The sequence below is a fragment of the Talpa occidentalis genome, unplaced genomic scaffold, assembly GCF_014898055.3.
Source record: "Talpa occidentalis isolate TD23 unplaced genomic scaffold, MPIMG_talOcc4v2.1 talOcc4.16, whole genome shotgun sequence".
NCBI lineage: Eukaryota > Metazoa > Chordata > Mammalia > Eulipotyphla > Talpidae > Talpa > Talpa occidentalis.
Window position 1 is genome coordinate 83316 of NW_023601653.1, and position 127456 is coordinate 210771.

General features: G+C 67.3%; 15 protein-coding genes across 20 annotated transcripts in view; 9 read left to right on the plus strand and 6 right to left on the minus strand.

Annotated features, from left to right (window-relative positions):
* The first annotated feature begins 13796 nt into the window (after positions 1-13796).
* On the plus strand, positions 13797-16792 carry ARSA (arylsulfatase A). Its single transcript, XM_037515190.2, has 8 exons — positions 13797-14243; positions 14428-14668; positions 14748-14966; positions 15053-15222; positions 15433-15557; positions 15644-15771; positions 15876-15978; positions 16055-16792. The coding sequence occupies exons 1-8, from the start codon at positions 14026-14028 to the stop codon at positions 16372-16374; spliced, it is 1524 nt and encodes a 507-aa protein (XP_037371087.1). The 5' UTR covers positions 13797-14025; the 3' UTR covers positions 16375-16792.
* A 3695-nt stretch (positions 16793-20487) lies between these two features.
* Positions 20488-27380, minus strand: MAPK8IP2 (mitogen-activated protein kinase 8 interacting protein 2). Its single transcript, XM_037515191.1, has 12 exons — positions 27316-27380; positions 26409-26514; positions 25296-25559; positions 25120-25213; positions 23824-25017; positions 23554-23629; positions 23259-23431; positions 23079-23188; positions 22516-22620; positions 22346-22416; positions 20814-20912; positions 20488-20565 (listed from the first exon to the last, which is right to left on the minus strand). The coding sequence occupies exons 1-12, from the start codon at positions 27378-27380 to the stop codon at positions 20493-20495; spliced, it is 2430 nt and encodes an 809-aa protein (XP_037371088.1). The 3' UTR covers positions 20488-20492.
* Positions 27381-33808: 6428 nt separating this feature from the next.
* Positions 33809-36593, plus strand: CHKB (choline kinase beta). The gene is made up of 11 exons (XM_037515192.2): positions 33809-34035; positions 34189-34297; positions 34386-34499; positions 34660-34793; positions 35008-35103; positions 35257-35315; positions 35388-35469; positions 35537-35645; positions 35761-35864; positions 36061-36142; positions 36253-36593. The coding sequence occupies exons 1-11, from the start codon at positions 33809-33811 to the stop codon at positions 36325-36327; spliced, it is 1191 nt and encodes a 396-aa protein (XP_037371089.1). The 3' UTR covers positions 36328-36593.
* Positions 36594-36914: 321 nt separating this feature from the next.
* CPT1B (carnitine palmitoyltransferase 1B) lies at positions 36915-43647 on the plus strand. Of its 2 annotated transcripts, XM_037513338.2 has the most exons (19): positions 36915-36967; positions 37448-37607; positions 37872-38011; positions 38277-38457; positions 38639-38740; positions 38880-39017; positions 39086-39163; positions 39610-39717; positions 39787-39871; positions 40120-40315; positions 40516-40701; positions 40847-40952; positions 41027-41143; positions 41254-41418; positions 41483-41617; positions 41694-41846; positions 42246-42359; positions 42846-42938; positions 43051-43647. In XM_037513338.2, the coding sequence occupies exons 2-19, from the start codon at positions 37467-37469 to the stop codon at positions 43132-43134; spliced, it is 2322 nt and encodes a 773-aa protein (XP_037369235.1). In that variant the 5' UTR covers positions 36915-36967; positions 37448-37466; the 3' UTR covers positions 43135-43647. The 2 variants fall into 2 exon arrangements, with proteins under 2 accessions (XP_037369235.1, XP_037369237.1); XM_037513340.2 differs by lacking the exon at positions 36915-36967 and having other exon boundaries at positions 37420-37607; positions 38280-38457.
* A 2844-nt stretch (positions 43648-46491) lies between these two features.
* On the plus strand, positions 46492-59143 carry SYCE3 (synaptonemal complex central element protein 3). 2 transcript variants are annotated; one of them, XM_037513341.2, is made up of 4 exons: positions 46492-46578; positions 51879-52051; positions 52302-52410; positions 58898-59143. In XM_037513341.2, exons 3-4 carry the CDS (start codon positions 52302-52304, stop codon positions 59053-59055), a joined length of 267 nt encoding a protein of 88 aa, XP_037369238.1. In that variant the 5' UTR covers positions 46492-46578; positions 51879-52051; the 3' UTR covers positions 59056-59143. The 2 variants fall into 2 exon arrangements, with proteins under 2 accessions (XP_037369238.1, XP_037369239.1); XM_037513342.2 differs by lacking the exon at positions 51879-52051.
* Positions 59144-59971: 828 nt separating this feature from the next.
* KLHDC7B (kelch domain containing 7B) lies at positions 59972-63400 on the minus strand. The gene is made up of 3 exons (XM_037515133.1): positions 62161-63400; positions 61911-62043; positions 59972-61445 (listed from the first exon to the last, which is right to left on the minus strand). The coding sequence occupies exons 1-3, from the start codon at positions 63398-63400 to the stop codon at positions 59972-59974; spliced, it is 2847 nt and encodes a 948-aa protein (XP_037371030.1).
* Positions 63401-67008: 3608 nt separating this feature from the next.
* ODF3B (outer dense fiber of sperm tails 3B) lies at positions 67009-68851 on the plus strand. Of its 3 annotated transcripts, none has more exons than XM_037515193.1 (6): positions 67009-67565; positions 67747-67950; positions 68105-68209; positions 68299-68420; positions 68494-68661; positions 68738-68851. In XM_037515193.1, the coding sequence occupies exons 1-6, from the start codon at positions 67457-67459 to the stop codon at positions 68816-68818; spliced, it is 789 nt and encodes a 262-aa protein (XP_037371090.1). In that variant the 5' UTR covers positions 67009-67456; the 3' UTR covers positions 68819-68851. The 3 variants fall into 3 exon arrangements, with proteins under 3 accessions (XP_037371090.1, XP_037371091.1, XP_054552772.1); XM_037515194.1 differs by having other exon boundaries at positions 68494-68634; XM_054696797.1 differs by lacking the exon at positions 67747-67950 and having other exon boundaries at positions 68494-68634.
* Positions 68852-69214: 363 nt separating this feature from the next.
* TYMP (thymidine phosphorylase) lies at positions 69215-72037 on the plus strand. The gene is made up of 9 exons (XM_037515135.1): positions 69215-69395; positions 69522-69724; positions 69992-70090; positions 70424-70553; positions 70712-70830; positions 71030-71192; positions 71279-71509; positions 71601-71741; positions 71865-72037. The coding sequence occupies exons 1-9, from the start codon at positions 69215-69217 to the stop codon at positions 72035-72037; spliced, it is 1440 nt and encodes a 479-aa protein (XP_037371032.1).
* Positions 72038-72706: 669 nt separating this feature from the next.
* LOC119248159 (protein SCO2 homolog, mitochondrial) lies at positions 72707-73548 on the plus strand. Its single transcript, XM_037515136.2, has one exon. It carries the CDS (start codon positions 72707-72709, stop codon positions 73469-73471), a length of 765 nt encoding a protein of 254 aa, XP_037371033.1. The 3' UTR covers positions 73472-73548.
* On the minus strand, positions 73510-80412 carry NCAPH2 (non-SMC condensin II complex subunit H2). Its single transcript, XM_037513344.2, has 20 exons — positions 80210-80412; positions 77361-77462; positions 76872-76927; positions 76708-76792; positions 76571-76639; positions 76424-76503; positions 76211-76344; positions 76064-76141; positions 75801-75931; positions 75390-75461; positions 75191-75257; positions 74999-75106; positions 74852-74905; positions 74680-74750; positions 74514-74607; positions 74367-74435; positions 74234-74286; positions 74059-74160; positions 73814-73963; positions 73510-73724 (listed from the first exon to the last, which is right to left on the minus strand). Exons 1-20 carry the CDS (start codon positions 80315-80317, stop codon positions 73584-73586), a joined length of 1824 nt encoding a protein of 607 aa, XP_037369241.1. The 5' UTR covers positions 80318-80412; the 3' UTR covers positions 73510-73583.
* Positions 80413-80715: 303 nt separating this feature from the next.
* LMF2 (lipase maturation factor 2) lies at positions 80716-85121 on the plus strand. Its single transcript, XM_037515195.2, has 14 exons — positions 80716-80822; positions 81140-81393; positions 81490-81518; positions 81630-81829; positions 81904-82082; positions 82337-82469; positions 82611-82745; positions 82819-82924; positions 82998-83094; positions 83164-83346; positions 83426-83594; positions 83700-83811; positions 83885-83981; positions 84071-85121. Exons 1-14 carry the CDS (start codon positions 80729-80731, stop codon positions 84362-84364), a joined length of 2082 nt encoding a protein of 693 aa, XP_037371092.1. The 5' UTR covers positions 80716-80728; the 3' UTR covers positions 84365-85121.
* Positions 85122-88193: 3072 nt separating this feature from the next.
* On the minus strand, positions 88194-90767 carry MIOX (myo-inositol oxygenase). Of its 2 annotated transcripts, XM_037515197.2 has the most exons (10): positions 90740-90767; positions 90411-90491; positions 90260-90340; positions 89998-90160; positions 89830-89897; positions 89626-89735; positions 89482-89549; positions 89352-89401; positions 89080-89192; positions 88194-88990 (listed from the first exon to the last, which is right to left on the minus strand). In XM_037515197.2, exons 1-10 carry the CDS (start codon positions 90752-90754, stop codon positions 88882-88884), a joined length of 858 nt encoding a protein of 285 aa, XP_037371094.1. In that variant the 5' UTR covers positions 90755-90767; the 3' UTR covers positions 88194-88881. The 2 variants fall into 2 exon arrangements, with proteins under 2 accessions (XP_037371094.1, XP_037371095.1); XM_037515198.2 differs by lacking the exon at positions 89352-89401 and having other exon boundaries at positions 88923-88990.
* A 2963-nt stretch (positions 90768-93730) lies between these two features.
* ADM2 (adrenomedullin 2) lies at positions 93731-94548 on the minus strand. Its single transcript, XM_037515137.1, has 2 exons — positions 94442-94548; positions 93731-94061 (listed from the first exon to the last, which is right to left on the minus strand). The coding sequence occupies exons 1-2, from the start codon at positions 94546-94548 to the stop codon at positions 93731-93733; spliced, it is 438 nt and encodes a 145-aa protein (XP_037371034.1).
* Positions 94549-97474: 2926 nt separating this feature from the next.
* On the plus strand, positions 97475-115173 carry SBF1 (SET binding factor 1). Its single transcript, XM_037513345.2, is given in 43 exon segments — positions 97475-97529; positions 101394-101479; positions 101697-101834; positions 102027-102185; positions 102270-102380; positions 102926-103031; positions 103137-103269; positions 103345-103453; positions 103534-103647; positions 103740-103817; positions 103988-104101; positions 104180-104308; positions 104375-104473; positions 104603-104807; positions 104892-105004; positions 105481-105630; positions 105855-105923; positions 106009-106167; positions 106238-106503; positions 106600-106772; positions 106841-106914; positions 106988-107183; positions 107328-107455; positions 107749-107927; positions 108009-108145; positions 108233-108440; positions 108534-108730; positions 108807-108944; positions 110089-110166; positions 110411-110503; positions 110506-110591; positions 110659-110838; positions 111033-111134; positions 111205-111390; positions 111474-111600; positions 111689-111819; positions 111891-111999; positions 112002-112120; positions 113738-113845; positions 113929-114140; positions 114553-114640; positions 114706-114837; positions 114915-115173. Coding segments are annotated over 43 exon segments (5673 nt in total). The 3' UTR covers positions 115014-115173.
* Positions 115174-115593: 420 nt separating this feature from the next.
* PPP6R2 (protein phosphatase 6 regulatory subunit 2) overlaps positions 115594-127456 on the minus strand; it is a 32674-nt gene continuing 20811 nt past the window's right edge. Inside the window, exons 7-24 of the mRNA XM_037515138.2 lie at positions 127447-127456; positions 127243-127356; positions 126293-126419; positions 125359-125511; positions 121248-121454; positions 120482-120546; positions 119163-119278; positions 118360-118445; positions 118133-118213; positions 117785-117882; positions 117594-117651; positions 117391-117515; positions 117127-117245; positions 116887-116998; positions 116732-116820; positions 116445-116616; positions 116098-116181; positions 115594-115630 (exon numbers count right to left, since the gene is read on the minus strand). The exon at positions 127447-127456 is cut by the window's right edge and continues 103 nt beyond it. Coding sequence (XP_037371035.1) covers positions 115594-115630; positions 116098-116181; positions 116445-116616; positions 116732-116820; positions 116887-116998; positions 117127-117245; positions 117391-117515; positions 117594-117651; positions 117785-117882; positions 118133-118213; positions 118360-118445; positions 119163-119278; positions 120482-120546; positions 121248-121454; positions 125359-125511; positions 126293-126419; positions 127243-127356; positions 127447-127456 — 1853 coding nt within the window. The remainder of the gene's footprint in view (positions 115631-116097; positions 116182-116444; positions 116617-116731; positions 116821-116886; positions 116999-117126; positions 117246-117390; positions 117516-117593; positions 117652-117784; positions 117883-118132; positions 118214-118359; positions 118446-119162; positions 119279-120481; positions 120547-121247; positions 121455-125358; positions 125512-126292; positions 126420-127242; positions 127357-127446) is intronic.

Consider the following 127456-nt stretch of genomic DNA (forward strand, 5'->3'; position numbering starts at 1 on the left):
CGCCGGCCCGCGGGCGCTCCCGACCCCGGCCGGCCGCGGCGAGGAGGGTCCCGGGGCTGCGGTGGGGGCGCCTTGGGGCGGCAGGGCCGAGCGGGGCGGGAAGGGGAGAGAAAAACAGGCGGGTTAATGCCCGGGGGCGGCGGGTCTCCCCCACTCCGCCGCCCCCCCGGGCTGGGGGCCCCGCGGGGTCCCGGCGGGCCGTGGCGACTCGGGGCGCGACCGGCCGGGGGCGCGAGGCCGTCCCGTGGCGGGAGCCGGTTCCCCTCGGGGAGCCCTCGCGACCGCGCCGCGCTCGGCGCCCCCGCCCCGCCCCGCCCCGCCCCGCCCCGGCCGAGTTCGGGGAGCCCGCCCGGGCCGAGGCCGCCGCGCGCTCGCCGCTGCAGCCGGGTCGGCGGGCGGCCCGCGCCCCTCCGTCGCCTTGGCGACGCTGCCCGGGGGCGCGACCCGCGAGGCTGGGCCAGGGGAGGGGGCGCCACGAGTCCCCACCTGCCGCGGGGAAGTGAATTTTAGTTTTACGCGTTGTCGTGGCAACGCGGGAGGGGGTGACGAGTGGGCGGAGGAGCGGGGAGCGCCGGGAGGGAGCGAGCTCGGCGCCGCCGCCCCATTGGAGCGCGCCCGGCCGGGCCGCGAGCTCCCGGGACGGCCCCGGGCGGGGAAGCGCCGCCGGGGCCGAAAGCAGAGCGCGGCCCTCCGGGCCCCGACGCCCCTGGCCGCCCGAGGACAGCGCCTGGCTCCCCGGAAGCCCCTCGCCTGTCTTGACCCCCTGACTTGGCCCTGACCCCCGGCGCAGCGGCCTCAACTTCCGCGGAGACCCCTCGGCCGGCCGCGCCCTCGCCCCGGCCCCGGCCCCGGCCTCCCTCCCAGGGCGCGCGGCAGCCCACCCGGGAAGATGCCCCTGGCCCCGCCGCCCAGCACGGCCCCTCCCCGCAGAGCCGCCTTCACCTGCCCACCACGACCCCCCAAAACAGACCTGAGCTCCCCTCTGCCCGGCAGCCTGGGTCAGCCCCAGAGCAGTTTCCTCTCCGGCCCGCTGACCCCCAGGGCACCCTGCCTCTCCCCCTGCCCACCACCCCTCAGGGAAGTCTCTACCTCCCGGGCTGCAGTGACCCCTCGGCGGATCTCTGGCGTCTGCGGCCTGGGCCTGTCTGCCCCCCAAGCCTGGGCCCTCCCTGCGGAAGTGTGGCCCCAGGACGCCCAGCCCCAGCCCCTCTTGCTCTTCCCAAGGCCACTGGCCTGGACTGAGTGGAGAGCCAGGATCCCTGGGGTCTGGGCAGGATGGGAGGGGCGGGAGGGGGGCCAGGAAACCCCCTTATCTGCAGGAAGCACCTGGGGAAGCAGAGGGCTGGGTTCCTGTGGCCCAGCCCAGCGGGGAGGAAATTAATGCTTCCCAGAGCTCTCCTGTGTCTCCACCATCTTCCTGCCTGGCTCCCCCCCCCCCCAGGTCGCCCAAGCCCCAACTCCCTACCCACCCCAGAACCTCCCACCCCATCCTGCCCCTCCCTGCCATCCCCTGCCGATCCCCTGGGCACAGCCCTTTGTCCACTGCAGCGCTCTGTAGGCCGCGGGCCCCTCTCCGGGACCGGGGAGCCAGGGAGCTGGAGCCAGAGGTGCCCACACAAGACAACATCTGCCCACACAGGACTGCAGCCCTGCCCTTGGCCCGGGAGCCTCGCGCCTGCCTGCTTGGCAGCCCAGAGCCCACGGCACGCTCCCGGCCTCCCCTGCCGGCCACCCCACCCTGGTCCTGCCTCATGGCTGCCAGGCCTTGGGAGGGACCCTCACATCTTGGGCAATCAGCTGGGCCTGCGCCACACACGCAGGTGACCCCAGAGTCCCAGTCAGGGCCACTTCCCAGGGGCCTGGCACGTACTCGGGCACATAATGAGCAGCTCCCAGCCTGCAACACTCCCCCGGCTCCACACCACCCCGGCAAGCAGCAAAAATAACAATGCCCATAACACTTCCCTGGCCACGGCCGCCAAGGTAGCTCCAGAGGAAGCAGGGACAGGGATGTCTTTGCCCCGATTTTGTCTAGAATAAAAGCCCCTCAGGCCCCTCGCCACCTCCTCTCCTCACTGCCTGCCCTACACCTTCTGGGCAGCGCCTGCGCCCACCCGCTGCCGCCCTGCCTGCCCCCTGATGCGTCCCCACCCCTCTGCTCCCCGGGTCTCTCCTCCTAGCCCCCAATCCTACCCACCCCTTCCAACAAGGCCAGGGGTCCAGAAAGACCCATTATCTCACATCTCCTCTTCTTCCACACTCAGACACACCAGGGGGCCTCAGAGGGCAAAGCACCTCCTACAGTCTAGCCCCAGCCCCGACCCCAGCCCCAGCCCTGACCCCAGCCCCCAGCCCCAGCTCTCAGCACCTCGTGCCCGCCCATCTTAAACCCTGTCCAGCCTGGGTGGTCTGTGCCCCAGCCCCACCTCCCGGCACCCACATTGGCTTCTCCTGTTCCCTCTCTTCTCACTTCAGCTGTGCCCCCCTGATCACATCATCCCTCCCTCCTCTCACACCAATGCTACCCCCACCGGCCTGCAGTGGCCCCCACAGAGTCATCCCTCACCCCTAAACCCACACATGCTTCCTCACCTTGTCCCTGAACCCCAGCCTCCCTTGTTCCCACCACAACTCAGGGAGAAAAGGCAGGAGTGACCTGCTGGGGCCCCCAGCTGCCCTTCCTGTCTCCCCCAGCTCCCCAGGGCACCCTGACGTCAGGACACACCCCACCCCCCACCCCCGTTTGCTGCCAGGTGCCCTCCGGGGCAGGTCTCCCAGAGCCGCCCAGGGCCTGGGCAGTGCCTGCGCCCACAGGCTCAGCAGACCTTGGCCGAGTGGACAGTCAGAGCCGAACTGCATGCCGCTGTTCCCGCCAGGCTTTCAGGGCACAGTCCCCCAGCCCCAGCAGTTTGAGGCAGGGGCCTGCAGACCCAGCCGGTGGTAGAGCTGTCCGGGCCTGGCCTGGTAGCCTACAGGTAGAATTTCTCTCGTTTTTGGCTTTTTAATGTCTATTGGCATGTTTGGGCTCTGTTCCATCGTGAGTCTGACTTGTTACATTTTATTTTACTAGGAACATAAATACTTCCAAAGGTCAGTTTTCACTTTTTAAATCATCTGTTTTCTTTTCTTTTTTTTTTTTTTAAGATTTATTTATTTATACAAGCACTGGGTACAATCAGAAGTGCGGGAGGGTGAGAGAATTCACCAGAGCCAGAGCGGGGAACAGAACAGGCAGACCGATGAAACACAACGCTGAGGGGAGCAGCGGGCGCGGCAGGAGAGGTCTGTCGCACCATGTGGGACCCTCACCGGCGGCCGGGGATCGAACCGGCACTTCAGATAAATCATCTGTTTTCTATGGTATTTATGCTGTTCTGTTTATCTCTTTCTACACTTTTTTTTTCTTATGATTCTTTTCTAATTTATTAAGCTGATTTATTTTCTATTTCATATAACTCACCTCATTAATTTTTAGTTTTTCTTTTCTAATAGTAAGCATTTAATGTTATAAATTTCCAAATGCCACTTTAGCTATGCCCGTTAACTCTTGAAAGTAGTATTTTTAATTTCACCTTGTTCTGATTTTCTAATGTCAATTATATATTTTCCTCAGAAATTTCTGAGAACTACGCTTATTTAAAATTTCAGGTGTGTGCAGCAGCCCTGGAAGAACTGTCCCGCTCAAGGTCACATGGTCTCTTGCTGTGAGGAGAAGGAAGAAGCCCCGGCCCAGGCTGGGAGGCCACTCCAGGCCAGGGAGGGCTGACCCGGGCCGCTGACCCCTGCTTGGTTGCAATGGGCTCACAGGAGGCGACCTGCGGAGACAGCCTTTGGGGAGCTGGGGAGCTTTTCTCTGTAGGCCTGAACATGTCTGACTCTGTAAAGGTTTCCTGCCTGTTCAGTTGGGATTATTGGCTGCAAGGAGATTATACATATTCTGTTATGTCAAGCGTGGTGATTGCATTGTTGGAAATTTCTACTGGATATTCAAATTCCTGTCTAATTTTGATTTATAAATTACCAATACTTGTGGATTAAAATCACACTGCTATGATGGTGTCTTTAGCAATCTCTCCTTGAAATTTAGCCAACTTTGGTTTTAGAGATTTTAGAACTTTGTTGTTCAATATAAACAGGTTATGTTTCTTAAAGCTTCCTGATGAGTTTCTCCGTTTATCACTATATGGTACCCCTCTTTATGCCTAATAATTTTTTTCCAGTAATTAATATACCACAGCACCTTTTTTGTGAGTATGGAGCTCACACATCTTTCCCCATCATTTTCCTTTTAGCCTCTCTTTGTCTTATATTCTTACGTGAGCTTCCAGGAAACAGTATGTGTAGCTGAATTTTTTTAAAACCCAGTCTGACAATTTTCAACTTTTAATGCTGTGTTTATGGTGACTGATGATACATTTTAATTGATTTTTACCAACTAATTTTTGTGTTGTCTATAGTTTTTCTTTATGTTTCTTTTTTCTCCCTTGCTGCACTCTATTGGGTTGATCAAATTTCCTTTATTCCCCATTTCCTCAGCTCCCATTGATTTGAAAGTTGCACATTCTTTGTCTATCATTTTTATAAACACTTAAATTATCTTTTTTTAAAAGATTTCTTTTCTTTATTTATGCATACAAGAACTGGGGTGTAGGCCAGAAGGGGAGGGGGTGAGAAGATCCACCAGAGACAGGGTGAGGAGCAGAACAGGTGGATCTACTGAAATCCTCTGGTGAGGGGCAGCGGGAGACAGGAGGGGTCTGCTGCGCCCTGTGGGTCACTCCCTGGCCAGGGTGGCACTCAGGTCGCAGTGGCTGGCGAGAGCTTGATAGTGCTGAGGCTGACCCCTGCACCCCCAGGGAGGGCCAAACACTTAAATTTTCAACATGAATCATCAACAAAGTCTAAGTTCAACCAATACTGCTAGCTTTCTTCCATGTAATAATACAGATTCATAATGTTTGAACTGTAATCCTATAGACTTTTGCCCATGTTGATTTTCACCTCTGAGTCAGTCATTCCTGACCCTGTCACAGCTGGCAGTGAGCACCTGCTTGGATTCGGCCACATGTCAACACTTTCTGTCCTCAGTATTCCGACTGGTAACTTACTCTTTCTTCCTGATTTCAAGATTCTTCTTCCTGGACGTATATAATTTAGAAAACTGTTCAATGGCTGTCTGGTAGCTACAAATTCTTTCTGCCTTTAATTTATCTTAGTTCACCCTCATGCTTAAATGATAGTTTAGCCAACATAGAATTCTAGATTGACAGTCATTTTCTTCTCAATTCTTTGAAGATTTTTCTCTCTGTGTGCTGTATTCTGGGTGATTTTCTCAATTCTCCCTCCATTTTACTAATTCTCTCTTTGGCTGTGTTAAATCTGCTGTTCATCCCATTCATAGAAGGGTTTTCTCATGCAATTTTCAATTTCAACAACCAGATTTTATTGAAACCCTAGCTGGTAGATTCTCAGATTTGCTTTTTCTCCTTTTATATTGGCTTTTTCTTATTTGTTTAATAAAATTCTTAAATGTATTATTTTCTCTTAATCATTTCCAAAATTTTGTATTCTTATTTCTAGTCAATAGCTCCCCTGGGTGAGTTTTTGCTTTTTTTTTTTTTTTTTTTTTTTTATAGAGGCATGTTTTATTTATTTATTTGTTTGTTTGTTCGTTTGTTTCGTTTATACATGCACTGGGTACAGTCAGAAGCACAGGAGGGTGAGAGAATTCACTAGAGCCAGAGCGGGGAGCAGAGCAGGCAGAAGGACCGAAGTACACTGCTGAGGGGAGCAGCGGGCGGCAGGAGAGGTCTGCGCGCCATGTGGGACCCTCCTCTGGTGGCCGGGGAGCAGCCGGGGATCGAACCGGCGCCACAGAGGCTGCGGGCAGCTTCGCAACCCAGCGCTCAACCGTTGCGCCACCGGGGAGGCCCCTGGGTGAGTTTTTGGAGGTCTTGCTCTGCTCTGTGATGTCCACCGACTCACTCACAGTTGGTTATTTCTAAGAAAATTTTGTGATTTGGCTGTGAACCCAGTTGGGACCCTGGGCAATATGGACACGTCCCATGAGAGGTAACCCTCCAGCCCAGGACTTCTTTTACGTAAATTTCCTGGCTTGGATGCCCTGGAGACTACAAAGAATAATATAAATTAAATACCAAATTTGAGGGTGTCTCCACAGGAAAACCACAGTGCAGTTTGCTTAAATTTAAAAATCTGTGATAATGAATTATGAAAACAGATGACTTGCAGGGAGATGGAGCACTACCTGTAACCTCAGTGTGCTGTGCGAGCCATGGTTTAAACCCTTGTCTGGCACAAGCAGTGTGAATGGCTGGCCGACAGCCACGTGCGGCTAGCGGTGGGCCCTGGGAGTGCAGCTCTCTGACCGAGGGAGGAAGCATCCATTCCTGGGGTTCTTAGAAGGCCTGTGAGCTCATCAGGAGCCATTGGTGATGGAGGTTCTGGCCTTACGAAGAAAACAGATGGGGGACAGGGATGCTGAAGGGGGTGGGTCCCCAAAGTGAGACTCTGAGATCGTTTGTCTTGTGCTGGTTTCGGGAGCTAATAAAGTCCCTCTCCCAGGGCGAAGTTCCACACCACAGAGAGGTAGAGGCTTAGGCAGCTGCCTGGATTAGAGTCCCAGCTTGTCACATACACACACACACACACACGCCCAGGGCCTGGGATGCTTCCTGGCCCTGTACCTCTCTGTCCCCCAGTAAGCCCAGGACAACGGGAAGGCTCAGTGGCGCTGGCCGCTGCAGTACTGTGTCCAGCGCTGAGTGTGAGGCCGGCCCCCGCCTGCGGGGCTAGGCAACTGGATGAGGACATGGGTGGAGGACGCTGGCCTCGTCCTGGCGCGGGGACACATCATGCCAATGCATGATGCCGCCTGGACCTGGCTTCTGCCATCCCACCCCGGGCCTGTGCCGGGGGAGTGCCACACTTGGAGCGGCAGAGCTCAAGCAGGCTACGTCCTGGCAGCATTAGATTGAAAACATCGTTTTAATGATGAAATGTAAGAGTGAAATGGAGAAATTTTCTCTCTGGTTCATTTCTCTTCAGGCTTTCACTCTCCACCCAGGCCTGAGCTGCGCCCCTCCCTCTGCTTGCTCTCAGGGTACTGCGATTTGGAAACTATGTTTCATTGCATAAAAATACATGCTAACAGTTACCATCTTATGGTTTTTAGGCACAGCGCTGGGGTAGAAAGGAGCAATGTGTAGTCTTAAACTCTGGACACGTAGCCTGGAGGTGGGGTGGCTGGCGGGGGCGCCTCCTGCTGCGACTGCTCCTGATCCCCTTTAAGGAACTCCTGGCCCCTCCTGGGCCTTCTGAGACACCGGGTCCACTCGGCCGGTGCCCTGCGCTGTCCACCCGCAGGGGCTGGCGGCTCCCGGAGCCCTGGACGCAGCTTCCTGGGGGTGACACATCCGCCCTTGCAGGCTCGTGGCCCTGGACACGACTTTCTAGCCGTGGGCTCAAGTCCGCCCCCTTTTTTAACGGACCTTTCACTTGCTGCAATTTAGGGTTTCCTTACACACTCTGGGTGGCTTTTTGAGAGATGCGTGCACTGAGCAAGTTCCCGGCCTCCTGGCCTTTCCCCTGCTGTAGCTTCACTTGCAGAACAAGAGTTTTTTGTTGTTATAAATTCACTTTCTCTTTTTTCTTTTGTTTACATTCCCCACCACCACCACCTAACAAATCTCTGCCAACCACAAGGTCATATTTTCTCCTGTGTTTTCATCCACATGTCATCCTTTTAACTTTTACACTCAAGTCTGCGATTATTTTCAAGTTAATTTTTGCTTGTGGTGTCAAGAAAAAGTTGTTTATAATTTCCCTTTTGGGATATCCCCTTGTTTCAGACCATTTACAGATTTTTTTTAACTTTTTTAATTGTGGCAAAATACATATAACATAAAATTTTACCACTTTCTGTTCCTAATTCTAAATTAGTTGCCATTCATACTCTGCATTTTTAGCTCACTCTTCTATTCTCTGGACTCTTGACGTTGAAATAAATGCTGGGTTTGGTTTTTTTTAATATTTATTTATTTATGTGTAGGAGAGCTGGGGTACAGGCCAGAGGTGCAGGGCATGATAGGACTCCCCAGAGACAGAATGGGAAGCAGAACGGTGGATCTGCTGAAATCCACTGCTGAGGGGGCAGCGAGAGACAGGAGGGGTCTGCTGTGCCCTGTGGGTCACTCCCTGGCCGGGGTCACACTCAGGCCGCAGTGGCTGGCAAGAGCTCGATAGATCTGAGACTAAACCCTGCACCCCCAGGGAGAGCCTGTTTTTAACTTTTATTCTTTCTATAGGTAATTTGTTTGTTCTGGCTACTTTTAAGATCCTGTCGTCTTTAATATTATTCAGTTTTTAAAAACATTTTATTTCCACATGATGTGCCTAAGTGCTGTTTTAACTTCAGTTAGTCTGCCGGGATTTGCTGTGGCTCCTCAATCCGAAGGGTTTTGTCCTTCATCAAGCGGACCTTCTCTGCTATTGTCTTTTTGAATGTTGAGTCTGTGTTGTGAATATGTCAGTGTGAGAGTGGTGGGGGGGACCTTTAGTACCAGGGGCAGACTATGGGGGCAGGGGCGACCACTGGCCTGTAGGAGATGCTTCTAAATTCATCAAAAAGAAAACAAAGTTCTGAACTCGGATTCAACGAGTGCTTCAGGAGGCGGGGGGTGGGGGGCGGTGGTCCTGCTTCTTTAACCTGTGCCCTGACTGCTGCCCCAGTCCCACCGTCCGGTGTCCTCCTGCTGGCGTCCCCAGGGAAAGAGAAATGGCAGGTGTGGGTCTTCTGCTGTTTATTTTTTATTTATTTATTTATTTATTTATTTTAAATAGAGGCATGTTTGTTTATTTATTTATTTATTTGTTTGCTTGTTTATACATGCACTGGGTACAGTCAGAAGCGCGGGAGGGTGAGAGAATTCACCAGAGCCAGAGCGGGGAGCAGAGCAGGCAGAAGGACCGAAGGACACGGCTGAGGGGAGCAGCGGGCGGCAGGAGAGGTCTGCGCGCCATGTGGGACCCTCCTCTGGTGGCCGGGGAGCAGCCGGGGATTGAACCGGCACCGCAGAGGCCGCGGGCAGCTTCGCCACCCAGCGCTCAACCGCTGCGCCACCAGGGAGGCCCTCTTCTGCTGTTTAACTGGAAAGAAGCTATTTTGCAAGCTGCAGGGTGATGTTAAATTGGAAACAGGTGCTTAGATGATCGTATCTGTGAATTTTTTTGCCGATTGTCCCAAACAACAAGACTAAATAAGTAGCTTTCATGAACGACATCAGGGTTTTTCTTTTAAGATCTTCTCATTTCAACCACTGTCACCACTGGCACAGTTAAGACGGCAACAGGAAATTCCAAATATCTGTGCCGATTTAAAATGAAAGAGATGCTAAAAATCATGTATCTGTCTAAATCTGGGCTTAACCCGTGACAAGAGTCACTGGATAAGCGCAAAGTTCCAGTTCTGCAAAATGGCCTTAGTGTGATAAAGTATGAAAATAAGATGTCGTGAGTTAACTTCATGTGCGAATAAACCATCGCAGTTACTGTAAATCCACAGTTTTGGATGAAAAGAGACATTTTCCCCTGGAGAAGGAGCTGCCGCTGGCTTCTTCCTCAGAAGTCTTTGGACGCTTGGTATTTTTTAACAGTTTTTCATTCTTTTAAGAAAGGACCGCACCGCACGGAGCCGGCGCTGCAGCGGGTAAAGGAAACCATTGCTTTGGCTGCAGCGATGGGCCAGGGCGGGAGGCTGCAGCGCCCTCGCTCTGTCCCCCCCCGGGCACCTGGGCCGGCGGCAGCTGGAAGGAATGTGTGCGACGCGTGCCCTTCTGTCCAGAGGCACCAGAGCACCCACTGCCCCGCGACGTGAAGTGCCCAGCTCTGCAGGGTGGGCCGGGCGGCGGTGGGCACTGGGCAGTGGGCACATAGCTGCTGTTTGGGTGACAAAAAAGCTGGCAGTGTTGCCTTCACAGCGTTGCGAGTCCACTAGGTGAGATCATAAAATGCGAATGTTGTTAAGACTCAGACACCCCGGAGTGCGGGGCCTGCCCCTCTGGCTCCCGTGGCCCCTCGACCTCGATTCTGCTTGACGTGTCAGACCCCGAGCCTTCTCACCGGCAACCTGCCCTTGATGTCGACCTTGGCGGTTGTTCTCAGGTCACGCCTTGTTCTTTCTCCCTGAACCCTGCTCTGGGCCCTTTCCCGGTCCTTCCGGGCGCCTCGTTTCCTGTCCAGGCCGTCCGCGCATCACGGCTCCCGAACACCTTCCTCGCACTCTTGTGACCCAGGCTGCAGGGCCGAGGGCTCTGGGGGCTGTTCCTTCAGGCCCAGTGCCCTCCCACGTTACCCCGCCTGACCCTCCCGCCGCCTGGGGGTCAGAAACCACTGCTGGAAGTGAATTCTGCATCTATATAATCGGGGAACAAAGTGGCTGCAAAAAAGCCTTTCCTTTCTCTCCCTGAAAAGCAGCTCCCCCATCTCCAGCCTGTCCTGACTTCATGCGAGAGTCTCCCTGGCACTGCCCCACGCTCGGCCTGTGCCACCACCTGGCCTAGAGAGATGGCGCCCCCAGCAGCCCCTCAGAAAAGGCCTGGGAGTGGCCGTCACATGGTCAGAAGACTGGGAGTCACTCGGCTGTGTCACGGCCCTGGAGTGGCCTGGGCAGGGGCGGCCCCGCTCTACCCGCCCCTGCGCCACCCTGCTTGAGTGCTGGGCCCTCCCGTCGTGGGCCAGCACTGCAGGACGGCCTGGGCCCCGAGTGCCTTTGGAGCCCAAGCCCCACCCACGCTGCAGGCCGACTCATCCATGGTTCTCGAGATGGGGCTGCTGCTCCCTCAGCACAGGACCTAAGCCCTGCTCAGCTGCTGGGGACTGGGCAGGAAGACGGGCTGGTGCCCGCATGCCGCGCCAGGCTGAAAGCGTGTCCGCCTGCCTCCGGGGCCGCTCAGTGGCTCGAGGGTGTCTGGGACAGGGCCTAAGCTCAGAGCCAGTGCCCAGCGACCCCCAGAGCCTGAGTGTCCTTCCTTGGCCGTTGCCACCCTGGCCACCCATCAGGCTGCCCCTCTGCCAGGAGTCCCAGGCTGGGGCCTGCCCTGGAGCTGGTGAGGGCCCTGTTCCTGAGGCCTGGGGTCCCCCACTCGCGCCCCCGCCTCCACTGGCCCCCACTCTGCCTTGGCCCAGCGGGCAGCCACATGGCCAACCCCCATGGTGCCCCACTCCCAGACTAGCCTAGGCGTGGCCGCCCCCGGGCCTGTCAGAGGACAGCTGTCAGCACAGCCGCCCCTCCTCTCCAGAAGCTCTGCCCGCCCGCGGCCTGGAGCCTCCCGCGGTCCCTCCTGCCTGGCTCAGGGTCCTCCCCAGTCAGCACTGGAGGACGTGACTGAGGAGCACGGCCATCTTGGCTCTCAGGTCTTCTCTCCCTGGGAAGGCAGGGCCGCAGCCACCAGTGCTCTGTGTCCGCCACGCCCTCAGAGCCTGTTGCCTGGAGCCAAATGTGGGCTCTGCCGAGGAAGTTCCTCCTGGACACAGCCCAGCTCCTTGGGAGCACCGGGAGTCAGAGCAGCTGCATGCCGAGCCCTGCTGGCCCGCTGCTGGGTGGGGTTCTGGGAACCCGCCGCCTGCCCAGAGGTGCCTGGGCCGAGCCTGGCAGCTACTCTGTGCCCCGCGCCCGGGGCTCTCAGGGTCTTGCTTGCAGGGACGGCAGCCACGAAGTGGGCCAGGCAGCGGGCCCCGTGGAAGCCTGTCTTCTCTCCGCCTGCCGCCCCCACTTCAACTGCCTCCCTCCGCCTGAGCATCCCTCCTGCCCTGACCCCACCAGCCACCAATGGCAGCAGTGACAGCAGGGACGGCAGGGACCCCCAAGTCCCCAGGGTTTCTGGCATCTCGCTTTGCCCGTCCCACAAGTGACCGGGGACAACAGGACCCTCCCTCCCTTCGGATCCAGGGGTGGCAGCTCACCCTGGGCAAAATGGGGTGGGGGGCTCGGGGCCAAGGGAGGCCCCACTGAGAAAATGACTCCCAGAGCGGAGCCACAGCCACTGGGGGATGCACCCTGCAGCCAACAGCAGAGGCTGGAGCCAGCCTGGCCAAACTGACCAACAGGAGCTCGCTGAAGACAGAGCCCACTTGGGTGAGGCTGCGGGAAGGTCAGGGGCCCCGGGCCTAACCGGTGTCAAGTGCGAGGTCCAGCTCACACAGACGGCAGGGGCGGGGGAGGCTGGGACCTCACTGGGGTCCGGTTCAGGCTGACTCCTTGCGGCTACCCTGCCCGGGGCGGGGCACAAACCTGCACTGGGTGGCGGGGTGAGGGGGCAGTGCGACCTGGGGGCTGCAGGAATGGCAGGTGCGGAGGGCTCTGGGGTGGCGCTTGGGGGCTTGGGTGTCAGCCAGTGCCAGTGCCAGCTGCGGCCACATGCTGGCACATGAGCAGCTGGCCTGCCTCCTGCCGGCCGGCCGGCCGGCACAGGCCTGGAGAGGGGCCTCTCACAGCCCTTGTCCTCGGTGCTGAAAGACCGGCCTGAGCCAGCTTTGCAAGGGCCTCCCTGAGTGTGGGCGTCAGTTCCAAATTAGCAAAGTCCCAGGCGTCCAGAGCCACCTCCCCCACCTGGCCGGCACCTCGCAGTGGGGCTCTGTCCCAAGCTGACTCTCCTGCCAGCTCCCGCAGCAATGCCAAAAAAGAACTCACGTCTCTAAAAGACTTGGCCGCCTGCAGAGCCCAGGCTTTGAACAAACATAGCCAGCAGCACACCCCCGCCTGGTCAGGGCCGGTGGCCGCCGCCCGAGTGCACAGGCCCAGTGGCTTCCAGAACGGCGCCAAGCATCTTGGACATCACAGCCACAGGATCCCGGAGGAGGAGGGCAGGGCTGGCGGCCCCGGAGAGGGAAGAAAGTGCTTTGGGTGGTGCCTTTTAATCTCCAATTCACAGCGCCGACCAGCTGTGACAGCTCCAATTACAGGTTCAAAGATTTCTGGGCCACAGAAAACTTTCTGTCCCACCACCCACCAGCGCTGCTCCCACGCACAGGCCTAGAAACCAGGCCCGGCGTGACCCCTGACGGCGGCAGGGCCTCCAGCCGCGCCTTCCCCTCCCTGCAAGGTCAGCAGGCGGGGTCCTGCCCTTCAAATTCTGCTCCCCAGCCAGGGCTGAGCTTCGGAGACCTCCTCCCGCCCCCCGGCTGGCGCCCCGGCCTTCTCCGCGCGCTGTCCCCCCGCGCCAGGGCCAGTAAGCCCCGGAACCCCCCAGTCCGGAGCCAGGGACTCCCCGGGCTTGCGGGGAAGGCGAGGCGAGGCCCTGGCAGGCGCTCTGGAGCGGGGGCTGCCCGCGGGGCGGCACTGGGGACCCGGGAAGCCGCCCGCCTGGGGCTGAAAGGCCAGGCCGCCGCAGCGAGGGCGCTGGACCGGGTCCCCGCGGGTCCCGGCGACGTCCTCCTGCCGGCGCCCCCCGGACCCGCGCGCGGCCACGGCCGCTCCCCGCGGGGCGCACGGGACACGCGCCTCGGCGCACCCCAGCGCCGAAGGGCCGCGGGAGGCCCGCGCCGGCCGTTGCCCCCCGCGCCCCCGCGCCCCCCCGCGCGGCCTCGGGACCTGCCCCCGCGCCCCGCCCCCACCAACCGCCCCGGCGCGGGGCGCGGCGCGCGCACGGCCCGCCCCCCACGGCGCCCCGCCCCGCGGCGCCGGGTCACGGGACAGGGCGGGGCGCGCCTCGGGAGCGGCGCGGGCTCGGCGGCGGCCCCGACCCTCCCCGGCCGCTAGGCCCGCGCCGCGCCGGCCGCTCCGCGACTGGGAGGGTCGGGCTGCCCGTCTCCGCGGCGCCTGGGACGGGCCCCAGGCTCGGCGCTCGGCTTCTGCGTTGGGATCTGCGAGACAGAGTCCGCGGCACCGAGGAGGGTCAGGGCCCGGGGTCTCCGGGGAGGGCGCCGCGGGCTCAGGGCCTGGGCCGAGCTTGGTGGGCCCCTCCCTGCCCCGGGTCTCTGGGGACGGGCCCGCCCGCGGCCTGGGCCATGGGGGTGCTGTGGGCCCTGGTTCTGGCCTTGGCCGCCAGCCTGGCCGCCGCCAGCCCCCCTAACATTCTGCTGATCTTCGCTGATGACCTGGGCTATGGAGACCTGGGGTCCTATGGGCACCCCAGTTCCACCACCCCCAACCTGGACCAGCTGGCTGCAGGGGGCCTGCGGTTCACAGACTTCTACGTGCCGGTGTCGCTGTGCACGCCCTCCAGGTGAGCCGCCCCAGGGGAGCTACCCTCGCTCGGGGTGACCGGCCTCAGGGGGCGCCGGCCTCCGCCCCGCCAGCCCACCCGTCGCCCCTGCGGACCCTGCAGCCAAGCCAGCTGTGGGATCTCCTCTCCCTTCCCTGCACCCCTTTCTGCTGGTTCCCTCTCATGGACCCGGACTCGCCCGCAGGGCCGCCCTCCTGACCGGCCGACACCCTGTGCGGATGGGCCTGTATCCTGGAGTCTTGGAGCCCAGCTCCCGGGGAGGGCTGCCCCTGGAGGAGGTGACCCTGGCCGAGGTCCTGGCTGCCCGCGGCTACCTCACAGGGATAGCTGGCAAGTGGCACCTCGGGGTCGGGCCTGAGGGGGCCTTTCTGCCTCCACATCAGGGCTTCCATCGTTTCCTGGGCATCCCGTACTCCCACGACCAGGTAAGCCTTGGGCACTTGCTGCCAACCTGCCCGCCTGGCCGGCCAGCCCGCACACCCCTGAGCGCTGCTGCTCCTGCAGGGGCCCTGCCAGAACCTCACCTGCTTCCCGCCGGCCACGCCCTGCGAGGGCAGCTGCGACCAGGGCCTGGTCCCCATCCCGCTGCTGGCCAACTTGACTGTGGAGGCTCAGCCGCCCTGGCTGCCGGGGCTGGAAGCCCGCTACGTGACCTTCGCGCGGGACCTCATGGCTGATGCCCAGCGCCAGGGCCGCCCCTTCTTCCTCTACTATGCGTCCCATGTGAGTGGCCCCGCCCTGCCCGTGCCCCGCCCCCTCGCCCAGCCCTGCCCTGCCCAGCAGAGGCTGAGCCTGGTCTCTGCCCCCAGCACACCCACTACCCACAGTTCAGTGGGCAGTCCTTTGTGGGGCGCTCCGGTCGGGGGCCGTTCGGCGACGCTCTGATGGAGCTGGATGCGGCAGTGGGGGCCCTGATGACGGCTGTAGGGGACCTAGGGCTGCTCGGGGAGACGCTGGTCATCTTCACTGCGGACAACGGGTAGGTGGGAGCCTGGACTGGCCCGCACCACTGAGTGTCAGCTGAGGGGGCGGGTGCTGGCCATCCTGGTGCCCACAGGCCACAAGCCCGTGGGTGCTGGTCTGGAAGGAGCGAGGTGCTGCCGCCCGTGGGGGTGTAGCTCAGAAGCCCGGGGCGGGCCCAGAGGACCCAGGCACAGCTGCTCCCGCCTGATGTCCTCCTTGTGTCCAGGCCTGAGACCATGCGGATGTCCCACGGCGGCAGCGCCGGGCTTCTGCGGTGCGGCAAGGGCACCACGTTCGAGGGAGGCGTCCGCGAGCCGGCCTTGGCCTTCTGGCCCGGCCACATCACCCCCGGTGCGTCTGCAGACCCTCCCGGGGTCCCGCCCACCGCCCATCACCCGCTTGGCCGCCGCAGCCACTGCACAGCCCTCTGCCCTCAGGTGTGACCCACGACCTGGCCAGCTCGCTGGACCTGCTGCCCACCCTGGCGGCCCTGAGTGGAGCCCCGCTGCCCAACGTCACCTTGGACGGCGTGGACCTCAGCCCGCTGCTGCTGGGCACGGGCAAGGTGGGGCAGCAGCCGGCGCGAGCATGGGGCGGCCTGGGTGGGGGCAGCGCCGGGCTCTGCTGTGGACAGCAGGCATCTGTGACCCTGGCCTGCTGCGCCCCCAGAGCCCCCGGGAGTCTGTCTTCTTCTACCCGGCCTACCCAGACGAGGTCCGTGGGGTCTTCGCCGTGCGGACTGGGAAGTACAAGGCTCACTTCTTCACCCAGGGTAACTCCCAACCCCACGACCCCCCAAGCCGAGCGCGGCCCTCCTCTCCTCTCACCCCGTGCTCGCCCGCCCCCAGGCTCCATCCACAGTGACACTACCGCAGACGCCGCCTGCCACGCCGCCAACCCCCTGACCGCCCACGAGCCTCCTCTGCTCTTCGACCTGTCGGTGGACCCCGGTGAGAACTACGACCTCCTAGGGGGCATGGCCGAGGTCTCCCCTGAGGCGTTGCAGGCCCTGAAGCAACTCCAGCTGCTCAAGGCCCAGTTCGATGCTGAGGTGGCCTTCGGCCCCAGCCAGATGGCTCAGGGCGAGGACCCAGCCCTGCAGATCTGCTGCCAGTCCAGCTGCAGCCCCCGGCCCGCCTGCTGCCGATGCCCTGAGCCCCAGGCCTAGCGCTCGCAGGGCCAGGCCAGGGCGCCCGCCCTGGGGGCCTGGTATACGAGGTGGTTTGTGCCTTAGAATGCCAATAACACCAGCTGGCACTTGTAAGTGTGATAATTCCTCTAATCTGGTGGTAACTGGGAGGTGAATGCTGTTTTCCTGTGTTACAAATGAGGAAACTGAGGGCTGGGGCATTCCAGCCAGACGGCTGAGGCCACCCAGCCAGTAAGGGCGACCTGGCCACAGGCACACCGCCCCTTGGTGACAACGCATTGGAGCTGTGAGAGTAGGTTGGGTCACAGGAGTAGTATGGGCCAGGGCTAGGGGTGGCAGGTGTGCAGTGTACCCCTAAGAGTCTGTTTCTCTCTGGGAGGGAGACTGGAGGCCCAGAAGCCAGCCGCCTCACCCTTGTCGGGGGCCACCCTGAAGTGGGTGCTGATCGCACCTCCCGGTGGACCCTCGTTCTCACTGACTCGCAGCGCCCCAGCCCGCCCAGCCGCCTCGGGCCACCCAGCTGCACCCCCACCTGCTTCCACCTGCACGCATCCCTCTGCCCGGCTTGCCTGTGTCCCATCAGAGCAGCTCCTGAGGTAGCCGGGCCGGCTCCCCGTCCACGCTGCCGAGATCCTATGGCAGCTCAGCTGCCCGACCATGCCTCACACTGGCCTCTGCCGAGGGGCCTCCTGGCCCGGGTGTGGTCCTCGCGGGATCCCCTGGGCATGTCGATAGCTCCGGCACGTGCACCCCATGGGGTGCGGCCTGGTGTGTGCCGGGGCCCAGAGGGGCCAAACGGTGGCCTTTTCAGCGTGAACAATGCCCCCCCAGAGGGCTGGAACCAGTCACACCCCGGTGTGGTCCAGGTGAACCCAGACCCCAAGGGGTCCCTTGAGGACCCCGCCCTCCTCCAGAGCTCACCAGGAGAAAGTAGCCCTGGGCGGGTCTGCACTTGGGCCTGGAGCCCCTGTGGGACTCCCCCGTTTCGCTCTGCACCAGGGCCTGCTGTGTCGGGGTGCCCCACGGCCTCTCCCGAGTGGCTGCACTGCCCCGGAGGGGGTGGCCCTGCTGTGCCGCCTGCAGGTGCCTTGGCCCAGGATGAGGGCAGGGGAGGCGGCGCAGCACTGACCATGCCCAGGCCCCTCCCCAGTGCGCGCAGTGGGAGTGGGGGTGTTTGAGGTGGAATGCGCCCGGGGGGTGTGTGGGGCAGCATGGACTGTCAGAGGGGCCTGGCCGTGGCCCTCGGTGCTCCTGGCCGGCGCAGGAGCCGAGCACCAGACTCAGACCTGGAATCTCAGCGGGGTGGGGGGGGGAGGGAGGGAAGGTGCTGCCTCATGGGGTGGAGTGTGGCTGTGCCCAGGGCACACAGCTGCGGGGTGCTCTGTCTGGGTGGGGAGGTGGAGACACAGGCCAAGAGGAGCCGCGCACTTCACCTTCCATTGGGATGAAAATGTAGCTGAGCACCAGGAAGGGGGCGCTGGCGCTGCAAGGGCCCAGCCTGGGTGGAGCGGCAGGCCGCAGGGGTGTGGAGCCAGCCCGTGAGCCGCCTCCTCCTGTCCCTGCCATTTGCTCTGCGTTTGCCGGCAGACTTGCTTCAATCTCACTGTTCGGGCAAACATGCCCCGCATGTGCACGGCCCAGCTCCACGTTCCGACGCCTTGCGGTGCCCACAGCCCTTCCCTTCTGCACCTTCTCCTGCGACCCGGGCCCTAGGGGTGGCTCCTGGAGCCCCCGCCCCACCCGTGCCAACCCGCCACCCCTCCAGGGGAGAGGCCAAGCTGAACAGCACAACCCTCTGTACAGCCACCCTGAGCAAAGTGCCCTGTGACCAGCTGCCCAGGAGGGCTGGCAGCCATGGCCAGCAGATGAGCCCCACCCGGCCTAGCGCCCTCAGGGTGGCCTCCCCAGGTGTCTCCTGCAAGAGGGTGGCAGGGCCTGGGTTGCCCCGCAGGCTACAGTCCGGCATCTGGAGAGGTTCGACGTGCCGGCCGGTGAGTTCAAAGGCCCACCTGCTTTTGTCTGGTCCAAATTTGCGCAAAGGAAATAAAACCAAAGTTACCTTTGTCGCGGACTCAAGTGATGGCAGAGAGGCTTCGGGGCAAGTGGTTTCAGCCTCCTCTGTTCAGAGCTCCCTGTGCTTGGGAGGGAGGGCCCACCGGGCCACTGTGGTCCCTCAGTCTGCGCAGCTGCAGGAGGGCGCACGCGTCTGAACCGGTCAAGGCTGTGAGGCCCCCAGGGCGTGTTCAGGGAGAGGCCCCACCCCTGCCCCATGTGTCCACCTGCCCCCCATGCCAGCTCCCACCTGCCTCTATGGAGTGCTGATGCCCCGCAGCCCCAGGGTGGGGAGGGTCTTCCCCCAGGTCCCCTGGGGCTGCACTCTGCCCTGTGCCTTTCAGTGCCAGAACCAGCGCCAGCCGCAACCCGTCAGACACGGGGCTGGACCTCGGACCTCAGCCGGCTAGGCCGGGCCTCCTGCTCTGAGAAAAGGCTGGACACCCCTGTGGGTGGGTGGTTCAGGGAGAAACGACCCCACCTTGACTTCCCTGCCACCTCCCTCTTGCCCAACACTGCAGCGCTCGGCGGGGTGTTTTCAGAGCCAGCCGCCTGCCCCCTTGTCTGCTGGGAACAGAGCAGCGCTCGGAGCTGGCGCAGCCCGCATGGCCAGGAGGCCGGGGCCGCGGGGGGCTGAGGTACCTCTGGGCAATGGGCTGAGAAGCAGGTGCTGGGCCTTGGCACCAGGAGACGAGGCCAAGGGAAGGGCGGGGCCGTGAGCACCCAGGATGGGCAGGGGCAAGGCCAGCAAGAGCAGAACATGGTGTCTGGGGTGCAGCCGGGCTAGGGGGGTGGCACAAGCAAGGTGGGCAGGTGCGAGGGCTCTCCCAAAGGATAGTGAGCCAAGTAAGGGGGGCCAAGTGTAGCCAACGGGTGGAGGAAGGCTGATGGCACAGAAATGGGGAGATGATTGGAGAGGGGGAGCTGAGCCCAGCCGGGCGGGGGGGGGCATCTGTACCCCCCTGGTGGTTGAGGACAGCAGAAGGAGGTAGGTGGGGGGCCCAGCTGGGCCCACCATGGGCCAATGCCCTAGGCCCCGTACAGGGGGTCGCCAGCCTCAGGCCCACCCCAGGTGCTGCCCCCTGCCTGGACTTTGCTGACCCCTGGTGGTGGCCTCCGCCTGCATCCGGCGGGGCCTGACTTCACAGCTGCAGCTCTGAGGTCCCGAGCAGTTGTGTTGCCCTTGCTGGTGTCCCTGCCTCAGGGTGTCTGCGGGGCTGCCCATCATGGGCCGGCTGCCCCCTGGAGGCGCTGGCCTGAGAGCTGGCCCTCCGGGGCAAGGCCCGGCCTCATGTGCACAGTTCTTTACGCGCCAGGTTAAGGCCTGAGCAAGTTGGCGGCACCCAAACGCATGCACCCGCCGGGCTCAGTGGCAGGGGGCCCTTCGGGGGCTCAGCTCCCCGCTGGCCACTCCAGTGTATTTGGGAAGAGCCCCATGGAGCGCCGGGGACCTTGCGGGTTCCGGAGAGCACTGAGAGGAGCTCCCGGCTGCGCCAGCTGGGCCGCGCCCACCATGGAGAGCACCCGGCCCCCCAAACACAGTCGGGGCCACACGAAGCAGAGTTTATTGAGGTGCAGGCTGCGGGCAGGGTTGCGGCGGCAAAGCGGGCGCTGGGGTGGCCAGGGCCCGGGGCAGGGCACCCCCCCAGTGGTGGCCAGGGACTCGGGCTGAGCCTCAGAACCACACCTAGTCTCCCCAAGGCCCTTCTGGGGGCCCCCTGGCTGCGCCCCTCTGGGCTGTGATGGGGCAGTGTGTAAGACCCCCTCTGTCTCCACAGTCAAGGATAGGAGGTCCCTCGATTTTTACTATAAAAATTAAAATCCCTTTATAAGCCGCAGGGCGGGCGCGGCTCACAGGGGGCCGGGGCGGCACCTACATCCTCACCTCCCTCAACAGCCCTCCCAGACTGACCCAGAGGTGAGAGCAGAGGGCAGGGGCGGGGCGGGCGCAGTGGGGCGGGGGCGGCCAGGGGCGCGGGCTCGGGAAAGCGCGGCCAGGGGCGGGTCCCCCAGCAGTGGCAGCCCCGCGTGCCCTCAGTCCTGCCGCGAGCCTCTGGGGCGTCCCCAGCAGCGCGGGCGGGCGGCTACTCCAGGTAGATGTCCTCTGTGGGGCAGGCGTAGGCCAGGTGCTCCTGGTAGTACTCGAGGAAGGCGCGGCTGCGGGGGCAGGTCTCAGGCCTCACGCACACGCCGGTCCCCCGCACCCCCCACTTGGTCCCCGCGTCCAGCCCCACCCCCTACCCCCTCCACCTTGGAAAGAAACGCCGCCCACCTCCTCTGACCTCCCCTCCCTCCTGCCCAAACTGCGGGGCTCAGCTCCCGCGGGCCTCCCGGCAACCTCCTCCAGCTCGGAGGCCTGGGCCCTCCCGCCCCTGCCCACCCTGCCCACCCCCGAGCCCTCTCACCCCACGCTCTGGGCCACTGGCCTCATGGACTCTTGGGACACGAAGACGTGGCAGGCGAAGCGGCTCAGCAGCGGGTGTTTGGTGATGAAGCCGAAATAGCTGCGGGAGCGGCCGGAGGGGTCAGCGCACACCCACCTCAGGGGCGCAGGGGCCGACAGAGGCTGGGCACCCGGCTGCCGGGCCCTCATGCCCGCTGCCCAGGCTGCCCTGCAGACGCCGTCCAGACCAGCCCCTCCCACACTCGTCCAGACTCTAGTAGGAACGAGGCTCCGAGAAGGGCCGAAGGGCCCCCAGCCCCCGGGCACCCGGCCAGGATGGCCTCCCGGACGGAGCACGCTGCCCCGCCTCACACGGCCCAGGCTCCTGGCGTGGACGAGCTGGCCCTCACCACGGGCCTGCGCTGAGCTCGGGGGGCCTGGCCGGACAGCAGCTCCCCAGCACCCTCACACCCTCGGAAGCCCCAGCGGACCCTCCCGTGCTCAGGACCAGCCCTGGGTCGGGGTCCAGCCTGGAGGCCTGGGCCTGTGGCGCCTGCTCCCCCCAGCGAGGAGGAGGAGCAGCTCCATCCCCAGCCCATGCCCTACAGCAACCCCTGGGCGGCCACCTGGACCCTCCCTCCCAGCAGAGAAGCGGGGGAGGGTCGACCCCACCCAGCAGAGACGGCCTCCCGGGCTTTCCACAGACATGTCCCATGACCCGAGGCCCAGCCCCCCACAGCACTGTGCCCTCCCTGGACCCGCTCGCCCGGGTGGCCTGCTGCCCCGACACCCCCATGCACCGAGCCTCTGGCCAGGCCCTCTCTGGTTGCCTCTTCCTATCCTGTCCTGGGCCACTGGACCCCAGCAGGCAGGCCTTTGGGCCGTGGGAAGCCTGTGGCCCAGCCCCGCTGTCACGGCGCCGCCCTCATGCCCACCTCCTCTCCTCGCCAGCTGCGGAGCCCTAAGACCTAGCCGCCCGCAGTTCCCTCCCCCACCCACAGCAGCGCGCAAGCCACCGGTGGGCCGCCCGCTGCCCGCCTTGCTCCTCTCCTTGGGGGCTCCCGTCTGCCCAGCGCCAGGCAGCTCGAGCCTCAGTTTCCCTCCAGGCACCCAGGCCTGTCCCACCTCCCACAGGCCTCCGGGCATGTCCCGGGCCTCCGCAGCCCTGACCGCGCGGGGCCTGCACGTCACACTGTGGCCCCGCCATTCAGGCCAGGTGCAAAAGCCACGGCCCGGTCAGGACACCGACCTGACACCCCCACAGCGGACCCCCGGCCTCTGCCATCACCCATAGCTTAGGCCTGGCTGGTTCCCACCCACCCCTGCTTGACCTTGGAGGCTCGGGGAGGGGTGTCCAGTCGTCCCCTCACAGGCCTGACCCCTAGAGCCCCCGGACGCCCTGGCCTCACAGGGGCTGGCAGCACCATGGCCTGCCTGTCTGTCTGTCCCCCATCCGGACCGGTGGGCCTGACCCTGCCTCCGAGCGGGCGCCACATGCAGTCAGTGCATGGCACCAAGTGGGTGCGGGTGGGTGGGCGCCGAGGCTGGGCTCACCAGCTGTTGCGGGGGTGGCAGCCGCAGAAGGAGATGTTCTTCATCTGGAAGAAGTGGCTGCAGTGCTGGAACTAGAGCGGAGGGCACGTGAGCCGGGGCCCCCCGGCCCGCCCACTGCCTCCCATGCGCCTTCCCGCCACTCCCTCCTGGCCCCCTGTCAGGGTCCCCACCTCGGGCCCTCCACTCAGGCTCAGCTTGACCCCCCGAAGAGAAATCTCAAGATCACAGGAGGCAGGAGGACGCAGGTGGACGGTCAGCTTCCGGGCAGTGGCGATCTGGAGAGAGGACAGAGAAGGCCTCAGGGTCTCGCCAAAGATGGAACACTGGCCAGGGCCCGACGCCGACCCTAGGACGCCAGTTGGGCCTGCTCAGCCCTCGCTCACGGGCCCAGGTCACGCGGACACCCAGCCTGCCCACCCCTTCTCCTGTCCCAGGCAGGCCCGCGGCCCCACCAGCTCTGGCCGCCTCCCGGAGCTGAGCCTGCAGCCGGCGGTGCAAGCAGGTGAGTCCAGGGAAGGGCTGCCAGGGGAGGCCCCGATTTCAGATTAGGAGGGGGTGGGCTGCGGGGGCAAGGGGCCAGGGGGAAGGTGTGGCCCCCCTGAACTGGCCAGGAGGCCCTAAGGTGACGGGCGTCAGCCGCCAAGCTCTGCACAGGCCAGTGGGCCCGCAAAGCCTCCGGGGCCCCCGCGGAGCATGGCAGCAGCCCGGTGGTCAGCCTGGCGGTCCCACTCACCTTCTGCATGGCCGCGCACAGGATGCCGTTGCCCTGGTGACAGGGCACCTCCACCGAGCCCAGGAACTGCACGTCGAACCGCTCCACCCAGCAGGGGCCGCGCTTGCTCCCTGGGGGGTCACACGAGGGGTCAGAGGGCAGGGGGCAGGGGTGGCCAGCTCCCCGGGGAGGGGGCCTCACCCAGCAGGTCCTTGGCCGGGCCGGGCACCGCGTGGGCATAGAAGGCAGGGAAGACGCCGCGCTCTCCCGTGCGCATGTTGAAGCCCCGGAACCAGAAGTCGTCCTCCTCGGCCTCCACCAGCACTGGGTCGTCCACGTCCAGCTCCAGCTCGTCCGGGTGGCGGGGGATGAACCTGGCCGGGAGCCTGAGGGTGGGCGGGTGCCTGGGGGGGGACCTGGGGGGTGCCTGGGGGGAGCCTGAGGGTGGGGGAGGGGACCTGGGGGGAGCCCGAGGGCAGGGCCGGGGGACATGTACCTGAACACCGCCCGGTGGGTTTGTTCTCGCTCCTCCCCATTGACCAGGCAGGAAAAAAGGCCGAAGGACTCAGTGCCTGAGACAGGGCGGGAGAAGGACTCAGGGCAGGGGGGAGGGGCTGAGCCAAGCCCCCCCCACCCCACCCCCGGCCTGCGGGCCCGCCCACGCCGCTCGGGATGCGGGAGCGGCCTGGTGCTGGGGCGAGGGCTGTGCCCGGCCCTGACCACCTCGGGACCTCGGGGAAGGCCCCTGCCCGCCGCCGCCACTCACTGGAGGAGCGGGAGGTGCTGTTCACGAAGACGTTGAGGAACTTCTTGGAGAAGGTGAGGTCGGGGCTGTCGGGGGAGCTGTCCTCGGGGCCCGGGCCTCCGCCCAGCAGCGCGGCCCCCGGCTCCTCCTCGCTGGCCTCGCCCCCGCTGTCCTCGCTGTCGGCGCCCAGGCCGCAGCGCCGCAGGCTCACGAGCTCCAGCTGCGTGTGCTCGTCCACCACCAGCGTGTACTTGACGGCGTCGTACACCAGCGAGGCGTCCAGGGGCGCGGGCGCGGCCCCGCGGGGCCCGTCCTCGGCGTCCTCGGCGTCCTCGGCGTCCTCGTCCTCCTCCGAGCAGGCGGCGGAGCAGGCGCGGCCGGGGCGCGGCCCGCGGCCCGCGGCGGCCCACAGCGGCGTGATGGTGTCCCGCGTGGGGTTGCTGAGGAAGAGGCAGGGCCCGGGCTGCGCGGGGCCCGGCCGCGGGGCGCAGGGCGCGGGGGGCGGCGACGCGCACAGCGTCTCCATGTCCACCAGCTCCACCCCGCCGGGTCCCGCCAGCGCCTCGGCGGCCTCGGGGGCGCGGCCGGCCGGCGCCTCGGGCTCCCCCGCGGGCCGCGGCGCGGGGGACAGGCACTGGCCGGGGCAGCGGATGGGCGAGGAGCCCTCGGAGATCATGCGGCTGACGAGGTTGCTGAGCAGCCAGGGCGAGTCGGCGTCCTCGCTGAGGTCCGGCTCCGACTCGGAGCCCGACTCGTACTCGCTGTTGGTGTCGTCGGGGCCCACGGGCAGGAAGGCCGGGCGGCGCGGGGGCGCGCCGGGCGCCTCGGGCTCGGGCTCGGGCTCCGAGGCGGGCGAGGACGCCTCCTCGATGGAGTTGGTGAGGTGCGAGGAGCGGCCGCTGCTGCTGCTGCCGCCGTCACTGCTCAGCTCCAGCTCCGTCTCGGAGATGGAGGAGATCATGCGCCCCAGGCGCGCGCCCCCCGCGCCCTCCGAGTCCGAGCCGGGCGAGGACAGCTCCTGGCTGCTGCGCCGGCCCCCGCGGCCCCCGCTGGACCGGCTCCCCAGGTCAGCCTCGATGCCAGGATCCGAGGAAGGTGAGGCCCCCTCCGCCGCCGCGGGCCCCGGAGGCCGGTTCCCCTCGCAGTCGCAGCCGGGGTGCACAGGCGCCGGCTCCCCGCCGGGGCTCGGGCCGGGCGACCGGAGCAGCGCCGGCTCTGCGGGGCAGGGGCTCGCTGCAGCCACACCCTGGGCTCGCCGCCCCCCTCCGCCGCCCCGCGCCCCCAGCGCCCCCCCAGAGCCCCTGCCGCGCCCCTCACCTGGGAGCGCCTCTGGGGGTGGGGAGCACAGCAGGGTCTCCCGCCAGGGGGCTGGGCGCGCGGGGGCGAAGCCTCCGTTGTTGTTGAGGGAATCCTGAGGGGGACCCGGCTCAGTCTGGGGGCGCAGGGCCGCGGCTGGGCGGGCTGAGCGCCGGGCGGCGGGGTCTGGGTCTCACCTGGGCGCCCAGGGTGGTCAGCTGCAGCGTGGTGGGCCGGTGCTTGAGGGGCTCCTCCGGCGAGGGGGAGGGGATCAGGGGCCTCGAGGCCGGGGCCGCCGAGCCGGGGCCCTCCCCGCCCTCCCCGTCCCCCCCCTCCCCGTCCTCCCCCTCGTCGTCCTCGTCCTCGTCCTCGTTGTCGTCGATCATCTCAAACTCCTGGAAGTCGTCCTGGAAGGAGCAGATGGGGTGCGGCTGCTGCGCGCGGCCCAGGGAGAGGCTGTCCTGCAGGAGAGAGAGGGCGAGTGGGCCGGGGCCGGGGGCCGGGGGGCTGCAGGCCCGCCCGGCCTGCACGGGGCGCTCTGCTTCCAAGTGAGTCAGCCCGAGCCTGGGCACAGACTCTCGGGGGCCGGCCCAGCTGCCAGCCGGGTCTCACCCCAGCTCTGGCTGGTGTGCTGGCAGCTCTCCCTTCCTACGGCTGTCACAGAATCCACAGCCGGTGCTGCTGTCGCCCCAGGGCCAGCCCCAGGCGCAGGGGTGCTAGCTGCTCCCCAGACAGCCCTCGGGGAGCACAGCCGAGGCCTGGGCGGCTCCTCCCTTCCAGGCCCACCTGCCCCCAGGACACCGGTGCCTGGTGTGGAGCTCCCCAGGCCTCTCCAGCGCCCCCCGCGTCCTCCTGTCAGAGTCCCACGCCACATGCGTGCGTCTCTCCTGCTGGCTCAGGCAAGGCCACCCCGTTCTGGCCTAGAGCAGCTGGGCCAGCACTCCCCACGGGCGGCTGCTCAGAAATGCTCTTGAATGAAGAGAACCCCCAGGACGGGAGGGCGGGGGGGGCAGCAGGACGTGGGGAGGAAAGAGTTCCGGGGTGGAGGGGTGAGGCGGGCAGGACTGAGCAGGGGCTGGGGGCCAGGGCAGCCCCTCTGGGAGGACCCAAGCAGAGGCACGTCGCCCTCCCAACTAGCAGCTGATGGCGCTGGGGCCGCCGCAGGCCCTGGGCGGGGGCCCACACTCGTTCAAAAAAGAGAGGTTTCATATCAGGAGGCAACGGGAGCCGGGCGACCAGGGGGCTTCTCGGCTCAAGCCTGAGCCCAGCCCCCCGGCCGCAGCTCCTGGGGAGGCCCTGCCGAGCCCCACCTTCTCACAGTGGTCGGAGTCGTAGCTGAGGCCCAGGCCGCAGTCGTCGGTGATCTCGGACAGATCTTCATCGTCAAATTCCTCCAGGCTTATGTCCTGGGGCGGCCTGGGGGTTGGGTCAAAGGGCAAGCACAGAGCCCCAAAGTCAGAGACCCGCTGGGGCAGCGGGGCAGCCCGGCCTGTCAGCACCGGTGTCCTCTAGAGCCCCTGCTCTCCAGGGCTCCCCAGGGCGGGAGCAGTGGCCACCCCAGGGAGCCACAGATCGGCCCTGGGGCTGGCAGCCTCTCCTCCCTCAGGCTCCTCCCTGCTAAGCTCCAGGCCCGGCTCTGGCCTCAGCCCTCGGGGAGTCAGGCTGAAGGGGGTGGGGGCTGGCGCTGCAGCCGCAGGAGAGGGTCAAGTCTGTGGAGGGCAGAGTCTGGGCAGCGTGTCTCCCCCCCTGGGCTGCAGCTGCCCCCCCAGCCGCTCCCCACCCGCGGGGAGCCTTCCCTTCCCCCAGGTCTCCAGGTTGATGTGAACGTCCGTTGCTGAGCCCTTGGGTCAAGCCAAAAAGGCCCAGCGAGGCCGGAAGGACAGGGCTGAGCACAGAGGTCGAGCTCGGAACCCCCGGACAGGGCTCTGGCGGCGGCCAGGCCTCCCCCGAGGGGCCTCCCGGCTGGGTGCGGCCCGTTCCCGCGGGACTGGGGGCGGGGGGGGGTGCAGGGGCCGGCGGGGAGGGGGCGCCGCCGCCCGCGGGGAGACCCCGCGGGGCACGGGGCGCGGGCGGGGTCGAGGAGGCGCAGAGCCAGGGCCTGGGCTGGGTCCCCGCGGCGATGGGGGTGGGGTGGCGGGGCCGGCGGCCCTGGGGGCGCGGGGGCGCGGGGGCGCGGCGGGGGGCCTGCCGGGCCGGCGGGGGCGCCGGGGCGCGTACCTGCAGCCCGGCGGCGACAGCGAGTGGAAGGTGGAGAGCGAGAACATCTCCGCGCGGTCCGCCATCTTCTCCGGGAGGCTCCGGCGCGGGGGAGGGGAGCAGCCGGCGCCCCGCGCGCCCTCGTCGCTCCCTCCGGGCCGGCGCGCCCCAGTCGCCGCGTGACACGCCCTGCGGCACCGCCGCGCTCCTCGGCCGCGGGCTGCGCGGGGGCGGGCGCGGGGGCGCGGGGCGCGGGCTGGAGGGAGGCGCCGGCTGGACTGCGCGGCTGCCGCGGGGGCTCGGTGTGCGGTTTGTTTTGGGGGGCGGGGGCAGGTGGGACGCGACGGGCGGCGCGGCGCGGCGCGGAGGGGGGTCTGCGGCGCCGGGAGCGGCGGGGGGCGCCGGGGGGCGCCGGGGAGCGGCGGGGCCGGGGGGCGCCGGGGAGCGGCGGGGCCGGGGGGCGCGCGGGGAGCGGCGGGACCGGGGGCGCCCGGGAGCGGCGGGGCGCGCGGGGGCGCCGGGGAGCGGCGGGGGGCGCCGGGGCGCGCGGGGGGCGCCGGGGAGCGGCGGGGCGCGCGGGGGGCGCCGGGGAGCGGCGGGGAGCGTCGGGGCGCGCGGGGAGTGGCGGGGAGCGCCGGGGGGCTCCGGGGAGCGAAGGGGCGCCGGGGAGCGAAGGGGCGCGCGGGGGGCGCCGGGGAGCGGCGGGGCGCGCGGGGGGCGCCGGGGCCGGGGGGCGCGCGGGGAGCGGCGGGGCCGGCGCTGTCCGCCCCGGGGTGCTGACTCGCGGCCGGCGCTGTCCCGCGGAGGGTGCTGCCCGGCGGGCGCCGACTCTCGCTCACACAGGCGCCGGCAGCGGCGGCCCGGGTCCCCGAGGGCGGCGGCGGACAGGGCCCCCCCGGAATGCCGGCCCGGTCAGCGCGCGTGGCCACGCAGGGCCGCGGCTGCAGCTTCTGCGGGAGCAGCCGCGGCGCGGCCGGCGGGGCGGGGCGGGGCGGGGCGGGGGGGGGCGTCCCCACTGCGGCGGCTCTGCCGGGCGCCCGCGTCCGTGTGGGGAGCGCCGGCTGCTGCGTCCGCCCGCAGGGAGTCGGGGCCGGGGCGCCGGCGCTGGGCTCGGGGCTGGTGGGCAGCGGCCCAGTGACTCAGCCCTTCTCCTGGGTGTAAATCAGGCCCCGCAGCCCTTTGTCTAAACCGCCTGAGGCCGCAGGGCTTGACGGTCAGCGCAGGACGGGCTGGTGCCGTGGGGGCGGGGGTGACACTGCTCTTCAGGGGCAAAATCCCAGCCCAGGGAGGGCCTCGGGGACAGGGCGCTCGCTGCCGGGCCCTGGCCACAGCCGCGCGGCACCTCAGTTGCGCTGTTTTTCCAAGGACAACGTTCAGGACTTTGTCCCTCCCTGGCTAGGAGAGGATGGGAGGGCGCCTCCCCGTCCCGCCTCTGTGCCCCGCCACGCTCCAAGCACAGCACCTGGCCTGGGGGGACTGTGGGCTCTCGGCCCGCGGTGCTGGTCCGCCTGACCCCACCCCCACACGGGACACGCAAGCCTGGACGCTGCAACCACGCCTGGGCTTGGTATTTCTTCCCGGAGTCCACTAAAAGTTTGGTCCCGAGGTCCCATATTTACTTTCAGTCCTGAGCTTTTTGGTCATCAAACCAGTTAACTCGGACACCCGCACCCACGACCCACCCAATGCCGGTCAGTCGGCCCGTCCCTGACTTCTCGCCCACCGTCGGTCTCTGGCTGCCCCACTCCGGCAGCCCTTCCCATCGAGGCCCCGGACTCACTCCGCCTGGAACCGCACCCACTGTAAAGCCTCGTAGCCCCAAATTCCATCTCGGATCACCACCCCGCAGTCCCCCCTCCCCTTTAGTAAGTGACTCCCCCAGGCTCCAGGCGTGAAGGGCCACGGCAGGAGGTCACCACCCTGCAGTCTGGTAGCAATCTTAATTTTGCCATCAATTTTCGGGAAAATGGGCAAGTTCCTCGACGCTGTGGACCTATTGGAAGCTTCCGGTTATGGCTGCTGTGTAGCAAACTGCCGCCAATGTTAAGGAATCACGACCACCACTTGACTCCAGAGGCTCTTGCTGCGATCTGTCCGTGGTCTGGCTGCAGCCAGGGTGGGTGCCCTGGAGGCAGCCACTGCTGGCTGCTGGGAGCCCAGCTGAGGGGCTGCCACCAGCACTGGGTCTCGGGGAGCCCCTGCCTCTCAATGGGGGGATTGGCAAGGAATCTGGGTGTCAAAGAGTCGTTTCCTAAAGCCACACGTGACCCCAGCATGCAGCCCTCCAACTCTCCTCAGGGCCCGCTCAATGTCCCCTGCAGTAGCAGCTCCTCTTCTGGGCACTTCCATCTGCACACACACAGCACAGCCTCCCCTCTGCATGAGCTCAAGTCCTGGGCTTACAATACTGCTATGTCTTAAAGGGCAGCGAAAATCTTCTTCTTCTGGTTTATTTTTTTTTTTATAGAGGCATGTTAGTTATTTGTTTGTTTGTTTTGTTTATACAAGCACTGGGCACAGTCAGAAGCGTGGGAGGGTGAAAGAATTCACCAGAGCCAGAGCGGGGAGCAGAGCAGGCAGAAGGACCGAAGTACAGTGCTGAGGGGAGCAGCGGGCAGCAGGAGAGGTCTGCGCGCCCTGTGTGGCCGGGGAGCAGCTGGGGATCGAACCGGCCCCGCAGAGGCTGCGGGCAGCTTCGCAACCCAGCGCTCAACCGCTGCGCCACCAGGGAGGTCCATTCTTCTTCTGGTTTAAATGTCGCCGATATGTGTACCTTTCAGAGGACAAATTTCCACCAATGTAAAACTCTATTACGACAATGAATCAGAATTAAATTTTTTAAGTGACTGTTAACGTTAAGGAGTGGTGATAATCCCCGAGATCCGCAGGTCAGGAGAGACTCCTTCACATGAGGCGCACGGCCCATGACAGCCACCGACCACCAGGCGCAGTGCGGGGCCACACATCTTCCTGCGGCAGCCCCAAACTGTGCTGCTGCACAGCCTTGATGCTCCCTGGGGTGAGCGCGATGGGGAGCCAGGCACTCGGGGAGGGCCAAGCTGGAGACTGTCGGTGAGAACCAAACGTGGGATGAAGCTGGCGGGGCTGCTGCTCTGCCCACCAAGGAAAGGCTCTGAGGGGAGACCGACCCCTGCCCCGACACACCGCGCAGGTCGCACGTAACTTCTTTACCTGGTGACAAAACCGCCATTACCAAGGGATGTCCTGGGGCCCAGCGTCCGGGCCCTCCATGGAGGCTAGAGTCTGGCTTCTCCCCTTTCTCGGCCTCACCTGCATTTCCTGCTCCCACATAACCGACTGCATTGGAATCCTCAGCCGAGCCACAGCTTCGGAGGGAATCCAAAGTAAGGCAACCTCTTAATTATGGCAGCCACATTACGCCTAACAAAGCCCAGAGTTAATGTCTCTGCCCTCTTGCTGAAGAATGTAAGGACCCTGGGAAGTGAATAGTATTTACCTCAATTCTAAAAAAATTCTGTTTATACATTTCCATTTTCTTTTCCTTTAAAAGCCCCTAGGAATTATTATTCTTGTTTTAAACAGTCAATGTTTACTTAGATTTACCCAAACATTTATCTTCACTCTTATTTGCATCTCAGACCTTCCTCTGACACCACTTTCCTTTTGCCTGAAGCACACTCACATTTGAACTCACAGTAGAAGTTTCCTTTTTTTTTTTTTTTAGAGGCATGTTTTATTTATTTATTTGTTTGTTTGTTTTGTTTATGCAAGCACTGGGTACAGTCAGAGGCATGGGAGGGTGAGAGAATTCACCAGAGCCAGAGCGGGGAGCAGAGCAGGCAGAGGGACCGAAGGACACTGCTGGGGGGAGCAGCGGGCGGCAGGAGAGGTCTGCGTGCCATGGGGGACCCTCCTCTGGTGGCCGGGGAGCAGCCGGGGATCGAACCGGCACTGCAGAGGCTGCGGGCAGCTTCGCAACCCAGCGCTCAACCACTGCGCCACCGGGGAGGCCCCACAGTAGAAGTTTCCTTAATGTGAGTCTTTAGGTGTAAACTCTCAGTTGATCTGAAAATGCATTCTAAACACAGCAAAAACATCCCCCCAAAAGTGAAGGCACGATGAAGTAACATCAGGCAAAGCAAATCTGAGAGCACACCGGCCTGTCTGCCCAGTGAGCTCTCGGTGATAAAAACCCAGAGCCAAGGAGAACCTGGGTCCACACGCGGGGGTGAAGACTGAGCACGACCCTAAAAAACTTACCAAATTTCGTCAAAATATAATTGCAGGGCCTCCCCAGTGGCGCAGCGGTTGAGGGCTGGGCTGCGAAGCTGCCTGCAGCCTCTGCAGCACTGGTTTGATCCCCGGATCCCCAGTCACCGGCGAGGGTCCCACATGGCGTGACAGACCTCTCCTGCCGCCCGCTGCTCCCCTCAGCAGTGTACTTCGGTCCTTCTGCCTGTTCTGATCCCCGCTCTGGCTCTGGTGAATTCTCTCACCCTCCCGCGCTTCTGACTGTACCCAGTGCTTGTATAAATATATAAATAAATCTTAAAAAAAATAATTGCATACATTTTAAAAAATTATCCTCCTTTTGCAGAGTTTTAAACAAGTGTGTAAGGAAACATGAAACAGCACTGGGGGGTGGGGGGGGGGCGCGCATGTGAGACGGCATATTACCGAGGCCGACTGTGACAGCCTCAACAGGCACATTATAGTCCTAGAGATTTTTTTGTAGATTTATTTTTATTTATTTTATGCATACAAGAACTGGTGTACAGGCCAGAGGTGTGGGGGTGAGAGGACTCCCCAAAGTGGGGAGCAGAACAGGTGGATCTGAAATCCACTGGGGGGGCGGGGAGACAGGAGAGGTCTGCTGCACCATGTGGGTAGCTCCCTGGCCAGGGATTGAACTCGTGCTGCAGTGGCTGTGGATAGCTTCACAGTGCTGAGACTTAAGCCCTTGAGCCACTAGGGAGGCCCCGTTGGTGGAGTCTTGCAAACACTTTAAAAAGAAATAATGCAGGACCTCCCCAGTGGTGCAGCAGGTTGAGTGCAGTGCTGTGAAGCTGTCTGCAGCCTCTGCAGCGCAGGTTCAATCCCAGCTGGCTGGCGAGATACCCACATAGCGTGGTAGACCTCTCCTGACTCACCCACTGCTCCCTTTAGCAGTATGTTTCAGTCAGTCTGTCTCTGGTGAATTCTCTCACCCTCCCGCACATCTGACCTGTACCCTGGTTCTTTTATAAAGAAATCTTTTCTTAAAAAAAAAAAAAGAAATAGGGCCTCCCTGGTGGTGCAGCGGTTGATCACTGGGTTGCGAAGCTGCCTGCAGCCTCTACAGTGCTGGTTTGATCCCTGGCTGCTCCCCGGCCCACCGGAGGAGGGTCCCCCATGGCGCGCAGACCTCTCCTGCCGCCCGCTGCTCCCCTCAGCAGTGTCCTTCGGTCCTTCTGCCTGCTCTGCTCCCCGCTCTGGCTCTGGTGAATCCTCTCACCCCTCGTGCTTCTGACTGTACCCAGTGCTTGTATAAATAAATAAAAAAATCTAAAGAAAAAAAAAAGATAAAAACCATAAAGGTTAAAAAAAAAAAAAGAAATAATGCCAATTCTAATAATCAACCATTCTAAACAATCAAATGAAAATTTCAAAAGCTGGGGGCCTCCCTGGTGGCACAAGGGGTTAAGACGCAACATATGAAGCTGTCCGCAGCCACGGCAGCATGAGTTCGATCCCTGGCCCGGGAGCTGCCCACATGGCCCAGCAGACCTCCCCTGACCCACCCGCTGCTCCCCTCAGCAGTGCTTCAATCTGCCTGTTCTGTTCCCGGCTCTGTCTCTGGCGAATCCTTGCACCCCCCACACCTCTGGCCTGTACCCCAGTTCTTGTGTGCATAAATAAATAAATCTCTTTTAAAAATTTTCAAAAGCTCATTTTATAAGCCCAGAATTAGTCAGTACTGAATTTTGGACGGAAACGGTCAGCAAATGAACGGCAGGCCGGGCGCGGTGACCCGGCGGACCCGCCTGCCGAGAGGCTGACGCGGGCCGGCCAGGGGCTTGGAACCGAGCGCGCCCGGCTGGGCGCCCAGGCCTGGGGGGGCTGCTGCGGCTGGGGGTTCGCCCCCCGACCCCCAACAGCCCAGCTCCGGGCCCGCAGCTGCCCCGCCGCGAGCCCCCGCGGCCGACCGCCCCACGCCGCGCGCACCGCCGCCTCCGCCCCAGCCGCCCGCCCGCACCCCCGCGCCCCCCGCGCCCCCGCCGGGCCGCGCCGGTGTCTCGGGAGGCCCCGCCCGCGGGGGACCCGCCGGGAGCGCGAGGGGCCCTTGGCCGGGCGCGGGGGCGGGGCGCGGCCGGCGGGAGGCCCGAGCGGCGCCGGAGAGGCCCGAGCGGCGCCGGAGAGGCCCGAGCGGCGCCGGAGAGGCCCGAGGCGCCCCGAGCCGGCCGGGCGGGCGGAAGCGGAGCCGAGCGCCGCCGGAAGGAGCCGAGCGCGGCGGCCGAGCGCGGCGGGGCGTTGGGCCGGGGCCAGCGGCGCGATGGCGGCTGAGGGGGCGGCCGTGGCCGGAGGCGGGGCCGGGGCGGCCGGCGGCCCGGCCAAGGACAGCGCGCCGCCGGCCAGCGGCCCGGACGCGGCCCCGAACCGGCGGCGCTTCTCGGCGCTGCCGCGCGACGCCGAGCGCCGGGCCTCGCAGTGGTGCCGGGAGTACCTGGGCGGGGCCTGGCGCCGGGTGCCCCCCGAGGAGCTGCGGGTGCAGCCCGTGAGGTGGGCGGGGGCGGGGGCGGGGGCGGCGCGCGCGGGGGCGGGCGGGGCGGGCGGGGCGGGGGCGGGCGGGGCCGGGGGCGCGCGCGGGGGGCGCGCGGGGGGCGGGCCGGGGGCGCCGGGGGCGCCGGGCTGAGCGCGCGCCGTGGTCCGCAGCGGAGGCCTCAGCAACCTGCTGTTCCGCTGCTCGCTGCCCGACCACCTGCCCAGCGTCGGCGAGGAGCCCCGCGAGGTGCTGCTGCGGCTGTACGGGGCCATCCTGCAGGTGAGCGCGCGCCCGCGGCCGTCGGGGGGCGGCGCGCCCGGCCCTCGGCGCCCGCGGACCGTGGCCCCCGCTGTGCGCGTCCCCGCAGGGCGTGGACTCCCTGGTCCTGGAGAGCGTGATGTTCGCCATCCTCGCCGAGCGGTCGCTGGGGCCCCAGCTCTACGGCGTCTTTCCCGAGGGCCGGCTGGAGCAGTACCTCCCAGTACGACGCCCCCGGCCCCCGGCCCCCGGCCTGCACCCTGAAGGCGACCTACCCACCCCTCACCCGACAGGGGGTTTCCCGCAAGACCCTGACCTCCCCGCGTCGCCCCACCCCCTCCCGCCCCAGCCCCCTCACCACCCTGACAAGCTCCTGGGTGCAGAGCCGGCCGCTGAGAACGCAGGAGCTCCGGGAGCCAGTGCTGTCCGCAGCCATCGCCACCAAGATGGCCCAGTTCCATGGCATGGAGATGCCCTTCGCCAAGGAGCCCCGCTGGCTGTTCGGGACCATGGAGCGGTGAGTCAGGGGCTTCCGGGCCACACCCCTGGGCTGAACCTGCGCCAGCGGCACCCATGCCCGTCCAGCCCTCCAGCCGAGAGGGTGGCATCCCAGTGTCTAGTGGGGCCACACACAGCAGGTTTCCAGGTGCTTACCAGACACGCCAGGCAGTGACGGGTGGAGGCAACAGAGGGACAGCAGAGCCCATCCCGGCATCCTCCTCACGCTTCAGGTACCTAAAGCAGATCCAGGACCTGCCCCTCACCTGCCTGCCCCAGCTGAACCTGCTGGAGACCTGCAGCCTGAAGGACGAGATGGGCAGCCTCCGGTGAGAGAGGGCCGGCAGCAGAGGGCGTGGGAGGTGGTGGCCGTGGCACCCGTGGGCCTGCCAGGAATTGCTGGACAGTGGGGCCATGCCCAGGGTGGCCCACTGGTCCCCCTGTAACCATTGACATGCCGGCCTGCACCCTGCCCCCTGCAGGGAGCTGCTGAGCGCCACCCCGTCGCCCGTGGTCTTCTGTCACAACGACATCCAGGAAGGTAGGCGGCAGCGCCAAGTCTCCCCACCCAGGCAGGCCGGACTCCCGGTGACCTGAGCCTCACCCTCCCCAGGGAACATCTTGTTGCTCTCAGAGCCAACAACTGCCGACAGCCTCATGCTGGTGGACTTCGAGTACAGCAGCTACAACTACAGGTGAGGGGGGCGCCGGGGCTGCTCCCCGGGGCCTGGGCGTGAGACTGAGTGTGCGCCCCGTCCCCAGGGGCTTTGACATCGGGAACCACTTTTGCGAGTGGGTCTACAATTACACGCATGAGGAGTGGCCTCACTACATAGCGCAGCCCGCAGACTACCCCACCCGGGACCAGCAGGTACAGCCGGGCGGGGCGGTGCCGTGGGGCGGTGGTGTCTGGAAGGAACGGCGACAATGGGTGTTGAGGGGGGACCCCACAGCCTCCCAATTCCCCTCTCCTTTGTTGGCCTCAGCTCCACTTTATTCGCCATTACCTGGCAGAGATAAAGAAAGGTGAGACCATCTCTCAAGAGGAGCAGACAAAACTGGAAGAGGATTTGTTGGTGGAGGTCAATCGGTGAGGAAAGGGGTGCGGAGTGGGGCTGAGAAGGAGCCAGTCGGGTGCAGGCCCTGGCGCACAAGGACCTGGAGGGAGGGTGAGGTCTGAGGCCCACGAGGGGGAGCTGTGAGGCCGGGAAGGGCAGGGCAGGGAGGGTTTGGCTCCAGCCTGGGGCCGCAGGCCATGCCGCGCTCACACTGCCCTTGCCCCTCAGGTACGCTTTGGCATCCCATTTCTTCTGGGGTCTCTGGTCCATCCTCCAGGCATCCATGTCCACCATAGAATTTGGCTACCTGGTTAGTAACCCAGGGGCTCGAGGTGGGGTGGAGAAGCGGGGAAGGGCACCCCAAGAGGGTGTGGGGTGCTGGTCCCAGGCCTTCTCACCATGTGGGGTGTTTCCTCCCAGGAGTATGCCCAGTCTCGCTTCCAGTCCTACTTCCAGCAGAAGAGGCAGCTGGCCGGCCTCCGCCCCGCCTCCTGACCCTGCTCCCTGGACCCTCGGCTTCTCCTGGGGCTCCTGGCGGCCTTGGAGGGAGGGCAGAGGCCTGGAGGCCCAACCGGCTTTCCCGCGGGCAGTGTACCCCGCCACAATAAACAGGCTTCCTCCCTCGTGGTCTGTCTCCTCTCAGGCCTTGGCGAGCACTCCCCACGGGGTGCACCCCGTGCAAAGGGACCCCACGCAGAGCCCAGCCCCCGCTCTTTGAAAAGTTCAGCCACTTGGTGCCGCAGAGTGGTTGGGGCCCCCCAGTGGACCCCTGGCTCCCGCTCACAAGTGGCAGAGGGCAGGACTCGAGCAGGCCCTGGGTGGGGTGCCGGCCGGCTCCCACGCCCCTGGCAGGGCTGACGGGTGACCTCTCCCCGCCAGTCGGCTATTTTTAGCTCCCACGGCGTCCTCGCTGGGGCAGCCCCCGCCCCAGGTCCCGGCCTTCCCGCCCCTGCGAGCCGCCGCCCACCGCGACTCCGGCCCGGGGGTGGGGTCTGGGTGCCGCCTGCGTGGCCTTCTCGGCCCAAATTTGGGAGTGGGTGTCAGGTTCCCGGGAGGGCGGGGTGGCCGGCCTGAAGGACGAGGGGACACGCGCCCGAGCGACTGTCCCCACGCGCGGGCAGGAGCGACCCGAGCCGTGAGTAGGGGCAGCGGCCGGCCCTCCCTGCCCGGCCCCAGAAGCCGTCCAGCCTCGGCCCCGCTCCGAGCCCGGGCGGGGGGCCCGGGGGTTCAGCGGCGTTGGCGGCTGGCAGCGCGGGCGGGGCCTGGGCTGGGCCAGGGCGTCCGCGCCGGCGCCAGGGGCAGCGGCCGGTCGGGGCGGGGGCGGCCGCGAGCGGTCAGGGAGCCATCGGTCAGCCGCGGGGCGGGCGGGCGGGCGGGCGGGGCGGGGAGTGGGCGGGGCCGGGCGGCCATCCGCCGCGGGGCGGGGAGTGGGCGGGGCCGGGCGGCCGTCAGCCGCGGGGGGCGGGCGAGGGGGCGGGGCCGGGCGGCCGTCAGCCGCGGGGGCGGGCGAGGGGGCGGGGCCGGGCTCGAGACGGGGACGGGAGGGCGCGGGCGCGCCAGGGCTCCTCGAGGGGCGGGGGCGGGGCCTCGGTTGGTCTGAGCCCCGCCCCCCCAGGTGTCGGCCAACCCCCAGGATGGCGGAAGCGCACCAGGCCGTGGCCTTCCAGTTCACAGTGACCCCAGAAGGGGTCGACTTCCGGCTCAGTCGGGCGGCCCTGAAACAAGTCTACCTGTCCGGGGTCAACTCCTGGAAGAAACGCCTGATTCGAATCAAGGTGGGCAGAGGTGGTTCTCCCGCCTGGCTGGCTGTTGCCCACGTCCAGGTCCTCCACCCGCCTTGACCAGCGCCTTTGGGGGACAAGCTCTGGGGGGTCGGGTGGGGTGCAGGGCGGCGGGAGGAGGGGATGGCCAGCCCTGGAGAGGAGGAAGAGCCCAGCCAGTGAGTGGGGGAGTTCCCAGCCAAGGGCAGGGCCTCCCACCTGCCCGCTGTCCCCGGCCTGTCCTCTTGCTCCATGAGGGTGCCTGTTTGTGCCCCACAGAATGGCATCCTCAGGGGTGTGTACCCCGGCAGCCCCACCAGCTGGCTGGTCATCGTCATGGCAACAGTGGGTTCCTCCTACTGCAAGGTGGACATCTCCATGGGGCTGGTCTGTTATATCCAGAGATACCTCCCTGAGGGGTGAGAAGTGGGGCCTGGAAGGGCACAGGTGTGGGGGCAGGGCTGGGTTCCTGAGCCAGGGAGGTTGGGGTGCCCCACACAGGCCCCTCATGGTCTCTGCAGTCCCGGTTGCACACCTGCAGTCTGTATGTGAGGGCTCAGATTCAGTGCCCTGGCAGGCCCTCTTCTCAGGCAGCTCCCTGAGATGGTGCATGGCTGTCAGGACAGGGCGGGACTCCCCAAGCTGGCCTCCAGTAGTCCCTCCGCAGCACCCCTCCCTCTCCAGCAGCAGAAGCCCCTACCAGACCCCGCAGACCCGGGCGCTGCTCAGCATGGTCGTTTTCTCCACCGGGGTCTGGATCGTGGGCATCGTCTTCTTCCGCCAAGCGCTGAGGCTGCTCCTCTCCTACCACGGCTGGATGTTCGAGATGCACCGCCGGACCAGCCGCCTCACCAAAGCCTGGGCTGTGAGCAGAGGCGGGTGGAGGGACCGGGTCCCAGGCTGAGCCCAGAGGCCTTGCAGCTGGCGGGGGAGGCTGTGGGCACAGCAGCGGGCATGCGGGCCTGTCCTGGTCCCAGCCAGCCTTTCAAGGGCTTGCTCGTCCACCTTGCTCTCCGTTCCACCCAACACCCTGCTTTGTGCCCCAGATCTGCGTGCGCCTCCTGTCCAGCCGGCGGCCCATGCTCTACAGCTTCCAGACCTCCCTGCCTAAGCTCCCTGTGCCCACCGTGCCAGCCACCATCCAGCGGGTGAGGCCTGGGGCCGGCGTCCGGCGGGCAGGGTTAGCTGGAAGTGTCCCAGCACAGGGACCGCTCCCTGCAGAGTGGGCTGGAGACAGTGGGCCTGAGGCCGGGGTCAGGAGGCGCTGACCACAGCCTGGCCACGCAGTACCTGGAGTCTGTGCGCCCCTTGTTGGACGAAGAGGGCTACTACCACGTGGAGACACTGGCCAAGGAGTTCCAGGACAAGACGGCCCCCAGGCTGCAGAAGTACCTGGTGTTCAAGTCGTGGTGGGCAACGAACTACGTGAGTCCCTCCTCCTGGCACCCTTGTCCCCCACCCGCCTGCCCTGTTGACATCCCACCCGCCCGCAGGTGAGCGACTGGTGGGAAGAGTACATCTACCTCCGCGCCAGGAGCCCCCTCATGGTGAACAGCAACTACTACGCCATGGTGAGGGCCTCTGGTAGCAGTTTCCACAGGCAGCCAGGGTTCTCCAGGGAGGCCTGAGGGCAAGGAAAGACAGCACCCCCAGAAGAACGGTCAGGAAGCAGCTTAGGGGTCCAGAGACCCAGGAGCCGCCCCAGGCCCTCACGCTGCCCCAGGCCCACCACCCTCCCAGCCCCAGGTCACATCCCTGCCAGGGCCTGTCCTGACTTCGCTGTCAGGAACCTCCCGAGAGCGTCTCTCCTGGCCAGCCCCGCCTGTGTCCTCGCCGCTGCGGCTGGGAGCGTTCTCCCCCCGAAACTCTAACAGGAGTAGGCTCACCCTACCCCACCCATCAGTTGCAGAGCTGGCAGTACAGCTGTGGTTGGGTGGGGTGGGCTGGCAGGTGCCCGGTGGGACAAGGGACGGGCCGTGTCCAGGCCAGGCTGCCACCTGGGCTGTGCTGCTCCCAGGACTTTGTGCTCGTCAAGAACACGGAGGTGCAGGCCGCCCGCCTGGGCAACGTTGTACATGCCATGATCCAGTACCGCCGGAAGCTGGATCGCGAAGAGATCAAGCCTGTGAGTTGTGGGAGGGCTGGGGCATGCCTGGGAGGGGAGGCCTTGTCTGACCTCGCCCGCCTCCCCCAGGTGATGGCCATGGGCATCGTGCCCATGTGCTCCTTCCAGATGGAGAGGATGTTCAACACCACCCGGATCCCGGGCAAGGAGACAGGTACCGGCCCACGGCAGGCGCCCTCCTGCCTATCCCAGGTCCTGGGGTCACAGGCGGTGGGAGCAGCCTGGACTGGCCCTGCCCGGGCCCTCAGGCTCAAGGCCGCACCCCTCCAGTAGCTCCCTGGGGGAGGCATCCAGTCTGGCCAGCGTCCCCGCCCACTGCTGACCATGCACAAACCCCAGAGCTCGTGTCCTGCGCCCTGAAGGGCCCGCACTGGGGATGCTCAGGGCACGGCTTTGTCACAGATGTGCTGCAGCACCTGTCGGACAGCAGGCACATTGCCGTCTACCACAAGGGCCGCTTCTTCAAAGTGTGGCTGTACGAGGGCTCGCACCTGCTCAAGCCTCGGGACCTGGAGATGCAGTTCCAGAGGATCCTGGATGACCACTCCGCACCCCAGCCAGGGGAGGAGAGGCTGGCAGCCCTGACCGCCGTGGGAAGGTGCCGGCCGGGAGGGGTGTGGCCGGCACCCGTGCCTCTGGCCAGCCAGGCTGCAGATGGGGGAGCTGCAGAAGTGGGGCACAGCCGGCTCTGCCCTGCTCTCACGGGGTAGGGGTTGGGGCAGCAGCACCCTCCACGACAGTCCCCTGCCCGCCACCGACTAGGGCTGTCATCCCCCCTCCCCCTCCGCCTGTCCCCAGGACAGAGTGGGCCCAGGTGCGCCAGGCCTTCCTCAGCTCTGGCAGGAACAAGGCCGCTCTGGAGGCCATCGAGCGGGCCGCTTTCTTTGTGGCTTTGGATGAGGAGTCCCACGGCTATGACCCTGAGAACGAGGCCAGCCTCAGCCTCTATGGCAAGGCCCTGCTGCACGGAAACTGCTGCAACAGGTGCGGCCCTGTCCGGTCGCTGCCCTGCCCTGCGGCCCCACAGCCCCGGCCCTCCCCTGCTCCTGCCCCCGCGGCCCCACAGCCCCCACCCTCCCTGGCCTAGCCCTGGCCCCGCGGCCCCCCCACATTGCTCCGCCTTTTGTAGGTGGTTTGACAAGTCCTTCACCCTCGTCGCCTTCAAGAACGGCCAGCTGGGTCTCAACACAGAGCACGCCTGGGCGGATGCCCCGATCATGGGACACCTCTGGGAGGTATCAGGCCCGGGAGGCCCTGCGGGGCAGACTTGGGGGCGAGGGCAGCCTCTCAGCTGACCTCCTCCCTGCAGTTCGTCCTGGCCACAGACGCCTTTCACCTGGGCTACACTGAGACCGGCCACTGCCTGGGCACACCCAGGCCCTCGCTGGTGCCACCTCAGCGGCTGCAGTGGGACCTCCCTGAGCAGGTGGGGGACACAGGCCCTACCCGTCCCCCACACCTAGCCCGCTCTGGGGATGCAGGGCCCCTGGAGCCCTCCCACAGAGCAGTCACTTGCTGACAGCACCCTCCCCACAGTGCCAGGCGGCCATCGAGCGCGCCTATCTGGAGGCCAGGGCGCTGGCGGATGACGTGGAGCTCTACTGCTTCCAGTTCCTGCCTTTTGGCAAGGGCTTCATCAAGAAGTGCCGCACCAGCCCCGACGCCTTCGTGCAGCTGGCGCTGCAGCTGGCGTACTTCCGGGTAGGCAGCGGCGGGTGGCGGCGGGCGCGGGCGCGCTGCCACGCTCACTCCCTGTGCTCCCCAGGACAGGGGCGCCTTCTGCCTGACCTATGAGGCCTCGATGACGCGGCTGTTCCGGGAGGGCCGGACGGAGACCGTGCGCTCCTGCACCAGCGAGGCCACAGCCTTCGTCCAGGCCATGGCCAAGGGCCCCCACATGGTAAGCCCCGCGCCTGCTGCCCGCCCCCACAAGCCCCACAGCCCGCCACCCTCCTCACCTCCACCGCTGCCCACAGAGAGCAGACCTCCAAGACCTGTTCAGGAAGGCCTCAGACAAGCACCAGAACATGTATCGCCTGGCCATGACCGGGGCCGGGGTGGACCGGCACCTCTTCTGCCTCTACCTGGTTGCCAAGTATCTGGGGGTCGACTCCCCTTTCCTGGATGAGGTCAGTGTTGTGGGCAGGCAGGCTCGCGGCCTGGCCGGCTCTCCTGCCCTTCAACCCCACCGGTCCTGGCCCCGGGCAGTGCGCCCTCCTGGGGCTGGTATGCTGGGGCAGGGTCAGATGGATGAGTCACCTCATGTGAGGACCCCATGAGCTGGGGGCCTAGGGCAGGCGGGGGCAGGTGCTAAGGGAGGGTGCAGGGCTGGGGGGCAGCAGGCGGCTGGGGGTCAGGAGTCAGGGGCAGTAGGAGTGGTGAGGCCAGAGGGACAGGCCTGCACGTGAGATGATGCCCAGGCTCCATGGGAGAGGACGGGGCGGGGCTCCTGGGTCAGGACCGTGGTGGAGCAGGCACGGGCCCCTGCGCCGGCGCACGGGTCCAAGGTGCCTGACCGGCTGCCGCAGGTACATGCCGAGCCCTGGCGCCTCTCCACCAGCCAGACTGCCCAGTTCCAGATTGGCATGTTTGACCCGGAGCAGCACCCCAATCACCTGGGCGCCGGAGGAGGCTTTGGCCCTGTAAGTGCCTTTGAAGGGGGTCGGTGGGAAGACCAGGCTCAGGGGTCCCGGTGGCATGTGCATTGCCACCCAGAGGCCGCGCCAGAGCCAGGGCACTGCACTGGGCCTGCCGTGAGGACCCAGATGGGCAGCTGATGCCTGGCACACGGGCCCCAACTCTCCCCTCTCAGCAGCCCGGGTGGCACCTGACCGTGCCCGGGACCCCAGAGGGTGTCTGCTGGACAGCCCAGGCCCCCTGCAAGAGCACCGAGCTGCCCTGCAGGAGCACGAGAGCCTCCCAAAGGAAGGAGTTACCTGGGGCCCGGGTCACCATCCTGGGGGCCAGACTGCAGGGAATGCTGGCCTCCACCTGAGAGTCCTGGCCGCGGGGAACCGGGGTATCTGGGGTGGGACCTCGTCCTTCGAAACTCGTGGGCAGAGCCAGGGTAATGTGGGGCCTCCAGACCAGCCTGCCCGCCCCCTCCCCCCCCCCCCCGCCACCTTCAGGTAGCAGACGACGGTTACGGGGTTTCCTACATGATCGCTGGCGAGAACACCATGTTCTTCCACGTCTCCAGCAAGTTCTCAAGCTCAGAGACGGTGAGTTTCTCCTCCCCATCAGCCTGAGGCCCCTGCCTGGCTGGGCAAGCCCTGGCTTGGGGACCAGAGGGGCAGGGGCGCCTGCAGGCAGTCTGAACTCTTGGCCCCACAGAACGCCCAGCGCTTTGGGAACCACATCCGCCAGGCCCTGCTGGACATCGCCAGTCTGTTCCAAATTCCCAAGGCTGTCAGCTGAGGGCTGGGCGGTGCCAGCTGCCCTCTCATCCCCAGACGAGGCGGCAGGCCCGGGGCCACCTGCACACATGGTGGCGCGCACAGGCTCGGCCTGAGGACAGCTCTGGTGCAGGCTCCTGGGTTGATTCTGCTCGCCGAGGGCCCAGGAGGTGGAGGGGGTTGGAGCAGGGAGGGGATTTTGATTTTTTTTCCTTGCTGGACACAATTAAAAATAAGACTGTGGAACTCTTTCTTAGCCCTAAAGAACCTGTATTATTTGGGAACTAGAAAGCCTCCCCTGCCCCAGCAGCCAGAGGGTGGCACGGGCAGGGCTGGACGGGCAGACGTGTACTCCGCTGCAAGGCGCATGACTCCGTGGCCCGTCCTCACCCACACGTGCGCTCGGGATCAACTCCTGCTTCAGGCCTTCCAACTGTGCCCTGGGCCACTGTGTCTGCAGAGTGACCCCCTCCATGCCAGGCTTGCCCTCTGCCCGCCGAGGACTGCACAGACCTGGGCCGGCCTCCTGGGCATGTGGGGTTGGGTGGGCTGCAGGCCCGAGGCCGGCTGCCAGGGCCTATGTCTGGAGGGGACACCAGGAGCAGCCAGAGCAACATAGGGTCCTTCCCTCGGGCGGCTTTTCTATTAAAATAAGATGAGTTGCGAACAAAAAGTACTTCTCGGGACGTGTACACTTGCTGGAACGATCTAGATCTCAGCCCTCGGCCAGGGCTGGGCTCAGGTGCAGCCCTGCTCTGTGCTGGATTCTGTGGGTCAGGCACAGCCTGCCCATGGCAGGGGTGGGGGGGTGGGGGTTGGGGGGGGCTCCCTGCTTGGGGCAGGCAGGTGGCTGTGGAGCAGAGGGGCCAGCAGGGCGGCAGGAGGCCTGGGGCTGTACAGGGCTGATGGTTCATCAGGCACTCAAGAGCTCTAGGAGCAGCAGTGAGCTAGACCGGCCCGCTCCCTGCAGCGCAGCATCTAGAGAGGGAGACAGGCAACAAACAAGAAGAATGAGTAAATTACATGGTGGGGCCCGTAGTAATGAGCAGGACAGGAGAAGCCAGAAGGGGAGGGAGCAGGAGGAGGCCGGGCAATTCGGGAGAGCTGCGGAGGCAGGCCTCTGAGGCCCTGTGATCACAGGCCTCAGGGTGGAGCATTCCTGGGGGCCAGAGCTTCCCAGAGGAAGAAGGACCTGGAGGGCAGACTCTGGCTTCTCCAAGCAACAGGGGGCCACTGGGGTTTGAGTAGAGGCCATGCCTGACCTAAATGTTGATGGGGCAGGCCCCAGCTAGCGCATGACATACCCAGACTGGCCATGGCACAGAGACTACGGGTACCAGGACTGCCGTTACCGCGACCCCTGCGGCAGGGTTGGGAGAAGGATGGACTTAAGCCGAGCCCTTGGGAAGCGCTGACTGCCAAAGGAACTGGCAACCCAGACAGGGAGGCACTGAAGGAAACTCACACTGCTGATTTTGGGTGGTTGGTGATTAAATGAGACTTAAATGTTGAGTCTGACTTGCCTGCCCTGAGGAACATTGGTGTGATTGCCTCCACACTCTTGGAAAAATAAACCGAGAGCCGAGGAGTGACCGAGGCCCCATAACAGCTCGAAGGAGTTAACCCTGAGCGCACCCAGCAGGCCCAGGGCAGGCCCCAACCCCAGTCTGTCGATCAGTGCAGAGCTTTTCTGGGCTCCCAGCGGTGTCTTCGGAGGTTTGTGTCTCAGGTGCCTTTGGAACCCGCTCTGGGATGGCGCTGGGTGTCTGCAGGCTTCCGGGGACACCAACCTTCCCGGCCCTGGGAGAACAGTGACTTTGCAGTATGCTAGCATTTAGCTCATGTTGAGACTCAATCAAACATGTTTACACCTGATTTGTTCTTGGTTAAAATATATAAAAGGAGAAACCACAGTCCTCAGTGGAGGCATAAGCCTACGGTAACAAGCCATCAGATCCAGGGGGCTCCCTGTACCCCACAGGTCCACCCATCTGCCTTCATGCTGGAGGCCACAACAGTTAAACCCCCAGCAGATTCTTGCTCATCAAAGATTCAGCTGCAGGGCCTTTCTGGGAGCGCAGGGGTGAGTCTCAGCACTATCAAGCTGTCACCAGCCACTGGAGCCTGAGTGCAATCTTCCCAGGCAGTGACCCGCAGGGTGCAGCAGCCCTCTCCTGTCTCCCTGTTGCTCCCCTTAGCAGTGTCTCAGTGGATCTGCTTGCTCTGCTCCCCTCTCTGTCTCTGGGGAATCCTCTCACCCCTGCACCTCCGGCCTGCACCGGTTCTTGTACACATAAATAAATCTTAGAAAAAAAAAAAAGACTCGGCTGCAGAGGCCATGCCTTGCAGGGAGCCTGAAGTTGCTGTGGGCACCAACTCACCGGCGGCGTGGGACTGGGTGAGGCTGGCACGGCAGAGGTTCGGCTGGGCCTGCCTGGGCAGCGGACCTGCCAGGCCTTGGCCTGCAAGGGAAGCCGGGACGTGTAGCGTGCAGCGGACAGCAGAGGGCACAGTGGCCCATACTGACGCCTGGGGGACCCCCTTTCTTGGTCCCACACATTCCAGCCCAGTTGTTCCTCCCAGGAACCTGAGCCCCAGCGTCCCCCTTCCCGAGGGAGGCAGGCTGGCCAGCCCACGCCCGCGCCCGCCTTCTCAGGCCCGAGCGGCTCCTCTTCCCTGCGGTTCCTTCACTGCTCCTCATCAGCCGGTCCTGGTTTGCTCTTCTGGGGCGCCACGGGGGAACCGAGTGAGGGCTGGATGGAAGCACGCGGGGCTCACGGGTGGGAAGGGCCGCGGGGAACCAGGTTGGGAAGGGGCGGCTGGCAGCTCCGGAGGGGGCAGCCGAGCAGCGGGCTCGGCCGGCCGGGTGGGCGCGCGCCCGGCGCCAGGACAAGCCCCCCGGGCCGGTCGGCAGGCCCAGGCCTGTGGGCCCTGGAGGTGTTCCCAGGCCGCGAGGCCGGCCCGCCACCCCGGTTTCCAAGCAAGTCCACGAACGCCCCGACTCCAGCCCCCGCGCGAGCGCCCTCCGCGGCCCCGAGCCCGCCGCGCCTCCCCAGGCGCGCGCCCGCGCCCCTCTCCCGACGCGCGGAGGCCCGGCGCCGCGCACAGGGAGCCGGGGCCCTCGCCGGCCCTCGCGCCGCGCTGCCCAGGGCGGTCCCGGGCGCGGGGCCCCCGCGGACACCGACAGGGCAGGCGCGGCCCCGGCCCCCGGCGCGGGTCGGGCTCCCCTCGGCCTCCGCCCCGGCCCCGCCCCCGGCCCCGGCTAGCCAATGGGCGCTCACGGCGCCGGCGCGGCCCTCCCGACGTGGGCGTGCCACGCGCCCAGGCCCCGCCCCCTCCGCGGGGCCCACCCAATGAGGGCGAGGGGCGCCCGGGGGCGGGGCTGGTAACGGAAAGGGGCGGCGCGGCGCCGGCGCCTCCTCCCGCCTCTGGAAGCGGCGGGCGACGAGCTCAGGCGGAGCCCGAGGTGAGCGGGCGGCCCGCGGGCCCGGCGCCGCGCCCCCCGCACGCGGCCGCCGCACCCCACCCCGACCCTCGTCTGCTCGCCCGCACCCCGACCCCGGCCCCTCACCCCGAGCGCCGCCGCCCCAGCCCTCGGCCAGCGCCCCCTGGGCCGCGCCCGCACCCCGCTCCGAACACGGACGCCCCAGGTCCCGGCCCGAGCCCTCGGCTTCACACGCGGGTCCCCACAGCCCCCACAGACGCCGTCCCACGACCCCCCACAGACGCCGCCCCACGACCCCCCACAGACCCCGCCACAGACGCCGCCCCACGACCCCCACAGACGCTGCCCCACGACTCCCCACAGACGCCACCCCACGACCCCCCACAGCCCCCACAGACGCCGCCCCACGACCCCCCACAGCCCCCACAGACGCCGCCCCACGACCCCCCACAGCCCCCACAGACGCCACCCCACGACCCCCCACAGCCCCCACAGACGCGGCCCCACGACTCCCCACAGACGCCGCCACAGACGCCGCCCCACGACCCCCCACAGCCCCCACAGACGCCGGCAGGGTCCCTCCCGTCTGCCCACAGACGGCCGCCCATGGCCTCTCACGTCCCTTCACTGCCCCCCACGGCCCTCAGCCGCACCCCGCCCCGACCCGGCTCCCCGGCAGCCGGCGTCCCCCCATTTCCCCTCCCCAGAAGGGCCCCATTCCCTCACGGCCTCCACACCTGAGGGGCCCCAGCCCGCCCTCCGCGCCCGCCAACCCGCCCGCTCCCCGCGCCTTTTTTCTGCCGCCCCGGGGTCCCCGTGCCGCCCCTCGGCACCCTGGGCGCGCCCGCGTGAGGGGGCCGCGGTGCACCTTCCCCGGAGCGGGGTCCCCTGAGGTGCTCCCCGCCGGTGGGCAAGCGGGACTCGGCCTGGGCCTGGCGCCCCTGGGCCCCGCCCGCCGCCCTCAGCCCCCCAGGCCGCCCCTCGCCTCGCCCGCGCCGCTGCGGCTTCTCGGGGCCGGTGTCCGGCGCTCCTCGAGCGGCCCCGAGCCGGCCCGGCCTGCAGGACGCGGCGCCCACGGCCGTCCCTGCACAGAAGCGCCTCCGCGGCGTCTCGAGGCAGGGCCGGCCGGCGCCGCCGCCGGACCCGCAGCCCCGCGGCCTTGCTGCGGCCCTCAGCACCCACCAGGGCGCAGCCCAGTCCCAGCCGTCACCCCCTCCTCTGCCGCCCAATTCCACACACGGGGCAATGGCCTGGCCTGTGACGGCCTGGCCCCTCCTGGCTCCCTGGGCGTCCAGCCCACACTTGCCCCAGAGCCTTGTCCCCTTCCCTCCCCCCCAGACAGGCACCCCATGTGCTCATGCTGGTTCCCACCTGGAGAGAGGCCCCCACCAGGGCCATGACGCTTTACTTTCTCTATGGCACGGTCACCCCCTGCCTGTGGCCCACTGGTGTTGCTTCCTCTGCCCAGTGAGCACCGCTGCCCTGGCCCTGCCCGGCTCCAAACAGCCCGCGGGCACAGGCCTCTAGCCCCTGCGAGAGCCTGAGGGGCTTGTTTTCTTCTGCTCTGGGTGCTGACCGTTTGAAGGCTTCTTCCTAGTCCGTTTTCCCTTGTCCTTTTATACGCTCACTGGGAATTGTTTCATCTCTTCCCACAATGTCTAAAGCACCTCAAATCTTGACTGCCCACTTAGCCCCTGCCCAGGGCTCTCGGGCTGCATTTTAGCTGTTGGAATCGCTCGGCCTGCACAGCTCTGAGGCGCCACGCACGCCGGCAGCCCCGCGCCCAGCACAAGCCTCCCTGCCCCATCCTTCCACCCACATCCATTCCTCTCCGTGGCTGGGTCTGTCCCAACAGGGGGCCCAAGCCTTCTGAGGCGATCCCGAGAAAACAGTGCGGGTGAGCCCAACTCGGGGATCACGGCTCCACCTCTGCTCAGTTGTGCTCGCTGTTTGGCTCTGGCTAGCTGCTTCTCCGTCCTCTGGACAGCGTGGGGATGACAGCTCTGTAGCGTGGCATCGTTGTGAGGATGATTCCTCGCGCATATTAATCTTGAAATAAATGTCAGCTTTTATATGATTGGATTCATATCTCTTTCCCACCTAGTTACAGCAAAGTGTGCTCTGAGCAGTGGCTTTCTGATGCAGGCAGGCACTCTTCCTTTGTGTCACAGCCACGTGGCTTTGTGGTGTGGAGAGTTGGCCTGGCTCCGCGTTCTTCACGATTACTGCAGGGAGCTGCCATTTCTACTTTACAGATGAGCAAACTGAGACATAAAGAAACAGTGTGACTTTCCAGCGTTTCACAGCCTATAAGTGGAAGAGCCTGCATCGGAGTAGCTCCTGCTGGCAAGACGTGCAGAACCTTTCTGCGATTGCTCATTCCCTGTTGTCATTCTGTCCACTCATGCGCTCCTGAGAATGCGCCGAGATTGTGCAAAGTGCTGCGAGCACAGTGGAGCCAGACCGCTGGGGCTCAGGGCTGCGAGCGCTCGCTGGGCACCCTTGGGCAACCTAGTTAATATTATTAAGTACTTACCTTACAGGATCTTAGAAATCTAAGCCGCTCGCTCGAACAGTGACTGCTTGAAAGTTGGCATAGTTGCTGTGGGAGGGTAAAGGAGGTGCAGACCACCCTGCAGAGCTGCCTGGTGGGAAATGAAAGGGCAGACCTAGAAGTGACCCCGGGCTGAGTGTTTCTGGCAGTAGAGTAACAATGTGTGTAAAGGCACGTGGGCAGGAGAGCGTGCTCAGTGCTCGTGCTTGTCCTCAGGGTCCTCGGGAAGGCTGCAACTGCTGCTCTTCCAAGAAACTTGATTTTGGCAGCAGCTCTTTATACTTAGCCGATTGAACCCCCGGCTCCTGCAGTGGCGCACGGCGTAAGGCACCGGGTTTGTCATAGCAGGGATTTTACATGGCTGGTATGTGGGCTGTACATGAGCACATGACCTGATACTGATAAATATGAGCTTTGGTGCCTCACAAGGCATTCTTAGGCAGAAAAAAAGGAATATTTGAATGTTTACTTAGGTTTTAAACATCAACATTTAGGGTACTACAGTTACTGATTTAAAAATCCAGTCTTCCTCAAGAATTTAAGTTTAACTTATAAATCTCATTCTAAATAAGATTATTAAATTATTTATTCTAAATAAGGTTACCTTATTCTAAATTCTTCTGGCAGTTCTCCTTTGCAGGAGCCTCTTTTTCTTTCTCTTTTTCCTAGTAAACCTGTCCTTTAAAATGTAAAATTATTGGGCCTCCCTGGTGGCGCAAGGGGTTAAGCACAGCACTGTGAAGCTGTCCGCAGCCACTGCAGCACAAGTTCGATCCCTGGCCAGCCAGGGAGCTGCCTACAGGGTGCAGCAGACCTCTCCTGTCTCCCCTCTGCTCCCCTCAGCAGTGAATTTCAGTGGATCCACCTGTTCTGCTCCCCACTCTGTCTCTGGTGAATCCTCTCTCTCTCTCACACACACACACACACACACACACACACACACACGCACGCACCCCACACCTCTGGCCCGCACTCCAGTTCTTGTATGCATAATCTTTTTTTAATGTAAAAATATTCTTTGATTTGTTAAATAGTAACGTGATGTTTTTGTTCCATTGAAAAATTTAAGCTCCTGTAATTATAAACTTAACATATTCCATTTTAATATACCTTTAAGTTCCTCAATTATCTTAATGACAAATCTTCACACCTTAAATAATTCTTACAAATATATCAAAGTCAAATATAAATTTGGTGAACCTCAATTTCTCTTACATATCCTAAAACTCTTTATAAACTTAGTAAGATTTTGACTTAAAAATTATAATAATCAATTTCACATTTCAAACTAGAATGACAAACAAGGATTCCGTTAAACATACGAATACATAAAATATTCACAGTAATTCTAGTTCTTTATGCTCTCACACATTTCCTTTTTTTAAAAGATTTATTTATGCATACAAGAGCTGGGGTGCAGGCCAGAGGTGCAGGGGGGTGAGAGGATTCCCCAGAGACAGGGGAACAGAACACGCGGATCCACTGAAATCCACTGCTGAGGGGAGTGGCAGGGAGACAGGAGAGGTCCGCTGCGCCCTGTGGGTTGTCTCCCTGGCTGGGGATCAAACTCATGCGTAGTGCTGCGCCACCAGGGAGGCCCCTGATGATGCCAAAATTTCTATCTCTAACCTGTACCCTCTCCCCTGAACTCATTTGTCCAGCTTCCAAATTAACAGCCCGATTTGGAAACCTCATAGGCATCTTCAACCTACTACACTGAGTTCTTTCCTACAGTGACCAACCTGTTGCTGCCCCCCAGCCCAGGGAATGACAGCTCCCCTTCTGACGGCCAGTCAGAAGCCTTCGCGCTCTCTCTGCCTCTGCACTGACTCGTCAGCAGCTGGTCACCCTGCCCTCAAAAGACTATTCTCCACCACCCAGCTTCCATTACTCCTCTGCTGACCCAAGCTACTATCTCTTACTGGGTTACAATGGCTGTTAATAGTCTCTCTGCCCCATGCCCTCCACCCCAGCTATTCAACCTAGCAATTTATTGACATGTACATCAGATTATCACCCCCCAGGCTCCCATCTCACTCAAATAAAAGGCTGGTCTTTCCAGTGGGTGAAGTCCCACCATAACACCACTGCCCGCATTGTAACCTCATCTTCTACGCTTGCGTTCTCTGTAGCAGCGAAACTGCTCTCGCTGCTTTCCTCTGGCTCAGCCAGCAAGCTCCTGGCTAAGGGCCCTTTTTCTTAAACATTTCTCCTGCATTTGGGGATCCATTTTCCCCAGACACCTGCTCGGCTCCTTCTGTTACTTCTTCTAGGTCTCTTATCAGAATTGCTTCGGCAAGGCCGTCCCTGCACACTTATTTAAGTTGCAGCCTCTGCCCTACACACGCCCTCTCCCACCCTCCATTTCTAGGGGGGCTTTTTTTATCCCCTCGTATTTATTTCACTTATTAATGTTTTTTTTTCTTCTTCCCACTAGAATATAAGCTTCATGAGACCAAGGGTTTCTCAATTTACCTTCTTTATTGCTATAGTTTCAGAATCAAAACTAGTGCTCAATCAGTATGTTGAGTGCATCAATAAAACATCACTGGAGCTTTGGACCTTGGTGAATTGGCCAGGTACCCACATGGCTTAGACACGAATTGAATCATTACCTACTATGTTGCCATCACAGATTTTTGGAACCACTCACATAATAAATTATTTTCTTCCATTTTGCATTTCTTTATCTCTTTTGTTAGAAAACTGTAGAGATTTTACAACTTCACAGTTTTGTGTTGTGTTTATGAACTGTCCTCCCCACCAGAACATCTTCTGTCTGGATCCACAAATGCACTGCAGTGCCCACAGGACTCTGGTGCGTGTCTGGTGGAGAGCCGGTCCTCAGCAGCCTGTAATCGGTGGTGGATTTCGAGGACCTCAGTTAAAGCACAGTCGTGAAGAGAGGAAGGAAGCAACGGACAGAAGAGACTGGAAAGGGTGCCTCTCTTTAAGGAGGGCCGCGAGGGCAGGCTTCGGTTCTCTGGTGGCTCCCTACCACTGGGCCTCCCTAACCCATGGACCATTCACTATTTATTCTATGAGCAAATGAAAGTGATAACTCTCGGTGACCCCTCAGGTCAAGAAGAGAAAGAAAGATGACCTCTGGTTCCTGGGCTGCCAGCTATGAGTGGTGGGATGGGTTGAAAGGTGGCCTGGCTCACCTGGCTTCTTTCTGTGCGATCCCCAGATGGCTGACCCTGACCCTGGGGAAAAGAAATACGACAACATGCTGAAAATGCTGTCAGACCTGAATAAAGACTTGGAAAAGCTACTGGAAGAAATGGAGAAAATCTCAGGTAGGCTGTTTCCCCATGCAAGACGTCTCCCCTTCTTGCTCATAGGCCAAGTCCTCCCTCCACGTCCACGTTCAAACCAAGCGCCTTCTTAGGTAGACTTCCCCGACCGGCTCTCGGCCTAGACATGGCGAGCTCTCACCACAAACTGACACTGCTGACTGTGCCCCGAGTTGTTTTCTGACTGTTCTCTGTGTGTTTGCACCTTATTTCTGCCCTGGACCGTTACCTTCTTGAGGGATGACATAGTGACTTCTTTAGTTACCGGCACATTACCAGGCCCAAGTGCAAGTACTCGCGGATGACAGATGATGCTCAGACGACCCCTGTGGGCAGAACTGGACTGTTCTCTCTGTGAGCCGTTTATCAATAAAAAGAACTGAGATAACTGTGCTCAGACTAGTGAGCCGTGGAAATGGAGCCACGGCCTGGGGACATGGCGGCCAGGGCGGGATGAGTGCCCGTTTAGGAGAGGGTGAGGGCTGTGGCTTTGGTCAGCGTGTGCCCGCTGCTTGGGGCCAGCCTGCAGCGGTGGCGTTGTAGTTTTCTTTACTGACTTAGAATTTGTGTCATTCTTATAAACTGTGAGTTCATCTTGCTGGAGAAAATCATAAAGTAAGACAGTTTCTAGAAAGCATGCATACTCTACTCAAATGAAAACAAACTATCTTCAACGTCATTATTAGCTTGCAAATCTCCATTGCCACAGGCTTTAGAAAATTTCTACTTAGACATGTTTGCGATTTTTGCAAAAAAAATATGTTTAACTCCCTTTTTTAAAGTTCTATAATGAATTTTCATTTTAAATTAAATGATTCCTTCAAGCTAATTAAATACTCTCCCAGTAACAGCATTTACTGAGCATAAGTGTTCTAGGAACATAGATTTGAAGAGGGAAGCTGCTTCATTCAAAATAGTGGTGGGGCTGGAAAAAGACTAATTGAAGCCTATAAATTAAAATTAAATCAAAACAGGGCCTCCCCGGTGGCGCAGCGGTTGAGCGCTGGGTTGCGAAGCTGCCTGCGGCCTCTGCGGCGCCGGTTCGATCCCCGGCTGCTCCCCTACCACCGGAGGAGGGTCCCCCATGGCGTGCAGACCTCTCCTGCCGCCCGCTGCTCCCCTCAGCAGTGTGCTTCGGTCCCTCTGCCTGCTCTGCTCCCCGCTCTGGCTCTGGTGAATTCCCTCACCCTCCCGCGCTTCTGACTGTACCCAGTGCATGTATAAACAAAACAAACAAACAAGCAAACAAATAAATAAATTAAAAAAAATTAAATCAAAACATAGTTCAATATTATATTGGCAAATGCTAAAGAGGGGGTACCCCCAGTTAATGGGGAGGGAGAGGGAGGAAAGATTGACTGCTTGGGGAGGAGAGTAAGACTTGGATTGAGTGCTGGGGAAGGACAAGAAGGCTGTGGCACTGGGGGTGGCGGGAAGGGGTGGGGTCGGAAAGAGACCACCAGGCCGGGGCCGGAAGGAAAGCCTGGTGGCACAGGGGCCAGCCTGGCACATGGCACTCAAGAGGTGACAGCTCAGAGAAAGTGAAGGCTGAAGGTGAGAGAGACCTTCAGCACTCAGCGTCCAGTGGGTCGGAGCCAGAGGGGTTCAAGGAAGACACGGGGTCTAGCAGGGAGCCCTGGGGACTGTGTGAGGCTTGGTCTGGGGCGAGCAGACTGCAGGCAGGAAACCCACTCCGGGGCCTTTCACGGGATGGAAAGCTAAGCTAGTGCTGGCTCCGAGTGTGCAGTGGGGACAGCGGGTTTCTGCCGCAGAATCTCTTATTGCATTGTCAGAACTCTTTGTGTGCTGAGATTATAAAGTCTGTTCAAAATTATAGTAAATTTTTTTCCGGTTTGTTGCTTTACTTTAAATTCTGTGTATGAAGCTTTAGTAAATACAAGTCTTATATAGTAAAAATCTATCAATATTTTCCTTTTTAATTTATTCCCATTGCTTGATACCTAGAAAACCTTTCCCTAGTCCCTAGTCCTTTCCCTTGATCAGGGAAACGTGCTTACTTGTGCTCTACTTTCTTCTGCTTTCCCTTGTATTCCTTTGTAACATGGAATTTTTTTTTTTTTAAGATTTATTTATTTTGGGCCTCCCCTGGTGGCGCAGTGCTGTGAAGCTGTCCGCAGCCTCTACAGCGCCGGTTTGATCCCAGCCAGCCAGCAAGGGTCCCATATGGCGTGGCAGTCCTCTCCTGTCTTGCCCGCTGCTCCCCTTAGCAGTGTATTTCGTCAGTCTGCCTGTTCTGTTCCCCACTCTGTCTCTGGTGGATCCTCTCACCCTCCCGTGAATCTGGCCTGTGCCCCAGTTCTTGTATAAATGAATAAATAAATATTTTTTAAAAAAAGATTTATTTATTTCTGCATACAAGAGCTGGGGTACAGGCCAGAGATGCAGGGAGTGAGAGGATTCACCAGAGACAGAGCGGGGAACAGAACAGGCAGACTGACTGAAATACACTGCGGAGGGGAGCAGTGGGCGAGACAGGAGAGGTCTGCTTCGCCATGTGGGTTTCTCCCTGGCCAGCCAGGGATCAAACTCGTGCTACAGAGGCTGCGGGTGGCTTCATAGTGCGGTGCTTAACCCCTTGCACCACCAGGGAGGCCCTGTAATGTAATTCTAATTCATCTGTCTGCCAAAGGAACCAGGCTGTGGGCTGCCTTTTTATTTAGGTGTACTAAAGATTCTCTTTTTTGGCAAATGTTCCAATGATAATTAACTTAGTGGTCGAGTAGGCCACTAAGTGATAATAGTAAGTTCACAGCATTAGGGTGATCTGACCCCGCTCAGGAACGCAGGGCATGAGAAAACGCTGTCGTCTTAGAGACAGAGTGACAGTGTAGTGGAGCAGGTCACAGAAAGGGCTCAGTTCTGATAATTTAAAAATTTGTTTTGTAAGTTCTCTAAGTAAACTTTAAAGTTGATGATACACACAAGTGCTGCATGGCAGGGCCTGGCTTCTGGACACAGCCCTTCCCTCCCTGCAGGAGCATAGTGACTTTCTCCAGCCTGGCAGGGGAGGGCTGTCTCCGCCCCTCCGCAATCCCTCGCCTTGGGGCTGCCCCAACTCGTTCTTTAAACTGATGTCAGATTCCTGATTTCCCCTTCAGCTGATTGTTTCCTTAGCTTGTGTTTCATATCCTCCCGTTTTTTTTATAATTCTGTTTTCATATAAATGTTCTGTACAGTTTTCTAATTTGGGGGGCAATAAAAGTCTAATTTTTTTTCTTTTTTGTGTGTGTGTAGAAGAGCTGGGGTGCAGGCCAGAGGTGCAGGGGTGACAGGACTTCCCAGAGACAGAGTAGGGAGCAGAACAGGCTGCTCCCCATTGCTGAGGGGGGCAGTGCAGAGACAGGAGGAGTCTGCTGTGCCCTGTGGGTCCGCTCCCTGGCTGGGGTTGCACTCGGGTCGCAGCGTGACAGCCTAAGACTGACCCTCAGGTCCCCAGGAGGCTCAACGTGTGCCCTTTTCACATGGAGGCTGTGCAATGAGGTCAAGGCCACTGTTCTCCAATGGAGCCCTCAGGGCCTGATGGAGGCGCCTCCCTTTCGCTGCTCTGTTCTTCCCAGTAACATGCACCAAGACTTCCTAGAGCTGTGCCCAGCAGCACGACACCTCAAGGAGCGTTCTGGTGCATCTGTGCTCAGGGGGCCACGGTCACTTGGGGGTCACCACCAGACCCCAGCCGCCTGAGCCAAACTCCCCCGCGGGGCCGGCCAGAGCACCTACAGACAATTGCTGTTATCCAGCCTCTTTGCTTTGCCAGTCTAAGAGACACACGGTGGCAGCTATAGGCGGGACTTCTCCCTCTCTCGAGTCCCTGTCTCTCTTCACATACTTGTTAGTTTTAGGGGTTCCTTTTGAGAGGCCTGTGCTGCGCTGTTAGGGGTGGACGCCACTTGACCCCTGGCCACGCCCGGCCCTGCCACGTTCCTGTTCTGTGACCTTGGTTCTTAACCTCCCAGGTCCTGTGCCCACTTCACACAAATGAAGGTAATTCCAGTATCTGCATTGCATTTTTTTTTAATTGAGGTGAAATTCTCGTGGCATAAGATTAACTGTTTTAAAATACACATTCAGCGGCATTTAAACATGCACCATGTAGTACGACCACCAGCTCTACTAGTTCCAGAACATTCTTATCACCCCAGCAGGACACGCCGTCCACCCGGAGCAGCCATCCCAGGCTCTAGCCCCGGTCCCAGGCGGGCAACAACCATTTGTTTCCATCTCTGCGGACTCACCTAATGTGGGTGTTTCCTGACAGAGGACTGAACACGCAGCACAGCGGCGTGTCCTGCCCCCCACCCCTACCCCGTGGTGTGCTCCGGGCTGCCGTTTCTGGCGTGACTGAGCACGTCCCCTCAGCACAGGACGCCCTTCCTTCCTGGTGGCTTCAGGCCTCGCTCACTGCTCGGCGGGCACTGGGGAGCCTATGGGGAGCGCTGCCCTGGGCGTCCTGCTGAGGCAGCCGCAACTGTGAGGTGTTTCCCGGAAGGGACGCATGAGGCCACCTCTGCCCAAGCCCCACAGCTTCCCGCGACACAGCTGGCCGTCCCGCCGCAGCGTGCAGGTGGCCTCGTCTCCTCCTCTTGACCACATTGCCGTATTCCAGGGTTTCAAAAATCATTTCATTTCCTGCCTTCTTCTCACACATTTGAGGCCGTTTGTTACATAGGCTGGATATTAACCCATCATCAGTCTTAAGAAGCGTATGTTTCTTCTGCCTTCCCGTATTGTCCCGAGTTGAAAACAATTGTTTGATAAAAACAAATTCAGTTATTTTTTGCCTTGTGGTTTGTGATTTTTTTTTTTTAAAAGATTTATTTATTTATTTACACAAGCACTGGGCACAGTCAGCGCGGGAGGGTGAGAGAATTCACCAGAGCCAGAGCGGGGAGCAGAGCAGGCAGAAGGACCGAAGCACACTGCTGAGGGGAGCAGCGGGCGGCAGGAGAGGTCTGCGCGCCATGTGGGACCCTCCTCCGGTGGCCGGGGAGCAGCCGGGGATCGAACCGGCGCTGCAGAGGCTGCGGGGAGCCTCGCAATCCAGCGCTCAACCCCCACGCCACAGGGGAGGCCCTGGTTTGTGATTTTTTAAGAAGTCCCTAGATCACAAGTATTCTGCTAAATTTTGATCTAATATTGTTACTTGGTCTTCACATTTCTATCTTCACCCTATCTGTAATACATTGTTCTTTTTTCATTAATTTGTGGCGTTACTTTCACCGCATACTAATCCGCATATCTCCTGAGTCTGTCCCTGAGCCGACAGTTTTCTCCCACTGGACTGTCTGTTTTAACAAATAGAACTTTCAGGGCACTCTCGTAGGGCATATTCACCCCTTTGAGCTTCAGTTTTGAAGGATGACTTATTTTAGGGGTGCGTCTCCCTTCTCTGAGCACCTGGTGTGCGCCGTGCCACCTGCCGGTGTCGTCTGTGTGCCCTTCACGGCCAGCCGGGAACCGGGCCTGGTGCTGAGCCTGAGGCTGCGAGTTAAGTCATAAGCTCCGGCCACACCGCTCACAAGTGGGGACCCTGGAGCCGCCCTGGTCTGCAGGCCCCCTGCTCCAGAATGGTAGAGGGTGGTGCCAGGGTGCGAGACTGCAGGCCTGGGGTGCCGTGCGCGTGGGGCGGGGTGCCCCGGCACTCGCGCCCCCATCTGGCGATGCTGCCCACGCCTCTCTCACGTTTCCTCTAACCAAACACGTCAGCCCTGAGAAACCGCCCTCGGCTGCGTTGCATGCCGACACACCTGGCGCTTAGTGTCTGTCCGTCCGCGGTCTCTGCTCTGGCTAATTTCCTTGAGGACCGTTTCCCAAAGTCTCCGGTATTTTTTTGGCTGAGCAGGGATGTGCTTCCCGGGGCGGCTGGCTTGTGGAAGGGAGGCGAGCCTTGTTCTCCGCCAGCGCCGTGGGCTTCCCCACACGCCCGCCCACGCCTGGCGGGAAGCTCATCCCCACAGGCCTGGCCACGGCTGCCAAAGGGGACGAGCCAGAGGCGGGCGGTGCCGCAGCTGAGGGCACGTCCCTGGGTGCCGCACGCCCTCCCAGAGTGGAGCCTGAGCGGGCGTGATGGAAGCCCAGGTGGAGAGGGCCGGCCTGGGCCGCTGGGCTGGGTCACATGAGCCTCGGGCCTGCAGGAGAGGTGGGGCGGCCCCGGGCCTGTGAGCCCGGGTGGCCTCAAGGCCTGGCCGCAGGCTGCAGGCCGGCAAGGGCCTGAGCTGGCTCTGGTTGTTCCTGCCCTGTCCTGTCAGGTTGGCCTCCAGCCTCCCGTGCTGGGCTGGTGGACCCAGGAGCCGAGGCCTTTGCTCCATGAGGGACTTTCTCGTGGCTCTGTGGGTCAGAGACGGACGGTTTTGCGGAGCCCCCACAACCGTAGCCCGCCGGCCTCGTCTCGGTAGAGTGGGTGGCTCAGTGGGGTCTGGTCCGGGGCCCAGAAGCCAGCGCCCAGGCTGACGGGCCTGTCTGGTCGTTGCAGTGCAGGCCACGTGGATGGCCTACGACATGGTGGTCATGCGCACCAACCCCGGGCTGGCGGAGGCCATGCGCAGGCTGGAGGACGCCTTCCTCGGCTGCAAGGAGGAGATGGAGAAGAACTGGCAGCAGCTGCTCAGCGAGACCAAGCGCCCGCAGTAGCGGCCCGGCGGGGCCGCGCCCCTCGCCCTGCCCAGCACGTGTCTGTCAGTAAACGTATTTTGGAGCACAACCGGAGGGCGCTTCTCGTCCGCCCCGCTGCGCACCAAGTCCTGCCGACCAAACGCCACCGGTTTAAGCTACAGAAGCTCCCCACATGACACGCGTTTGCTGCCAGCAGGACCAAGCGCGGAAGGAAAAGGGAAAGCCGCCAGACAGGGACGGGGCAGGTGGACGCAGTGTCCAGGCAGCGGCTCCACCTTCCCGTGGGGCCAGAGCGGAGGCGGCACTGGCTGTCCAGCCCCGCCCGGGCTCGGTCCTCAGCGCCGTTTCCCAGGGGATGGGTGGCAGCCTCACCCTGGCTCCCTTGAGGGCGGGCTGAGGAGTGGGCGGGAGAGGTCCTGAGGCTGCAGCCTGCGCGGCGGAGTCACAGCACAGCAGTTTCACCACAGGTTCTGGGCTCTTAGGGATCCGCTGACAAGGGAGGGGTGGTGGCCAAAGCTACTCCTGGGAAAACCAAGCCAGGCTCCCCAGCACCTCCAGACAGCAGAGTCCCAGAAGGAAGGGTGTTCAGGGGGACTTCTTTGTTCCCTCTCCCCCTCCCTCTGCGTGGGGGTCCTGTACGGGTGTGTCTTCGTGTCCTTCCCAGGAGCCGAGTCCTGGGGCTCGGGGTCCCACAAACACCCCCACCTGGAGCCCAGGGAGGGGCCCTGACGGAGGTGGGGAGCCCCTGAGGCCTGGACAGAACCAAGCCGTGGACGCAGGGGCCAGCCGGGTGCTGTGAGCAGACGCAGGAGGGAAGCCAGGGGGTTGGGGGGGGCGCTCCCTGCCGGTGGCGGAGGTGGGGGGCGAGGCGTAGGGGGTCCGAACCCACCCAGAGGGAGAGTCGCTCCAGACACCAGGGCGAAAGTTCTGGCGCTCAGCCCCGCCCGCCGGCTCCCAGGGCGATCTGCTGCGGGTCGGCCGCGGGCAGAGTCAGGGTGAAGGGGCAGAGGACGTCCTTGCTGCCCAGGGGGAAGGGCTGCAGCCCCTTGGCCTGGAACCGGGCGGTCCCCTCGCAGACCACGAGGGTGGCGGTGACCTGCTGGTTGAGGCAGTAAATGGTGTCGCCCAGCACGGCGCAGCGCAGCGGCAGGGGCCGCGGCAGGGGCAGGGAGGCCGCGCGGCTCCAGGAGCCGGTCACCGTGTTGTAGCGCGTCACGGCGGCGCCCACGCCGCGCAGCAGGTCGAAGCGGTACAGGAAGGCCCCGAGCGCCACCATGTCGCTGGAGCGCCGGTGGCCGGCGCTGTAGGGGCGCTCGTCCCAGGCGTCCTGCTCGGGGCGGTACCGGAGCAGGCGGCAGAAGAGGTGGCCCCCGGTCACGTAGATGTCCCCGCGGCAGGCCACCGCCTCGTGCGCCACGGGGAAGGTGCCGGCCGGGAGCGGCGCGCGCGCGGCCCAGGCGTCGGCGCGCGGGTCGTAGCGCTCCACGCTGTACAGGCACTCGCCGCCGATGGCGTACAGCTGCCCGTCCAGGGCCACCAGCTTGAGCTGCGCGCGGGCCTGCCGCATGGGCCGCACCTGGCCCCAGGCGTTGGTCAGCGGGTTGTAGCAGAAGACGCGGTTGGAGCAGACGGCCCGGGCGCCGGAGCCGCGCACGCCGCCCGCCAGGAACAGGTAGTTGTGCATGGTGCAGAGGCCGCAGCCCCGCAGCGGCGCCTCGTCCGGCACCGGCGCCAGGGGCCGCCACGCGTTCTCGCGCGGGTCGAGCACGTGCAGGTGCGGGCGGGGCGCGCGGGGCGCGGGCGGGGCCGCCGGCGGGCCCCGGGCGGGCCCCGGGCGGCCGGCCTGGTAGAGGCCGGGCAGCGCGAGGACGCCCAGCACCGCGGGGCCGCGGCCGGTGCGCAGGCTCAGCACGCGCTGGCGCTCGGCCGCGCTCAGGCGCCGGTAGAGGCCGGGCTGGCCCAGCGCGCGCAGCAGGTGGTCGCTCAGCAGCGCGTACGCGGCGCGCGCCAGCCCCGGCTCCCCGTGCCGCCGCGCGAAGGCCAGCGCGTCGGGGCAGCTGCCCAGGTCCAGCCGCTGCCGCCAAGCCGCCAACGCCGCCGGCTCCGGGGCCCGCGCGCTGGGCCTCCCCGCGCCCTCCGGCGCGCCCCAGCTGCCCGGCCTCTGCAGGAACGCCAGGAGTCTGCGGGCCTCCAGCTGCGCCTCGGTGGGCCGCGCCCCGCGCCGCGCCCCCCGCGCCGCTCCGGGGCTCCGCTCCCCGGGGCTCCGCTCTCGGGGGCTGCGCTCCGGGGCCGCCGGGTGGACCCCCTGAGCGCTCTCCACGGCCTCGCCCGGGCTGCGTTTCCGTGGCCGGGGGACCGGCTGTGAGTCCCTCTTGGAGGCGCGGGAGGGTGCTGTGGGCTCGCAGGGCCTGGGGGGTGCCCTGGGCATTGCAGCTGAGGAAGGACCTGGGGTGCACACCCCCTTGGCCTCCGCGCTCCCCTCTTGTGGCTGAGGGGCAGCCTCAGCCCCACTCCCTGTGCCAGCCCCGGGGTGCACCCCTGCTGACTCCCTGGGCGCAGCCCCTTCGGGGGGCGCACCAGACCTTCTGCTCCCAGAGGGTGGGAAACTGCTGGGGCCGCTGGGGCCCTCAGGGTGGGTGCTTGGGGCTCTCCCTCGTGACGGAGGTTGCCTGGGGAGAGGGTGACTCCTAAGAACCATCAAAATAAGGTTTCCCCAGCTAGTTGAGTCCTGCGCCCCCTGGTCACCCTTGCAGAGAGCCGCACGGGGTCCCTGAGATGCAGGCCTGGGCCCTCTAGTAGGAGCCAGAGTGGGAGCCGGGGCCGGGGCCGGGGCCGGGGCCGGGGCCGGGGCCGGGGCCGTGGGTGGAGCTGACCCGAGGTTTCCGCACTCAGGAGGAACCCAAGAAGGCGGCAAGTCTGAAGAGGAGGCCGGGAGTGTGGGGGCTGCGGGGAAGGCACCTGATGGTCGAGGGGCTGTGGGCGGGGAGCCCAGCGGCTGGGGGTACTCTGGGGGTTCAGGGCGGGGCAGGGCAGGGGGACTCTGAGACCCGGGGCCCCGGCAGGGGTCTGAGCCTGGCCTCTCTCTGTCCGGGGGCCGCCCCAGCCCCTGGTCGGCAGCCCTACCCGCAGGCTGCCGGCTGCTGCCGGGATCCCCCTGGCCTTGCCCGGATCCTCTCTCTTCTGGGGTGCGGTGGCCGCCTGGCTCCTCTGCCGTGCCGCGCCCCATGCTGACAGCAGCCCCACCCTCCGTGGCCCCCCACCCCTGGGACAGGGGGGAATGTCCCCACTGCCGCGCCTCTGGCCAAGAGCGTGTGGCGTCTGAGGCTTGGCTGAAGCTCCCGGTGACGAGGACCTCCCTCCTGGCCCACGGCCAGCCTTCCACGGACCCTGGGGAGCCCCGAGACTCCCTGAAGGCTGGGGGCCCAGTCTCCCCACTTTTGCCTCCATCTACCGCTGAGCCCAGTGCTAGGACTGAGGCTGTTGGGGAGCTGCCCTTCCTGAGCCCCCCCTCTGAGCCATCCCCAAGGGCCCCGGCCTGCGCGCTGGGCCTCACGGGGGTGGCCCAGAGGCCACTGGCAGCATCCACCGTGTCCCACACGCTCACCACGGTGCCCAAGCGCAGGTGGTCCAGTTTTGGGGGGCGGTAGACACTGTGCCCTGAGCCGTGGTTCGCCTGGGGGGGGCCGCCGGGGCCTCTCCCCAGGGAGCTGGGTGGCCTCGAGCCTTGTTTCCAGGGGCTGGAGTCTTGCCCTGTGAGGCCCCGGGGCACCGGGACCTGGGCTCGGAGGCCTCCCGCCTTCGCTCGAACCTCCTCTTCTCTGCCGGGACTCTGCGGGGTGAAGTGTATGAGGAGGGCCGCAGACGTCCCCCCGACTTTGCTGCTGCCTGCCCTCAGAGGCTCCCTTCCTTTACTTGGGGGGGCCTCGGGGGTGTGGCCACGCTGCTGTCCCAAGGGCCCCCCGCAGGCCACCTCACGGGGGGTCTCCAGTGGAGGGGCAGCGGGGGCAGCGAGGCCTCCCGGGGACGCCTGAGCGCAGGCCCCTGCGGCAGCCTGCGCGTGTCCCGCATCCCCTGTGCCCCCCTGCCCTGAGCCTCGCCCCTGGCCACCACCACTGACCTCGGCCCCGGGGAGCAGGGCGGGCCCGGTTCCTCCCGCCCGAGAAAGCCCGGTGCCGGGCACCGCAGACGCCGGCCCCGCTGCCTCCGGGTCCTGTCTGGAGCCAAACCAATGCAAGGCCAGCGCCGTGGCGGCCACCACAGCCAGCGCCAGCAGGGTCAGCGCCCAGTCGTCGGCCCCGGCCCCGGCCCCGGCCCCGGCCCAGCTCCAGCCGGGGCTGGCGGCCGCTGCTCCGCCCTGGGCCATGGTGCTGGGCTGCAGACCCAGCCCCCGCGGCGGCCGGCTGGAAGCTGCCCAGCCCGGTGCCCCACACGGCCCCCGGTTAAGGTGGCCCCTGCAGGGGACAGGCCGCTCCCCCTGGAGGGGAGGGGCGGGCCTCCATCTGCGGCGGGGCCGCCCTCTCTGAGGGGCCTAGTGGGAGAGCTGGGGTCTCCCTCACGCCCCCCACTCCTGCCCCCACCTCGCCTCCATGGAACCCGGCAGCAGAGGTCAGTGCTCCCCAATGTCGTTCTGCGCTGGCATCAGCAGTGTCCCTCCTCTGCGTCTGGGCCCAACTCAGGGGGCCGCGGGGAGAGAGTTACCCCAAGGGAGATGCTATCTGCAGCCTCCGCAACCCGAGGCGCTGATGAAATCAGAGGAGGAACCCGAGAGGGGTTGCAGGCCCTGGGGGGGCGGGGGCGCGGGTCCTGGTCACTGGCACAGTGAGGAGGGCGCCCCCTGCCCCTCCCCAGCGGGCCCAGGGGGCCGGCACCGGCCTCCCGCAGCCTCTGCACCTTCCTGGTTCCGTTTTTCAAAGCAATTTTCTAAGCTGTCAAGAGGGGCGGAACGACCCCAATAAAGAAAACCCAACGTTTAATTTCCCTCTTCACTGGCCGGGCTTCTCACCGCCCGCGGGGCGCCCTGTGCCCAGGGCCCTCCGATGTCCCCTCCCAGCCGCCCTCCTGCAGCGCACTGCCCCCCCCCCGCCCCCCGACGGAGGCTGGACCCGCCTGCTGGCCCCTCGGCTGGCTCCGGGCGGGGAACAGAGTCCGAGGCGGGCCAGCCCCCCCCGCACACCTTTGTCCCCCTCCAGCAACGCGGGAGTCGCCCCTGGCTGGGGCAGCAGGGCCTGGCCAGGAGCGTCCCTGGCACCCAGCCTGGGCCCCGGGGAGCCTCAGGTGTGTCACCCCCGGGGTGCCGGCGCCCCGCCCCCACTATGGGGTGACAGTGAAAGGTGGGCCCTGCCCTAAGGTGGGCCTCGCGCTGGGGCGCCGCCGGCTCCCCGGGGCCGATGAGAGCGTGCGGCGGCGGAGCCTCGGTGGGGGAGGCCAGGCGAGGACGGAGACCAGCGTCAGTGCTCACAGTGGCCAAGCGAGGGCCGCCCCGGGCCGGAAGGGCCGGTCCTGTCCGGCGCTCGCGGCTTGGCTCTGCGCCCAGGCCCTTTCCTCCTCCTCGGCCTTCAGCTGCCCGCGGCTACTTCGCCGGCGTCAGGCCCGGCCCGGCCGCCCATCCTGTGTCCTTGGGAAGGGCTGCCCCTCCCCGCCTGCCTGCCTTCCGCCCGCTGCCTGTCGGGTGCCGGGGACAAGCCCACCGCCCTGGCCCCCGCGGCCCAGAGGCTCCTCGACACTCGACACTCGGCATTCCCCCCTCCCCCCAGCAGCGCCCGGCTGCAGGGGGGGGGGGGGGGGGGGGGGGGGGGGTGGGTATCGCGGGGCCTGGCGAGCAGAATCAGCCTCCCTCCCAGGCCGCCTCCCTCCCAGGCCTGTCCCAAGGGCCCGGGCATCCGGCCCCTCCCGCTTCCTCACCCTGATGCCCTCCGCGGGGGGAGCCCCCCGAGGCCTGCCCTGGCTGCGCAGGTCCTCGGTGGACAGGGTGGACGGGGTGCATGGGGTCCCCTGGCCGCCCCAGCGGGGGTTCACTCGTTGCCGTTCCCCTGGCCGCTGGCGGAGCTGCTCCTCTCCTCTCGCCCACCGCTTGTGGAGCGAACGCTACGTGTATCTAAAATTTGTTAAGAACATTTATTTTTATGTATGCTACGAGAGCGGGGGGCAGGCCAGAGGTGGGGGGGAGAGGACTCCCCAGAGCCAAAGTGGGGAGCAGAGCAGGCGAGACCCTGCTGAGGGGCAGCGGAGACAAGGGGGGTCGGCCCGGCCTGTGGGAGGCTCCCCTGAGACTCCAGCCCCAGGCCCCAGGGAGGCCCCTGTTCCAGCTGCTCCTCGGGTCACACAGGCTCTGCTTTCCTGAGGGGCAGCTGCCCCCGCCCAGAGGGGGCCCTTCGCGGCCGGAGAAGGGACATGTGCTACTTTCTAAGTCAGTTTGCTTCACTTTTGAATCGGTGTCCGGTGCTCAGTCTTGTTCTGGACCCTGAGCCTGGGTGTTCCCCGGATGGTTTTGGAGGGGCGGAGTGGGGGGGGTGATGGGGGGGTGTGTGGAGGGATGTGGGGGGGAGTGGGGGGGAGTGTGCGGAGTCTTGGGGGTAGTGGGGGGAGTGTGTGGGGAGAGTGTGGGGGGAGTTGGGTGGAGTCTTTGGAGTCTTGGGGGGAGTAGGGGGGAGTTTGGGGGAGTGTGGGGGGAGTGTGGGGGAGTCTGCAGAGTCTTGGGGGGAGTGTGGGGGAGTGTGTGGGGGGAGTGGGGGGGTCTGCAGAGTCTTGGGGGGAGTGTGGGGAGTGTGGGGGTGTGTGGGGGAGTCTGCGGAGTCTTGGGGGGAGTGTGGGGGAGTGTGTGGGGGGAGTGTGGGGGAGTCTGCGGAGTCTTGGGGGGAGTGTGGGGAGTGTGGGGGTGTGTGGGGGAGTCTGCGGAGTCTTGGGGGGAGTGTGGGGAGTGTGGGGGTGTGTGGGGGAGTCTGCGGAGTCTTGGGGGGAGTGTGGGGGAGTGTGTGGGGGGAGTGTGGGGGGGTCTGCGGAGTCTTGGGGGGAGTGTGTGGGGGGAGTGTGGGGGAGTCTGCGGAGTCTTGGGGGGAGTGTGGGGGAGTGTGTGGGGGGAGTGGGGGGTCTGCGGAGTCTTGGGGGGAGTGTGGGGGGGAGTGTGGGGGAGTCTGTGGAGTCTTGGGGGGAGTGGGGGAGTGTGGGGGGGTCTGCGGAGTCTTGGGGGGAGTGTGGGGGAGTGTGGGGGGGAGTGTGGGGGGGTCTGCGGAGTCTTGGGGGGAGTGTGGGGAGTGTGGGGGTGTGTGGGGGAGTCTGCGGAGTCTTGGGGGGAGTGTGGGGAGTGTGGGGGTGTGTGGGGGAGTCTGCGGAGTCTTGGGGGAGTGTGGGGAGTGTGTGGGGGGAGTGTGGGGGGGTCTGCGGAGTCTTGGGGGGAGTGTGTGGGGGAGTGTGGGGGAGTCTGCGGAGTCTTGGGGGGAGTGTGGGGGAGTGTGGGGGGTCTGCGGAGTCTTGGGGGGAGTGTGGGGGAGTGTGTGGGGGGAGTGTGGGGGGGTCTGCGGAGTCTTGGGGGAGTGTGTGGGGGGAGTGTGGGGGGTCTGCGGAGTCTTGGGGGGAGTGTGGGGGAGTGTGTGGGGGGAGTGTGGGGGGGTCTGCGGAGTCTTGGGGGAGTGTGTGGGGGGAGTGTGGGGGGGTCTGCGGAGTCTTGGGGGGAGTGTGGGGGAGGGGAGCACGGGGAAGGGAGGGAGCGCGGGGCGGGAGCGGTTCCGGGAGCCCTCCTGGGCCGGGCCAGGCCGCCGCCTTCAGTTTCGCTGTTTTCTTGCTGCTTTGCCGCAGCGGGGTGGGTTCTGGAGGGACGGCAGCCTGGGGAGGCGTGAGGTCGAGTCCTGGCCTGGGCCGCCTGGGGGCCGCCTCCCAGCGCCGCGGACACGGCCAGGCCAGGCGGGCGCGGGCCGGGGCGGAGCCAGGCCGGCGCGACGCGGTTGCCAGGAGGCGGCGGGACACAATGGGGTCGGGCTGCGCGGGCGGCGATCCGGGCACCCCCTGGCGCAGCCGCCGGAGCTCGGGCGCAGGTCAGTGCATCACCCCGGCGGCTTCCTCTGGGGCCCCGCCGCCCCCCTCCTGGATCCCCGCCAATGCCCGCGAAACGTCCCAGCGCCCCGGGCCTCTGGGGGTTCCCTTTCCGAAGTGTTGAAAGGAAACCCGGGCGCGGGCGCGGCGCAGGCCGGCCGAGCCCGTGTTCGGGGCAGGGGACGGGAGACGGCCTCGAGGCTCCGTGCCGGCCGCGCCCCCCAGCACCCCCCAACAGGGTTGGTTGTCCGCGGGGACACGGGCCGGACACGGGCGGGGACACAGTCAGGCTGGGGGGGGCTGGGAAGTGTGTCCCGGCGAACTCGGGTGGAGGGGCCGGGCCGCCACCTTCTGTCCACAGGAGCCGCAGGCCTAAGCGCAGCCCACCCGCGCCATGGGCTCGGACGCCTGGGTCGGCCCTTGGCGGCCACACCGGCCCCGCGGCCCCATCGCCGCGCTCTACAGCGGCCCGGGGCCCAAGTACCAGCTGCCGCCCAACACCGGTACCGGCGCGCGGGCGCGGGCGCGGGCGGGCGGGCGGGCGGGGCGGCTGCGCCCGAGGAGGGGGTGCGCCCGGGCTGGGGCGGCCGGGCGGGCGGCCGCGGGGGGCGCAGTGGGGCGCAGTGGGGCCCGGCGGTCTGCGCTGGGGCGCGGGGGCGCGGGTGACGCCGGGGCGCCCCGCAGGCTACCTCCAGCACGACCCCTCGCGGCCGCGCGCGCCCGCCTTCACCTTCGGCGCGCGCCTCCCCGCGCCGCAGACCTCGTGCGGCCCCGGGCCCGGCCACCTGGTCCCGGCGCGCATGACCGTGCGCGGCCCCGACGGCTCCCCCGCCTACTCCATCCACGGCCGCCCGCAACGCGCCGCGCCCTTCCTCACGCCCGGCCCGGGTGAGCGCCCCGGGAAGCCCCGCGGAGCCCGAGGGCCCTGTGGGCCCCCGAACCTCCAAGTCCGGTTCCCCCTATCGGGATCCCAAAGCACACGGTGGCTGGGACGCGCCCGCTCCCGGGACCCAGCACGACCGCCCCCGGCCCCGCCCCGCAGGCCGGTACTTCCCCGAGCGAGCGGGCCCCGCGACGTACCCCAGTGCGCCGCGCCACACCATAGCGCCCCGAAACTGGGGCGTCCACGGGGAGCAGCAGACCCCAGGTGAGACCAAAGCCCGTTCCAGCGCCCGGGCCCTTCCCGTCGCGCGCGGGGCCCCGCGCCAGCCGCGACACCGCACCCCCGCCCCGCAGGCCCGGCGACCTACTCGGTGCCCCCGCTGCTGGGCCCGCGCGTCGTCGGGAAGGCCTCGGCCCCGACTTACTCCATCTACGGGCGCAGCACCGTGGGCAGCTTCCTGGAGGACCTGAGCAAGGTGCGCGGCGCGCGGGGCGGGCGCCAGGCCGGCTGGAGGGGGGGCCGGGACCCAGCGGCCCTTCCCTCCGCAGACCCCGGGGCCCTGCGCCTACCACGTGGTGAGCCCCGGCACCTACAAGTCGCGAGCGCCGCAGTTCACCATGCTGGCGCGGACGTCGCTTCCCCGGGACAGCAGCCGCAAGCCGGGGCCCGCGGCCTACAACGTGGACCAGGTGGTCTGCGGGCGGGGGGCGCGGGGGGTGGGGGGGCCTGAGGTCAAGTCCGGGGCGCGGGGACACGGAGGAGCCGCCGCTCACGACGCCTGCGGGTCCGCAGCACCGGAAGCCTCGCGGCTGGACCTTCGGGATCAGGCACTCGGACTACCTGGCCCCGATGTTGACCGACGTGGACAAGTGACCCGCCGGGCGGGCGCGCCGCATAAATGTTCGCCTAATCCCGCCTCGGGAGCCGCCGCGTCCGCCTCTCTGTGCGCGCCGGGCCGGGCGGGGGCTCGGGCCGCGGTCCCGGGCCGGCGGCGGGCGGGCCCTGCCGGCCTCACGCCCCCGCGGGGCCCTGGGCGATTGGCCGCGCGGGTCGGGCTGGGTGGGGCCCGCACAGCTCGGGCCGCCATTGGGCGTCGAAGGCCGGCCCCTCGCGCGCCTGCGGACCCCGGGCCCGCGGTTCCGCCGCAACCCTGCGCGGGCCGGGCGAGCGCCGCGGTGCTCGGGACAGGTGGGCCGGGGCGGCGCTGGCGCCGGGGAGCGGGAGCCGGACGGGCCGCGCAGACGGGCCACGCAGGGGCGGGCCGGAGCCATGGACGCCCCCGACGCGCCCGGTGACCGCTCGGGGGGAGGGAGTCGGGCGCCGCCTCCAGAGCGCACGCAGCTCCCGGAGCTCATCCGACGCAAGCGGGACGGAGGGCGCCTGAGCGAGGGCCACATCCGGGCCTTCGTGCGCGCCGTGGTGGACGGGAGCGCCCAAGGCGCGCAGATCGGTGCGTGGAGACGGTGGGCCCCTCCCCAGAGGCTGCGGGTCCGGGGTTCCCGCCAGTGTGACCCCGAGGGACCCCTCTCTCCGGGGACATCCCCCGGCTCGCCTACACCACCACACCCGCACGCAGGGGCCATGCTCATGGCTGTGCGGCTGCGGGGCATGGACCTGGAAGAGACAGCGGCGCTCACCCGGGCCCTGGCCGCGTCTGGGCAGCAGCTGGAGTGGCCCGAGGCGTGGCGCCCGCAGCTCGTGGACAAACACTCCACGGGGGGAGTGGGCGACAAGGTCAGCCTGGTCCTGGCACCTGCTCTGGCTGCCTGCGGCTGCAAGGTCAGATGCGCTCGGAACTCGACCCCTACCCCCCAGGGGGCTCCTCCCCTTCAGCGCCCTCAGTGCCAGGCCAGCTTATGCAGGGCCCGCTTCCATAGCCACAGGGGACCTCCCCTCCACCCCCCACATACACCCCAAGCCAGAACTTCTCCCCTGGCCAGACCCCACAGCTGCGCAGGAAGCTGGATCCCGGTGGCCCTCATGGGCGGAGGTGGGGGGGGGCGGGAGGCGAGGCCTAGCGAGTGGACTCAGTGTCCCTGCCCGCAGGTACCCATGATCAGTGGACGAGGCCTGGGGCACACAGGGGGCACCTTGGATAAACTGGAGTCTATTCCTGGATTCACTGTCATCCAGAGCCCAGAGCAGGTAGACGCTGGCCACTGGCTGGCCACTGGTCGGGTGACTGATGGAAAAGCACCAGCCCGACCCTCGGAAGGGTCACTGACGGGGACATCGACCCAAGCCATCCCTGGGTCACTGGCGGCCGCTGGCCTGGGGTGGATGGCACTCTGGGGTCGCTCAGGAGACCTGGCCAAAACCACGGGGTGCAGATCAATCATTAATGGGTCACAGGACATGGGCCAGGCAGTCAGCAGTCATGGGTCTGGACACGGCCCAAGTGACCGAGGAGCCCCTGACCAGGCCTGGCAGGGCCAGGGGCTGGAGGCTGCTAAGGGTCCTGATGCCTCTGACCACCAGATGCGGGGGCTCCTGGAGCACGTGGGCTGCTGCATTGTGGGCCAGAGCCAGAGGCTGGTCCCTGCGGACGGGGTCCTGTACGCAGCCCGGGACGTGACGGCCACTGTCGACAGCCTGCCCCTCATCACAGGTGACCCGCCCAGGGCCACCGGGCCCACACACCTCCCAGGCAGGGCTTCCACCGCGGGCTGCCTCGACCTCAGTGTTAGGGCCTCTGACCCCTTACGACTGATGGGGCCAGCACCCCACAGCCCCCTGGAAGCCCCCCCAGCCCCAACCCTCCCACAGCCTCCATCCTCAGCAAGAAGGCGGTGGAGGGACTGTCAGCGCTGGTGGTGGACGTGAAGTTCGGAGAGGCTGCGATTTTCCCGAGCCGGGCCCAGGCCCGGGAGCTGGCAGAAGCGCTGGTGAGCACCTGTGCCCACCACACCTGTGCGCCCCCCCCCCCACGACCCGGGCAGCTGCCGCGGCAGCCCTGCAGCATCCTGGCCAGCAGTGCCCCTCCAAGCCACACCTGGTGACCCTCACGGCTGCCTGCCGGCTGGGGGGACCCCCACCCCGGAGTGCCTCCACTCCCCGGCAGGGTCCACACTGCCCCTCTTACAGGTGGGCGTGGGGGCGGGCCTGGGGCTGCGAGTGGCAGCAGCTCTGACGGCCATGGACAAGCCCCTGGGCCGCAGCGTGGGCCACTCCCTGGAGGTGGAAGAGGCCCTGCTCTGCCTGGACGGCGCCGGGCCGCCCGACCTGCGCGACCTGGTCACTAGGCTCGGTGAGGGACGGGCAGCGTGGGGCCGAGACGCGGAGCCGCCCCTGCCTGTGGTCCCCGCCGCGCCTGAGTCCTGCCCTCGGCCGCAGGGGGCGCCCTGCTCTGGCTCAGCGGGATGGCGGAGGCCCAGGCGGACGGCGCCGCCCGCGTGGCCGCGGCGCTGGACGATGGCTCGGCCCGGAGCCGCTTCCAAAGGATGCTCGCGGCGCAGGGCGTGGACCCGGAGCTGGCCCGAGCCCTGTGCGCCGGGACCCCCGCCCAGCGCGGGGAGCTGCTGCCCCGCGCCCGCGAGCGGGAGGAGCTGCGCGCGCCTGCGGACGGTGAGCCCCAGCGCCCGCCCCGCCGCGCCCCGCCCGGCTCCCTCCGCCCCTCCCCGCGTGCCCGCGCCCACCCCCCGCGCCTCTCCCGCAGGCACCGTGGAGCAGGTCCGCGCGCTGCCGCTGGCGCGGGTGCTGCACGAGCTGGGCGCCGGGCGCAGCCGCGCAGGGGAGCCGCTGCGGCCGGGGGTGGGCGCCGAGCTGCTGGTCGACGTGGGCCAGAGGCTGCGCCGCGGTGAGCGCCCCTCGCCCGCTGACCGCCCGCCCCCTCGCCCGCCCGCTGACCGCTGACCGCCCGCCCGCTGCCCGCCCGCCCCCTCGCCCGCTGACCGCCTGCTGACCGACCGCCCGCCCGCAGGGACGCCCTGGCTCCGCGTGCACCGGGACGCGCCCACGCTCAGCGACCCGCAGCGCCGCGCCCTGCAGGGGGCGCTCGTGCTGTCGGACCGCGCGCCCTTCGCCGCCCCCTCGCCCTTCGCCGAGCTCGTCCTGCCGCCGCCCGCGCGCGCGCCCCCCGACACGCGGCAATAAAGCTGGGGCGCCCACGCCGAGTCCCTGCCTGGCGCGCCGGGGGCGGGGGGCGGAAAAACGCCGGCGAGGGGCGGGGCCTCGCGACGGGCGCCCTGGCGCCCCGCCCCCGGCCCGCTCCTCCCGCGCGTGCGCGCTGCGTCGTGCGTGCTGCGTCGTGCGCGGCGCCGTCCTCGCGCGTGCGCTGCGTCGAGCGCGTCCCGGGGCGTGCGGCCGGCCCCGCGAGCACGGCCGCTGCCCGACGCCTCGCCGGCCGGGCTCGCGCTCCTCGGTGCGGTCGGCGGCGCCGCGCCCCGGGCGGGAGGGGCGGGGGGCGGGGGCCGTCCTCGCCGGGCGCCGGCTCGCACGGAGGAGCCGGGCCCGGGCCCAAGGTCAGCGGCGCCGCGGGCCGCGCAGGCCGGTCTCGGAGGGCTCGCGGCGGAGGAGCAGGTGAGGCCCGGCGGGACCCCGACGCCCGGCGCGGCGCGCGCCGCTGCTCCCCGAGCTCCGGGAGGGCCGCGTGTGGGCGGGGCCGGGGCGGGGGGCGCCCCTCGGCGCGGGCGGCTGGGGGTGAAGCCCGGGACGCCCCGCCCGGGCTCGGGGGCGCCCAGGGGCGGGGGGCGAGACCCCCGGGGCGCGGGCCGCCTGGCCGCGCGCGCCCTGACCGCTTCGCCGTTGCAGGCGCGGAGGCCGATGCTGCGGCCGGCTCGGGCCCCCTGGCGCGCGCGCGCCCTGCTCGGGCCCCCGGGGAGTGCGGCGCCGCGCGCCGGGCCCAGGCCCGGGTCCACGCGGAGCCCCGCGGAGCGCGGCGGGCAGGGCCCCGGGCTGCGCACCCGGCTGCTGGTCACGGCCGCGCTGGGGGCCGGGCTGGGCGGGGCCTGGCTGGCGGCGCGCGCCGAGAAGGAGCGGCGGCGGCAGCGGGAGCGCACCGAGGCGCTGCGCCGGGCGGCCGTCGGCCAGGGCGACTTCAGCCTGGTGGACCACCGGGGCCGCGCGCGCTGCAAAGCCGACTTCCGCGGCCAGTGGGTGCTCCTGTACTTCGGCTTCACGCACTGCCCGGACATCTGCCCCGACGAGCTGGACAAGCTGGTGCGCGCGGTGCGGCGGCTGGAGGCGGAGCCCGGGCTGCCCCCCGTGCAGCCCGTCTTCGTCACCGTGGACCCCGAGCGCGACGACCCGGCGGCCATGGCGCGCTACGTGCGGGACTTCCACCCGCGGCTGCTGGGCCTGACGGGCTCGGCCGAGGAGGTGGCCCGCGTGAGCCGCAGCTACCGCGTGTACTACCAGGCGGGCCCCCGCGACGCGGACCAGGACTACATCGTGGACCACTCGGTCGCCATCTACCTGCTCAGCCCCGACGGCCTCTTCACGGACTACTACGGCCGGGCCCGGTCGGCCGAGCAGATCGCGGACAGCGTGCGGCGCCACATGGCTGCTTTCCGCAGCGTCCTCCCCTGAGCCGCTCATTAAAGGTGTGGCAGAGCACACGTGTCCCCCGCACCGCCGAGCTGTGACGTCAGCACTTTATTGGGCTGGGCCAGCCCGGAGCGGGCGGGGGCGGGGGCGGCCCTCAGGGCCGGGCCATGGAGGGGGCGGTGTAGGTCTGGAAGCGCGCGTGCGCCCGCTGGTGCGTGAGCAGTCTCAGGGACATGGTGTCCACGGCCGCCTCCAGCCCCGGCTGCTGGGTGATCTCCACCGTGTGGTCGTTGGCCTGCGGAGTGGGGTGCCAGCAGAGGGTGGGGTGTCAGCAGAGAGGGAGCAGGCCCCGCCCTGCCCTGCCGCGCATGCCCGGCCACTCACCAACTGCAGCGAGGCCAGCATGGCACGGCAGACCTCGAAAGCAGGCTGGCCGGCCACCAGCTCCGCAAAGGGGTACCACTGGTCCAGCTGGCTGAACCTGGACACGAGCTGGTCCCCATAGGTGTGGATGTCGAACGGCAGGTGCTGCTCCTGGGGAGGGGGCGGGGGACGCATATGAGGCAAGCTTGGCTGCGGGGGCCCTCCCAGCTGCCCACCCCCCCCCCCCCCCGCCCGCGGGCCCTCACCTGCTCCTGGAGCAGCGGCTGCACCGTGTCCTCCCAGTCTTTGATGCGCTGGCTCAGCTCTGTCTCCCGCACAAACTTCTGTGAGGTGGTGATGAAGAGCTCCTGGGGGTACAGGGGGGGCGCTGCGGCCTCTGTGCAGTGCAGGAATCCCCCCACCCCGCCCCGCCCCACCTACCACATTCCTGCGGACCAGCTCCTCGTAGCTCAGGGACGCCGGCATGGCCTCCGCTGCAAGAGGGCATAGGTGGGTGAGCAGCCTCCAGACCCAGCTGCCCAGCAAGCAGCACCCCTCCCACCCCCAGACCTACCCAGGTCGGCCGCTGCCTCGTGCTTTGTCCTTGCAGACTCAGGGGATGCCCCAGGCTCTAGGAGGTCATCTGGGAGACAGAGAGGCCAGCAGAAGGCAACTCAGCTGACGAAGGGGCTGGCCCCCCTCCCCCGCCTCAGACACCCACCTGCTACCCCCAGATCCTCCAGGGGGTCCTCCAGGCGGTCTTCCTCCACTGGCCACAGCCCCTCCTCGGCCCTGGGCAACCACTGCTCGGCCACCTGCACAAAGCGTCTGTGAGGGCACCGCAGCCACCTGGGGCTGGGCACCCGCCCGCCCACACCGCTACTTGCCTCCCTTCTCTGCAGCTTCCGCAGCGTCTCCAGCTGCTCCCGCACATGCTTCCAGTACAGGACCTCCATGTCTGCGGGAGGCCAGAGGTGGCCACGTCCTGCCAGCTCCCAGCCCACCCAGGCCAGAGAGTGCGCCCCTGCCCCCGGGAGAGACCCTGGGCCCTGGCCTCACCCGCGAAAGATGGGCCCTTCCGCCGGGGCCTCCTCCCGTCAGTGTGGTCAGCATCTGCAGGACACCTCGGTCAGCAGCCCAGCCCACAAGGGCAGAACCCCTCACGGCGTGTGAGCCCCACAGTCCCACCCCCGCGCCCCTGCTCACAGGCGGCCAGGCACCACTGGTGGAAGTCCTGCAGCTTGGCAGTGCCCTTCCTCTTGCGCTTCTGCCCCGGGGCCTCCTCCACGCAGGGGGGCACTGAGTAGGGCCTGCCTGGGGGCAGAGGGACTCTCTCAGAACCCATCCCTCCCCCTGTGCTGAGTGCAAACGCCCCCGCCCCCCCCCCCCCCCCGTTACCTTTTCTAAAGGGCTTGGAGTCCAGGGAGTCGAAGGGGTCCAGGCTCTGCCAGGGGTCTGTGGGCTCCTGAGTACAAGCAGGAGCAGGCGCTGAGGAGAGGCGCTGACAGCCTGGGGGTCTGACCCCAACCCAGAGCCAGAGGATGACGCGAGGGGCGAGGTTCTGAGGCCAGCTCCCCGCACCTGCCCTCATGCTCACCTGCTGCGGCTGGGGCGCGGGCGCCAGGGCCGCCTGTCTCTCCCGCAGCACGTACCTCCGGGGCTGGACGCTCTGCAGAGAAAGGGCACAAGGACCCTCCACCCATGGCTCTGAGGCCCCGAGCTCTGCTTGGGGTCAGCCGGTGAGACCCTGCAGGGGCCCACCCGGCAGAAGGGAAGCCACTGGAGGACTGAAGAGGAAGCCCCAGCCCTCAGCAGCCCGTGCCCCAGCCCAGACCCACCAGCGTGTGGGGCGTCAAGACTCTGCTCTAGGCTGGGACGCCTGAGGCCCCCCAGTCTGTCCAGTCCACACAGGGGAGCAACTGCCACCTGGTGGTGCCCAGGCCGGCGGGGTAGGGGGTCAGAAAGGGCGAGGAGGGGCCGGGCTGGTGGCTTCAGGCACGGGTCCCACCTGCTGCGGGCTCCTGGGCTCCTCGCACTCCAGAGGGGCCTCAGCTGCAGGGGCCTCGGGGGGCTTCCCCGGCCCCTCGGCATCATCGTCCTCACCCCAGCCGCCCGGCTGCTGACCTTCTGGAGAGGGGCCTGGGCAGGGAGCAAGGACACAGTCGGCCCCAAGACACGCTGGGGCCTGTACCAGGAGCTGGCGGGCCGCGCAGGAGAGCAAGAGGCTGCCCAGAGCAGCAGGGTGGGTCGGGGCCCCAGGCTTCCTCTCACCTGGCTCCTGGCAGAGGTTGGGGGCGGGGCTCCCACAAGCAGACAACTCCATGGGCTGCTCCTCAGCCCCCGGGGCCTCTGGGGAGGATCGACAGATCAGCCCAGCCCCCTCCACCAGCCCTGCCCAGCCCCCCAAGGCACCCTCACCCTTCTGGCTCCTGGGTAGCGAGGCCTCCTCGGGGGACATGCCCACCGGCTCCAACATGAAGGCCCCTCTGGGGTGCGGGGTGCATGTGTTCATCCTGAAGTCCTTCCGGCTGGCCAGGACCTCCCCTTGACAGCTGTGCTGGCAGAAACGTCCACTGCAGACACCCTTCCCCTGCCACCCTCCCCCCGCCTGCCACCGGGCCGGGGCCCCACCTGTACAGCGGGCTGCTGTTCTTCTCCGCCTCGTCAGGGGCCACCAGGGCCATGGGCAGGAGCGGGATGATGAGGATCTCCTGTGGGGGCGGGCAGGGGTGAGCCACGAGGGTGAAGGGCCCCACACCCCGCCTCGGGGGCACTCACACTGGGCGCCTGGCCAGTCCTCAGATCCACGCTGGTCCGGGAGTCAGGGAGGTCATCCAGCGACAGGAACTGTGGGGAATGAGGGGCTCAGCGGGGTGCTACACACATGCAGGCCAGGCACCGCCCACCAGCCTCACCTCGTCCTCCACTTCCTGGGGGGCCCTGGAGCCAGAGTACCAGCTGCCCCCGTCCTCCTGAAGTGGGGAGAGCTGCTTGGCGCGCCTGAAGAGAGCAAGGGTGGGCGTGGGTGGGAGCAGCGGCCAGCATCCCTCCCCTCCCCCCGGCCCGCCCTGGCACGCACCTCTTGCCAGAGATGAAGTCGAGCGCCTGGTACACCAGCGAGTAGAGGTATTCCACCTGGCAACAGGGGGCTGTGAGCCCACGGCCCCGCCAGGGCCTCCCCACCGAGGCCGCAGTCTGGCTCCCCCTGGACACCTGGGCTCGCGTCCTGCCAGTTTCAGCCAAAACTGCTTCTCTGGCAGCCCAGTTGCATCAGACCCTCTCACCAGCAAACAGCCAGGGGCCCATGTCCCTGTGGAGTGGGCCTCCCCTCCACCCTCAGCCTGCCCACTGCCTCGGCCCCCTCCCCGCGCCCAGCTCTCCCACGGGCTCGCCGCCACCTGGGCTGCCCCCCACGCCCTCCTTCCTGGGCTGCCTCTCTTCCCGTGGGCGCCCGCACGCGGCACCGCTGAGCAGCAGGCCGGTGACTCCGAACTCAACATTCCCTGGAGCCATGGGCAGGCGAGCAGGAGGGAGGTACCGCCCTGGCCGGACACGGGGTGCCAGGTACCTTCTTGCTGTAGACACAGGCGGAGCCCTGGATCAGCAGCGCCGCCTCGATGAAGTTCATCGTGGTTTTGCCTTCGTCGAAAGAGATGCAGATCTGGTCCAGCTGCAAGACGTGGGCAGGGCGCTGATTCCAGCCTGCTCTGCACTCTGCCCTGGGGCCGGGTCACCCAGCCACTCCCCACTGACACGGGCGCCCACGGCTGCCCGGTCAGTGCAGGTTCAGGTTGGGAGGAGGGAATGTAAGAGGGTCTCCAAAGAAAGGGGAGGACCCAGGTCCCCTGCCCCACCCAAGGGGGGTGAGCTGAGCAGGGAGGAGGAGTAGAAGCTGCAGAGGCACCTGGGAAGGCAGGCAGAGGACAGGGAGCTGGAGGAGGGGAACACAGAGGGAAAGAAACCGCGCTGGCTTCTTGGTCCTGGGCCAGTTGACACAGACGAGGCTGAGAGACTTGAGGGAGGTGACAGTGGCAGCTTCGGTCTTGATTTTGACTTTGTTCTTTTTCTCCTAGGCTTATCTGGCTATTTGTGACCCCTTTTCTATGGGCCCCAGCCAAAAGGTGCCTTCGGGTTCTGGCCTCAGAGGCCCTGCTTTGGGCCAACCCTGTTTGGCTGGACTTTTACCCACGAGGGGATGGGCGACTTCGGGTGCTGGAATTAGAAACTATTCTTTGTCTTCTCTGTACCCCACACCAACTGTACTTAGGCGCCTTTCCGCTAAAGATATCTCTGTCTTGTCTTGACGCAGCGGGTGGCAGGACTATTCAGAGCAGGCAGCTTTGGGGGTCCTGGGGTGCCCTCTCCCTGCCCCATAACACATCTGGTGACTCTGGAAGAACATCTCTTGTGGGGGAGACAGGTCTTTGGACCCCTACCTGTGGAGCCAAGACCTCGTGTTTCCATGTCCCCAGAGCGCACCACTCACAAACACGGGGTGCAGGGCACCTCCTTTCTGGATGTACCCGGTGACCTCTGGGGGCTGGCCATGGGACAATGGGCGCTCAGTCCCCACCCTGGGGGGAGGGGATGGAGCCAACCCGTGTTAAATTCACCCATCCAGGGCCCACACAGCCTTCTGGGTTGGGGAACACAAGGATGTGTGGGAGGGGTAGGTGCTACCCCTAACCCCAGGCCTCACCCCTGCAGCTCTTCTTAGGCTGGGCTGCATCCTCAGCACAAGATGGCCAGCAGGAGGCAGCTTCTCTGAGCCCAGAGAGCCCTTCTAGTTAATCACCAAACCCACAGGGTCACGTCTTCAGCCAAATGGAGGTGGCAGACATGGAGGTGGCCTGGGGACCCCTGGCCATGTTGGGGCTCCCGCACTGTACCTCATGGTGTCTGTGCTCACTCAGGCGGCAGCGTCAGGGGAGCAGGGCTGCCAGACCCCAGTTGTGGGTGGAATGAGGGTGGTGTGTGCGAGTGGTGGGGCAGTGGGTGTGAATGTGGGCCTCCCCGCTGCAGCTCTGGGAGCGGGTCAGCCTGGTGTTCACCCCAGCCCGAGCCCAGGCCCCGTGCTTAGGTGTGTGAGCATGGGGGGCGCTGCCCCCCACCCCAGGGACTCGGGAGACACAGGAAAGAAGGCAGCGCTCTTCAAACTGTGGGCCACAACTCCAGTGCAAATGCCACTGACATCTTTCCCCAACGATAAAATACAGTAAAACAGAAAACCCCTGCCGCCGAGGGAGGGCCAGGGCTACAGGGCCACAGATAGCCCTAGGGAGGGCTGGGGCCACAAGCTGATTTTCATTTTTTTTGAGTCACATTTGCTGCTGGACAGGGCGAAAGTCAGTGGATGCAGCCCAGGAAGAGAGCTTTATTATGAATCTCCAGGGGCGGTTAGCAGAAGCAGACTTATGAGTGAACAAATGACTTCAAATGAGACCCTGGGGCGCAGCTGACAGAATCCACATGACACAGACATGCACTTTGCCTTTGGCGAACAGCGGAGCCCGTGCCCAGGTCAGGGAGAACAACACTTGGCAGCAAGAGACAGCTCCACCTTAGATGGAGTAAGTTTGGGAGCCGTGTGCCCGTAAGTGGATGTGCACACAGTGGAGCAGCTGGACACAAGACTCAGAAGAAAGACCTAGAATATGGCTACAGGCCTGGGAGTTCTCCTCATGTATAAATGAAATGGAAATCACGGGAGTAAACAAGGTTGCTCAAGGGAAAAAAATGGGAAGATGGTCCAGGCCGGCACTCGAGATTGGGAGAGAAAAAGAGATGATGAAATTGAAAAGAAAGTCAAAGCCCAAAACCTGTTGTAAAAAGGGATGGTAGGCCCAACGACTGCTGCCGGTGACCCAGGTAACGCTGGCAGCCCTTGAATTCGGTAGGAGGGAGGTCACTGTGAGGACAAGGGCAGCCCAAGTGGAAACCAGTCTGAGCTGGACTGAGGTTCAGAACTCGGGGACAGCTGTCACCAGGCCACACAGCCCAGGCTGGCACACAGCCTCCCGCAAGGAGGAGAGAAAGGCTGATGGGACGGCCCAAGTCAGCAGTTGGAAGCGGTTTCGAAAATCCAAGATAATAGCTCTTAGGTGGCCGCCCAGAAACCTCCAACACACACGCGCGCAACCGAGCTTCGTCTTTTCTGTGGCATCAGAGACCCGCTGACGACCGCCCGCCAAGGCCGGTTCACAACCCGCGGGCGGGCAGAGACCAGCGGTGACAGCTCCGGACCAGAGCAACTGCGGGGGTGGGGGCCGGGATGCAGCCGGGGAAAGGAGTTTGGGGACCAGACCCGGAGCCTGCGGCCTCCCCGCCGCCCACGGCCCCGCCGCACCCCCGCCCTGGCCCGCGCGCCTCCCCGCCTCCGCCGGGCCCGCCCCCGCCGCCCGGCCGCGCCGCCCTCACCTCCTCCAGATACTCGCCCAGCTGGGCCGCCACGTCCACCTCCCAATTCTTGGTGAGGTCGCGGATGGGCTGCAGGAGGTGGGCGAAGCGCGCCTCCACGTCCTCCATGTCCGGAGGGGTCGCGACGGCCCGCAGACCGCAGCACGGGCTTCGAGGGGTCCCGGATCGTCCTCAGCCCGCCACTACCTCTGGCGCCATTTTGGTGTTCCCGCCCAGGAAGGCACGTAGCGTGCCGCGCCGCGCACATTTATGACGTAGCGCAGCCCTAGCCGCGCGCGAGGAACCCGGGAACCCGCGGCGCGCGAGAGGCGACAGGCGTAGCGATGGGGCGCGCGGGGCGGGGCCAGAAGAGGCGCGCGGGGCGGGGCCAGGAGGAGCGTCCAGGGCTCGCGGGCGGGCGTTCGGGGCGGGGCGGGGCGTTCGGGGCGGGGCGGGGCGGGGCGTTCGGGGCGGGGCCCGCGGTGGCCGCGGGCCGGCGGGGGGGCGGGCGCGCTCCCTGCCTCCGGCCGCGCAGCGGACATGGCGGGCTCGCGAGTCCCGCGGCAGCTCTTCCTCCAGGGCGTGGCCGCCGTCTTCATGGTCGCCTTCGCTTCCCTCTACACGCAGATCCCGGGTGAGGGCGCCGAGGCAGGACGCCCCCCCGGCCCCGCCGGCCCCGGCCCTCGCCCGCCCGCGGGTGGGGGCGGCGGCCCGGTCCTGCGGCCCGCGGGGTGTGCGGGCAGGCGGGCGCGCCGGGCGCGGACCCCCCTCGGGCTCCGTGTTCTGACCCGGGCGGGCCTGGGGAGAGGGACCTGGAGAGCCCGACCCCGGGTCGGGGAGGCCCCCTGGAGCCTGACCCGGGTGGGAGGGTCAGGAGGACCCGAGGCCCTGACTTGGGAGGCCGGCCCTGGAGGGCAGTTCCGGCCCCGTTCCTGACCGGCCCTCCCGCAGGCCTGTATGGCGCCGAGGGCATCCTGCCGGCCCGGAGGACACTGCGGCCACAGGGCAAGGGGCGCTGGCAGCAGCTGTGGGAGACCCCGACGCTGCTGTGGGAGGCGCCTCGCCTGGGGCTGGACACTGCGCAGGGCCTGGAGCTGCTGACCCTGCTGGGCACCCTGCTGGCCCTGGGGGCACTGCTGATGTGCCAGCTGCGCCACTCCCTCACCTACCTGCTGCTCTGGGCTGCCTACCTATCAGCCTGCCAGGCAAGTGGGGCCGCCTGCCCCCCAACGCTGGGACCCTCCCCAACCCCTCCCCCCTTGCCTGCCCACACATCACACCCCGCCCCCCTCTCCCTGCAGGTGGGCCAGGTGTTTCTTTATTTCCAGTGGTGAGTGGCCATTGGGCGTGGGAGGCCAGTGGGAGGCTGGTGGGTGGGATGGGGTGCCTGCTCTCCCCGGCCATGATGGGGAGGGGCCTGTGCTGCTGCTCCTTCCCACAGGGACTCCCTCCTGCTGGAGACAGGCTTCCTGGCTGTGCTGGTGGCCCCCCTGAGGCAGCCCCTGCAGCGCAGGCTGGCAGGCGCCTCACCCCATGAAGACCTGCCCTTCTGGCTTGTGCGCTGGCTGCTGTTTCGCCTCATGTTCGCGTCCGGAGTGGTAAAGCTGACCAGCCGTTGCCCCGCGTGGTGGGGGCTCACTGGTGAGGGGCCCGGCCTGGCTGTGGGGAGGTCTTGGGGGCCCGTGCCCAGACTCACTGTCTGCCCATCACTGCAGCCCTTACCTACCACTACGAGACGCAGTGCCTGCCCACGCCTGCCGCCTGGGCTGCCCACCACCTGCCCGTCTGGCTGCACAGGCTCAGTGTGGTGGCCACTTTCCTCATCGAGGTGGCTGTACCCCCGCTGTTCTTCGCCCCTGTCCGCCGCCTGCGCTTGGCCGCCTTCTACACCCAGGTGGGTCAGGGCGGCCCGCGAGGCCTTTTTCAGACAGTCCAGTGGCCCCGTGGGGGACCCGCTGGCAGGAAGGCCTTGGGCAGGGGGGAAGCAGGGTAGGCAGGCTTCTCCGGGCAGCAGGGGCACCCCGGTGTGCAGGACAGAACACAGGCGAGATGGAGCAGAGCAGAGGCCAAGGAGTGGGAGGAAGAGGCAGGAGAGGCCCGGGGGGTGACTTCCAGCAGGGGCTGCCCTCAGAGCTGGGGTGATCTCAGGTCCTGCTGCAAGTGCTGATCATCGTCACTGGCAACTACAACTTCTTCAACCTGCTCACCCTGGTGCTCACCTCTGCCCTCCTGGATGATGTGCACTTGGCTGCCGAGCCTGGCAACAGGAAGACACCTGTCTGTGAGTGCCCGCTTGCGCCCCACAGCTGCCGACCTCACCCCTGTAGCCCCTGACATCCCCAGCGCCCCTGGCTCCCGCTCCACCACAGCCCCGGCTTCAGGCATGCTCAATCCCAGTGGGCCCGGGCGGTCTCACCCACAGCTTGGCCTAAGACTCTGCTGGCTGGGCTGTCCCTGCTCCTGGAGCTGACCGTCTACGGGCTGCTGGCCTACGGCACCGTGCACTATTTTGGCCTGGAGGTCAACTGGGAACAGCACACCATCCTCTCCAGAACCAGTGCGTGCCGGGGAGGGGTGGGGTATGGGAGAAGGCAGGGCCGACCACCCCCTCACACCCCTCCCTTCCATAGCCTTCACCTTCCACCAGTTTTCCCAGTGGCTGAAGACAGTCACCCTGCCCACCATGTGGCTGGGCGCGGCCTCCCTGGCCTGGGAGCTGCTGACCGCCCTCTGGAGGTAAGTGGTCCGTGGAGCTGGGTGGAGCTGGGCTGTGCAGGGCAGGCCTGACGGCGCTTGGGTCTCCTCCCAGGTGGACGCGGGTGAGAGGGTGGCCGCAGAAGCTCTGTGCTGCAGCCCCGCTATCAGTCCTCAGCGCGGCCACGGTGGCCATGTTCCTCACCAGCCTGGTAGGCGGCCCCGCGGGAGGGGGGAGGGGGTGGAGCCCGCCCAATGCTGAGCCCCGCCCCTGCCCCCAGGTGCCCTACTCCTACCTGGAGCCCTCCACCCACGGCCGCCTCTGGGCCGGGGCCCACCGCCTGTTCGGCGCCGTGGAGCACCTGCAGCTGGCCAACTCCTACGGCCTCTTCCGCCGGATGACCGGCCTAGGCGGGCGGCCGGAAGTGGTCCTGGAGGGCAGCTACGACGGGCAGCGCTGGACGGTGATTGCCCCGTGGCCGGGGCGGGCTGGAGGGGCCCTGTCCGCGAGCCGCTAACAGGCTAACGGGCTGCGCCCCGCAGGAGATCGAGTTCCTGTACAAGCCTGGAAACGTGAGCCGGCCGCCCCCGGTGGTGACGCCGCACCAGCCGCGCCTCGACTGGCAGATGTGGTTCGCCGCGCTGGGCCCGCACACACACAGCCCCTGGTTCACCAGCCTGGTCCAGCGCCTGCTGCAGGGCCGCGAGCCGGGTGCGGGGGGTGGGCTGGGGCGGGCCGGGGTGGGCCAGGTGGGGCTGGGCCTGGCGCTGGGCCGGCGGGGGAGCCGCACCTGAGCCGAGCCGGCTCTCCCCACAGTGATCCGGCTCATCCAGACAGACCTGTCCAGGTACCCCTTCCACGAGCAGCCCCCCACCTACGTCCGGGCCCAGCTCTACAAGTACTGGTTTTCACAGCCAGGGGAGCCGGGGTAAGGCCTGGGCTGAGGGGGAAGGGGCCTGGGCGCCCAGGCCTGCCCTCTCCCAATGCCCGTCCTGTTGCAGCAAGTGGTGGCGCCGCCAGTGGGTGCAGGAGTTCTTCCCAGCGGTGTCCCTCGGAGACCCGACGCTGGACATGCTGCTCACACAGTTTGGCCTCCAGGTAGCGGCCCATTGGCCAGCCCAGAGGAGGTGGCAGAGGGGGCGGCCTGCAGGGGGACCTCACAGGCCTTCTTCACCTTGCTCCCACAGGACAAGAGTCCACCCCGGGCCCGCAGCTCCAGCAACACCCTGACCCAGACCCTCTGCTGGCTGCGGGAACAGCTGTCTCCCGTGGAGGCCCCCACACTGCTCTGGGGGCTCCTGGCCACTGTGGGGGCCATTCGGGTCCTGCAGGCCCTGCTGGGCCCCCTTATCCCCAGGTCCACCCCTCCGGCCAGGGAGGAGAAGCACAGGCCAGCCCACAGGAAGGATTCAGGCCAACAGGCGGCCCCGGCTCCCAGCAGCTGCAGCAGCGGTTCCCGGCTCTCCCGGCGGAAAAAGTAGCTGCATTTTGTCGGCTGCCGGACGAGAGGGTCAGGGTCCCTGCACGCCTCTGAGTCGTCTCCTGCAGCGGGACACTCAGCCACTGTGCCTTAACCAGCTACCAGGAAGCATGGCAACCGCCCACCAGGCAGGCTCTGGAACCCCAGCCCTGAGGGCCTCCGACTGCTCCCTCTGCAGGCACCCTCTGGGTTGGGCACGGCCGCGTGTGGAGCTGTGCCTGGCTCGCAGTCCTTGCCCGCACGGGTAGCCAGGCAGTGATGGGCCCCCTCCTCCAGAGCCGCTGGGCCCAGCCCCTGCCTGGGGGACAGCACCAGCTGCTGAGACACGGGGTAGTGGGGGGCATCCAGCGTCATCTGGGCCCATGAACCAATAAAGGGTCTTCATGCTTGGCCTACAGCCTGGTTCTCCCTTCCCACTGGTTGCCAGAGGACGGAGGGCCTTCCCGCCTATGGCGCTGGATATAGCCCTCGGTGCTGTCCAGCCAGCCGCTGACGTGCTCTCCCATCACCCTTGTCCATTCTATAAAGTGGACACAAGGGCCTGGTCTGGCAGGGCCAAGGCCCCAAGCCTCAGTCCCACACAGCCTGGTAGCTGCCACCGCAGGGCAGGCCAGGGGCCATGGTGGATGGCCGGAGAAGTCCCCAGAATCCATTTCCTTCCCTGCTTGCGCTTCCGCGGGAAAGCACTGAGGGTCAGTACTGGGCTGCTGGGCAGGAGAGGAGCAGCCAGGAGTGGACACTCAGGGCGGTCCCCAGGGTTTGGGTATGGGGGGGAGAAGGGGGAGCCGGAGAACCCCAGCTGGGGTGGGAGAGGGGGGGTGCAGCTGCGCCTCTGTCCTGTCACTTCCCAGAAGACGCCCCTGGTGGGAGCAGAAGCTGAGGGCACCCATGTTTCCTATGGGGCTCGACAAGGAGGCCTTGGGAGGGCTTGGGCAGCCTCCTGGCCTCGGGCCATCCTTAGCCCCAGCCTGTGCTCTGGCCCCATGGACCCTGCAGGCCCCCAGCGTGCCCAGCTCCTCCCCTGTTGCCACTGGACACCGTTTTGACCCATAGTGAAAGGACATACACGTGTGGGGAGCCTTCTCTGGGAGCCCCAACACCATGTGCCAAGCAGAAAGGCGGTCATAGGCAGGGCCGGGGCAGCCCCAAGTTTCTCCTGTTCCCCTTCCAAAAGAAAAGGGGGGCAGACTGTCCCTCCCAGACTCAGGAGCAGCGACGGTCCCTCCAGAGAAACGGTTGGGAAAGGACGCTGATCCTTGGGGTTTTCTGGTTTGTACTCGGCCCCCGACAAGCCTCTCATTAAGGAGACAGTTGTCTACACCCCACCGAGGTCCTGACTCGGAGGGCCCCAGGAGGGTCACAGAGTCTGGCAGGAGCGTCCCTCCCCAGAGCTGAACCCGGCCCTGCCCCACCCCCACCGGACCTCACTCCCCCCCGCCCCCTCCCCTCCCCGGACCTCCCAAGTCCTCACAGTGTCTGCTGCCCCCGAGAGTCCCCGCCCCACTGCGCATCCCTGTGCAGGGGGCCCTGTCCAGCGAGCAGGCGGCTGCGTGTTCTCCAGAGGTCACCAGCACTGAGAGGAGCGGCCCCCGGGGGCCCTGGCTCCGGCAGCACAGCGTCCTGGGCCTTCCTGCATGTGGACTCCAGGGCGTGTCTCCACGGCCGCCTGTGCCCCGCCTCATCTGGAGACCCCCTTGGAGGTGGAGGGAGCACAGTGGACGGGGAGAGCAGGCCAGCTGCCTGCAGGCTGAGTGGCCACCATGCGGCCCGCCAAGTGGGGCGCCGTGTGGCTGGGGTGCAGGCGGGCTCTGGGGTGCTGGGCAAGTCTCCGTGATGCCCCACATGGCCCCCACCTCCCCCCATGGGGGTCTGGAGGTCAGCTGCATCATGGACAGGCCGTCTCAGATTAGAGGACCCTGGAGAGTCTCCATTCCAGAGCTCGTGGGTAGCCACAGTCACCACCTTGGAAATTAAACTGACAAATCCTTGCAATACGGACTCATTGCTGTTATTTAAGTGCAAAAATAAACTCACTCCGTGTTACTGTAATAATTCTCTAATGAAGATTATTTCCAAAAAACTGAGAAGAGGGCCAGGTGTCACCTCCGTGGCCCTGGCGTGGCCCTCGGGGGACTGTCACCCAGAAACACGGCAAAGCCCCTGGCATAGCGGGGCTGGAGCAGCCACCCTTGTCCCGAAGTTTCACTTGGTCCATTCTTAAGAAAAGGCTGCCAGGGCCTCCCCGGTGGCGCAGCGGTTGAGCGCTGGGTTGCGAAGCTGCCCGCGGCCTCTGCAGCGCCGGTTCGATCCCCGGCTGCTCCCCGGCCACCGGAAGAGGGTCCCACATGGCGCGCAGACCTCTCCTGCCGCCCGCTGCTCCCCTCAGCAGTGTCCTTCGGTCCTTCTGCCTGCTCTGCTCCCCGCTCTGGCTCTGGTGAATTCTCTCACCCTCCCGCGCTTCTGACTGTACCCAGTGCATGTATAAACAAACAAACAAATAAAAAAAAAAAAAAAAAGAAAAGGCTGCCAGAGAGCCGCCGCTGAGCAGCCCACTGCCCGCTGGTGGCCGCACTGCCCACCACGCCCGCTGTCTCTGAGGCCACGCAGCACCAGGGCCTGGGGGTTGTCCCCAACTCGTCACACAAGACCCAGGCTCAAAGACAAGATTTTGTAATTTGTCATTGCTCTGTCAGGAACATGCCGGTCTGGGCCTCCCTGAGGGCGCGGGGTCAGTCTCTGGACTCCGGAGCTCCCGTCAGCCACTGCAGCCAAAGTGCAACCCTGGCCAGGGAGTGACCCACAGGGTGCGGCAGACCCCTCCTGTCTCCCGCTGCCCCCACAGCACTGTGTGTCAGTGGACCCGCCCACTCTGCTCCCCCCTCTGTCTCTGGGGAGTCCTCTCACCCCCCGCATCTCTGGCCTGCACCCCAGTTCTTGTAGCATAAGTAAATAATTTTAAAATGCCTGGTTTTGGTGAGAACTGTAGGTACATCAGGACGAATTCTGTCACCTTCCCTGCTCCGAAACTTTCTCTGGGGCGTTTGGGATGGGGAAGAGCCGTTTGCCATAACGCCGAGCCCCATGCCTTCCCGTCCCTCCCTCTCAGCCCAGGACGGTCGCTGCCCAGCCAGGTCTGCCTGTCCAGGGTGGTCACGCCAGCGTCCAGACGTGGTTTTGCCCTTCGGATTGATCTTGTTGTGCATGGCTCTCTCAGGCTCGTGCTGTACCGCCCTTCCCACAGCCGCGGGCTCTGCGGGGGCCAGGACAGCTGCTGCCTGACCTCGGAGGTGTGAGCCGGAGAGCGTGGGTTTTCTGCTGCCCTCAAAGACATTAAGTCAAAAAAAATTGCTTTAGGGGGCCTCCCCAGTGGCGCAGCAGGTTGAGCGCAGCACTGTGGGGCTGTCTGCAGCTTCTGCAGCGCAGGTTTGATTCTCGGCCGGCCAGGGAGATACCCGCATGGCAAGTCAGACCTCTCCTGTCTCGCCCGCTGCTCCCCTCAGCAGTGGATTTCGTCAGTCTGCCTGTTCTGTTCCCCGCTCTGGCTCCGGTGAATCCTCTCACCCTCCCACGCATCTGGCCTGTACCCCAGTTCTTGCATAAACAAATAACTCTTTGGGGAAAAAAAAAAAAGAATTGCTTTAAGCTGGGAATGCACCACCTTGGAGAGCAGCTGGGGTGGCCAGCGCCGGCAGCCAAGGCCAGGACGCCCCCGGGAAGGATAGGAGCGCGGCCGCCCGCATAGGCTGGTGGCCACGGAGCTAGGCCCTTCAGGGATTCCTGCCCGTGGTTTCCTTGGGTCCTGTGCGCGCTGAAGCTGCCACCCTCCTCGCCAGGCTGGCTCCGCCGCCCTGCAGCCGGGGCCCAGCAGGGGAGGTGGTCCTGCTCGCAGCCCCAAGCAAGCCTGCTAATAAGTCTAGGTCCCTCCCGTGTTGTTACTTGCGCCCACTTCCTTGGAGGAAACTGGCTCATTTAAAGAGGAGTGTGGCTGATCAGAAGCACCTGGAAGGCCTGAGCTCCAGCCATGAACACAGGCAGGAACAGGGCTCGGCTCGCTGCAGGGGGCCACGGGACAGCAGGTAGGCACCTGAGCCAGGAGGCAGGGGCTCCCTGGGGGCCCCTTCGGGGTTCCCTGGGGAAGGGAGCTCCCTGGGCTCCCTCAGAGAGTTCCAAGAACCCCCACTTTGGGCAGCTGTCCCCCCACAGGTGCTTTTACAGCTGCTCTCAGGCCTCCTGTTTGTGCTAAGCCGAGGATTCCGGAGGACTGGGGACCACCTGAGGCAGTGAGGTGAGGAGAGCCGTTTCCTACGGGGCGCTGGGAGGAGGGGAGACAGTCCGAGGAGGCCCGCCCCACGCCTGCAGCCACACTACACCCCACGCGCTGCTGCAAGGGGTTTATTGCGCTGGCAGTGACCATGCAGGGGACAGCGCCAGCAGGGATGGGCCCCCGGGGCAGGGAGGCGGCTGCGAGGGGACAGAAGGAGGTCACACTGGGGTGTCCATCAGCCCCGGCGGCGGGCGTCACCAGCTCAGGACGCCGGGGCAGTACTTGTCCACCAGCGCCTGGTAGTAGGGCCGCAGCTGGCCCACATCCGGCAGGTCAGGGCTCTTGGTGTAGAGGTCGAACTTGCTGCAGTGGGGGAAGGGCGGCGTCGGGGGAAGGAGCCCCAGCCCCCCCCACCGCGGCCCCCCAGCGCCCGCCCCAGCCCCCTCCCGTACTTGAACTCCTGCACCCAGGGCAGCATGGCCAGGTCCCGCTCGTTGCACAGCTGCCGGTAGTCGCCGCCCGTGTGCCACGGGTAGAAGGAGTGGAAGCGGATCACGTAGAAGGCCTGGGCAGGTGGGAGGAGCCACAGCACAGGCTGGGGGCCGGTGGGAGGGCTGGGTCCAGGCCGAGTGGGGTGGGTGCCCGGTGGGCGGGTCAGGCTAAGCGGGGGCAGGGGGGACTGTGGGGGGGGGGTGGCTCCTGGGGCTGGCCTCTCCCCACCTACCTCTGGGGGGAGGGAGAACTTATTGAACTTCATCATCTGGTACATGTACTCTGTGGGAGAGGGGGTGTCACAGTGCCCAGGGGGTGCCCCACCGTGTCCTGGCCCGCCGGCAGCCTCTAAGTGGTCTCACCATCGTGGCCCCAGGACATGAGGACGTTCTCGAGCCCACAGTGCGGCTGGTACATGCCGAGCTCTGTGCTGCAGAGAGATGGGGGCTCAGGGGCGTCCAGGAATGGGGAGCATGGGGGTAGGGGGAGGGCGGGAGGGGCAGCACCTGTATCGGGGATCCTGAAGGTCAGGGTTGTCCTGGAAGGTGGAGTCTCGGAAAACCACGGAGGCCTGGGGGCGGCAGCCCACTGGGAAGGTGTCCCCAACGACAGCCCACTGTGGAGGGGCAGTGCGGTGGCCTCGTGGCCTCGTGGCCTCGGGTCAGAGCGGGTGTCTGGCCCCAGCCCGCTGTCCCGCCCCCTGCACTCACCTGCGGCTCCCCTGCCAGAGCCAGGACCTTCCCCAGGTCATGCAGGAGCCCCACCAGGTGGAACCAGTCTGCGAGGGAAGGCACAGCAGCTGGTGAGGCGCGGGGTCCAGGCCGGGGTGGGCAGGCCCCGCCCGGCCTCAAAGGCAGCACCACAGCCGGCAGGCGCACCCTTGTCGGGGTGAGCCTTCCGGATGCCCTCCGCCGTCTGGAAGGCGTGGAAGGAGTTGGGAAAGTCCACGTCGGGGTCCGACTCGTCCACCAGCTGGTCCAGCATGTCCACGGCCTCCAGGACAGTCATCTTCTTATAGGAGAAGCCCCCGAACTGGGCATGCTGGGCCAAGGGGAGCTGGTCAGCCGGCCCGGCCCCCAGGCCAGCCCAGCCCTCTGCCCCGCTCAGTGCGGCGCCTCCCGCGGCAGGGCCCCTGGCTACCTTCTTCCTGACGAAGTCCACCGTCTGGTGTCTGTGCATGAGCTGGTAGGTGGTGAAGACGCGGTCCAGGAGCGGGCCGGACTGTGGGCCAGAGGTCCGGGTGAGCGGGCGGGGGGCGGCTGGGGGCGGGGCGGGGGGGGCGGGTCCTCACCGCGTAGTTCCGGAAGCTGCTCTTGTCCTTGGCGGCCTCGGGGTCCGCATCTGGCCGGTAGACCAGGGAAGGGTCTGGGCCCTGGTGGGGTGGGGAGCAAGACCTGCCTCACCAGGTGGCCGGGTCGGGGGGATGCGCGCTGTGGGCGCCCGCTGGGAGGCTGAGGGGGGAGCACGAGGCCCGCTCCACACCTCCCATGGGGGCCACGGCGGACCTTTGCCCCAGCCAGACCCGAGCAGGATGGAGGAAGTCCTTGCCCGGGAAGAAGGGACCGGGAGCCGGCGTGGGGGGCTGCCGCCTGCCCGCTGCCCACGCGGCTGGACACTCACCACAAGCACTTTCATGGCGGGAGCAGAGCTGGAGGCCAGCGCGAGCCCCTGGCGGCTGCCTATATATGCCTGCAGGTTACATAAGTGACCAGACACCACCCGGCCCCTTGGCCTTGGCGCTCGGTCACGAGTGACCACCCACCCGTCCTCCTCCCGGCCTCAGCAGGTTAATGTGTCAGCGCCGCGCGGCCCCCAGCGGCCGGCCCTGGGCCCCATGACCTCAGCTGCCCTGCCGCCCACCACCTGCCCTCCGCCCTGGGCTCCCACCGCAGCCCCCAGCCGGCCCAGGGTGCCGGCCCGGCTGGTCCCTTTGCGGCACCGGGGCTGGGGGGGCGCCTGCCGAGCGGAACATGAGCCTGACGACTCGCAGCTCTGTGGGCAGAGAGCAAGCCCCACCCTGAAGAGCTGGGCCGGGGCGGGGGTCGCGAAGGGGACGTCCGGCAGGACAGAGGGGTGCTCACCGAGTTTGCGGGGTGAGGCCCACTGGCGAAGAGGGTGCAGGCAGCTGACTGGAATCTGGCCAAGGAGGGGTGTCTGCGGAGTGTGGGGTGAGGGGCTCCATCTCTAGCGGGCCAAGTCAGCACTTAGCTGGACACAGCGCCTCGGCTCTACACAGGGCAGCCCGAGGGCCGGCGGTGCCCCCCCAGGAGCACCCTCGGGCAGGACACACGGAGCGCACGCACACTTGGTGTACGTGCTTGGCCAAGGAGCTGGTGGGGCGAAGCTACCATCTCTGGGGGTGCCATCCCAGGTGGAGCGATACAGCAGCACCGCGGTGGCCTCGGCTGGTCTCGGCTAGCGGGCGCCCCGCCGGTCCCCGCCGGTCCCCGCCAGCGCAGCCCGTGCCCCGGGGTACCGGTGCAGAGAGACACTAGTCCTGGGATGCGGCGCGGGTGCCCTCGCCCGTCACACAGCGCACGTTTGTGGGGCGCCACAGGAGCCCACGTGCCCCACAGGGAGGAGGCAGGGAAGCCGGAGCAGCCAGAGCCCGCTGGCTCAGGACGCCTGGGTGCTGTCCCACCTGCTGCGCTCAGGGGGAGCGGGAGCTGGAGCTTTGAGGCTGCCTCCTTGGCTCCGCGCCCTCGGCCCCTCTGCGAGCCACAGCCAGCGAAGGTGCGGGACTTCGTGGTGTCTCTGCTTGCGCCCCGGAGAGCCGCGCCCCGCTGGAGAGGGGCCGGGGACACAGCCATCACCCCAAAGGCAGGGTCTGGGTGCAAGATGGCCCGAAGGCGGTGGTAACTGCTGGGCCTCCAGGTGGGGCTGTGGGGCAGGGGCCAGGCGGGCACCAGGTGCGGTGCTGAGACCGCAGGGGACCCCGTGGCTGGCACGTGGGAGCTGAGTTCAGCAGTTCATCACCCCTCGGGAGAGCGGTCCAGGTCAGGGGACACTGCGGAAGGGCACTGGGCACCTCCATCCCGGGGTGCCGAGGCCGCAGGGGTGTTGCTGATGAGGGGAGCAGGGGTGGGGTGTTGCTGGCAGGGGACATGCTGTGCGGACGAGGGCCAGCCCCTGCACGGGCCAGGACTTTGCCCGGGACTGAGGGGCGGTGGACCCTGATTGGGCCTTTCGTGCCCTCAGCCCCTGCCTGCCGCCCTGCCTCTGCCAGGGCCCTTCAGGGGCCACAGACCCGGCCTGTGGCCGCCCCGGCCGCCGCTGGCCCCAGCCTCTCCTGCCACAGCTGTGCGCTGGGGCCTGGCACCCCCCCAGCTCCGCCTCCCACACCCGAGTCCTCCAGCCCAGCTTCCTCCAGGCCACCTTCCCTGAAAACTCCCCACGGACTCGGACTGCCTCCCACTGCCATCCCAGCCCACGCCCCACCTGTGGGGCCCCGTGTGAGGGGGACTCCGTGTGTGTGTGTGTGTGAGCCCCTGCAGGGGGGGCCCCTGTGGGGGGGGGCCCTATGCCTGGAGGGGGGCCCTGGGTGGGGGGACCCCTTGTGTGGGGGGCCCTGTGTGTGTGGAGAGAGCCTCTCTGCATGGGGGGCCATATGTGGGGGGACCCTGGTGGGCTGGACCAGCCTGAGCTGGTCCCACGGTTGGTCGAGGGCAGCTGCCTTCTCCGGCCTGGCGAGCTCCGAGCTGGAAGAACATGGGCGCCTCGGACACACCCAGGGCCCCTCCGTGTGGAGGGCTCTGGCCCTGGGGCTCAGGCCAGCCGCCACCCTGGGAATGCCCACCTCCGAGCTCTGCCCCCAGAGACGCTGGTGCCTCCCTCCTGGGAGGCCGACAGAGCAACACAGGCAGGCGAGACAGCAGGTGCCGGAGCAGAGTTTACTGCGTAGCAGATGCCGCGGGCGGCCGACCACACGCGCCAGGCTCGGAGGTGCGGCGGGCACACGAGAGGGCCCGTGGGCACCTTACGCACCGGCCCCCAGCTCTCGGGGAGCCTGCCCCAGTCCCCCTGTCCCGTGCTGGCCCCTGAGAGTCCAGGTCCCAGCAGGCCAGGGCCAGGTCTCTTGAGCTCCCCCCACAGGTGGGTGCTCTGACTTAACTGACTGACTGGGGCTGGGAGACCTGGCCATCCCCCCGCCCCCAGGCTGGGGAGCAGGAAGGGGCCGGGTGGGGTGCCCAGGCAGGGGCCCCTCGCTGCGGTGGGCCGGTCTCAGCACAGTGTGTCCTTCCTCCCGGGCCGCCTCCCGTGCCCAGGCTGCGGGGGAGGGAGGCCAGCTGGGCAGGCACCGAGCACTCCCTCAGCCGCACTCCGTTCCTGCACTCTCCAGCGGCACCTCCTGCTGGCGCCGGAGGCCCTGGGGCCTGGGAGCCTCAGATGCTGCAGCATCAGCCCCCCACATGCGCCCAGGCTGTGTACCCCTGGGGTGGGGTCTACCTGTTCCTGCTGCGAAGCGGATGGGGGCGGGGCAGGGCGCCGGCCTCCTTGGGGGGCCTCCCTCCTTGGGGGACCTCCCTGCTGTTCCCGGGGCTGCTGTCCGCGGGTCTCTGGGGCTGGGGGGCTGCAGCTCTGGGCTGGGGCGGGCAGGGGGCCTGCCCCACCTCAGCCGTAGCTGTGGGGACTGCTGGGGTCCACGGGGGCAGAGTCCCGCGAGCCAGCGGGGCCGACCAGCTGCCACAGGCGGTGGCCGAGGTGCTGCACCCGGCAGGTGCCCAGCCCGCAGCCCACCCGCAGGAGCCGGGCGTGGCGGGGGCGGGGCCCTGCGGGGCGGCGGGGCGGGGGGCGGGGGCCGGCCCGGGGCCGGCGGCGGGTCGCGGGGGCCGGGGCCGCCCTGCGCTGTGGTCGCAGGGGCTGCTGAAGCTTCCAGAGCGCGGGCCGGGGCGCGGGGAGCTGGGGCTGCAGGCCGCCGGGAGGGGTCCGCGCGGGGGGCTCCCTGCAGAGCGAGGCGGCCAGACTGAGCCGCAGTCTCGGCCCCGACGGCCGTCCAGGGGCCGGAAACCCACCCGCTCCCCGCCTGGGCCGGGCCCGGGGCTGGGGTCCGGCTGCTCAGCCAGGTCACAGGTCCCGGTCACGCGTCCCACTCACCTGTGGGCCCCGGGCAAAGGGCAGCCGACCTGTGGGTCACTGTAGGCGACACCCCAAAGAGGCCCCTCAGCCCTGCCCTCGGAGCGGCGTGACGTGACGCGCGGCCTGGGCCCCCCCCCCCCGCAGCCCCCGGGGGGCGCCCCTGCAGGAGACTGAGGCTGGGGGCTGCTCACAGCGCGGACCTGCCGGGGCGGGCGGCCGGCGCTCGCCGGTCCTGCGGGCACTCACCCGGGTCTGGCCGGCTGCCCGCTCCCGCCCGGGCCGCGGGACAGTGTCCCCGGGAGCCGCAGGTAGAGGCTGACGCAGGCGAGGGTGAGCGCCCAGCGCCGGGCCATGCGGGCGGGGCTGCCAGGCGGCCGGACGCACCGACGCCTCCACGGACGGACAGACGGACGGACGGGACGGGCCGGCGGCTGCGGGGCGCCGCCCCTGGGGTGCCTTCCCGAGTGCGAGCTGGGGGCGCGCGCAGGTGGCACCCGCGTCCCTCCGCCCCAGTGTCCGGGAATGGCGTCCGGCGGAGCCCGAGGGCCCCGGCAGGACCAGGAGCCGGGCGAGCGAGCGGGGCGCAGGGATCCCCGAGGGGCCCCGGCCCCGAGCTAAATAGTCCGCGGCCGGGGCGGGGCCTGCGGGCGGGGGGCCCCCACCCTGGCGACCCGCTGGGCTGCGCGGGGCGTGCGGGGCAGGAGCAGCGGCCTGAGGGCCTGGCCCCCCGGGTAGTCCTGGGCGACTGGCCAGGGGCGCCCGGGCTGCCGCCTCGCCTGCTGGTGGGGGTCGTTGTCTCGAGCCTGGAGGGGCCCACCCGCCGGGCCGAGGAGTGGGTGCCGGGGTGCGGCCGTGGGGCTGGCCGCCTCAGAACTCTGCCCCACCCCCGAAGTCCACCCGGGAGAGGCCGCGGGCGGGCCGGCTGGCCAACTCTCAGCCTCTCAGGGGCCACATCTGGACCCAGCCCCGCCCGTCTGCGCCCCCGAGGGCGGCCGTAGCCTCCCGAAGATCTGGGCGGTTTCCTGAAACTTCCGCGAGTAAAGAGGGGCCCCTCCCGCAGGCCTGGCCGCCTGGCCGCCCGGACACCCAGTGTGCATCCCCGCAGGTAACACGCACCTGGCGGGCGTCTCCGCCCCTCTCACGCCCCCTGCAGTTTGGGGGCGCTGGGTGAAGGCCCTCCTTAGCAGCCATCAGGCTATTTCTTCTTCCTGAAAGCAAGTGTCCTGCTGTGAGCTCACAGGTGTGCCTGCAAAAGGTGTTTCCCTGCAGTGGAGGTTGTGGTCATGGCCAGCGCCAGTGCAGTGCACAGCAGCGGTGCCCAAGGGCTGTTCTCCAAGCTTGGCCCAGCAGCTGGGCTCCCCCTGGGGGTGTGGGGGCATGCCTTCCTCCTGGCCTTGCTCCAGCCCCCCTGCCTGTCCGGGCAGGTGCCCCTTCCTGCCTCCCAGCCAGCCGGTGCCGCGCTCCCCACGGATGGCTTGGCCAGTCCCTCCCGCGGCGCTCCCGGGGTTCAGTGAACACTTGCTGCATGAATAAATGAACAAGTGTTGGCCGGGGGACGTATTATGCTCTGGGTTTGTTTTTTTTATTTTTATTTTTTTTTTTTTATAGAGGCATGTTTTCTTTCTTTCTTTCTTTATTTGTTTGTTTGTTTGTTTATACATGCACTGGGTACAGTCAGAAGCGCAGGAGGGTGAGAGAATTCACCAGAGCCAGAGCGGGGAGCAGAGCAGGCAGAAGGACCGAAGGACACTGCTGAGGGGAGCAGCGGGCGGCAGGAGAGGTCTGCGCGCCATGCGGGACCCTCCTCCGGTGGCCGGGAAGCAGCCGGGGATCGAACAGGCGCCGCAGAGGCCGCGGGCAGCTTCGCAACCCAGCGCTCAACCGCTGCACCACCGGGGAGGCCCATGCTCTGGGTTTGCATCTGAGGAAGGTGGGGCGGCATCAGCAGAGACCCCGGTTTCTTTGCTTATTTTGGCCAGTGGGGGAAAGAGGAGAGGCGGCTGATCACATGACCATTAGCGCACCCAGGGGTGTGGGTGCGGGCTGCGCCGGGCACAGTGGGGGAGGGACAGTCGGAGAAGCCACAGGCAGGGGCAGACAGGAGGCCTCTGCCTTCTCTGTGAGGGAAGCCAGCGGGGCCAGGGCTTGGGGAGACGAGGGGAGAGTGAGCGGGCCTCAGCAGGCCGCGCCATTCCCTCTGGGGTTGGGGCCTGGGGTGGGTCTGCAGCAGGAGGGAGGGCAGGACATGTGGCTGGGAATTCCTGATGGGGACAGCCGAGGGGGCGGCCAGGGTCAGCGGCGGGTGACAGGAGGTGGGAGCCTCTGGTTGCAGTTTGGGGAGAGGGGCAGAAAGGAGAAGCGGGGGCCCCTGGGACGGAATCTACTCGGAGGACAGGGAGCAGGGCATGCGGGCTCCTGGGCATGGTGCGGGGAGAGGGGGGTGCGGGACCTTTTCCCTGCGAGTGACCTGAGTGGGTGGAAGTAACTCGATCCAGCCCAGCAAATGGTTTTCTCCACCTGCCACAGGCGGGGCCTGCGCACGGAGGCCGCGGGGCCTCACCGGCCAGGACGACACCTGCCCGGAGCTGCTGTCCCCCGCCCCGGGCCGCTCTGCAAGAGGCTGCAGCTGCGAGGCTGGCAGTCAGCGCCCGCCCGTGGGACTCAGGCGGCCCCGGCACTCCCCCTCCCGGCACCGAGCGGCGGCGCTGAGGCCCCCGGGTGGGCACGTGCAGGGCTGGTCACGCGGGGCCCTGGCACCCCCCGCGGCCGCAGCCGGCTCGCCGCGCGGGAGCCAGAGGACCTGGTCCGGCCCCTCCTCTGCGCCCCGGCGGGGAGGCCCCGGGCGGGCCCGGGCCTCCTCCCGACTCACAGCGCCGGCCCGGCCCTCCCGCCCCGCGAGGGGGCTTCGCCGCGAGCCGGTCCTCCCGCCGCGCCCGCCGCGCCCGCCGCGCCCGCCGCTGACCCGCCCCGGCCACCGTCGCGGCCGGACAGGCGAGCTCCGCCCCCCGGAACAGCGCCCGGCCGGCTGGACCAACGGGGCGCGCCGCTCGGGGCCCCGCCCACGCGGGGGCGGGGCCAGGCCGCGCAGGCGCACGGCGCGGCCGGGCGGGCCGGCTGGCTGGGAAGATGGCGGCGGGAGCCCTGGCCGCCGCGGCGGAGCGGGCCCGGGGCGCCCGGGGTGCGCGGGCCGGGGCCGGGGCCGGGCCATGAGCTCGCCGTCCCCGAGTGCCCGAGCCGCGGAGCCCGCCCGCGCCCACGGGCCGCCCCGCGCGCCTCGCCATGGCGCGGCTCGCGGACTACTTCGTGCTGGTGGCGTTCGGGCCGCACCCGCGCGGTGAGTGCGCGGCCGGGGACCCGGAAGGCGCGGCGGGGCCGGCCGGGCCGGGCGGGCCGGGCGGGCCGGGCCGGGCCCCCGCGGGAGGGCGGGCCCTGGCGGCTCGGGCTCCCGGCCCCGGGGCGGGGTGGGCGCCGCGCCGGGGCCCGCGGCCTCCTCGGACCGGGCCTCCGCTGACCGCGCCGCCGGCCGGGCTCGGCCCCCGAGGCGGCGGGCCCGGGCCGCAGCTCCGCGGGCGGCGGGAGAGGAGCGCCCGCCCGGCCGCGCCTGCCCCCCGCGCGCCGACCCCGGCGGGGCCCGGGCGCTGTCCAGCGCGCGCGGGAGCGCGCCCGGCGGTGACCTCAGCCCGGCGGCGGGGCCCGTGCCAGGCCCCGCGCGGCCCTGTGTGCGGACCTCACGCCCTCCGCGGCCGCCCGCAATCCCGGCTGCTGCGGGGCGGCCCCGGCTGCGCGGGCGGGCGGGCGGGCCGCGTGGCAGGCGCCCCGAGCCCGAAGGCGGGGTGGGGCCGCCGGCCTGACGCCGCTGTCACCCGCCGCCCGCCGCCCGGCTTCCGCGCCTCGCCGGCGTGCCCAGCCTCACGGCCTGGCCCTGCGCGCTCAGGCGCTCCCGGCGCGGCTCGGGCGCACGCCTCTTGGCTCCCGCCTGCCCGTGCCCTTCCCGGACACGCTCCGGAGAGCCGTCCTTGCAGGCTCGCGGTGCGTTGTGAGCCCGGGCCGGGGCTGCCGGAGGCCTGCGTGGGCAGCGGGGAGCCCATGCCGCCTGGAGCAGGGGCCAGGGGCGCGGAGGACCGCTGGGGTGGCGCAGGGTGGGAGCTGTGGGCGCGGAGCGGAGGCCCGGCGCGCTGCATGCTGGCTGCGAGTGCTCGCGGCGGGCTGTCTGTGGTCTCCTCCGGGCGGGACCACTGCCCTGCAGCCTTCAGCCGGGCAGCGTCCGTGCGCTGTGAGGAGCGGGCAGCGGCCCTGCCAGGGGGGTGGGAAGGGAAACCCGGCAGGGAGCACCACGAAGTCCTAGGCTGCCCTGCTCCGGCAGTGACCTCGGGCCAGTACCTGGTTCTCTGAGCCCAGTGCCCACCTCACTGTGCGTGCGAGGCGGCTGCTGGAGCCCTGTGAGCGCCCGCAGGGGCGGGACCCTCCTTGGACAGTCGCGGGTGGGCCAGGGGCGGAGGAATGCAGGGTCTTCAGGGTTCGATGCAGAGGGGAGTCGGCCTGAGCCTCCACCAGGAGATGCTGGGCTCAGGGCCTGGTGCTGAGTTCCGAGGTGCTGTCTGGGGGCCCGGTTAGGGGCCAGACCTCTCCAGGCGGGCCGGAGCCTGTTATCTCCGTGGGCAGACCCTTCCTGTTGAGTGGAGGAGTCCCCCACAGACTCGGGGGTGGCAACTGCCAATCCCGGGCTGGTGCCCAGCTCCTGCCCAGGGCCTCTGGTGTGTCAGTGGATGGGACACTGGGGGCCAGTGCCAGGGTGTGCCTGGGTGTGGAAGACACGCTCGATGGGACCGGGAGCCCTGGGCTGGAGGAGGGGCTGTGCTCACTGCAGCTGGGGGCACCCCAGCCCCAGGAGATCCTCCTTCCCATGGCCCAGCCTCTCTAGTCCTGACCGTGTCGAGTGGCCGCATTCCCAGCCGACCCCACCCACGTCCCTGCCCTCCTCTGGAGCAGGTTGGGGCTGTTTGGGTTGGCCTCGGCAGGCACCCAGCCCCCACCCCGGAGCCCAGGGTCCCAGGCTGGGGGAGAGTTGTCTGGGCTGCCTGGGGAGAGGTCGGGGCACCCTTGAGAGGCTGCGTGGTGCCTGGCTGGGCTGCGCCCGCTCTGAGACCAGGTGGGCAATGTCCCGGGAAGGGCTGCTTTCCCTGCCTCTTCCTGGGCACGCGTGCTGCGGGGGCCAGAGGCAGGCAGAGGAGCCATGTGGCCTTCCCAGCTGAGCCTGGCGTGGGGCATGCGCTGCCAGCGGAGACTGGGTATGTGCTGTCCGCCCCGAGGTGGCCCCTGTGCACAGGCACCCGTGGGATTCGCAGCTGCCAGGGGAGGCCCATCGGATACCCTTCCTCCTCGGCCCGCAGAGGGTCCTACCCACGGCTCCCTGTGTCGGTCATTTCACCTGCCCGAGGGCTGCTGTCTTTGCTGCCCGTTGCCTCTGTGGCTGGCAGGCCTGGGGTGGGTGCCTTGGCAGCCTCTGTCCTGGGGTGCAGGTCAGCCCTTGTCCCCATGAGCGGGGCCAGGTTGTGGGCTGGAATCTCGGGGCTGCCCTTTCAGGAAGGCCCTGCCGTGCGCCTGGGCCCTGGGCACTTCCCGTGGAGGAACCTGTTGGTTGGTGGGTGTGGGCAGCTGTCAGCCCGCGGTGAGTGCCCAGGCCGCGGAGCACCCGTGTGGCTTCCCACTCGCAGAGCTCGCCAGCCTGCAGGCGCACCAGGAGTCTGGGGGTGTGGGGGAGAGCAGAAGCCGGGGTCCCTCTGCCGACCAGGGGCCGCACAGCGTCTGCCCTGGGAGCTGGAGGCTCTGTCTGTACCTTCTTGCCCAGGCTGCTGGGGCAGAGCCCTGCATGGGAGTGGCTTCCCTTGATGAATGGCCACTCTGCCCGCCTCCCTGGGGCAGAAGCTGCTGGCCCCATCCGCTCACGACCCCCTTCCTCCACCTGCTGCCTTGTGGTGAGAATTGGGTGAGCCCTGGGTGCCCGCCAGGCCCGGGCCCAGCTGGTGGTTTGGGGCTGCAGGTGGCTGGTCCCTGGGGGGAGAGGGGGCTGGCTCAGGGCCCACCTTCTTGGGCCTGTTGAGATTGGGCCTGGGTGACCTCAGGGACCCGCCTCGGTGAGCCCCGTGGGAGTGTGTGGGTAGATGTGGCACCGGCAGACACCTGACTCCCTCTGTCCCCTCCCCCCATTGCCTGCGGGGTGTCAGTGGGAGGGGGAGCAGGAAGCTGAGGTTTGAGAGTCTGGTTTGAGAGTCTGCCTCGGCTCCTCACCCCGCTGGCCCAAGGCGCTGCCTGCAGCCTTGGACTGTGGCCAACAACTGTGGCGCCTCCCGCCCTCCCCAGGCCACAGGGGCCGCCAGGTCAGGCTTGGCTGCTCCTGGAGCTGGGGGCCATAGCCACAGAGCGTGTGCGCGGCGTGGAGCCGCCTTGGCCATCCGGGTTTCTGTGCATGCGGCCTCAGGCGGCCTCTGTACATGCTGCATGTGGCTGTGTGTGGGCGGGGACACCTGGGCTGGAGCAGTGCCGGGTGTGCAGGGGGCAGCAGGCGGGGTTGGGGGCTGCCCACTGTCCCTTCTGCCCGCCTCGGCCGTGACCTTGCTGCAGGGGCTGCCTGTCGCCCGCAGTGCTCCCCCAGCGCAGCCTGGGAGGTCTGTCCGGCCTTCCGCCAGCTGCTGCCCCTCTGGGCCGTGGCGGGAGACCTGTGCCTCATGTGGGTCCTGGGTGGGCCAGTGAGGGGAGCTCGGGGGTGTCCACTGCCCTCGTGGCCTGTGTGCTGCCCAACCAGCTAGTAGGGTCTTGGGGTTGACCCTCATCTGGGGCGGGTTGTGGGAGGGTCTGGAATTCCTGTCCCCTGCCAGAGGGGCCGTGCATGGGTCTGGGGGCTGGGGAGGCAGGGCACGCCCCCTGCCTGGGCTCCGTGCTTGGGCTGCTTGGCCCAGCCAAGGGCTGGCAGGGGCCTGACCCAAGGGCTCCTCTCTGGGCCCTGCAGGAGGTTAGGGGGGGCCTGGTGTTCTTTCCCCCCAAGACTGTTTTTGGGAAATGGCTGGTCTGGGAACAGGTGAGGGCCGGGGTGGGGGGCTCTCTCCATTCCTGGCCTCGAGGTCACCGCTGAGCCCCTTGAGACTCCCGGCTGGGTTGGGTGAGGTCCTGGGGGTGCTCTGACCCCTGCTCCTGTCCCCAGGGAGTGGGGAAGGCCAGGGCCAGATCCTGCAGCGCTTCCCCGAGAAGGACTGGGAGGACAACCCGTTCCCCCAGGGCATCGAGCTGGTGAGTGGCGGGTGCCCCGGGCCTCCAGCTGCGTCAGGGGTGATGAGTGGGGGGCCGGCCTCCTGGTGCCTCGCCCCAAGTGTCCGGGGGGCGCCTGAGCTGCGGGCAGGGCGTGCCCCGCGTGTCGAGGGCCCTCGTCGTGTGCGGCCAGTGCAGGGGGCTCCTCCACGGGGCAGAGGCCTGGAGCACGCCGCGGACCCGCCCCTCCCGCCCGCAGTTCTGCCAGCCCAGCGGGTGGCAGCTGTGTCCTGAGAGGAGCCCGCCGACTTTCTTCGTGGCCGTCCTCACCGACATCAACTCCGAGCGGCACTACTGCGCCTGCCTGACCTTCTGGGAGCCAGCGGAGCCCGCCCAGGTGAGCTGGGGCCCAGGTGAGCTGGGGCCCACTGCCCGCCCTGGCCCCTGCCTGCGTCTCCGGCCTCTGGCAGGTCTTGGTGCCCCCACCCCGCGAGCTGGAGTCGCCGATGCCGGTCTGAGTCGCCTGTGTCCTCTTTTTGGGCTGGCGGGGTGTGCCTGATCGCTCAGCCCAGGGCACCCTTGTCCACAGGAAGCAGGGTGCACCGAGGACCCCGCCGAGAAGGAGGAGGAGGAGGAGGAGGGAGGCCCGCTGAGACCCTCACCTACGGCGCCGGGGCCCCGTGGACAGCTGTTTGCCCCCAAGACGCTGGTGCTGGTGTCCCGCCTGGACCACACGGAGGTGTTCAGGGTGAGGCGGGCAGCCGGGCGGGGTGGGAGGTGGGGGCGGCGGGTCCCTGCAGTGGGGCTGCCACTCCCGCCGGTGTCCTTGCAGAACAGCCTGGGGCTCATCTACACCATCCACGTGGAGGGGCTGAGCGTGGGCTTGGAGAGCGTGGTGGGCAACCTGCTCACGTGCACCGTGCCCCTGGCTGGGGGCTCACAGGTGGGTCCGGGCAGGTGCCGTCTGCCCGCAGCTCCGGGCCTCCTGGTGCCATGGCCGGGGTAGGGCCTGGCGGGTGCTCCGGGTCCAGCTGGGCGGGGCCCACCCCAGGCCTCGTCCTCATGTCCTTCTGGTGCCGCTGCCCTGCGTCCCCACTGCTGTGCTGCCTCTTGTCCGGCCTGGCGCCCGCGCCCCTGTCTTCTGCTCCTGCGTGTGCGTCTCTGGGTGTTGTCTCGCTGTCTGGGCACCGCCTGCCGCCTCGCGCGGGCTGTCTAACCGTGTCTCTCTGCCTGTCTGTCCCGTGCAGCTGGACTCTGTTGAGGAAGGAGTGGTACGGACTCTTTGTTTTTTCTGCCCACCCAGGCCCCGCCCCGCCCCGCCAGAGGCCCTGAGTCTTCTCTGCAGTGCAGCTCGGCCTGGCGGAGGCCACACATGGCCTTTCCCTCGGGCCCTGCTGCCTTTCCCGGCTGGGCCCGGCCAGGCCGCGGAGCTCTGGACGGACGAGGCCTGGCCGGAGCCGCTGAGCACTGGCTCCTCTCTCTCCGCAGAGAACCATCTCCCTGGGTGCCGGGGACCGGCAGGTCATCCAGACGCCACTCACTGACTCGCTGCCCGTCAGCCGCTGCAGCGTGGCCCTGCTCTTCCGCCAGCTGGGTGAGCCCGCCCCGCCCGCCTCAGCCCTCCACTCCCCTGGCAGCCAGGGTGCCGCCTGCCCCTGGGGTGGGTGCCCGGCCCTCCAAGACCGTCCTCTGCCCGCAGGCATCACCAACGTGCTGTCCTTGTTCTGCGCCGCGCTCACGGAGCACAAGGTGCTCTTCCTGTCTCGGAGCTACCAGCGGTTAGCCGACGCCTGCCGGGGGCTGCTGGCCCTGCTCTTCCCCCTCAGATACAGGTGCCACCCCCTGCCCTGCCCCGGCCCGCCCCTCCCCCCGCCCCTCCTGGGGCTCACCCCCGCGGCCCGTTGCAGCTTCACCTACGTGCCCATCCTGCCGGCCCAGCTCCTGGAGGTCCTCAGCACGCCCACGCCCTTCATCATCGGCGTCAGTGCGGACTTCCAGGCCGAGACCCAGGAGCTGGTGAGCTGCCGCCTCCCTCGCTGCTCCAGGCCCGCTGAGTGGCCGCGCATCCCTTGACCCCTGGGCCCCTTTGTCCGCAGCTGGATGTGATTGTGGCTGATCTGGATGGAGGGACGGTGACTGTCCCCGAGTGTGTGCACATCCCAGCCCTGCCGGAGCCGCTGCAGAGCCAGACGCACAGCATTCTGAGCATGGTGAGGCCACAGGCCTTTTGGGCAGCGGGCAGGGCCTGGGGGCCAGAGCCCAGGCCAGCCAGCCACTCACCCACTGCCCTCTGCTCCTGCAGATCCTGGATCCGGAGTTGGAGCTGGCGGATCTCGCCTTCCCGCCACCCACGACAGGCGCCTCCTCCCTGAAGATGCAGGTGTGGGTGCCGCGCCCCTGTGTCCTCCTGTGGCTGGGCCGGGCTGCTGTGGGTGGTCATCAGCATGGGTGCTGTGGCCTTGCACGGGGCCTGCAGAGGCACTTGGGTGGAGGGGAGAGTGCGGGGCGGGGCAGGGGGAGCCGGCGGCCCTCACCCAGCCCTCTGCCCAGGACAAGGAACTGCGGGCGGTCTTCCTGCGGCTGTTTGCGCAGCTCCTGCAGGGCTACCGCTGGTGTCTGCACATGGTCCGCATCCACCCCGAGCCTGTCATCCGCTTCCACAAGGTGGGCGTCCGGCGGGTGGGCAGGCGGGCGGGCGTGTGGGTGTTTGGCTGGAGGGGCTGAGCTCCCATATGTCCCCAGGCAGCCTTCCTGGGCCAGCGAGGGCTGGTGGAGGACGACTTCCTGATGAAGGTGCTGGAGGGCATGGCCTTCGCCGGCTTTGTGTCGGAGCGCGGTGTCCCCTACCGCTCCACGGACCTGTTTGATGAGGTGAGCCCCCGCCCCGGCCGGGAGGACCCTCGCTCCTGGCCCCCCTCACCCTGCCTCCTCCCCTAGCTGGTGGCCCACGAGGTGGCTCGGATGCGGGCGGACGAGAACCACCCCCAGCGTGTGCTGTGCCACGTCAAGGAGCTGGCGGAGCAGCTGTACAAGAATGTGAGCCAGGGCCGGGCGGGGCGGGGCCACATCAAGTTGCTGCGGAGCGGCTGTGCGGGAACAGGAACTGGGGCGCGCCTGGGCGCACAGCCCTCTCCCCGCCCGACACCCCCCGTCGTGTCTCCCCAGGAGAACCCGTACCCCGCTGTGGCCATGCATAAGGTGCAACGGCCCGGGGAGGCCAGTCACCTGCGACGGGCACCCCGGCCCTTCCCCCGCCTGGACGAGGGCACCGTGCAGTGGATCGTGGACCAGGCCACCGCCAAGATGCAGGGCGCGCCCCCTGCCGTGAAGGCCGAGAGGAGGACCACTGTGCCCTCGGGCCCCCCCATGAGTGCGTGACCTGGGTGGGGGGGGCGCGGCTCAGGGTGATGGAGGGCCGGAGGCTGAGACCAGCGTGTTCTCTCTTGCTCCCCAGCCGCCATCCTGGAGCGGGGAGGCGGGCCCCACGGCAATAGCGCGCGCCGCCTGGAGGTGGTCCGCAACTGCATCTCCTATGTGTTCGAGGGCAAGATGCTGGAGGCCAAGAAGGTGAGGGCGCTGGCCTGGACCCACTGGTGCTGCATGCAGGTGCTTCTCCCCCGGTGCCTGGGCAGTGGCCCTCAGGGGTATCTGGACAGACTGGCTGGCAGCAGCCTGGGTGGACGCCAGGCCGGGTCTTCCCTCCACCTTAGCCAGGCCGGTCAGGGCCTGCAGAGAGGGGTGAGCAGCGTCCGTGTCTTTACAAGCCTGAGGGCCCAGAGGTGGCTGCGGCTCCTGCAGTGGCACATTGGTGCCTCCGGGCGGCGCGCGTTCCCTGGCCCTCAGCGACGTTGCGGGGCCTCATGTCCTGTGGCCGTGGGTCCTGGGTGGGTGTCCAGCGTCCTTCCACCAGCGCACTGTGGGTTGCACCCGCGGGCTGGGGTCCAAGGCATGTTGCCTGGACATCCTCGGGCAGGGGTGTGGCCTTTCCTGGTGCCCCTGTGGGACACAGGCGCCTGCCTTAGCCCTGCCCGCTCTGTCACCAGTTGCTCCCGGCTGTGCTGAGGGCCTTGAAGGGGCGTGCCGCCCGCCGCTGCCTGGCCCAGGAGCTGCACCTGCACGTGCAGCAGAACCGGGCTGTCCTGGACCACCAGCAATTCGACTTCGTCGTGCGCATGATGAACTGCTGCCTACAGGTGGGCCAGCCTTACCCACCAGGGGGCGGGTATGATTAGCCAGCAGGCAGGACGGGGGTTTCTGGCCACGCCCATGGCGGGGAAGCCCTGGTCTGGGGTGGGGATGGCCCTGGCGAGCCCTCGCAGGGCATTGGGCTCTTCCGGCTGATTGCCCGGGGCTCTGGGGGAGTGGGGAAGCGGGGCCCACTGGTTTGGGGAGGGTTCCGACGCGTGGGCTCTGGCAGGACTGCACCGCCCTGGACGAGCACGGCGTGGCAGCTGCCCTGTTGCCCCTGGTCACGGCCTTCTGCCGGGTGAGTGCAGGGCACCCCCAGTCCCATCCTCCTACCTGGGGGCCCCTCCAGCACTGCCCCTGCGTGACCCCCCCTGCCCCCACAGAAGCTGAGCCCAGGGGTGACGCAGTTTGCATACAGCTGCGTGCAGGAGCACCTGGTGTGGAGCACGCCGCAGTTCTGGGAGGCCATGTTCTACGGGGACGTGCAGACTCACATCCGGGCCCTGTATCTGGAGCCTACCGAGGACCAGGAGCCCTCCCAGGTGGGCGTGGACGAGGGTGAGGCCCGGGGCAGGCGCTGGCCTCGTCTCTGCTCACCTGTGGTGTCCGCAGGGCGGGGAGACGCCCACACAAGAGGACGAGCGCTCTGCCCTGGACGTGGCATCTGAGCAGCGGCGCCTGTGGCCCACCCTGAGCCGCGAGAAGCAGCAGGAGCTGGTGCAGAAGGAGGAGAGCACGGTGTTCAGCCAGGCCATCCACTATGCCAACCGCATGAGCTACCTGCTGCTGCCCCTGGATAGCAGCAAGAGCCGACTGCTGCGGGAGCGGCCCGGCCTGGGAGACCTGGAGAGTGCCAGCAACAGCCTGGTCACCAGCAGGTGGGCGACCTGTGGTGGGGCGGGGTGGCCTGATGTGGGGTGGGGCGGGGGCGGTGGGATGGACCTGGCGGGCACTACAAGCCTCTTCCTGGGCAGCATGGCGGGCAGCGTGGCCGATAGCTACGACACAGAGAGCGGCTTTGAGGACGCGGAGGGCTGTGATGTGGCCGGGACAGTGGTCCGCTTCATCAACCGCTTCGTGGACAAGGTCTGCACGGAGAGCGGGGTCACCAGTGACCACCTCAAGGGGCTGCACGTCATGGTGCCAGGTACGGGGTCTGGGCGGGAACCGTGCGCCCCGATGGGTGGGCGCAGGCCTGAGCGCTTCTTCCCCCAGACATTGTGCAAATGCACATCGAGACGCTGGAGGCCGTGCACCGGGAGAGCAAGAGGCTGCCCCCCATCCAGAAGGTGAGGGCGGAGGCCGGCGGGCAGTGGGCTGGCAGTGGGCGGGGTGTGCGCTGACTCCCCTGTCCCCAAGCAGCCCAAGCTGCTGCGGCCGCACCTGCTGCCGGGCGAGGAGTGTGTGCTGGACGGCCTGCGCGTCTACCTGCTGCCGGACGGGCGCCAGGGCGGCGCGGGGGGCACTGGCGGGGGCCCTGCCCTGCTCCCAGCCGAGGGTGCCATCTTCCTCACCACCTACCGGGTCATCTTCACGGGGTTGCCCACTGACCCCCTGGGTGAGCTCCCCATGCCCCCTCCCCCCGCCCCGTGGGCTTGCCCCCACCGGGGCCGCGAGTCCCTGGGATGTAGGGCACTGCCCACCGCACCCCACCAAGGCTTGTGACCCCCGCGGCATCCTGATGCTCCCGCCCTGCCCCAAGTGGGGGAGCAGGTGGTGGTCCGCTCCTTCCCAGTGGCCTCGCTGACCAAGGAGAAGCGCGTCATTCTGCAGAACCCTGTGGACCAGGTCAGCCAGGACGGGCTGCAGCTGCGTTCCTGCACCTTCCAGGTGGGCCGGGCCGGGCCCCTCTGGGCCAGCGTGTCTGTCCACTGTGTGCCCGCCTGGGTCTGCCTGGTCCTGGGAGGCCCATAGCGCACGTTAAGGGGCAGCTTTGGAGGGGGGCCCTCAGCCCTATAGCTGGGGCGCTGGGGCGCCGCGGCGGGTAGCTCCCCATCCTCACGGCCCCCCAGGGAAACATGCCCCACCAGCCCCAGGCGCTTGCATTCCTCACTGGCCACTGGTGGCATGGGCGGGCAGGCGGGCGGGCGGCCGGCTGGGCTCTGAGACTGTGTCCGGCGCAGCTGCTGAAGATGGTGTTCGACGAGGAGGTGGGGTCCGATGGCACAGAGCTCTTCCGCAAGCAGCTGCACAAGCTCCGCTACCCACCTGACATCAGGGGCTCCTTCGCCTTCACGCTGGGCTCTGCCCACGCACCCGGTCGGACACCCCGCGTCACCAAGGAAAAGGGTCCTTCCCTCAAGTGAGCAGGGGTCCCGGTCAGGGCCGCCCCTCGCAGCATGCCACGTGTCCCCCTCGGCTGACCACGTGCCCCCCCCCCCAGGACCCTGTCCCGGAACTTCATGAAAAACGCCAAGAGGACCATGGGGCGGCAGCACATCACCCGGAAGAAGTACACCCCACCCAGCTGGGAGCAGCAGGGGCAGCCGCCCCCTGAGGACCAGGAGGACGAGATCTCAGGTGGAGGCAGGGCGGGGGGGCTGTGGGCCGAGTGGCCCCAAAGGAGGGACGTCCGGGCAGTGGGTGTGACCTGTGTGCCGCCCCCAGTGTCGGAGGAGCTGGAGCCCAGCACGCTGACGCCATCGTCGGCCCTGAAGCCCGCGGAGCGCACGGCCACCAGCAGCCTGGTGGAGCGTGCCTGCTGCCGGGACTACCAGCGCCTGGGCCTGGGCACCCTCAGCAGCAGCCTGAGCCGCGCCAGGTCTGAGCCTTTCCGGGTCTCCCCGGTCAACCGCATGTACGCCATCTGCCGCAGGTGAGCTGGGCCTCGGGGTGTGGGCTGGGGTGCTGGCAGCGCCACCCTGCCCAGCCATGGCCAGGGCCACCTCACCGCGCACGCCCGCCCCAGCTACCCAGGGCTGCTGATCGTGCCTCAGAGCGTCCAGGACAACACTCTGCAGCGCGTTGCCCGCTGCTACCGCCAGGGCCGCTTCCCCGTGGTCTGCTGGCGCAGCGGGCGCTCCAAGGCCGTGCTGCTGCGCTCCGGCGGCCTGCAGGGCAAGGGTGTGGCCGGCCTCTTCAAGACCCAGAACGCGCCCTCCCCAGGTAACCCCCTCCCCCCGCCCCGCTGTTCATCCCTCCCCTGCCCGCCCATGGCGCCCACTCACCCGCCCTCCCGCAGGCCAGTCCCAGGCAGACTCGAGCAGTCTGGAACAGGAGAAGTACCTGCAGGCTGTGGTCAGCTCCATGCCCCGCCACGCCGACGCCTTGGGGCGCAACACTCTCAGCGGCTTCTCCTCGACCCACACAGGCAGCCACGGTGAGGGCGCTGGGTGGGGCCTGGGCTGGACGGGGGGAGGATCCCAGCCCTCACTCTGCCGGCTGCCCTCCCGTGGCCATCCCTTGTGGCCTCCAGGGCCTCTGGCTGGCTTCCCGCTCCCACCATCCTGCCACTGCCTCAGTGGGGGCCCCTCTGTCCCCCTCTGTCCAGGGTCCGTACTTCGAACCACTGCTCTTGTCTGCTCTGGCCTCTGACCCCTCCTTGGTCTCACCCGTCCCACTCTTCCCGCCCCTCTGTCCACCCCGGATGTGCTGCGTCTGAGCCCGGGGCCCCCGCTTCTGCCTAATCCTGCTCCAGGCCCAGCGCCGAGCCTCTGGCGCAGCCTCCGTCCCTCAGGGGAGGGGCGGCCCCTGTCAGCAGAATAGGTGCGGTGGCCGGAGCCCAGGGCCTGTGCCTCACCACCGTGGGGGTGGGGGCAGACCTGCTTGGAGCTGGGCCTTTGCTGCCCTCCACAGCCAGTCGTTCGGCCTGTCCCTGGGTGACCCTGGCCGATACCCCTGGGTCCTCCCCGGCCTGCCCCTCAGTGTCAGTGCCTTGGGTGCCCTTGCAGCAGCCCTCGCGTGCCAGGGCCTAGGGTCCAGGGCAGGGGCCGGGCCAGTCCACCTCGGGGCCCTGCCAGTGCTGTCCTCAGCAGCCTGCTGGTGTCAGCTCAGCTCCCCAGTGGAGCCTGCTCTGCGGGGCAGGTGCCGGCGAAGGCCTGGCCGTGGGTTTCTTGCGGGCCACCTGTCTCCTGGCGCCACCCAACAGGCGCAGGCCATCTCCTGGCCCCGTGGCCTGCGGACACAGGCACCTCAGCTGTCCACGGGCCACAGAGCCAATGCCGTCCATGGGACAGGAACACAGCGTGTCTTTATTGGGTGGCCATGCCACCTGCCCCCCTCGGTGGGTCCTGGGGAGGAAACCACCCGTGGCTGATGCTCAGCCACACCCGGGGCACCTGGGCAGCGCTGTGGGGGCTGAGCATCATCGATGGGCCAGGAGGGGTCTCCCCAGGAGACACCGGGCCCACCTCTCCTCCTCCCACTGACTCGGCCACGCCCCCTGCCCCGCACCCGGCCCGTCCCCCACTGGGCACACTGGGGCCTGGGGCCAGGCCTGAGCCTTCTCTCTGCTGTGCCCCCAGTGCCCAGCCCCAGAGCCAGGGTCACCACGCTGTCCAACCCCATGGCGGCCTCGGTCTCCAGATGGACCGGTCCCCGAGGTACTGTACTGGCCACACAGGCTGGCTCCCCACACCTGGCGCTGGCGGCCCCGGGGCCCGCGTGGTCTGGGGCACTAACGTCTCCACCGGCACTAACGCCCCGAGTGAGGCAGTGTTAACTCGGCCGCCCGCGGCCCTGGCACTAACCGCCTGACGCCCCCACCCCCCGCCCTGCCCTGGGAGCTCAGCCCAGGTAAGTGGTGCTCCGTCCCCACCTGGGCACTCACCTGCTCTCTCTGTGCAGGTAAATGGGGCAGCGTCCGGGCCAGTGGGCGCAACAGTGGGCTCGGTCCTGACGTGGGCCCCCGGCTGGCCAGCCGGGACATGCTGGGGCCCCCCAGGCCAATGGGGCCCCGCCCGACCCAGGCTTCCTGCGACCACAACGAGCAGCCCTCTACATCATCGGGGACAAAGCCCAGCTCAAGGTGACTGGGGGCGCCGGGCCGGCCGGGCAGGGCCCCGGGGCACTCCTCACCGCCGCTCCTCCCCCAGGGTGTGCGGCCAGACCCCCTGCAGCAGTGGGAGCTGGTGCCCATCGAGGTGTTCGAGGCGCGGCAGGTGAAGGCCAGCTTCAAGAAGCTGCTGAAGGCCTGTGTCCCGGGCTGCCCGTTGGCTGACCTCAGCCCCAACTCCTTCCTGCGCTCCCTGGAGGACTCGGAGTGGTTGGTCCAGGTCTGTCCCCGCGCCCTGCCCCACTACAGCCCAGGGCCAGCCCAGGTGGGGGTGCCTGGACGGTGGAGGGAGGCCTGGCCTGGTGCTCTGCCCTCCGTCCGGGTGGGGGCTGGGCCCCGTGCACCGCAGGCTCGGAGGAAGTGGTGGGGGTGGCTGGCGGAGGCCTGGGGCGGTGCTGAGGCCCTGCCCCGCAGATCCACAGGCTGCTGCAGGTGGCCGTGCTGGTGGTGGAGCTCCTGGACTCGGGCTCTTCCGTGCTGGTGAGCCTGGAGGACGGCTGGGACATCACCACCCAGGTGCGTGCAGGTGGGGTGTTGGGGGGGCACCTGCTCCCTGGGCGTGCCTGACCCGTGGGTGATGCTGCAGGTGGTGTCGCTGGTGCAGCTGCTCTCGGACCCGTTCTACCGCACCCTCGAGGGTTTCCGGCTGCTGGTGGAGAAGGAGTGGCTGTCCTTCGGCCACCGCTTCAGCCACCGCGGGGCCCACACCCTGGCGGGGCAGAGTGGCGGCGTCACCCCGGTTTTCCTGCAGTTCCTGGACTGTGTGCACCAGGTGGGCGGGGCCTGCGGTGGGCGGGGCCTGCGGTGGGCGGGGCCCTGCGCCTGGACCCTGACCTCTGACCCGCCGCCCCGCAGGTCCACCTGCAGTTCCCCATGGAGTTCGAGTTCAGCCCGTTCTACCTCAAATTCCTGGGCTACCACCACGCGTCCCGGCGCTTCCGAACCTTCCTGCTCGACTCGGACTACGAGCGCATCGAGCTGGGTAGGCCCCTGGGGGGGGCGGCGGGGGGCGGGGGGGGCTCCAGCGGGCCGGGGCACAGCTGGGCGCGGGCTGAGTGCGCCCCCCGCAGGGCTGCTGTACGAGGAGAAGGGGGAGCGCAGGCCGCAGCAGGCCTGCCGCTCGGTGTGGGAGTACGTGGAGCGGCTGAGCAAGAGGACGCCCGTCTTCTACAACTACATGTACGCGCCTGAGGACGCGGAGGTGAGTGGCCAGCGGGGGGCCCTGCCCACGCCCCACGCCGCCGCGCCCCCCTCACGGCCCTGCGCCCCCAGGTCCTGCGGCCCTACAGCAACGTGTCCAACCTGAAGGTGTGGGACTTCTACACCGAGGAGACGCTGGCCGAGGGCCCGCCCTACGACTGGGAGCTGGCCCAGGGGCCCCCGAGCCCCCCGAGGAGGAGCGGCCTGACGGGGGCGCCCCCCAGAGCCGGCGCCGCGTGGTGTGGCCCTGCTACGACAACCGGCCCCGTGCGCAGCCCGACGCCATCTCCCGCCTGCTGCAGGTGCGTGCAGCCCTCCGGCCGGCCTGCGGTGACCGGTGCGCACCGCCGTCGTGTCTGAGCACGTCCTGCGCGGTGTCCTGCCCGCCCGCCCTCCTCTGCCAGCCCTGCGCCCACCCCGCCAGCCCGCCCCAGGGGCCCGCCGGCCGAGACCCCGGGGAGCGGTGACCAGGCACTGCAGGCAGCCCCGTCCCGCCTGCCCCCAGCTCTTGGAGACTGTCTCGGGGGCTGCTGCTTCCTGGTGGGGAGAGTGGGGTGCTCGCCCCACCTCTGGGAGGGCGAAGGCCAAGCAAGCAGGCCCCCCTCCTTGATGGCCCAGCGGCCCTGGGTGTGGGGTCACAGGGTCGTGGTTTTGTGGGAGCGGGGGGGTTGGTGCTCACACCTTCTCACAGGGTGCCCCATGCTGTGCCCCGGCCTCCACTGCGCTGGGGTGGGGGTCTGGAGCCTGTGCTTGGCCCCCCTGACCTGCCGCCAGCACCTCTGTCCCCCAGGGTCACCTCTCCCGTGTGACGTGGGCACGGGGGCGTGTGGTCTGGGTCAGCGTCCCTGGGCTCTGCCCGCTCCCCCCGGGGCCTCAGGCCGGCGTGCGCCGCTGCTGAGGAAACGCGCCAGCGGCAAGGGCCGTCGCCTCCACTCCGAGACTCCAGGGCGGGCACCCACGGGACCCCTGCTGGCTGGTGCCCCCTCCCCTGTCCCGCGCGGCCCTTGCCTGCCCCAGCGTCTCAGTCTGGGGGCGCCGTTCTCACCAGGGCCCTCCATTTCGCCCCCCTTCCTGGAGGCCCTGGGGGTGCCCCTCAGCCCAGTCCCTGCCTTCTGGACTGGCCACCTCCCCGGTTCTCGCCCCGTTCCCGGTCGTGGTGCTGTCGCAGGGCCGCGTCTTCTGCGCCGCGATTGCCTTTTAGAAAAGCTCATGCCATGTGTGGCGCTGGGCCAGCCCGGCACCCCTCCCTGCCCTGCGGGCGCGTTCACAAGGATCCACGTTGGCGGCTGAGCATCCGCCCGAGCCCTGACCCTTCGGCGCCGGCCCTTAGCCCTGCCCCTGAGCCAGGGGCGTCGCAGCCACACGGACCAGCACCCGACAGTGTCACTTCCTGGGCAGCCCCGCGCTGTGCTTGAGACCCGGGTCAGCTGGTTCTCCGGGGGGTGTGGCCCTCCTGGAGAGGGGTGCAGCCTCCCAGGCCTGGGGGTTTGGGTCCTGCCCGCCTCCCAGTGCGCTCTGCTGGCCCGGGTGTCGTCCTCTGGCTCTCTGCTGCCTTGGCCAGAGGCTGGAGCAGGCCACTTTCGTGGCCACGGCCAAAGCGCGGTCCTGGTGGGATAGTCCTGCCAGAGAAGAGAGGCCTCCTGCTTTCACCCCGTTCCTCTGCCGCCCGCAGGGCCTGCAGGCACTGACCGCCGTCCTGGCTAGAACCCTGCCCGCCTGCCCCTCCACGCAGGCTGCGCTCGAGCTTCCGCCCTGTCTGGCATCTCGGGGTGCCAGGCGCCCCAGGGAGCAGTCTGCCGGGCGAGGTGGCAGCTGCTGGCCCCTGTGCGCCGCCCCCGGCCCCGCCCCCGCCCCCCGGCGTGCCTCCCGGCGCGGGCCCGGCGCGGGCGGCATAGTCTCTGTTTGCTGGCGTCCCCCAGGAGCTGCAGAGGCTGGAGACGGAGCTGGGCCGCCCCCCCGAGCGCTGGAAGGACGCCTGGGACCGCGCCAAGGCCTCACAGCGCCTGGAAGGCCGGGCAGGCGGCCGTGTGAGTGGGGGAGCGCATGGGCCGGAGGGTGGCTCCCTGGGCATTGAGGCCTCGCCCCTGACCCGGCCCTCTCCCTCTCCCAGGGCACCCCCAGCTCCCTGCTGGTGTCCAGCGTCCCCCACCACCGCCGCTCGCTGGGTGTGTACCTGCAGGAGGGGCCGGTGGGCTCCACCCTGAGCCTCAGCCTGGACAGTGACCAGAGCAGCGGCTCCACAGCCTCGGGCTCACGCCAGGCCGCCCGCCGCAGCACCAGCACCCTGTACAGCCAGTTCCAGACCGCCGAGAGCGAGAACAGGCGGGTGCCCCTGCCTGGGTGCTCCTGAGGGAGGGGGCGGGGCGAGCGGGGCGACAGCGGCTGGTGGGAGCCAGGAGGCTGGGACAGGGCTTGGGGTGCAGGGGCAGTGACCACAGCCAGGCGTGGTTTGGTCTCCTGTGGGGGGCCCCACGAGGGCAGGCAGGTGCGTCCAGGTGAGGCCGGACCCCAGCAGGTACATTCCAGCTGCGGGCCTGGAGGAGACTGGCTACAGCTGCCCTCCCAGACCCCCCGTGCCCATCCCTGGTGTCGGCTCCCTACCCCCACCCCGCCGCGTGTGCCCGGCGGACTGAGGGGCGCCCTGTCTTCCTGCGGACGGCCCCGATCTGCTTGCTGGCCCCCGGCCAGTGCACCTCCCTTTCTGGGGTCTGACTGGCCCGGCTGCCCGCCGCAGGTCCTATGAGGGGACGCTGTACAAGAAGGGGGCCTTCATGAAGCCCTGGAAGGCCCGCTGGTTCGTGCTGGACAAGACCAAGCACCAGGTGAGGGGCCGCGGGGCAGTGGGGGGTGGGCAGGGAGGGGCCCTCCTGACTCGCTGCCCGCTCAGCTGCGCTACTATGACCACCGCGTGGACACGGAGTGCAAGGGCGTCATCGACCTGGCCGAGGTGGAGACTGTGGCGCCTGGCACGCCCACCATGGGCGCCCCCAAGACCGTGGATGAGAAGGCCTTCTTTGACGTGAGCCTGGCAGGGCGGGCGGGCCCAGGCCTGGGGTGGTGGGACAGGGCCGCGCTCAGCCGCCCCGCCCCCCGCAGGTGAAGACCACGCGCCGCGTTTACAACTTCTGTGCCCAGGACGTCCCCTCGGCCCAGCAGTGGGTGGACCAGATCCAGAGCTGCCTGTCGGACGCCTGAGCCGCCCCGACCCGGGGGCAGGGCCCCGGCCATGTTTACACCCCCGCCCGCGACAGTATTGCGGCCCCTCTGCACAGCCCCGCCGCCGCCGCGCGGCTCTGACCTACTCGGAGTCGTGGGCGCGGCCCGCAGGGGCCCCGGTACGCCCCGGGGGGCCTGTACATAGCCCCGCCCCCGCCGCCCCGGCCGGCCGCCGGCCCCTGTCCCCAGACCAGAGTCTATAAAGAGCGGAGAGACCAGCTGCGCCTGCCTCGCGCGTCCTCGGGAAGCCCGGGCGGGGGCGGGGCGGCGGGCGGGCGGGGCGGGCGGGGGCGGGCGGGCTGCGGAGGGGCGGCCGGGGGTGGACACGCCGGTCCCTGGTCCGGGGAGTTGGAGGGGGCGGGGTTCCCAGGGGAGGCCGCCGGAAGGGGGGTGGGGAGTGCGGGGGCGCGGGGAGGCAGGGACGCCCCGGGCTGCTGGTGACGCACCGCACCGGGCCCCCCCGGGCGCCCCCCACGGCCGGGGCCTGGGCAGCCCGAGCGCCCGCGGGTGGCGACGGGCGCCGCGGAGGCCCTGCGGGTGGATCTGGGGGGGCCCCGGCCTACGGGGGCCGCGCGGGCCAGCCTGGGGCCTCCGGCCTGGCGGGGAACAGCACAGAGGCGCGGCAGTAAGAATAACACGGCTTTTATTTGGAGTTGGGGTTCGGGGTGCCCTGTCAGATATCGGAACATTAAAAACTCGAAGTAACCCTGCACCCCCGGCCCCGCAGCCCCGCCCTTCCCGGCGGCGCCCCGCCGCCGGCCGGCCCGGGTGGGGGCGCCGGGCGGGGTCTTTAAGGCAGCCGGGGGTGCAGCCGCCCGCCGGGAGGGCGCCTTATTGCTGTGCCCGCCGGGCCGGGCGCGCGCCGCGTCCACTGCCAGCGTCACCAGTGCAGCATTTATTTTAAGTTAAGTTAAATTAAAGACAAATTGCATCACCAGGTGGTTCGGCGGCCGCGGCCTCCCTCGGGCCGGGCCGCGGCGGGCGGCGGGCGGGGCCCCCGGCTTCCTGCGGGGGGAGGCCGGCGGGGTCGCCCGGCGCCCCCCGCCCCGGGCCGGCCGCTCACCTGTCCTTGGCCGCGGGCCCCGGGGAGGCGCCGGCGGGGCTGGGGGGCGCGGCGGGCCCCGGGGAGGTCGCGTCCGCGGGCGCCCTGTGGGGGCACGTGGTGGCGTCACGGCCGCGCGCTCCGCGGCGCAAGGTTTAGGGGTGCGGGGAAGGAGCGGCCCCGCAGGGGCAGGGGCAGCGCGCGGGCGGGGTCCCCGGGCCCCATCACGCCTCCAAGTGCTGCCGAGCGGCGCGGCCGGACGCCCGGGCCCCGCGCGCCTCCCGCTGGAGCCCCCCAACCCCGCGCCCGCCCCGCGGGTCCCCGCGACCCCCGCGGCCCCAGGGCCCGCCCCCGCCCGCCCCGCGCACCTCGGGGCCGCCGCGGGCCGCGGCGGAGCCTCCCGGCCGGGTCCCGCGCCGCCGGCCTCGGGGGCCGCAGCCGCCGTCCGCTCGGGGCCGTCGCCGCCGCCGGAGGCCGCGGCCGCGGCGGGCGCCTTCCCGGGGACCCCCGCGCTCCAGGCGCTCGGGGGGGCGCGGCCGCCTGCAAGACGCGGCGTGAGGGGCGGGGCCGCGCGCCGGGGTCCCGGGCCCCCCGGGCGCGCCCCTCGGCCCCGGCGCCCCCGGCCCGCCCGCCCGGGACCCCGGCGCCCACTCACGCGCGCGCGCTGCGCCCGGCTCCGGGCCGGCCCGCGGGTCGGCGCTGCCTGCGTCCACCGGGGAGCTGCACCGGGGCCCCGACTCGGCGCTGCGGACGAGGGGGAAGCTGAGCCCCGGCCCGGCGCCCCGGGGGCGCCCCCCCCGCCCGCCTCACCAGCAGAAGGGCTGCAGGTCGGGGAAGGCGGCCCAGCCCGTCTCCGCGGGGGCCGCGCCCGGGGCCGACGCCGGGGGCCCTGCCGGCTGCTCCGAGGCCGTCCAGGCGGCGCCTGCGGGGAGAGCGCGGTCACGGCCCCGGCCCCCGCGCGCCCCCCGGCCCGCGCCCCGCGCGCCCCCCGGCCCGCGCCCCGCGCGCCCCCCGGCCCGCGCCCCCGCGCGCCCCGGCCCGCCCGGGTACCTTCCGAGCCGCTCTCCGCGCGGGGCCCGTCCTTCCGGCCGGGAGCGTCCGCCTCCGCGCTCCCCCTCCCCTCCCGGCCGTTCTTGGAGCCGCTCTCAGAGACCCGGACACCCCCAAACCTGCGGAGACGCGCGGCGCTCAGGGGCGGGGCCGGGCTTCGGCGGGCGGGGGCGGGGCTTCGGCGGGCGGGGGCGGGGCTTCGGGGGCGGGGCCTGGGCGGGCGGGGCGGGGCCTGGGCGGGCGGGGCGGGGCCTCGGCGCGCACCTGGCTCTGGCCGTCGCGCGGGCGGCGCGGGGCGCGTCCCTGTCCTCCCAGATGTCGTCCTCGTCGTCGTCGTCGAAGGGCTGGATGCGGTCGCCGCAGCAGGCCTCGAACAGGGCGGCGTTGGGCTGGGAGGGACAACGTGGCTCTCCGGCGCCCGGCCGGCCCCCGCCCCGCCCCCGCCCCCCGCGGCCCGGGACACTCACGCCGTCCTCGGCGGCGTCCACGCGGAAGGCGATCTCCGCGATCCTGTCAAACGGGGCGCTGCGGGAACGAGGCCGCCTCAGCGCCGGCCTGGGCGCCCGCGGCCTGTCCCCTCGGGCGCGGGGCCGCCGGGCCCCCGGGCGCGGGGCAGTGGACGCGGGGCCGGGGCTGCCGGGCGCGGCTGCGGGCTCACTTGACGCTGTCGTCCTGGTCCGCGAACTCCTCGTCGTTGAAGCCGAACTGGTCCACGAAGGCGGCGGCCATCTGCTGGACCTGGTACTCGGAGAACGCCTGCGAGAGACGCGGCCGCGGGCGGCTCAGACCCGAGGCCCGGGACCGGCCCGCGCCCCGCGGCTCCGGCCGGGCGGCCTAGTTAGCCTCCGCGCTTGCCACCGAGCCCCGGGGGTGCTGTCCAGTGCGGGGGCCCGGGGGCCCCCTGAACGGCGAGCGGGGCGGCCGCCCCGCGGCCGGGAGACGCTCCTGGAGGCCCGGGGCCTCCGCACGGCCTGGAGGGCGCGGCCGCAGCGCGGCCCACACGCACCTGCTGAAGGGACAGCTCGTTAGGGAACACGCCCTCCATGTCCTCCTCCTCACTCGAGGGGTGCAGGTGGTGGGTGCTGACCTGAAACGGCCAGAGTCGGCGCGCGTGAGCCCCGCGGCCGGGACCGCCGCCGCCTGCCCGCCCGCCCGCCCGGGAGCCCGCGGGGGCTGCAGGCGCCGAGCCGGCGCGGAAGGGGCAGCGCGGCCTGCGGCCCCGCCCGCGCTCACCAGGTCCACGGCGTTCCTGCGGTTGGCCTCGGTCAGCGTCTCCTCCACGAAGCTCTCCCAGCGCCCGCGGCAGTCCGCGGGGAGCCCTGCGGGGGGCGCCTGGTGAGCGGGCGCGGAGGGCGGGAGGGCGCTGGGCAATGTGCCGGCAGCCGCCGCCGGCCGGGCCGCGTCCCTGGGCAGATCGGCGGGCCGGCTCCCGGGCCCCGGGCGTTCACCAGCCCGGGCACCCCGTCTTGGCTCCGGCCTCTGCCCCGCAGACCCTCGTCCCGGGCAGGACACACCCCAGGCCCGACCGGCCGAGGCCCCGGGGCCAGAACTGCTCTCCTGTCCTCGCGGAGCGGCTCGCACCTGCCCTTGGGTCCCCGGGGCCCCCAGCTGAGGGCACCGGAGGCGGCCACCAAGCCCAGGAGGCCGCAGGGCCTCACCCCCAAGCCATGCCAGCAGCACAGCCGAGCTGACCGTGTGCACAGTGGCCCCGGCCCCTTGCCCAGGCAGGGCCCAAGTCCCACTCGGGTGCAGCTGCAGGACGGCTCTCCTGCCCGTGGACCCACCAGGCCAGCTGGCTCGCTCCTGCCAGCACCCGGCCCCTCCCACAGGCGCCCACCTCACCCGGGCCTCAGGCCCCCAGGAAAAGCTGGGGCAGACAGCCCCTGCCCAAGTCCCCCAGTCCTGACCGCTGAGCAGTCACCAACCAAGCCCTCGGGGCTGCAGGCAACCCCAGCCACCTCCGAGTCCACCCCTTGCTCCTCCTCTGGGCACCCCCAGCCCCGCCCGGCAGGAGGGTGACCGCGGACAGGGCTCACCTCGGATGGCCTCACTGGTGGGGGTCTGCGCGGGCCCCCTCTCCAGGTTCTGTGCCACAGCGTTGGCGATGCGAGTGAGGTGGCCCATGTTTCCACGCCTCATGCCGCCGGCTGCCCTGTGAGCGTACAGCAGCGTGGGGCAGCGGCCAGGCGGTCGCGCTGTCGCCCTGCGCATGGGGGGGCCTGGTCCCCACAGCGTCCCCAAGGGCCCCGTCCCTCCACCAGCCTGGCCTGGGGCGAAGCCGGCTGTGAGCTGGCCGTCTGGCCCTCTCACCACCACCAAGTCCACACGGACCGAGCGCCCGTGCCCGCAGCACCACTCAGCACCCTGGGCCGAGCACCGAGACCCCAGGGACCCAAATCCCCAGCCGAGAGCTGGAGCCCAGCAGGCCGGAGCGCGAAGGCCGGGGGGAGGGCAGACGCCTCGGCCGCCACCTGCCCCGACGGCTGTGCCGCGGCCTCGGGGGTGTCCTCTCGATTCCATCAGCTGCACGCACACGGGCTCCTGCAGCCCCGCGGCCTGGCGAGGGACGCGCGCCAGCCAGAGGCATGTCCGGAACCCGGTGTGGCCACGGCCCCTCCAGGGCCCCGGGCGTCCCCACGCAGGCCGCGGGGCGGAGACGGCCAGTAGCTCCCCGGGAGGACGCCGCCGCCCAGGAGCTGCCCCAGCCCCCCGGGGACTGCCGTGGCTCCTCCTCCCTGTAGCCCGGCCGGCGGGCAGGGCCACGCGGTCACACAGGCTGCCCGGCGAGGGGCAGCGGCCCCTGGGGACCTGGCCTGTGCGGTGAGGCTGCTCCTGGCTTAGGTTTACTGTGTGACGTGGCCCAGGCTGTCGTTTTCATTTCTCTAGCAAATTCCCTTTTAAAAGCATCAACGAGTGTCTTTTAAATAGTCTTTTAATTACTTTTTCCAGATTCCTATTTTTGGGAGGGTGATTTTGAGGAGTTCAGGGATTTTGCTCTTTCTCCCTCCATCCTGCTCCCCAGCACTGCGCGGGGCCCCCAGGGCCGCATGGGCCAGGAGGTGGGGGGCGTGGCAGAGAGCCACGGGGCCAGGGCCTCTGGGCACCGCAGGCCGCCCCGCCCCTCCCCCCAAGGCCCCCGCCAGCGGGCCCCGGAGCAGCAGGGCCAGGGGCCGGCAAAGAGCAGCGGCCGGGGCGCAGACATCGGTGCGGGTCCTGCCGCTGACGGCCAAGGAGGCCCCCGTCAGACCAGGCAGTCACAGCCTCTCTCCAGGGGCAGGACCGTCCGACAGCCAGACCTCCGGGGGCAGCCCTGAGCCCTGATCGGTCAGTGTCCCAGCCACCCCGAGCCGCTTACTGTGTGTGGTCGTTGGCCTCCCAGGCCTCCAGGATCCTCTGGACTAAGCAGCACTGCTGGAAGAGCTGGGGGAGAGGATGCCGGTGCTGGGGACAGCCCTGGGCGTGGCACACCAGGGCCTGCGGCCTCCCGGCCCCAGGAGGACACCACCGGAGGCCCCAGGAGAGGACCAGCCCCTGCCGGCCCCACCTCACCTCCAGCCCCAGCCCCGCCGGCCCTCGTCTGCCCAGGCTGCTTCCCCGGCCTGGCCCCAGCCCACGCCTCCAGTTGCCCGCCCGCTCCAGGGTCCCATCCAGCGCGGCCTCGACGGAGATGCCCCGGCAGGCAGCCCGGCCCTGGCTCCCAGCCCCGGCCCCCGCCCAGGCGGGACCCATCTCCACTGATGCACCCGCCTCCACCCGCACCTGCTGCCTGCTTGGGACACAGTGGGACCCCGGCTCTGGGGTGACCCCGGGGGGAGCACAGGGTCTGCCACCCACAGGTCAGCACACTGTTTTCGACAGGTCAGTACCCCCAGAGCTTTCCATGAGACTCTGATGCATGTCCTCTGCCCCGCGCCTCCCGGGGCCTCCCTCGCCCTCTACCCGCTCACCCTGTGGGCCCGGCGAGCGCGGGTCTGGCCGTGCCGCCCCCTCCATAGACCTCAGGGTGGCCACATCCCATGCCCCAGGCCCAGCTGAGCGGCCACTGGCAAGCAGCACAACGGCCATGTCCACAGGTGGGGGGGTGGGAGCCGCAAGGCACATGGGGCCCCAGCTGGACTTACATGGGTGACCATCATGTTCTCGGGGCAGCCAGCAGGAGCGGGTGGGGGCGCCTCGAGGCCCCCGGGCTCAGGCAGAGGCCCCGTCACGCTCTCGGGCCCCCTGGCTTCCACTCGGTCCTCGCGGGGCGCGTGGGACAGGATGGCAGCGATGCACAGCTCCACTTGGAAGTGCAGGAAGTTGTTCCAGGTGTACTTGAAAAACAAGTCCTGAGAAAGCAGGAGCAAAGAGCCTTGGCCCAGCAACTCCAGCAGCGCCCGGGCGAGCAGGCTCCACGGGCTGGCCTGGGCGGGGGTGGGAGAGCCGGGCCCACGTCCAGCCGCCGGCCCGTGCGTCACCTCCGTCCTTGGGTCAGGAGCTCAGCTCCTCGGCTCGAGGGCCCTTTCCTGAGGCTCTGTCGGCCTGTCTTCCCCGGCCTCACCCCCTTGTAGACGCCCTTGAGCTGCACCCACATACCCGGCGCACAGGGGTGACCTTCCTCTCTGACTCTGGCCTTGCTACGGCATGTGTGCTGAGCCACAAATGGGGGGCATGGAGGCCGCTCCCCTGGACACTCACGTGGCCAGGTGAGGGCTGTCCCCTCCCTACAGCCTCCGCACATGGCAGGCTGCCCCCGCCTGACCCCTGAGCTGGTCGGGAGGCCCCAGCAGGGAGGGTGACAGGCTCGCCCCACCACCTCGCAGCTGCCCACAGCCCAGGCCACAGCAGCCCCGAGGCCGGCACAGCAGGTGGGCATGGGGCCGGCCCGCCAGGTGCAGGCTGTCAGGGGTATGATTTGGTACTTCCCCCCACAAAACACAGCCCAAACCTGGGCTCCAGCCCTACGGCGGGGTGGCCTCGGGAGACCTTGGAGGTGGCTTCACGCCGGCCCAGTCAGTCCCGCCTCCCACCACAGAAAGGCCCAGACCAGAGCCCACACTGGCACACGTTCCACGCGCCCGCAGCACTGAGCCTTCCAGACGCTCACAGGAACTGAAGCGGGACACCCCTGACCCGGCCACTGAGGCCAGCACTTCCTCACACCGGCGCCGGGGGCGTCGCCACGAGGAAAGCTGCCTTCCCACCCGTCTGGTCAAGAGCACTGATCTTCCGTGCGAATAGTGACACAAAACCCTCAGCAAAATACACTCCAATCCAGCGGCGCACCGAGAGGGCTGGCGATCAAGCAGGAATTATTTCCAGAACGCAAGGCTGGCTCGACGCGGCAACATCAGCCGATACAAGACGCCACTGCCCAGGGCAGGCCACGCCACGGCATGGAACGGTGCTGAAGGAACATCTGACAACACTGAACACGGTTTCCTGGAAACAGCTAGGAACAGAAGGACGCCTCCTCAACGGGATGGAGGCAGCTGTGACCAGCCCACAGCCAACGCCACAGCCAAGACGGCCACTCAGCGGCAAGTGGATGCTCCCCCGGGCCGGGCAGGGGCAGGGCAGCGCCCGCGCCCAGCAGTTCCACTCGACGTGGGGTGGTGCTAAGTCCTGGCCGAGCCATCAGGCAGGAAAATGAAGAAAAGGAATCCACATCAGAAGGGAAAAGAGGGCCTCCCCTGGTGGTGCAGGTGGTCGAGTGCCGTGCTGGGAAGCTGCCCGCAGCCTCTGCAGCGCCGGTTCCATCCCGGCCGGCCAGCGAGGGTCCCCCATGGCGCGCAGACCTCTCCTGCCGCCCGCTGCTCCCCTCGGCAGTGTGCTTCGTCAGTCCGCCTGCTCTGCTTCCCGCTCTGGCTCTGGTGAACCCTCTCACCCAACCGTGAATCTGGCCTGTGCCCCAGTTCTTGCATAAATAAATAAATCTTAAAAAAAAAAAGAAGGGGGCCTCCCCGGTGGCGCAGCGGTGGAGCGCTGGGTTGCGAAGCTGCCCGCAGCTTCTGTGGCACCGGTCGGGTCCCACATGGCCTCTCTGCTCTCTGCTCTGACTCTGGTGGATCCTCTCACCCTCCCGCGCTTCTGACTGTGCCCAGTGCTTGTGTGCACAAATAAATAAATAAATAAATAAATCTTTAAAAAAAAAAGAAGGGAGAAGAGTAAAATTATCCGTCTTCACTGGCGACACCATCCTGTCAGCAGACAACGCTGAGGCCCTCCCGTGGCCCGGCAGAGCGGAGGCACCAACTCGGCAGCTCCAGGTGCGAATCAACACACGAACGCCAGTCGTCTGTCCACACACCACCAGGACCAGGCCAGAAAGACGTCGGGAAGACCAACAATTCCTCTTACACGAGCATCCAAAAGGACAACACACTTAAGAACGCATTAAACCTAAGAGGTGGGAGGTTTGTGCTCTGAAAACTCAACGCCGCTGACGCGACAGAAGACCTGGTCAGCGGAAGGTGGCCTCTGCTCTTGGGTGGAAAGCGGAACTTTATGAGGAGAGTAATCCTGGCCACGGCGACTCAGACAGTCAACGCGACTTCTACCAGAATCCCAGTGGGGGCCTCCCTGGAGGCGCAGGGGTTAAGCACAGCCCTGTGAAGCTGCCCACAGCCTCTGCAGCTCGAGTGGGATCCCCAGCCGGCCGGGGAGATTCCCACAGGGCGCAGCAGACCTCTCCTGCCTCCTGCTGTCCCCTCAGCAGTGTGTCTCAGTGGACCCGCCTGCTCTGCTCCCCGCCCTGTCTCTGGGGAGTCCTCTCACCCCGCCCCTATGGCCAGCACCTCAGCTCTTGCATGCATAGATAAATCTTTTTTAAAAAAATAAAGTTGGGCCTCCCTGGTGGCACAAGGGGTGAAGCACCGCACTATGAAGCAATCCGCAGCCTCTGCAGCACGAGTTCCATCCCCGGCCGGCCAGGGAGCAGCAGACTCTCCTGTCTCCCCGCTGCTCCCCTCAGCAGTGTGTCTCAGTCACTCTGCCTGTTCTGCTCCCCACTCTGTCTCTGGGGAATCCGCTCACCCCTGCATCTCTGGCCTGTACCCCAGCTCTTGTGTGCATTAATAAATAAATCTTTAAATAAATAAAAATAAAGTTTACTTATAAAAAATACATTTAAAAAATCCCAGTGGTATTGTTTTTAGAAACAATACTCTTAGGGGACCGATCCCCCAAAAGACAAAAGAATCTTTAAAAAGAACAGCAGGTCTGCAGGCATCACACCTTCTGGCTCCAAAGCTCACTACAAAGTCACGGACTCGGCACAGCCCGGCGGGGACAGACACAGACGCCCTGCGCGGGCCGCGAGCCCTGGCTGAGGGGCGCCCGGCAGGGGCTCACCGCTCCATGGGGAAGGGGCGCCCAGAGGGGGCCCGGGCAGACTGGACGCCAGGCCCGGGGCCACCCTGCAGGCTCGTGGAAGGACAAGCAGCGTCCTGCGGTGGCGAGTTCTGGAAGGTGACACCGTGGACAAGCAGTGGAGAGAGGCCGGTGAACGGGAGCCACAGAGCTCCAAGGCTCACATGGCGAGGACCCCCAGGAGTGAGCAGGGGCTGCGGGGGCAGTGGGACGGGCACTCGGAACCGGCTGCAGCTTGAAGAGGCGCCGCCTCCGCCCGGGGCAGAGCAGTCGGCTCCAGTGCCCGAGAGAACCAAGAGGCCAGGGCAGGGCGGCCATGGCGAGAGCCGTGTCCACGCCGGTGGGGTCAGGCGTCCACCGCACGGTGGGGTCTGCCGGCCCAGGAGCAGGCGGGCACAGCGCACAGCACAGGGACGCCGCTGGGGGGCGGGGGGGCAGGCCAAGGCCATGACACCAGAGACGGAAGGGGTGGCCAGCGCTGGGCGGGGGACACTGCCTCGGGGCAGCTTCTGTTCAGTTAAGTAAAGACGCCCTGGAGACCGGCGCTGGCCACACGGGCTCTCGAGCTGCTGCCAGAGCGGGGGGCCCGGCCGTGCTGAGCAGCATCCGCATGAAGGCCGCGTGTGGGGGTGGGGGGAGAACAGTGTGTGAAGAGAGGAGGGGGAGAGGACCTGCTCCCCTGCACCCTCGGGGTGCAGTCAGGGCGGTGCCTGGGTGCCTCGAGGCAGCCACGAGGCTGGGCCCAGCCCCAGTGCTGGCTCTTGCCGGCCAGGCCCGCTAGAAGGTCTGAGGGCCATAGCAGCTTGCTCCGGCGCCCCCGCCCCCTGGCAGCAGGCCCCCTAGAGCTCACCAGCAGCAGCCCCCCCGCCCTCCGGCGCTCACCAGCAGCAGGCCCATGGTGTTGAGCCGGCACAGCTCCTGGTTGATGCTGGGCGTGTTGGTGTGCAGCAGCGCGGCCACCAGGCGTGCACAGTGCAGGCGGGCGCTGCCCAGTGGCTCCTCCAGCACGCCGATGGTGGTCAGGATCGCCGCTTTCTGCAAACACAGAGGCGCTGCCAGTCAGGGCCTGGTGGCCAGTGTGGCCTCCACTGGCTCCGCAGCGCAGGGGCCGGGGTGGGCGGGCGGCCTGCAGTGTGGGCTCAGAGGGACCCTCTGCAGGACCTCATGACAGTGGACGGGCGAGGGGCCCACTGCAGGGGCCATGGGCGTGTCCAAGACCAGAAGCTCCTGCCAAGACTCTCAACCTGACCACAGGCAGCCTGGACGCCCACGGGGGACAGATGACCAGGCGGCCTGCCAGGCTGGACTCGGGCATCTCCTGACACCCCACACAGCCACTTTCTCACCGACAGGATGTTCCAGAACCCCCTACCTTCAGGACGCTTACTCAGGGGGAGAGCAACCACCCAGGCTGTTGACCGAGGTGGACGCTGGGAGGGCAGTGGCGTGGGCAGCGAGGGCAGGGCAGGGCTGCCAAAAGCTGGGGCATCTGGGGGCACTGGTGACCACTGTCTGGGGGTTCTAAAGAGTGGTGAGTGGGCGTCCGGGGGCGCTGGGCAGTGGTAAGTGGGCATCATGCACCTCATCTTCTCAGCATGACCCGGGCCTGGAGCAGCTGAGCTGAGCAAGGCCCAGGGCAGGCGCGTGGGCAGGAGGGGACTCCAAGACCAGGCTGCAGTGAGCCAGGCGAGAGGACAGCCTGCCCCAGAAGGCAAAAAGGTTGTAGGGGAGCTGCCAGAGGTCCACCCCAGGCCTCCCTTAAGAGAGGGACACTGGGCAGAGGCTCTGGCCCTGCGGCCCACACCGGGGCCTCTACCTTGGGCGGGTTGAGCAGGAGTTGGTGGAAGTCCTTCAGCCGCGGCTCGATGCCCTGCAGGACGCCGGTGCTCACGGTGCCCAGCCGGTCCAGTCCCTGAGAAAAGGAGTCTGCCAGGCCCTCGGCCCTGCGGGGCAGCAGACGGCACGTGGCTCGCGCCCACCCGCCAGCTCTCTCCCCCGCGGCCCTGCTCTGCCCCGGAGGGCGGCCGCTGGCACTGGCGCAGGGGCACCTCTGTGCTCCCTGCCCGCCGCCCCGCGCCTCGGCGCCAGGCACACACGGGCCGCACGCCGGCCTCGGGCTGGAGTCTGAGGTTATTTAAAGTGGGGGGCCCGTGGGGACGAGCAGCGGGGGCCACCAAAGCGGCGGCGGCGGGAGGGCGGCCCCTGCGGCTGTTTGAAGCCCGGGTCCGAGACCTTCACATGAGCCCTTGCCCAGTCACAGAAGGCACGAGGGGCCCCCAGAGGAAAACCTTGGGGGTCACAGACACCGCAGCAGCAGGGAGCGGGCGTCAGGGTCACGCGGAAGAAGGTGCCGTCCTGCCGTTCAGCAGAGCCGGGCTGGCCACAGAGTCTAGTTTCAGGCCATAAACTAACACCGTGGGAGAGGGAGAGAGGGCGGTGCCTGCCACCGGGTTGGCCAATTCTTTGCCGTTTCTTGGTTGAGAACCAGGGGCCACAGTCACCCTGGAGGGGCCTGCCCGCCCGCCCCGCACACGGGCCTGAGCCCCGATGGCCAAGGCCCAAGGGCTCACACACCCGGCTTCTCCCCGGCTGCAGCGGCCGCTACTTGGTGATGAAAGCCTGGTCACAAGCCCAGCTGGGCCCAGGCCTCCCACTCGGGCCAGCACACCCAGGGCGGCCTATCCTGCCTGCAGGGCCCCCGCTCCCACCCCCACCCCGTGCCTCCCCCACCCCCAACCCCACCCCACCCCGCCCTGAGACACCCACCCGACCCGCCTGGTGTCCAGCAAGGTCAGGAGCACCTGCGTCCCACTGACCAGGCAGCTCTCCGTCTGCTGACCGTCGAACATGTTCTTCAGCAGCTGCTCCACGCAGTCCTGCCTGCGAGAGGCAGGGTCAGCGCCCCCAGAGCCCGGCCAGGGGCCCCTCGTGCCCTCCCACGCCCACCCGGCTGCCCCACGCCCGACTCACGACTGCAGCG

Bases quoted from the DNA above. Each gene is read 5' to 3' on its own strand.
- MAPK8IP2 (XM_037515191.1), bottom strand. From the start codon at position 27,380: ATGGCGGACCGCGCGGAGATGTTCTCGCTCTCCACCTTCCACTCGCTG. The intron at 23,432-23,553 runs GTACATGTCCCC...GCTCCCGGCCAG, and splicing joins ACCCACCGGGCGGTGTTCAG to GTTCATCCCCCGCCACCCGG. The intron at 22,417-22,515 runs GTGGGGACCCTG...CCTCCGCTCTAG, and splicing joins GCCTGAGTGGAGGGCCCGAG to TTCCAGCACTGCAGCCACTT.
- MIOX (XM_037515197.2), bottom strand. The intron at 90,341-90,410 runs GTGAGGACCCGC...TCTGGCCCACAG, and splicing joins GCAGCTTCCGGAACTACGCG to TCCGGCCCGCTCCTGGACCG. The intron at 89,193-89,351 runs GTAGGTGGGGAG...CCACCTGCCCAG, and splicing joins AGTTCTCCCTCCCCCCAGAG to GCCTTCTACGTGATCCGCTT.
- ADM2 (XM_037515137.1), bottom strand. From the start codon at position 94,548: ATGGCCCGGCGCTGGGCGCTCACCCTCGCCTGCGTCAGCCTCTACCTG. The intron at 94,062-94,441 runs GTGAGTGCCCGC...CTCGCTCTGCAG, and splicing joins GGGCAGCCGGCCAGACCCGG to GGAGCCCCCCGCGCGGACCC.
- ARSA (XM_037515190.2), top strand. From the start codon at position 14,026: ATGGGGGTGCTGTGGGCCCTGGTTCTGGCCTTGGCCGCCAGCCTGGCC. The intron at 14,967-15,052 runs GTGAGTGGCCCC...CTCTGCCCCCAG, and splicing joins TCCTCTACTATGCGTCCCAT to CACACCCACTACCCACAGTT. The intron at 15,223-15,432 runs GTAGGTGGGAGC...CCTTGTGTCCAG, and splicing joins ATCTTCACTGCGGACAACGG to GCCTGAGACCATGCGGATGT.
- LMF2 (XM_037515195.2), top strand. From the start codon at position 80,729: ATGGCGGGCTCGCGAGTCCCGCGGCAGCTCTTCCTCCAGGGCGTGGCC. The intron at 82,746-82,818 runs GTGCGTGCCGGG...TCCCTTCCATAG, and splicing joins CACCATCCTCTCCAGAACCA to CCTTCACCTTCCACCAGTTT. The intron at 83,347-83,425 runs GTGATTGCCCCG...TGCGCCCCGCAG, and splicing joins ACGACGGGCAGCGCTGGACG to GAGATCGAGTTCCTGTACAA.
- SYCE3 (XM_037513341.2), top strand. From the start codon at position 52,302: ATGGCTGACCCTGACCCTGGGGAAAAGAAATACGACAACATGCTGAAA. The intron at 52,411-58,897 runs GTAGGCTGTTTC...TGGTCGTTGCAG, and splicing joins AGAAATGGAGAAAATCTCAG to TGCAGGCCACGTGGATGGCC.
- TYMP (XM_037515135.1), top strand. From the start codon at position 69,215: ATGGACGCCCCCGACGCGCCCGGTGACCGCTCGGGGGGAGGGAGTCGG. The intron at 69,396-69,521 runs GTGCGTGGAGAC...ACCCGCACGCAG, and splicing joins CGCCCAAGGCGCGCAGATCG to GGGCCATGCTCATGGCTGTG. The intron at 71,510-71,600 runs GTGAGCCCCAGC...CCTCTCCCGCAG, and splicing joins GCTGCGCGCGCCTGCGGACG to GCACCGTGGAGCAGGTCCGC.
- KLHDC7B (XM_037515133.1), bottom strand. From the start codon at position 63,400: ATGGCCCAGGGCGGAGCAGCGGCCGCCAGCCCCGGCTGGAGCTGGGCC. The intron at 62,044-62,160 runs GTAGGGCTGCCG...CTGAACCCCCAG, and splicing joins CAGCAGCCGGCAGCCTGCGG to AGTACCCCCAGCCGCTGGGC. The intron at 61,446-61,910 runs GTCAGCTCCACC...GGCACCCCCCAG, and splicing joins CCTGAGTGCGGAAACCTCGG to GCCCTGCGAGCCCACAGCAC.
- CPT1B (XM_037513338.2), top strand. From the start codon at position 37,467: ATGGCGGAAGCGCACCAGGCCGTGGCCTTCCAGTTCACAGTGACCCCA. The intron at 38,741-38,879 runs GTGAGGCCTGGG...CTGGCCACGCAG, and splicing joins TGCCAGCCACCATCCAGCGG to TACCTGGAGTCTGTGCGCCC. The intron at 41,419-41,482 runs GTAGGCAGCGGC...TGTGCTCCCCAG, and splicing joins TGCAGCTGGCGTACTTCCGG to GACAGGGGCGCCTTCTGCCT.
- ODF3B (XM_037515193.1), top strand. From the start codon at position 67,457: ATGGGCTCGGACGCCTGGGTCGGCCCTTGGCGGCCACACCGGCCCCGC. The intron at 67,566-67,746 runs GTACCGGCGCGC...GGCGCCCCGCAG, and splicing joins CCAGCTGCCGCCCAACACCG to GCTACCTCCAGCACGACCCC. The intron at 67,951-68,104 runs GTGAGCGCCCCG...CCCGCCCCGCAG, and splicing joins CTTCCTCACGCCCGGCCCGG to GCCGGTACTTCCCCGAGCGA.
- LOC119248159 (XM_037515136.2), top strand. From the start codon at position 72,707: ATGCTGCGGCCGGCTCGGGCCCCCTGGCGCGCGCGCGCCCTGCTCGGG.
- CHKB (XM_037515192.2), top strand. From the start codon at position 33,809: ATGGCGGCTGAGGGGGCGGCCGTGGCCGGAGGCGGGGCCGGGGCGGCC. The intron at 35,316-35,387 runs GTAGGCGGCAGC...CACCCTCCCCAG, and splicing joins TCACAACGACATCCAGGAAG to GGAACATCTTGTTGCTCTCA. The intron at 35,470-35,536 runs GTGAGGGGGGCG...CCCCGTCCCCAG, and splicing joins TACAGCAGCTACAACTACAG to GGGCTTTGACATCGGGAACC.
- NCAPH2 (XM_037513344.2), bottom strand. From the start codon at position 80,317: ATGGAGGACGTGGAGGCGCGCTTCGCCCACCTCCTGCAGCCCATCCGC. The intron at 76,345-76,423 runs GTGGGGCCCCGG...CTGCCAGCACAG, and splicing joins AACAGCAGCCCGCTGTACAG to CTGTCAAGGGGAGGTCCTGG. The intron at 75,932-76,063 runs GTGAGAGGAAGC...CTCCCTGCCCAG, and splicing joins CAACCTCTGCCAGGAGCCAG to GCCCCTCTCCAGAAGGTCAG.